General features: G+C 48.1%; 55 protein-coding genes across 55 annotated transcripts; 27 read left to right on the top strand and 28 right to left on the bottom strand.

Moving 5' to 3' along the window:
- Positions 1 to 713, top strand: LACBIDRAFT_295257 (uncharacterized protein; the record flags this gene model as incomplete). Its single annotated transcript, XM_001885948.1, has 5 exons — positions 1 to 143; positions 192 to 357; positions 407 to 490; positions 543 to 670; positions 699 to 713. The coding sequence occupies exons 2-5, from the start codon at positions 258 to 260 to the stop codon at positions 711 to 713; spliced, it is 327 nt and encodes a 108-aa protein (XP_001885983.1). The 5' UTR covers positions 1 to 143; positions 192 to 257.
- Positions 714 to 807: 94 nt separating this feature from the next.
- On the bottom strand, positions 808 to 1,462 carry LACBIDRAFT_331582 (uncharacterized protein; the record flags this gene model as incomplete). The annotated part of the gene is made up of 4 exons (XM_001886044.1): positions 808 to 885; positions 1,023 to 1,110; positions 1,175 to 1,356; positions 1,385 to 1,462. 4 exons carry the CDS (start codon positions 1,460 to 1,462, stop codon positions 808 to 810), a joined length of 426 nt encoding a protein of 141 aa, XP_001886079.1.
- A 580-nt stretch (positions 1,463 to 2,042) lies between these two features.
- On the bottom strand, positions 2,043 to 3,128 carry LACBIDRAFT_238678 (uncharacterized protein; the record flags this gene model as incomplete). Its single annotated transcript, XM_001886045.1, has 2 exons — positions 2,043 to 2,436; positions 2,569 to 3,128. Coding segments are annotated over 2 exons (954 nt in total), but the record flags the coding sequence as incomplete, so codon positions are not given.
- Positions 3,129 to 4,007: 879 nt separating this feature from the next.
- On the top strand, positions 4,008 to 5,319 carry LACBIDRAFT_145392 (uncharacterized protein; the record flags this gene model as incomplete). Its single annotated transcript, XM_001885949.1, has 6 exons — positions 4,008 to 4,214; positions 4,267 to 4,409; positions 4,461 to 4,605; positions 4,657 to 5,108; positions 5,205 to 5,241; positions 5,293 to 5,319. Coding segments are annotated over 6 exons (1,011 nt in total), but the record flags the coding sequence as incomplete, so codon positions are not given.
- Positions 5,320 to 6,695: 1,376 nt separating this feature from the next.
- LACBIDRAFT_307346 (uncharacterized protein) lies at positions 6,696 to 7,041 on the top strand (the record flags this gene model as incomplete). The annotated part of the gene is made up of 1 exon (XM_001885950.1): positions 6,696 to 7,041. Exon 1 carries the CDS (start codon positions 6,763 to 6,765, stop codon positions 7,039 to 7,041), a length of 279 nt encoding a protein of 92 aa, XP_001885985.1. The 5' UTR covers positions 6,696 to 6,762.
- Positions 7,042 to 7,109: 68 nt separating this feature from the next.
- Positions 7,110 to 7,579, bottom strand: LACBIDRAFT_331585 (uncharacterized protein; the record flags this gene model as incomplete). The annotated part of the gene is made up of 1 exon (XM_001886046.1): positions 7,110 to 7,579. A coding segment is annotated over one exon (468 nt), but the record flags the coding sequence as incomplete, so codon positions are not given.
- Positions 7,580 to 7,649: 70 nt separating this feature from the next.
- Positions 7,650 to 9,546, bottom strand: LACBIDRAFT_185911 (uncharacterized protein). Its single transcript, XM_001886047.1, has 6 exons — positions 9,210 to 9,546; positions 9,121 to 9,149; positions 8,934 to 9,060; positions 8,790 to 8,885; positions 8,238 to 8,741; positions 7,650 to 8,187 (listed from the first exon to the last, which is right to left on the bottom strand). The coding sequence occupies exons 1-6, from the start codon at positions 9,450 to 9,452 to the stop codon at positions 7,720 to 7,722; spliced, it is 1,467 nt and encodes a 488-aa protein (XP_001886082.1). The 5' UTR covers positions 9,453 to 9,546; the 3' UTR covers positions 7,650 to 7,719.
- A 4,220-nt stretch (positions 9,547 to 13,766) lies between these two features.
- On the top strand, positions 13,767 to 14,829 carry LACBIDRAFT_307350 (uncharacterized protein; the record flags this gene model as incomplete). Its single annotated transcript, XM_001885951.1, has 2 exons — positions 13,767 to 14,082; positions 14,144 to 14,829. The coding sequence occupies exon 2, from the start codon at positions 14,587 to 14,589 to the stop codon at positions 14,827 to 14,829; it is 243 nt and encodes an 80-aa protein (XP_001885986.1). The 5' UTR covers positions 13,767 to 14,082; positions 14,144 to 14,586.
- Positions 14,830 to 17,607: 2,778 nt separating this feature from the next.
- LACBIDRAFT_192726 (uncharacterized protein) lies at positions 17,608 to 18,592 on the bottom strand. The gene is made up of 6 exons (XM_001886048.1): positions 18,459 to 18,592; positions 18,334 to 18,393; positions 18,076 to 18,265; positions 17,914 to 18,016; positions 17,836 to 17,856; positions 17,608 to 17,780 (listed from the first exon to the last, which is right to left on the bottom strand). Exons 1-6 carry the CDS (start codon positions 18,547 to 18,549, stop codon positions 17,760 to 17,762), a joined length of 486 nt encoding a protein of 161 aa, XP_001886083.1. The 5' UTR covers positions 18,550 to 18,592; the 3' UTR covers positions 17,608 to 17,759.
- A 248-nt stretch (positions 18,593 to 18,840) lies between these two features.
- On the top strand, positions 18,841 to 19,328 carry LACBIDRAFT_238794 (mitochondrial 54S ribosomal protein YmL2; the record flags this gene model as incomplete). The annotated part of the gene is made up of 3 exons (XM_001885952.1): positions 18,841 to 18,928; positions 18,984 to 19,051; positions 19,107 to 19,328. Coding segments are annotated over 3 exons (378 nt in total), but the record flags the coding sequence as incomplete, so codon positions are not given.
- A 166-nt stretch (positions 19,329 to 19,494) lies between these two features.
- Positions 19,495 to 20,336, top strand: LACBIDRAFT_307354 (uncharacterized protein; the record flags this gene model as incomplete). The annotated part of the gene is made up of 4 exons (XM_001885953.1): positions 19,495 to 19,543; positions 19,600 to 19,831; positions 19,893 to 20,048; positions 20,111 to 20,336. 4 exons carry the CDS (start codon positions 19,495 to 19,497, stop codon positions 20,334 to 20,336), a joined length of 663 nt encoding a protein of 220 aa, XP_001885988.1.
- Positions 20,337 to 20,470: 134 nt separating this feature from the next.
- LACBIDRAFT_191578 (uncharacterized protein) lies at positions 20,471 to 22,770 on the bottom strand (the record flags this gene model as incomplete). The annotated part of the gene is made up of 15 exons (XM_001886049.1): positions 20,471 to 20,610; positions 20,662 to 20,827; positions 20,877 to 21,170; positions 21,224 to 21,234; positions 21,301 to 21,464; positions 21,512 to 21,528; positions 21,577 to 21,731; positions 21,792 to 21,890; positions 21,945 to 22,004; positions 22,057 to 22,072; positions 22,125 to 22,389; positions 22,439 to 22,500; positions 22,553 to 22,581; positions 22,632 to 22,640; positions 22,692 to 22,770. 15 exons carry the CDS (start codon positions 22,768 to 22,770, stop codon positions 20,585 to 20,587), a joined length of 1,452 nt encoding a protein of 483 aa, XP_001886084.1. The 3' UTR covers positions 20,471 to 20,584.
- A 2,156-nt stretch (positions 22,771 to 24,926) lies between these two features.
- Positions 24,927 to 25,708, bottom strand: LACBIDRAFT_399462 (uncharacterized protein; the record flags this gene model as incomplete). Its single annotated transcript, XM_001886050.1, has 5 exons — positions 24,927 to 25,216; positions 25,283 to 25,335; positions 25,395 to 25,494; positions 25,563 to 25,642; positions 25,698 to 25,708. 5 exons carry the CDS (start codon positions 25,706 to 25,708, stop codon positions 24,927 to 24,929), a joined length of 534 nt encoding a protein of 177 aa, XP_001886085.1.
- A 1,592-nt stretch (positions 25,709 to 27,300) lies between these two features.
- LACBIDRAFT_295264 (uncharacterized protein) lies at positions 27,301 to 28,229 on the top strand. The gene is made up of 4 exons (XM_001885954.1): positions 27,301 to 27,347; positions 27,415 to 27,531; positions 27,587 to 27,781; positions 27,830 to 28,229. Exons 2-4 carry the CDS (start codon positions 27,477 to 27,479, stop codon positions 28,165 to 28,167), a joined length of 588 nt encoding a protein of 195 aa, XP_001885989.1. The 5' UTR covers positions 27,301 to 27,347; positions 27,415 to 27,476; the 3' UTR covers positions 28,168 to 28,229.
- Positions 28,230 to 28,249: 20 nt separating this feature from the next.
- On the bottom strand, positions 28,250 to 29,390 carry LACBIDRAFT_331595 (uncharacterized protein; the record flags this gene model as incomplete). The annotated part of the gene is made up of 5 exons (XM_001886051.1): positions 28,250 to 28,344; positions 28,390 to 28,400; positions 28,429 to 28,696; positions 28,718 to 28,979; positions 29,103 to 29,390. 5 exons carry the CDS (start codon positions 29,388 to 29,390, stop codon positions 28,250 to 28,252), a joined length of 924 nt encoding a protein of 307 aa, XP_001886086.1.
- Positions 29,391 to 30,498: 1,108 nt separating this feature from the next.
- LACBIDRAFT_238685 (ubiquitin) lies at positions 30,499 to 30,782 on the bottom strand (the record flags this gene model as incomplete). Its single annotated transcript, XM_001886052.1, has 2 exons — positions 30,499 to 30,557; positions 30,611 to 30,782. Coding segments are annotated over 2 exons (231 nt in total), but the record flags the coding sequence as incomplete, so codon positions are not given.
- A 4,118-nt stretch (positions 30,783 to 34,900) lies between these two features.
- LACBIDRAFT_307359 (uncharacterized protein) lies at positions 34,901 to 36,489 on the bottom strand (the record flags this gene model as incomplete). The annotated part of the gene is made up of 7 exons (XM_001886053.1): positions 34,901 to 35,192; positions 35,241 to 35,475; positions 35,526 to 35,646; positions 35,708 to 35,800; positions 35,874 to 35,987; positions 36,041 to 36,186; positions 36,243 to 36,489. 7 exons carry the CDS (start codon positions 36,487 to 36,489, stop codon positions 34,901 to 34,903), a joined length of 1,248 nt encoding a protein of 415 aa, XP_001886088.1.
- A 2,749-nt stretch (positions 36,490 to 39,238) lies between these two features.
- Positions 39,239 to 40,544, bottom strand: LACBIDRAFT_307360 (uncharacterized protein; the record flags this gene model as incomplete). Its single annotated transcript, XM_001886054.1, has 8 exons — positions 39,239 to 39,365; positions 39,430 to 39,596; positions 39,647 to 39,715; positions 39,767 to 39,861; positions 39,913 to 40,101; positions 40,145 to 40,241; positions 40,298 to 40,402; positions 40,455 to 40,544. 8 exons carry the CDS (start codon positions 40,542 to 40,544, stop codon positions 39,239 to 39,241), a joined length of 939 nt encoding a protein of 312 aa, XP_001886089.1.
- An 846-nt stretch (positions 40,545 to 41,390) lies between these two features.
- LACBIDRAFT_307361 (uncharacterized protein) lies at positions 41,391 to 45,014 on the bottom strand (the record flags this gene model as incomplete). The annotated part of the gene is made up of 15 exons (XM_001886055.1): positions 41,391 to 41,710; positions 41,765 to 41,972; positions 42,028 to 42,173; positions 42,232 to 42,335; positions 42,393 to 42,580; positions 42,631 to 42,822; positions 42,877 to 43,113; positions 43,172 to 43,425; positions 43,477 to 43,663; positions 43,715 to 43,893; positions 43,942 to 44,171; positions 44,224 to 44,353; positions 44,404 to 44,524; positions 44,573 to 44,673; positions 44,738 to 45,014. 15 exons carry the CDS (start codon positions 45,012 to 45,014, stop codon positions 41,391 to 41,393), a joined length of 2,874 nt encoding a protein of 957 aa, XP_001886090.1.
- Positions 45,015 to 45,148: 134 nt separating this feature from the next.
- LACBIDRAFT_295266 (uncharacterized protein) lies at positions 45,149 to 46,223 on the top strand (the record flags this gene model as incomplete). Its single annotated transcript, XM_001885955.1, has 4 exons — positions 45,149 to 45,260; positions 45,311 to 45,408; positions 45,458 to 45,669; positions 45,718 to 46,223. The coding sequence occupies 4 exons, from the start codon at positions 45,149 to 45,151 to the stop codon at positions 46,151 to 46,153; spliced, it is 858 nt and encodes a 285-aa protein (XP_001885990.1). The 3' UTR covers positions 46,154 to 46,223.
- Positions 46,224 to 46,591: 368 nt separating this feature from the next.
- Positions 46,592 to 47,183, top strand: LACBIDRAFT_307363 (uncharacterized protein; the record flags this gene model as incomplete). Its single annotated transcript, XM_001885956.1, has 4 exons — positions 46,592 to 46,736; positions 46,791 to 46,893; positions 46,942 to 47,085; positions 47,147 to 47,183. 4 exons carry the CDS (start codon positions 46,592 to 46,594, stop codon positions 47,181 to 47,183), a joined length of 429 nt encoding a protein of 142 aa, XP_001885991.1.
- A 1,004-nt stretch (positions 47,184 to 48,187) lies between these two features.
- On the top strand, positions 48,188 to 49,092 carry LACBIDRAFT_307364 (uncharacterized protein; the record flags this gene model as incomplete). The annotated part of the gene is made up of 2 exons (XM_001885957.1): positions 48,188 to 48,380; positions 48,431 to 49,092. 2 exons carry the CDS (start codon positions 48,188 to 48,190, stop codon positions 49,090 to 49,092), a joined length of 855 nt encoding a protein of 284 aa, XP_001885992.1.
- A 441-nt stretch (positions 49,093 to 49,533) lies between these two features.
- LACBIDRAFT_307365 (uncharacterized protein) lies at positions 49,534 to 50,713 on the top strand (the record flags this gene model as incomplete). The annotated part of the gene is made up of 8 exons (XM_001885958.1): positions 49,534 to 49,547; positions 49,635 to 49,757; positions 49,807 to 49,823; positions 49,879 to 50,039; positions 50,089 to 50,252; positions 50,304 to 50,310; positions 50,362 to 50,395; positions 50,451 to 50,713. 8 exons carry the CDS (start codon positions 49,534 to 49,536, stop codon positions 50,711 to 50,713), a joined length of 783 nt encoding a protein of 260 aa, XP_001885993.1.
- A 183-nt stretch (positions 50,714 to 50,896) lies between these two features.
- LACBIDRAFT_238699 (uncharacterized protein) lies at positions 50,897 to 51,176 on the top strand (the record flags this gene model as incomplete). Its single annotated transcript, XM_001885959.1, has 2 exons — positions 50,897 to 51,068; positions 51,121 to 51,176. Coding segments are annotated over 2 exons (228 nt in total), but the record flags the coding sequence as incomplete, so codon positions are not given.
- Positions 51,177 to 53,887: 2,711 nt separating this feature from the next.
- On the top strand, positions 53,888 to 54,255 carry LACBIDRAFT_253518 (ubiquitin; the record flags this gene model as incomplete). Its single annotated transcript, XM_001885960.1, has 2 exons — positions 53,888 to 54,059; positions 54,113 to 54,255. Coding segments are annotated over 2 exons (315 nt in total), but the record flags the coding sequence as incomplete, so codon positions are not given.
- Positions 54,256 to 55,071: 816 nt separating this feature from the next.
- LACBIDRAFT_307368 (uncharacterized protein) lies at positions 55,072 to 56,716 on the bottom strand (the record flags this gene model as incomplete). The annotated part of the gene is made up of 2 exons (XM_001886056.1): positions 55,072 to 55,329; positions 55,382 to 56,716. 2 exons carry the CDS (start codon positions 56,714 to 56,716, stop codon positions 55,072 to 55,074), a joined length of 1,593 nt encoding a protein of 530 aa, XP_001886091.1.
- On the top strand, positions 56,690 to 58,101 carry LACBIDRAFT_392946 (GTP-binding protein sar1). Its single transcript, XM_001885961.1, has 9 exons — positions 56,690 to 56,868; positions 56,922 to 56,980; positions 57,030 to 57,090; positions 57,143 to 57,208; positions 57,265 to 57,497; positions 57,556 to 57,634; positions 57,690 to 57,712; positions 57,763 to 57,861; positions 57,917 to 58,101. The coding sequence occupies exons 1-8, from the start codon at positions 56,826 to 56,828 to the stop codon at positions 57,766 to 57,768; spliced, it is 570 nt and encodes a 189-aa protein (XP_001885996.1). The 5' UTR covers positions 56,690 to 56,825; the 3' UTR covers positions 57,769 to 57,861; positions 57,917 to 58,101.
- Positions 58,102 to 58,344: 243 nt separating this feature from the next.
- Positions 58,345 to 58,626, top strand: LACBIDRAFT_307370 (uncharacterized protein; the record flags this gene model as incomplete). The annotated part of the gene is made up of 1 exon (XM_001885962.1): positions 58,345 to 58,626. The coding sequence occupies one exon, from the start codon at positions 58,345 to 58,347 to the stop codon at positions 58,624 to 58,626; it is 282 nt and encodes a 93-aa protein (XP_001885997.1).
- Positions 58,627 to 58,655: 29 nt separating this feature from the next.
- On the bottom strand, positions 58,656 to 59,155 carry LACBIDRAFT_331602 (uncharacterized protein; the record flags this gene model as incomplete). Its single annotated transcript, XM_001886057.1, has 2 exons — positions 58,656 to 58,861; positions 59,038 to 59,155. 2 exons carry the CDS (start codon positions 59,153 to 59,155, stop codon positions 58,656 to 58,658), a joined length of 324 nt encoding a protein of 107 aa, XP_001886092.1.
- A 120-nt stretch (positions 59,156 to 59,275) lies between these two features.
- On the top strand, positions 59,276 to 60,597 carry LACBIDRAFT_331603 (uncharacterized protein; the record flags this gene model as incomplete). The annotated part of the gene is made up of 5 exons (XM_001885963.1): positions 59,276 to 59,693; positions 59,748 to 59,802; positions 60,089 to 60,250; positions 60,414 to 60,461; positions 60,582 to 60,597. 5 exons carry the CDS (start codon positions 59,276 to 59,278, stop codon positions 60,595 to 60,597), a joined length of 699 nt encoding a protein of 232 aa, XP_001885998.1.
- A 290-nt stretch (positions 60,598 to 60,887) lies between these two features.
- Positions 60,888 to 64,265, bottom strand: LACBIDRAFT_331604 (uncharacterized protein; the record flags this gene model as incomplete). Its single annotated transcript, XM_001886058.1, has 6 exons — positions 60,888 to 61,988; positions 62,046 to 62,491; positions 62,548 to 62,908; positions 63,172 to 63,364; positions 63,425 to 64,071; positions 64,149 to 64,265. 6 exons carry the CDS (start codon positions 64,263 to 64,265, stop codon positions 60,888 to 60,890), a joined length of 2,865 nt encoding a protein of 954 aa, XP_001886093.1.
- Positions 64,266 to 65,157: 892 nt separating this feature from the next.
- LACBIDRAFT_392948 (GTP-binding protein sar1) lies at positions 65,158 to 66,160 on the top strand (the record flags this gene model as incomplete). The annotated part of the gene is made up of 8 exons (XM_001885964.1): positions 65,158 to 65,233; positions 65,289 to 65,347; positions 65,403 to 65,463; positions 65,513 to 65,578; positions 65,629 to 65,864; positions 65,922 to 66,003; positions 66,057 to 66,079; positions 66,131 to 66,160. 8 exons carry the CDS (start codon positions 65,158 to 65,160, stop codon positions 66,158 to 66,160), a joined length of 633 nt encoding a protein of 210 aa, XP_001885999.1.
- Positions 66,161 to 66,319: 159 nt separating this feature from the next.
- On the bottom strand, positions 66,320 to 68,126 carry LACBIDRAFT_331606 (uncharacterized protein; the record flags this gene model as incomplete). Its single annotated transcript, XM_001886059.1, has 3 exons — positions 66,320 to 66,330; positions 66,356 to 67,392; positions 67,441 to 68,126. 3 exons carry the CDS (start codon positions 68,124 to 68,126, stop codon positions 66,320 to 66,322), a joined length of 1,734 nt encoding a protein of 577 aa, XP_001886094.1.
- A 545-nt stretch (positions 68,127 to 68,671) lies between these two features.
- On the top strand, positions 68,672 to 70,169 carry LACBIDRAFT_253515 (glycosyltransferase family 50 protein; the record flags this gene model as incomplete). Its single annotated transcript, XM_001885965.1, has 6 exons — positions 68,672 to 68,852; positions 68,892 to 68,895; positions 68,950 to 69,093; positions 69,184 to 69,525; positions 69,577 to 69,880; positions 69,930 to 70,169. 6 exons carry the CDS (start codon positions 68,672 to 68,674, stop codon positions 70,167 to 70,169), a joined length of 1,215 nt encoding a protein of 404 aa, XP_001886000.1.
- Positions 70,137 to 71,008, bottom strand: LACBIDRAFT_295269 (uncharacterized protein). The gene is made up of 2 exons (XM_001886060.1): positions 70,554 to 71,008; positions 70,137 to 70,505 (listed from the first exon to the last, which is right to left on the bottom strand). Exons 1-2 carry the CDS (start codon positions 70,715 to 70,717, stop codon positions 70,289 to 70,291), a joined length of 381 nt encoding a protein of 126 aa, XP_001886095.1. The 5' UTR covers positions 70,718 to 71,008; the 3' UTR covers positions 70,137 to 70,288.
- Positions 71,009 to 72,343: 1,335 nt separating this feature from the next.
- On the bottom strand, positions 72,344 to 73,885 carry LACBIDRAFT_307377 (glycoside hydrolase family 5 protein; the record flags this gene model as incomplete). Its single annotated transcript, XM_001886061.1, has 2 exons — positions 72,344 to 73,761; positions 73,816 to 73,885. The coding sequence occupies 2 exons, from the start codon at positions 73,883 to 73,885 to the stop codon at positions 72,344 to 72,346; spliced, it is 1,488 nt and encodes a 495-aa protein (XP_001886096.1).
- A 63-nt stretch (positions 73,886 to 73,948) lies between these two features.
- On the bottom strand, positions 73,949 to 74,696 carry LACBIDRAFT_295270 (uncharacterized protein). Its single transcript, XM_001886062.1, has 4 exons — positions 74,678 to 74,696; positions 74,453 to 74,621; positions 74,234 to 74,397; positions 73,949 to 74,182 (listed from the first exon to the last, which is right to left on the bottom strand). The coding sequence occupies exons 1-4, from the start codon at positions 74,678 to 74,680 to the stop codon at positions 74,099 to 74,101; spliced, it is 420 nt and encodes a 139-aa protein (XP_001886097.1). The 5' UTR covers positions 74,681 to 74,696; the 3' UTR covers positions 73,949 to 74,098.
- Positions 74,687 to 74,998, top strand: LACBIDRAFT_307379 (uncharacterized protein; the record flags this gene model as incomplete). The annotated part of the gene is made up of 1 exon (XM_001885966.1): positions 74,687 to 74,998. Exon 1 carries the CDS (start codon positions 74,831 to 74,833, stop codon positions 74,996 to 74,998), a length of 168 nt encoding a protein of 55 aa, XP_001886001.1. The 5' UTR covers positions 74,687 to 74,830.
- A 754-nt stretch (positions 74,999 to 75,752) lies between these two features.
- Positions 75,753 to 78,333, top strand: LACBIDRAFT_307380 (uncharacterized protein; the record flags this gene model as incomplete). Its single annotated transcript, XM_001885967.1, has 10 exons — positions 75,753 to 76,012; positions 76,076 to 76,462; positions 76,515 to 76,581; positions 76,633 to 76,792; positions 76,843 to 76,906; positions 76,950 to 77,373; positions 77,424 to 77,483; positions 77,537 to 77,600; positions 77,653 to 78,040; positions 78,099 to 78,333. The coding sequence occupies 10 exons, from the start codon at positions 75,753 to 75,755 to the stop codon at positions 78,331 to 78,333; spliced, it is 2,109 nt and encodes a 702-aa protein (XP_001886002.1).
- Positions 78,334 to 79,791: 1,458 nt separating this feature from the next.
- LACBIDRAFT_307381 (uncharacterized protein) lies at positions 79,792 to 82,316 on the top strand (the record flags this gene model as incomplete). The annotated part of the gene is made up of 10 exons (XM_001885968.1): positions 79,792 to 80,024; positions 80,083 to 80,414; positions 80,558 to 80,613; positions 80,666 to 80,825; positions 80,878 to 80,941; positions 80,985 to 81,399; positions 81,450 to 81,509; positions 81,563 to 81,626; positions 81,680 to 82,049; positions 82,109 to 82,316. 10 exons carry the CDS (start codon positions 79,792 to 79,794, stop codon positions 82,314 to 82,316), a joined length of 1,962 nt encoding a protein of 653 aa, XP_001886003.1.
- Positions 82,317 to 84,998: 2,682 nt separating this feature from the next.
- LACBIDRAFT_152799 (uncharacterized protein) lies at positions 84,999 to 86,095 on the top strand (the record flags this gene model as incomplete). Its single annotated transcript, XM_001885969.1, has 4 exons — positions 84,999 to 85,036; positions 85,090 to 85,269; positions 85,300 to 85,318; positions 85,346 to 86,095. Coding segments are annotated over 4 exons (987 nt in total), but the record flags the coding sequence as incomplete, so codon positions are not given.
- Positions 86,096 to 86,725: 630 nt separating this feature from the next.
- On the top strand, positions 86,726 to 87,266 carry LACBIDRAFT_307383 (uncharacterized protein; the record flags this gene model as incomplete). The annotated part of the gene is made up of 1 exon (XM_001885970.1): positions 86,726 to 87,266. Exon 1 carries the CDS (start codon positions 86,766 to 86,768, stop codon positions 87,264 to 87,266), a length of 501 nt encoding a protein of 166 aa, XP_001886005.1. The 5' UTR covers positions 86,726 to 86,765.
- Positions 87,267 to 87,897: 631 nt separating this feature from the next.
- On the bottom strand, positions 87,898 to 90,555 carry LACBIDRAFT_307384 (uncharacterized protein; the record flags this gene model as incomplete). The annotated part of the gene is made up of 9 exons (XM_001886063.1): positions 87,898 to 88,132; positions 88,190 to 88,322; positions 88,374 to 88,477; positions 88,536 to 88,584; positions 88,636 to 88,738; positions 88,797 to 88,913; positions 88,976 to 89,339; positions 89,430 to 89,571; positions 89,625 to 90,555. 9 exons carry the CDS (start codon positions 90,553 to 90,555, stop codon positions 87,898 to 87,900), a joined length of 2,178 nt encoding a protein of 725 aa, XP_001886098.1.
- Positions 90,556 to 90,649: 94 nt separating this feature from the next.
- On the top strand, positions 90,650 to 92,884 carry HAG16202 (histone acetyltransferase, GCN5 superfamily; the record flags this gene model as incomplete). The annotated part of the gene is made up of 11 exons (XM_001885971.1): positions 90,650 to 90,674; positions 90,725 to 90,960; positions 91,014 to 91,084; positions 91,139 to 91,301; positions 91,351 to 91,475; positions 91,524 to 91,604; positions 91,657 to 92,058; positions 92,113 to 92,236; positions 92,331 to 92,615; positions 92,672 to 92,753; positions 92,808 to 92,884. The coding sequence occupies 11 exons, from the start codon at positions 90,650 to 90,652 to the stop codon at positions 92,882 to 92,884; spliced, it is 1,671 nt and encodes a 556-aa protein (XP_001886006.1).
- A 122-nt stretch (positions 92,885 to 93,006) lies between these two features.
- Positions 93,007 to 94,194, bottom strand: LACBIDRAFT_238729 (uncharacterized protein; the record flags this gene model as incomplete). The annotated part of the gene is made up of 3 exons (XM_001886064.1): positions 93,007 to 93,179; positions 93,279 to 93,637; positions 93,920 to 94,194. The coding sequence occupies 3 exons, from the start codon at positions 94,192 to 94,194 to the stop codon at positions 93,007 to 93,009; spliced, it is 807 nt and encodes a 268-aa protein (XP_001886099.1).
- On the top strand, positions 94,185 to 94,413 carry LACBIDRAFT_307387 (uncharacterized protein; the record flags this gene model as incomplete). Its single annotated transcript, XM_001885972.1, has 1 exon — positions 94,185 to 94,413. Exon 1 carries the CDS (start codon positions 94,219 to 94,221, stop codon positions 94,411 to 94,413), a length of 195 nt encoding a protein of 64 aa, XP_001886007.1. The 5' UTR covers positions 94,185 to 94,218.
- Positions 94,414 to 95,191: 778 nt separating this feature from the next.
- On the bottom strand, positions 95,192 to 96,773 carry LACBIDRAFT_238748 (uncharacterized protein; the record flags this gene model as incomplete). The annotated part of the gene is made up of 3 exons (XM_001886065.1): positions 95,192 to 95,464; positions 95,531 to 96,504; positions 96,560 to 96,773. Coding segments are annotated over 3 exons (1,461 nt in total), but the record flags the coding sequence as incomplete, so codon positions are not given.
- A 579-nt stretch (positions 96,774 to 97,352) lies between these two features.
- Positions 97,353 to 100,053, bottom strand: LACBIDRAFT_307389 (uncharacterized protein; the record flags this gene model as incomplete). The annotated part of the gene is made up of 8 exons (XM_001886066.1): positions 97,353 to 97,652; positions 97,708 to 97,824; positions 97,873 to 97,929; positions 97,977 to 98,012; positions 98,072 to 98,629; positions 98,690 to 99,370; positions 99,430 to 99,746; positions 99,804 to 100,053. 8 exons carry the CDS (start codon positions 100,051 to 100,053, stop codon positions 97,353 to 97,355), a joined length of 2,316 nt encoding a protein of 771 aa, XP_001886101.1.
- A 950-nt stretch (positions 100,054 to 101,003) lies between these two features.
- Positions 101,004 to 102,366, bottom strand: LACBIDRAFT_307390 (uncharacterized protein; the record flags this gene model as incomplete). Its single annotated transcript, XM_001886067.1, has 2 exons — positions 101,004 to 101,222; positions 101,281 to 102,366. The coding sequence occupies 2 exons, from the start codon at positions 102,364 to 102,366 to the stop codon at positions 101,004 to 101,006; spliced, it is 1,305 nt and encodes a 434-aa protein (XP_001886102.1).
- A 1,992-nt stretch (positions 102,367 to 104,358) lies between these two features.
- Positions 104,359 to 107,758, bottom strand: LACBIDRAFT_307391 (uncharacterized protein; the record flags this gene model as incomplete). The annotated part of the gene is made up of 12 exons (XM_001886068.1): positions 104,359 to 104,561; positions 104,620 to 105,088; positions 105,141 to 105,409; positions 105,464 to 105,626; positions 105,679 to 105,757; positions 105,806 to 105,979; positions 106,049 to 106,262; positions 106,315 to 106,393; positions 106,443 to 106,461; positions 106,520 to 107,014; positions 107,064 to 107,195; positions 107,250 to 107,758. The coding sequence occupies 12 exons, from the start codon at positions 107,756 to 107,758 to the stop codon at positions 104,359 to 104,361; spliced, it is 2,805 nt and encodes a 934-aa protein (XP_001886103.1).
- An 8,128-nt stretch (positions 107,759 to 115,886) lies between these two features.
- On the bottom strand, positions 115,887 to 116,812 carry LACBIDRAFT_191564 (uncharacterized protein). The gene is made up of 6 exons (XM_001886069.1): positions 116,705 to 116,812; positions 116,574 to 116,645; positions 116,451 to 116,521; positions 116,317 to 116,396; positions 116,116 to 116,245; positions 115,887 to 116,056 (listed from the first exon to the last, which is right to left on the bottom strand). The coding sequence occupies exons 1-6, from the start codon at positions 116,774 to 116,776 to the stop codon at positions 116,014 to 116,016; spliced, it is 468 nt and encodes a 155-aa protein (XP_001886104.1). The 5' UTR covers positions 116,777 to 116,812; the 3' UTR covers positions 115,887 to 116,013.
- Positions 116,813 to 117,076: 264 nt separating this feature from the next.
- Positions 117,077 to 117,996, top strand: LACBIDRAFT_331620 (uncharacterized protein; the record flags this gene model as incomplete). Its single annotated transcript, XM_001885973.1, has 6 exons — positions 117,077 to 117,150; positions 117,264 to 117,342; positions 117,405 to 117,459; positions 117,673 to 117,754; positions 117,810 to 117,881; positions 117,990 to 117,996. Coding segments are annotated over 6 exons (369 nt in total), but the record flags the coding sequence as incomplete, so codon positions are not given.
- A 2,856-nt stretch (positions 117,997 to 120,852) lies between these two features.
- Positions 120,853 to 121,675, top strand: LACBIDRAFT_307395 (uncharacterized protein; the record flags this gene model as incomplete). Its single annotated transcript, XM_001885974.1, has 4 exons — positions 120,853 to 121,335; positions 121,392 to 121,448; positions 121,505 to 121,564; positions 121,628 to 121,675. The coding sequence occupies 4 exons, from the start codon at positions 120,853 to 120,855 to the stop codon at positions 121,673 to 121,675; spliced, it is 648 nt and encodes a 215-aa protein (XP_001886009.1).
- A 1,619-nt stretch (positions 121,676 to 123,294) lies between these two features.
- LACBIDRAFT_331622 (uncharacterized protein) lies at positions 123,295 to 125,351 on the bottom strand (the record flags this gene model as incomplete). Its single annotated transcript, XM_001886070.1, has 8 exons — positions 123,295 to 123,631; positions 123,739 to 123,766; positions 123,821 to 124,124; positions 124,178 to 124,342; positions 124,568 to 124,710; positions 124,763 to 124,894; positions 124,951 to 125,255; positions 125,311 to 125,351. 8 exons carry the CDS (start codon positions 125,349 to 125,351, stop codon positions 123,295 to 123,297), a joined length of 1,455 nt encoding a protein of 484 aa, XP_001886105.1.
- Positions 125,352 to 125,735: 384 nt separating this feature from the next.
- On the bottom strand, positions 125,736 to 127,153 carry LACBIDRAFT_185929 (uncharacterized protein). Its single transcript, XM_001886071.1, has 4 exons — positions 126,996 to 127,153; positions 126,847 to 126,935; positions 126,695 to 126,791; positions 125,736 to 126,635 (listed from the first exon to the last, which is right to left on the bottom strand). Exons 1-4 carry the CDS (start codon positions 127,148 to 127,150, stop codon positions 126,026 to 126,028), a joined length of 951 nt encoding a protein of 316 aa, XP_001886106.1. The 5' UTR covers positions 127,151 to 127,153; the 3' UTR covers positions 125,736 to 126,025.
- Between the last annotated feature and the right edge of the window lie 136 nt (positions 127,154 to 127,289).

Raw genomic sequence — 127,289 nt, forward strand, 5'->3', positions numbered from 1 at the left:
TGTGTTCTTGACACTGTTAATGTTTCGACGAAGCCGACCGGACCCTGTTGGCCCTCAGCACATCTGGCGAGATCGACGAATATCGTGTTGTGTCTGTAGACGAAAACGGTGTACAGTTCGAACATAAACTCCCCTACGTAGATGTATGTCAGCCTCATCATCCTTGCAATGTTATCTAATACAGTTCACAGAGGAATGAGAAACTCAAAGCCGATAATAAGTCGCTGATTACAACAAATGACTCTCTTAAGTGTGAGATGTACGATGTTAAGGAGAGGCTGCGGCAGATCGAGGAGAGGCAGCGGGAGACGGACGACGCCGTCCTTCGATGGGAAATAGCTACAAAAGTGGCGGAAGGTCTCTTTTTCTCTTATGCCCTCGATGGTCTGCTGACTCGCCCCCATAGCTTTTGGTTACCTGCTTTTAGATGAAGGCAGTGCCGTCTCCAAAACCTCAAAAGCAGAAATGGCTAGGTACAACATTGATAATAGTATGTTTGTATGCTCTCTCCTTTCACTCCCTTGCTTACCCTTATATTACAGTGACAGAGCTTCGCTCCCTGAGCCAACAACATCGCATACGCCCCAATACGCGCACTCCTCAAACTACTGCTGCTTCAAAAATATACAATTCTATCCCGCTTTGCTACCGCCAAATCCTTGATTACATTGTGCGCGAAAAGGCTCCCGTGTACTCAGTTAGGGCGGCTATAAGTCACCCACAGGTGAAAAAGTCAGACATCTCGGTCTTTCTAGCTCCCTGTTTCCAGCAACAAATGAATCCTGCCACGGAGTTATTGCAATCAGTTCAAGACATGGAGGTCGTAGATTCGGTGTCTGGGGAGTTGGTTCCTATGTTTGTGGAGGGCTGAATACAAAGTTGCCCCTGTATACATGGTGACTATCCAGTTGACTTTTTGTAATCCTTAGTTCTCTCCTACCTACATTGTATACCAACATAATACTAGACGACAGCTACCATACCTTCTACCAATCAAATCAAAGCGGTGAGATTTCACTCACCTTTGCACTGCTTTGACGCAACGATGAGAACACTAAGTTTACGTCGTTTTCGACAAGGGGCCGATGTTTGCCAATAGATCGTAGCGCACTATGGAGAGTCAAGAATCCGATATCAGACTGAATGCAGAGCAAGGAAGAATAGAGTCACTTACAATTGCCCACCCACAGAGTCTGAGAAGTTGAAAAGCATCAAGTATACATTGAATCCATCGGGTGACCAGAGCTCCGAAAAGATGCGGTCATAAAGAGGGCGAGAAATGCGCCGCGTAACTGGGGTGGTTGACTTCAGCGCGGCGGCTGTGTTTAGCGTGCGACAGAGAAGACCCTTCAATTTCTACCAAATGTTGTCCATAAAGCTGTACCTTGATCTTGACACATCTAACTGGATTTCCGGAGGAATGAGATGTGTAGGGAGGGGCGTAGAAGGAGGGCACGAACATGGTCGTTCAGCTGTAGAAGCGGATAGTGGATGAATGACTCACAGGTGCAGCAGGTACAAAGTCCGTGAAACTGGCATGAGTGGACGGAGCAGCTGTGAGTGCCAGTTCGAATCAGGGAGGATCGAGGACATAGTTAGACCACAGGTATGCACCAAGGGGCTGCCACCAGAAGATTCCGTAAACTCGACACCCCCTCGCTGGGTACCACTTTGAAATTACGCGCTTGACCATCCAAACATTGATGTGACTCTCTCGATCCTTCTACGAACTACGCTAGGTCAAGAATGGTCTTCTTAACGATAAATTGTCGTCGGGGTCGAGTGTTGTTTGGGTCACTACGGCTATCCCGAACAATATCACGCATTGATTTTCCCGTCTTCAATTGCAGGTAGGAGGACGTCAAGAAGGATCCCTTCTTATTGTGGGGTGTCTGTCGACGGCATCCGATCCTTATCTTCGGTTTGGGACCCGAGCTGTACGACGTTCGTTTGCGAGAATCTGTGTCATGACCACGTAATCCGTGCGAGGAAGTCTCTTTAACCGCTTGGAAGAAGCCTCTCGAGAGGACAAGTTTCTGCGACTAAAAGATATGGGGAATGAACAATGTCCACTGGACGGTCTCGTACGCGAGAGGTGTAAGCGCTCGCAGCGAAGTGAACGCCTGGACGAGCAGCACCATCCGAGCCAGCCCATAGAGAACGAATCCAGCAGCGATCGAGTACTCAACCCCCAACTGCCAGAGGCTTTCGAACAATGAGGAATATAGAATGCACAATATGGCATTTAGCAACGGCACACAAGTGACGATCAAGGATGCTGTTCGCCACAACATACGTTCGACGTGCGAAGGGAAAGTGAATGCCCAGGCAATACAATGGATACTTCCAAAGACCACACCAAAGAAGGTACACAAGAATAGGATCCTCAATTCCCATTCGCGGTCAAACTTGTACGCGTAGTAAGTGGGAACGCGGCTGTTATCTTTGATGTCGTCAACTTCGTTTGCGTTTGCCATGTCGCGGATAGGTTCAACAACTGCGCGAATAGGGCGAAGAATCAAGGGAAAAAGGACCCTGTGCCAAAATCCTTGGTTTTCGCTGTCCGACTTCCAACTATACTGCGAAGCAGATTCTGCCGGACCAGAAAACGAGGGTAGGGGTGTCTTCGTGGCTTTCTTGTCGACCACCTCTTCTGGTACGCAGCCGTCCAGATCACTGTCAGGGGATCTCAAGTTCTCCTGCTGCACAGGAAGGTGACCTATGACCAGCTTTGATTCCGTAGCCTCCTTCAAATGTATGGTCACAGGACTCCGTACGTCGAGAGGCTTGTGCCACCAGAAGAAATACATCACTCCGTTCAAAGCCGCAAAAGCCAACGTTACGAGCTCAAGTTCTGTTATGACGAGCCCTTGCACTCCACGCGCGATGCATTGAACGATAAACCAAAACGTTTGGAATACCACCAAACTTTTAGCAAGCATGTCGCTCTTGCTCCTGTCCGCTATCTCTTCTTCTGTGATTGAGGGGAAATCAATTTCCCCAGTCTCGAGCAAAACCTCGAATTCTTCTGGAGAGAGGACGCGAGGAGTAACGTCCGTGCTGAGAAGCCTGAACCCTCCCATTTGGATAAAGAAACCGTGTGTTTTTGTCCATCCTAACCAGCCTTTGTAATTGAGAACCAATTGAAGATTAGAGATGCCATACCCCTATCTTGGTACTTGTCCTTCAATTGCCTGGCACCAACCCATTGCCTCATCGCCCACAAGATTGTCATCTCAGGCGCAAGAATGGCATACGCCATCACCTGCAGCCGTCGTCGTGCAACAATCCAAAAGCTATCCCCATCGGCGGGAATGTTAAGGTGCACAGCGAGCCAGGTGCAGGCGAATATGGTGAGAAGGCAGCTCCAGACGATGTCCCAGATAGAGCGAGAAGAACCACCAGTGTTGAAGATGATGGGACAATCACAACTGGTGGAATCAATGGCGCGTGAGTTTACTGTGGCTAATGGCACTGCGTTGACGTCTGACGACTGCCTAAGAACAGAGAGTGAAAGGATGAGGACGATGGTTAACATGAGCAAGCTTCATCCGACCCTGATTGACCGGATCTTCGGAGGCGCTGCCGGACTTATGTAGGCTTAACGGTGAATGATTGGCAAGGCATGGACTTTGGGAACTAGGAAAGTCGTGAGAGGTCGTTATGTAGAATATACTGAGGTGCTGAAATTACCACAGTCGTTGGTGGCAACGACGAGGTCGATGTTGAGATGCGGTGGGAAGACGTGCCTGATGTAGCCGCGTCCAGGACCAAAATGAGACTTGAATATCATGCTCCCACTGCAAATCCTATTCTTCATCTTCCTCCCAGCAGCAGCAGCGCGTCGACATCCATTCAATGATCTCTCATTCCCTAACCACCACCTGCTTCAATCAGACGCATTTCCTGTTGTAGACACTACCTCTTTCACCCCGACTGCACCGTCATCCGTTTCCCCAACCATTCCCCAGCTCAAGTCACGTCCGACGACGGTGTACCGGCCTGACTCTCTCGACGCCCTCCACCAATATCGGCTTCGATCTTTACACCACTCTCAGAGCCTGGTGGATCAATTACAATGGAATCCTACAGAAGTGCAAGGTCCCGATATAGAGGAGCGACACACTCTTGCCCAGCTAGCACGCATGGCTGGCAACGCGTATGCCCTTCCAGGTCAAAAGAATTGGTACGAGATTGACGAAGCATGGAATATGGTGAGTTAAACTTGAGTTCAGCAGCAGTTTTTTTGTGACGAATCTATGCTAGAGCTTCCCCTTTGGCTGGGAAGAGTCAGAGGGATTCAGAGGTCACGTCTTCCTCTCTTCCGACAACTCGACCATCGTTCTTTCTATAAAGGGAACCACCCTTCAAGGCCCAACGTCCAAGCTTGACAAATATAATGACAATCTGTACGTCCCATCCCACATATGTCCAATACGCATCTAAGCGGTCATTACTAGGCTCTTCTCATGCTGCTGCGCCCGAGTCGACCTTTCATGGATATTTCGCACCGTGTGCGATTGCTACGCTAAGAACTGGCGCTGCGACAGCAGATGCCTCACCGATGCGCTCATCCAAGACAGTCTTTTCTATTCTATTGGAGTCGTGCGTGACCTTCCCTCTGCTAAAATCTGTTTCACCATAAATCCCAAATAGAAACTGGTAGACGACCTTCTTCGCATCTACCCGGGCTCCAACGTGTGGCTAGTCGGACATTCCTTGGGAGGCGCCCTTGCCAGTCTGCTCGGCGCAACTTACGGCCTCCCAGCGGTCGCATTCGAATCTCCCGGCGAGCATCTTGCTGCGAGCCGTCTCCACCTCCCGTTGCCCCCGCCTCCCCACAACGAATCTAACCCAGCCTATTCGGCCCTCGATCATCGGCCAATCGCCACCACTCATGTATACCACACCGCCGATCCCATACCACAAGGTTCATGTACAGGCTTCAATTCACCCTGTGCCCAAGCGGGCTATGCATTGGAGACGCACTGTCATCTCGGAAAGACTATTGTATTTGACACGGTTGGCAAGTTGGGGTGGGCAGTGGACGTCAGGAAGCATGTCATCCGTAATGTAGTTCTGGAGGTGTTGGAAAGAGATGAGGTCGAGTGGGGCGAGGATGAAGACGAAGACAGTTATTGGTGGCCTGGGAAACGGAAAGACAAGGATACAAAAACGAAAAAGCCTGGACCAAGAAGAGGAAGAGACGTCCCCCGGGCAAAGGTAGAGGAGAATTGTGTGGTCAGTGTCTATCTGGGTGATTCATGACACCATTTTTGACTTGACTGATAGGACTGTTACAAATGGAAATTTGGAGATTTCAAGGACAAACCTGAGGACTTGTAATTCAAGCTTTGAAGACGGAATTTGTTGTAAGATAGATTCATATAGAAGGCGCCACGCGTGGAGGCCCCATATAACTTTGATACCTGAGCCGATGATTACTTTCCCATTCACTCGGCTGCGTGACGTTCCTTCCTTCTTCTCATAGGTGACTACAGCGATGAGGTTAAAACTTCGACATACTGGACGTTGAATCATTGATTCAAATTTCCGGCGATTTAGGTATGCTATTTCTAATGTATGGTTGATGAAGCTCAGTTTCTGATTCTATCTCAGCCCAGGTCATTAAAGTGCTCCTCGTTGCCTCCAACGCTCTCGGCGTTCAACACATAAACCTCCAACTGACGACTCAGACCAACTGGCATTAGCCTGAAGACCCAACATATGTTTTCTAGTGTCACTCTCCACACCTGCTTTGCAACCCAACAGTCAAGAATGTGACACACCAAAATTCATTTCGCTTTCCCTGGATCGGATAAATGACCGCTATAACTCTTACTGGGGCATGATCTCAACAGGGAGAGCTGTCCTGATGTCCAGACGGCTGGAAGTCTTGTTTGCATCTTTGAGGAGGTGCCCGAGGTATACAGATTACTCTCGCACTTTTAAGGTCTCATCGTTACGTACAGGCTTGGATTTCGTAGTGGCTGTCACTACTCTGAAGAAGCTTATGAATACACCATCAAAATAGCCGTTGACCCATTGATCAGACAAGAACGGCGCACCTTCCACGAATCGTCAGGGTACTTTAGAAGACCTCTCCTTTGAGCGTGGACGCGTCTCCGCCATGCGGTGGCTCGTGAATATCATTCTAGGAGCGGGGACCCGACATGGGAAGTGTGAAAAGGAATTTTGTTCGTCAAAGTTTCCTTAATCGGTGCTACCTTGACTAAAGCCTTTTATAAAATTATCAGTCCTCGGCAAATGCTCATCATTCTTGGCTTCACTCTAGTCACAGAGTTGGAAGACATCAAGTTTGACGATCTACCTGACCATCAAAGAGGACCTGAGGTCCAGATTTGCTGTTTGACAGTGGGAGTCCGGTGGTCGACCACTCATCCTGGGCTTGTCATGGACCCTGGGTTGGGGAACCATATAGCAATTAGGAGCGTGGAGTCTGGAGACCCTGACGTTCATGTCGTAGTCAGGGACTTTGTGAGTTCGTTATGTTTTCTGCATAGCTCTAAAACTTGATATAAGTATGACAAGATCAGTACTACGTGGCTAGTTATAATTGACGTTTTGCAATGGAAGCTCGAGACACCACGGACAGACACTTCAATGGGTTTTTAGACTGGTTATTAGTTTGAGTAGGTCCCGAGGTCAACTTATTGGGCACAACACAGAATAAAAGCTAGATACAAGTACACGAATTTACAAAGGTCCACTCAAGTTCACGTCGACGTTGATTTTGGCCAAATGATGTTGGCGACTTCGATACTCGTCATGTCAGGTGCGTCTGCCTTCAAATGCTCCAGAGTCTTGTGCAAAATCGCTGCTGCTTTTTCTCCAGCGTGCTGCTGCTGGTCTTCCAACGCCTTCAACACCTTTTGCCAAAACTCTTCCCCCTCTTTCTTTTCCTGCTCTGTCTGGCGCCACCGGCCTGCCAAGTATCTCCCTCCCAAATGTGGCCCCGCAAACCAGTCTCCCCCACCGTGGATGTGCAACTTCAACCTTTGCCCACCTCCAAGCAGCTAAGCACAGGTTCCAATACGCATGCTGTCAGAAATCACGCATCCCGGCTCCAAATCGAGCCCGTCAAGGAATCAGTTCCACGCCCAAGGAGAGTAGCCATATCCAAGCGCGTAGAGGCGTGCAGCCCCAAGAGCCGATGCGATCCAAACTTTATCATACCCATCTACTAAACCGTAATCGTCGTCGCCGTCTTCTTCTGGTATCGCATCGATTGCCGCTTCTGCCAGGTAATCCTCCGTCCACCAATAAGTTGCATCTGTTATGTCAGATGTACACCAAAGCTTATTTGCCATGCTGAACACGGCATGCCAGACAGCATCAATTGCTTCAGGCTTCAATGACAAGTCAAGCTGACGGACAAAGTTGTAGAGTGCGATTTTCCGACTGTCGCCTTTGGGTAGTCCGCTGGGTACACCGCCTACTTCTTTCCCGTCGAGCAAATCCTTTAGACGCGATGTAACAGTTTCTGGTGGATAGGGATCTGCGACCAAGGGTACGATCCAAGGATGAGGAAGTACCTCCATTCTGCAAGAAGCTAGGTCTAAGACCTGTATTGCATAGTATTTATTAGTAAGAGGTAGTGGTTGCTTTCCCCCACAGAACGCACAACTGAACTTGAACTCGGACCTAAAATTATTATCTACTGCTAATTGAATGTTACAAGGGAAATATGAAAAGCGACTAGTTTGCGACCACCGCAGGAAGATTCAGAGGTTTGGCGGGGGTGAATGTGCGTCCACCAACCAGTCTTCCCTGAACATATACTCTCTCGATGTTCCGGTCATCGCCGCAGAACAAGAACCGTTCGAGCCACTCATCCAACTTTTTCTCTTTATGTTCCTCGTCCAGGTGCACAGACGCAGCCCCAGTCCCGCTCCTCACTGTGACGAGAAGCGCATCAAATGCCTTTCCCGGTGCAAATGATCCGATATGAGCATCGAGCCCGCAGACCGAAGCTCCCCCCATCGTGGCAAGGTAGAAGAGGGTGGCGATTGGAAGGTGTCGGTTCGCGAACGAGGTTGGTGATGATGAGACCACGGTGGGAGACGACGGGTGGAAGGAGAGGACTTTGGAAGCCATGCTAGCGTGTTGTATCGCCGTGAGCATCGAGTGTGAAAAGCCGCCTGACACATCTGTTCCCAATCCGACCTGAGTCGAAATGTTAAGATAGTTTTTCTGTCAGTTAAGAAAAAAGCTACCTTGATGCCTTTGTCTAAGAACACACCCACTGGAGCAACACCGCTTCGCAAATTGAAGTTGCTTGTTGGGCAATGGCTGATCCCTGCTCCTCGCTTTCTGATTAATTCGACTTCTTCAACCTCAAGGTGAACAGCATGGGCCAAGATCGTGTGTTTGTTGAGCAGACCGTGCTTGTCATACACATCGGCGTAGCTGTTTGCATCTGGGAAGAGTTGCTTTGTGTACTTGACCTCTTGTGGATTCTCAGAGATGTGCGTTTGGATGCGCAACGTTGGATCCGAGGATGCGATTTCACCAAGGGATGCGAGGAGGTCCGAGGTACAAGAAATGGCGAAGCGCGGAGTAAGGATAGGTTGGACGAGAGGTTCATTGGACGCTGCTTGTGGACTTGGTCCCGAAGGTAGAGATCGTATATACGTGATGAGTGCACGGGTGTCGGCCAATGATGATGAGGTGGACGATTCGACATAGTAATGCGGGGACTCGCGGTTCATGTTGCATTTCTGTGAATCATGAAAATTTGACGCAAATGGGAGTCGTGAACCACTTACGCCGACGAATGCTCGTTGACCATAACTGTGCACGATATCTGCTAAAATCTTGGTTGACTCAAGATGCAATGTACCGTAGTAACAACAAGTCGTTGTCTACCACAGATGTAAGAAGGGAAGAGCCTATGCAGAAAACTGACATACCCCCGCGCCAATAAACTGCCTGACTACCTTCTGGTATGTCCGCTGCGCGAATTCAAGATCGGAGAATTTGGCTTCCGTAGGGAATGTAACTTTTTCCAACCAGTCCAAAAGTTCATATTGTTGGCCGCTGTCGGCCGAAACGTCAACCCCATATGCCCCAAGCTGGAAGGTCACGAAGGAGACTTACACCCCCATATTCGGAACTTGAGGTGCGTGCTACAATGATAAGAAATGTTGAACAACCATCAAATACAAGGCTTGAATATGAGGAAGAACCGTGTGGGTATCAACGAATCCTGGAATAAGGAACTCGCCGTCCTTCAGCTCGACGAGATCTTCGCTCAAGCATCCACGCTGCGCCAACTCATCTTGTAGTTGATGCGGCAGAACCTCTTCTGTGATCCACTCGATATTTCCAGTAGGTCCAACAGCGATAAGAGATCGAGGGAAGGCGCTGTACGCCGTCAGACTGGTTGGGTTGATGACCGCTCCATAGAATATGGTTATGCTTCCCGACATTCGAGGGTATTCTCCTAGGGTATGAGTTGGTTATGTAGAAAGATAAGCTGGGCGGTTCAGCGTCAACCCGAACGGATCGACCAGTTGACGGATGTCCGACCGAAAAGATATTTATAAGATGTCGCTCAACATCACCTGTGTTCACTGTAGGCTTCACAGGGTGCTTAACGGCGGTTAACGCTGCATCCCGAGGAGCTGGAAACTTTGAATCGTCGTATCGTTCTCTGCGAGTTATCCTTTCTGTTTGTCGTTGTTGTCAATGAGTTCCTTTCAACTTCACTACAGGCGCGCACTACGACTTACTTCCAACATCCGGTTTTGCATTCGGTATCTCGGTTCTTTGCTGCTCGGACTACCTGGCTGATCTGAATAAAATCTATATCTTGCGTGCAACGAGTACTCTGCAGGAAACTATTCCCTAAATCTCAATTTCACATGGACTGGGGCCGCAACAAGCTTCCACCTCCAACTTGGATCGAATACTTGCCAGTCAAGGTGCCCAATACCTCTTCAGGCTACCTGAGAAGCGAAAGAGTCATAAATCAGCCATGGGATCTTTTGATTTTTCTGCTCACTTGATATGCGGTTAGAGACGTGGATCGAAACAACGCTCTACCCGCCACACAAGTGACATGAGGTTGGGCCTTGCACAGCAAAACTCGGGAAGCTTTGATATTTCCTACTCGCTCAGGCACTTAACCCTGTCTTGACTATGAAGCTGACGCTGGTCACTTTTTGATGCGGTCGCCCCGGATATTCTCGCACTAGCCCAACACATCAAGGACGGCAGCTCGTGACGTTTTAAACGAGGAGGGATGTACGATATCAACATAAAAGCCATCCCAACTCCCTCACTGTGAAATTGCAACCAAACATTGCTTCCAGATGGGTGTCTTCGTGATCAGTGGGAGAAATCTGATGCCTTGAAGTACTTATTCTCTTTGGCGGTCACAAGTTCATGCTCTTTTCCTTGTTCTGTAGCACGGACACGTTCGGAGAGGTCTGGCTTCTTCGGATTTTATTGATCGCACCGATCTTGCAAGGATGCCACTTGCTATTTATACCCTTCTCGGAAACCCGACGGCCCTGCCCAGCTATCCCCGCCAACCTCCTGCCATTCCTGCTGTCTCAATACCAGCTGTTCGAGGTTTCCGGAGTAATTGGAAGACATATCTGTCATCAACCTCACTTATAGTATGCATGCCTGAGTTTTGGCAGAGGCTACTAATTTCATTTTCGTTGTTTTTAGGAAAAAGGCAATCATCTATACCTCTGCTGCTGGGGGTGCTCAGTCCGCTCTTTTCTGATTTATTGCGAATCTGATCCACCTTCCAATGGGGATAATTCATTCACGTCTATTGCATCGCTTGTTCCATCCGACGAAATGATGTATCACTTTCTGAGTGTCTTGGGCACGGATTCGCAGGACGAGTATTCATCGGCACTACGGATTACAAAAAATTTGCCCTCCAAGTCGCGCCTTGGAAGATCGGGAGACAGATGTTGCAGCGAGAAGCAATATTCTGCTAGACCTGCAAGGACGATGCATATGAATTCTTTTGCTTCCAGCATCTCAAAGGATCGATCATTGGTCCCACTATAATAGACGTCTCAGACTTCGCATGGATAAATGGTGCGGTGTTTCTTTCTCGTGACACACTCTTTGATGATTACATGATGATAGCCAACCAAGAACTTTGTCTCATTCATAAACGGGGAGTCATGCATGGCGAACTTCGAAAGGAACGCGTTGTCTTGCGGAATGGAATTATCTTATCGATTCTTCGCACAGAAGAGTCGAACATCAATGGACGGGTCGCAGGCGATGCTTCGAACCAATGGAGTCTTGTCGCTGAATCTCGAGCACCCGGTGCCAGGCGCGGACGTCGAGAGAGTCAGAAAGGCCCAAGGCGAAGACAGGAACCGCCATGGCGTTGACTAAACGAATGCTCATGCGATTGTTAACTGTATAAGGTTCGGGACAGAGATAGAGGTATATTCCAGACGGTTTCACTGGGGATTCCTCAGCAGCGGCGACCTAGCTACTGACAGTCTGAACCTTCACCATTACCACTTCCGCCTCGGCCTGAACCTTTTATCCCTCTTCACCACACTGGCACACCCAATCCCTTTGCCCTCTTCGTTTCACGCGCTCAAGTTGCACCATGTTCTTCCGGTGCCTCGATCTCGTTGACTGAGCTCCCACTCTCCCATTGCTTCACCTTTCTACTCCCTTTCTTCTACGGATTCTCACAAAGATAATGGTATCGCGTGAATGCTTTTCGGCTGCGTTGTGATTAATCCGAGCCAGTGGGCCCTGGCCCAGGCAAGGCCTAGGAATCAGGGGTGCCTCCAAGGGCTTCGCTGCAACTTCGCTGCGCGTCCTTTCCACAAGGCTTGACTACGATTTTTAAATAATTCGTATCAGCGAACTTTATGTAGCTGGACACGAAGAATCCGATTTCGTAAATCATTGACCCTTCCATGACGCATTTCTCAATGATGGTCGGGGGGCATGTGTGCGCCGGTGTCTCTTGAGGTGACAGCGGTGCAATTTGCGGTTGCTGTGAAGATGGGCGTTCGGGTCGGAAGGATCCTATCTTTGTTCAAGCTAGTTTTAGTTTTGGCTGTTGTGGGCAAGACAAATGTCAGAGCGCTCAGAGTGGAGCCGAATGTTTTACGCTCGATCTAGGATAGTCAGCAACTTGTTCCTTGTCATACTTCAAACTTCAGAGTACCCTGATAGTAGTGACTACGTGCCAATTCTTATCCGTAATGACATCAATCTTATGACCTTCCTGATAACTTCGCTCGCCGCATCATTGTGATTGATTACTACGCGCTGCATTCTTATTCACTTGGCCTTTGGGAAGCTTCTTCCAGTTAAGACATGATGATAGCTTGGACGCCAATAGTGAAGCTTGAAGCTTGAAGCGCACACCAGATGAACTTCTGAATGACTACAACAGCCCAATTACATCATATCGCGATTTATACTACTGTATGATACTCATGGCCGTGGCACATTGCATGTTCCTGCATGACCTTCGAGCGGTAGATTTCTCCAGTGTGGAAACGATTATGACGAAAGAGGTGAAATTTGGAGAGATCGTAGATGATGATGATCAGCCTGAGCGGCGTGCGTGGGCAGGTACAAGCGTATCGGGACAACCGGCCCTCTAGTGACGCCGGTTACAAAGACGCGTCGAATACACCCACTTTGACGCGTCTTTACGCGTTTTTACGTTGCGCGACAACGGATAAGGTGCAAATGATGGTGAAAACGCGCTTTTTGAAGCGCAAATTCGAACGGGTAAGACGTAAAGTGCAAGTAAAGTGGTCTTCTTGTATCTCGGCCGTATCCGTGTGTAGGTGAACCTCTGATCCGTAGATTCGCCATGAGGCGTATGAGTTCGAAATGCAACAGACCCTGCGAGATTGTTGCGCAATAGCTAGACCCGTGAAAGGCTCGCAATTGGTCCCACTGGGCCAGATAACCTCATTGAGATCATTGCGGAAAGTATATGGCACGCTTGTAGTGGAGGATCAGATGATGGAGAAGTAGACGAAATTGCACTTGGATGTGTTTGAAAATTGAAGGGAACAAGAGATACTTCATATATAACGCTAATTCAAGGGGTTAGCCGATTGCACCGCCAACAGTCAGGGGAACAGGGGAATAGGGAGCGCAGATTGTAGCCTGTAGGTGCTGGTGGATGCCTGTGAGATATCAAGGTGATCAAGACAGCTAGCTGATCTGCCCTGGGTGCTAACTCAAAAAGTGTAGTCTCAAAGTACAAGACGCTCAACTTGAATGTATGAGGCGTCAACGTTGGCGGGGACCTGTGAATTATTCAGGTGTTTGCGATGATCGCGTGAGAGATGCGCCAGCATTATGCATTGGGTTGATGCTTGATAGAGATGAAGGTTGTCATCGACGTGGTGGATTTTTCTTCTGTAGCCGAGGGCGACGCCGCGAGGCTGACCCTGCAATCGTGCCGAGGATTTGTAGATCGGTGGGATAATCTACTAGAAATTAAGTAGATTATTATAGAGAATGCAAAGCAATGAGGACGATGAAGAGTGTAGCAATTTCAGGTAGTAGTAAGTAATGAGTAAGTAGTAGTTGTGGGTAAAGATATAATCGGTGATTAGAACGATGATTGAATAAATAACAAGCGCTTGAAATGTCACATCGCTCTGAAAATTATATAAACGAAAAATGGCTTTTCTCGTCCCTTGTGTCCTTCCCTCCACTCATTGGCACTGCGTTAGGCGGCGACCTCTTCTACCTTGAATCCATCCTTCTGTCATGCCTTCTCTTCGTCGCACCGCTTCGTCTCCTTCAGTTCGCCTTGCCCCGTATTCCTACTTGAGTCCACAGGTAGCTCGCGGTCACGGACACAGACGTTCGTCCGGTTCAGAGACCAGCAACAGGCGGGTCCTTGCCGACATTGAGTGGTGGAAAGTTACAGATGGTCAGTGCGACACCAACGTTGACCAGGAGTCGGAGGACTCTACCCGCGACGACGAAGACAACGTCGCAGGCACAATCGCTGTCAGCACTGAGCTAGGTGTTGAGCACCATTCTACTCAAATCCTTTTATCCATTTCAATGAGCTCGCCAGAGGTGTGTGATCATCGCCCCACCTGTCCTCTTGCGAGCGCTGACAGCACTTTTTTCTCGTTAGGACATACCAACCGACGAGTTCGCAGCACTTTCAATTACCCCACACACGCCTACACGCCGGCAATTTACGGCTGAATCGTCTTCCTCTTCGCTGGAGTCGAGCCCTGTGTCGACGGTGATTGCCCTCGACGCTCCCCGCATCACACTGTCAGACATGGACTTTGGTCTCTTCGATGGTTCACTCCTTCCACCCACCGTCCAGCGGTCCCACCGTTATAGTGCTCCAGGTCTCACGCGTTCTTATACGTTTGCGAACTGTCTCTCCCTTCAAGAGGAACACGCCAGTTACTACGCTGACTTTAACGTCTCTCCTCTCTCCTCTTCGCCAGCCTTTCTCAATTGAAGGCTATTTAATAGGGGAAGAGCTTAAGCATCCTTCTAAAATACCAGAGGAAGCGACTTCTGGTTTAGCTTCTCAACTTCTTCATGCATCACATCTGTTCTATGCAACCCATCTACTGCAACGCCATTTCATCAGCATCATACACATTCACACAACGTCCACACACAGCATTCTACTACATTCAGGCCTTGTCCGTCGCCATCCCTCATCATTTGAACATTCAATTCCAAAACCTCTGCATTTTCTTCTTTTTATTCATCATTGCTTCCAATTTCTTGATTTATATCTCACTTCATTGCATTGTCGCACGACAACTTATGACCTTTCCGTTCACAAAAGTTTGATGACGTTATTTCAGTTAATTCAACACAGGCAGCCCCAATGAGCCCATTCTCGCCTACACAGCGGGCTTGGTGCTCCATTTCACTTAACCCTCGTTCACCCCCATCACATTCCCTGGACAGCTGATGCCTTTTTACGACCAACTTTCTGCGCCCATGATAACTTTACCGTTTATCTATCTTTACATATTTTCAGCATTCCCTCATCTTTTACCTTGGTTTTTTTTTTGAGTACCTCGGCATTTAAGTAGCCAACCCACCCCATCCCACTCGCCCTCACTCCATTTGTAACGACTAGACATGCACACCCGTTCTCATCGTTTTGTCCTCGTGTCTCTCCTCCTATGTTGCCCGCTTGTTATCAGTTTGCAATTTGCTCTCGTTACTCACGACCACCGTCACGAATTCCCCTCCCTGATTTGTCACCCCCTCCCTCCATTTCGATATCACCGGGTGTTTGTTTCATTCATTGAAAAATACATCCAATGGTAAACCTACCTAGACCTATCTACAACCCCGAATACCAGTATACCCCTACCAAAACATAGCTACCGACCCGTGTTTCCGCAATACATTCTTCTGTGCCCTGTTTGAAATTGAATAGATCAAATACAATTTGTCTGCTTCCTAAATTCTCCTGAAATGTGGCGACGAGCGCAGCCCCGGAGACACCGAGAGCGCCCTGAAGGTATCAAAAGGACGCCGGAGGAATCGAGGGTGGGGATCGAGGTGATGTGCAGATGCATACTCGCCAACGTGTGGGGCAATTTGAGTTGATGGTATATGTGCCCGTTAAGGATGAGGATGACGCGCTGACGTAGGGAGCTGGCAAGCGCAGCGTGCATCATATGTACCGAAAGAAGAGATGCGCGGGGTTTCCATTATCGTTTCATTCCCGAGACGACCAAGGGCCCACCGACTTTACTCCATGGCGATGGGGCGAACGGGCCATAACGGAATTCCGCATGAGGTATGGAGCGAACCTTGTTCGTGTTTATCGGAGGCAGAGGAAGGGGTCGCATTCCCTGAAAATGAGGCGTCTGTGGATGGGCCTGCACCGGGGGCGGCTGGGGTTGCCCAAGGCGGGCTTTCCAAGCCGTTCGTATTGCATTAGACCGCGCTAGAAGCTGAAGAATTCCACGATAAGCGACAGAAACACGACATGGTAAATAAAGAACTCACTGCTTCTTTCTCCACACCATCAGCGATGCTATTAATTATGTTTTCGACGACGCTTCGGTGGTTACCCTGCGGTTTATCATCGCGGAACCGCATCATCCGCCAGCTTGAGAGCGCAGGGTCCCAATGAACCTCCACGATGCGATCATCGTATTGCTCAGATGACCGTTTCATGCTGCGATTCAAAAGGAAAGAATCAGCTCCGTGTAAACATAAAACGGAACGCATTCGTCGGCAAGATCAAAACTCACTCTTCCCATTCATCCTCAGCGACGTGCATTTCGTCGTATTGTTCGTATTTGGGTACACCGCGCTCATCGCCACACCAAACGTGTAGGAGGAACAGAGGTTTCGCGCAAAAGTCAGGTTTATCAGGGTTAGACGGTAGTGGGGGGAATCGCAGGACTAGCTTAAAGTCTATCGAGTTCTCTGAGGGAGGTTTCCATTTCAGGCTTCACAAGGAAGCAAGGGAGAGTGCGCCAATTAGTATTAATGGAGGAGGTGATTGATGGCGATGAACATACATGTTAGGGTCTGTTCCAGGGCTATAAGGCGAATTGACGCAGGTGTAGATGAGTCCATCATTTTCATGTTGTAATTTAGGTATGTCGACATTGAAGACCTTTTCGACGTGATATGAAAAGCTGATTTCTTTGACGCAGATACTGTGGATAGGGTATCAGAAAGGGCCATGCCAAGACTAGCAAGTAGTGACATACGCAAATGGCTGTGATTCCGTCATGTGTGGGTGATCGCGTATCATCTTTGCATAGGGCTTGTAGAACCACTCCGTCAATCTCTATAAAGGTCTCATCAAGGGCTGCCGGTCCCCAAACGAAATGAACAAACACCGTATCGTTTGTCAAGAGTTCTGGACATGACATTCTGGTCGTCAATAACCAGGCAATCGAAAGCGAGGAAGCGCATGGTTTCCTGAGAGATGTCCATTTACGGTAAGACGTGAGCAAACGCAGAACATACCCGCTTCGTATTTGGATCAACGTCGATAACGAGCTCGCCGTCAACGAGCGTATTCTTCAGAGGCATCATAGGATTCTCATGGTGGGGAAAGAAAAGGCCAACGAGTTGCCGATAGGTGTTATGTCGATCAATCTGAAATGCTCTTTGTCAAATCACATTCCGAGCGTGAACTAAGAAAGAACGCACGACATATATCGACTGATCCTTCGTAGCATAGTCTGTGACAACCAGAAACAAGACACGCACGCCATCCGACTTTTCGCAGACCCAAAAGCTGATGATCAACACGAGATTAGTCGCGTGCCACCCGCGCGAGTTTCTTCACAACGTACTCTTGATTTTCTAATTTTCCCAAATCCCGTGCACTAAAGCTGACAGGTTGGCTTCCGGGAAACCTAGCACGGAGTCCGAGTTAACGCCGCACCTTGCACTGGCGAAAGGTGCCACTGAAAAAAAGAGACGCTTGCTTACCTTTCATGATCCATTTGGCACATCCTCGCGACGTGTCCCTTCAACCAATGCTCGTGTTCCGACGAACGTGGAATTAGTTCTCCAGGTAAATCAGGTATGGGCATTTTGGGCAGCGGGCGAAGTGAGGTCTTTGTTTCTCGAAAGGAAAGCTTTTATGGTACTTGATAGTCCGGTGTATATTCTGTAGCTCCTTTTGCGACGCTTACGTAAAGATAACCGAGAAGGTCGCAAGCGGCAAGATACTTGTACATGGATAGAGAAACAGAACGACAACAACTAGTAGCAATACGAGGGTATTATACTCATCGATCCTCTGCCCACTCCTGCGTGAATCATAGCATTAGAAATATGGAACATGTACGAGACGAAAGGACTCACGTTCTCCTTCTTGATCTGCGCCTGATAACAGAATGTTCGTTAAAAGGAGATCAAAAGGTTCATGAGACTTTTACGAACCTCCTCCTCTGGCGTAAAGTCATTGACAATGTTGAAGAGTTTTCGGATCTCTTCAGGAGTCTTTCCTTTAATCATGTTCGCGACGGTTTTGCAGCCGACATCACTATGTGGCGCAGCTGATCAGTATCGAGTGCCTACATACAAGCAGAGCTAAACACGCACAGTAGTGATTTGATATCAAGGTAATTCGCAGCCAAGATGATTTCGAAAAGCATCTCCTGGTCGACTGTGATGAATTTCTGGTCCCACTCGCTGATATCGGTCGTCCGTTTGCGTGTCTCATCTTGGCTTTGTTCGGTATCCGCTGAAGGGAGTGGTTCGCCCCGGTGATGTTCGCAGTACTCGAGTACCTAGAATGATTCAAAAAAAAAAAGGTGTCAATGTCTCTTAAGTTATCGATGACGCGCCAATAACGTACCTTCTTCAAAACGCTGGAGGAGACGTTAGGCAGAGGGATAGGTTGATCTGATTCGCCAACATCTAAGTGAAAAAGGGCGTGAATACGTATACTGCGGTATTGATGTTGCAGAACAAGTGAGACTTACCCTCGAGCATGTTCTTGATGAGAACGGAGCGTTCTACGACGTCCTTGTCCGCGTTGAACTGTTCATTATCGGAAGTAACGAGAAGGACCATTTTGGAAGTGGATAGAAATGGGAATTGAAAGGCAGTGGCTGTTGAGACGTGGAGTGGAGGAACGAGTATAAATTGGGCGCAACACGGCCCTCGGGGATGGCCGAGCCGCGTGCGGTGACCTTCCGTGACTCAAGCCTTGTCTTGGCTCAATGTCACGCTCTGTTGTTTTTCTGCAAGTATGTCCTTTCTGGCTCGGTGTTGTAACGCAGCACGAAGTCCATTCTCTCTCCTAGGTAACTCGACTCAAACACTTGTTCTCCTTTTTGTGTTGAACCCGCGACAGGAGGTGCGATTCGTACGGCAACAAAAAGGGCAGGCGGTACAGTCCACAACCATGGCGGCTCTCCTGGTAAACGCCTCGGTGTCAAAAAGTTCTCAGGTACGTCTGGCATTGTTCTTCACAAAAAACTCGCTAATAATATGTGCGCCTACAGATCAATATGTAATCCCTGGCAACATAATTGTTCGACAACGGGGAACCTTGTTCCATCCTGCTCAACATGTACGTCTAGCTTTGTCCTCCGTGTACCTTATTGCACGCTAATTTGAGGGGCCAGGTTAAAATGGGACGCGACCACACAATATACGCGACCGCGCCAGGCGTCGTGCGATTTTACAAAGAAAAGTGGATGCGAGGTGAACGAAGATTTGTCGGAGTTGTCCTCGAACGCGGTGAAGTCCTTCCCCGTGACCTGGACTCTAGGGGGCGCAGTCGATATTGTGGTCTTGTACAGCTCAATAGCGTTACTCCCAGTACCCATTCAATATCCACAAATTGACGCACCATATCTCGACTTGTTATATTGATGGATTTTAAGTATCATGCCACTCAAGCCGGCGCAGCTGGATCTAATAGTGTGTGAGTGCGGCATCTAAAAATATCATCATCGTTCACAGGACGACGATGTATAACTACCCCTGCTGTCAGCCCTATACCTCACACACATGGCAATCGATACCCCTCTGTTAACCATAACGCCTCTAACGCCCTCTGGTGAGCCCCTGGTGCTCAATTACATCAAACCCGACAACTAACATTGTAACCCTCAGAAATCCCATCTGAAGAAACAATCATAACAGAAGGCATCACCCTAATCGAATCAACGTCCTCGTGGCCGGAAGGCAAAACCTTCTTCAACAACATCAAAACCCTCTATCACGCAAAGCGGTTGGGGGACGGCGCCCCATGGCACGTTCGCCTCAGTGAACACGCCCCCGAAGAACTGACCTTTGACCAACTCTGGGAGAACCTGGCAATTGACAAGCCTGTGAAGGAAAAAGAGTATGCACGTTTAACTCGGGCTTCATCGAATCCTGCAGCGTAATGACTGACTGAACCTCAGATTCATCCACGAAATCCAAAAGGTCACCAAAGTAAAGGAGCTTTCCCCAACAGCGAGCATCTGGACGCTGTATTACACTTTCACGCCCCCCGTGTCACCTCGTGTCTTTACAGTGGTTCAGGTGGTGCGCCTGCAAGAAACGAAGCCACGTACTGGGTACGTCTACGGCGCATTTTTACACACCCATGCAAACGATCTTGACAAAGTTGAATTTTAAGGATAATCGTTTCGCTGTCAATCGATCTTTCGTCGAAAGGGGACGAGGAGCTCGCCAAACTAGAGGAGAAGGGCGTCAAAGGCCGCTACGTCAGCGTAGAGCGAATCAAGGAGCTTGATAATGGGAATACAGAGTGGCGCATGGCCACCTCGAGCACTCCTGGGGGGAGCATACCCAGTTTCATTGTTGAAAGCACGATGGCAAAGAAGATCGCTTCGGTAAGATGATTGTTCTTCCAAACTTGTTCTTTGGTCTTTTTGACAGAGAAGGTTTCTGTTAGGACGTCCCACAGTTTATAAAATGGGTCAAAAGCTTAGACGAATAGGCCTGAAGTTTGAGATGGCATTGTTCTTGGGTTCTATAATGGTTTGATTGTTGTATTGTTACAAGGCCGCACCTATAACTGGCCCTGGGGGGATAAACTTTCTTTGTATACATGTTGCATGAATTCCGAATCTCTTTCTGTCTTTCCCTTTCATGCGAGCTCCAGATATCGCTCGACTAAAAAAGCGAGATTAAGTAACAGAACGCAGCAAGCTTTTTACCACTCACCTTCCCAGCTAGTCACAGCTTCATTCCACAACTTGACTTCATGCTCCCTCGTGCCTCCATAATGCTCGACAAAAACGTCCCCAAACATCCCTGGCTCCCGCGCGATACTTTCAGATCTCATCATCCTGATCGTCGCCGATTCCAACGACGTAGGCAGCATCTTGACCTATAACACCGTCAGCATTCTCCCCCCAATAGTGTCACAACCAGATTACCTTTCCAGTCTTCCTATCCTCCGGTGTAAAATGGCTAATCGGCGGGCCAGGTAACGACAATTTTTGATTGATCCCTCTCAAGCCCAGTAGGAAAATAGCACTGATCGCAAAGTACGGATTCATGTCAGCTCCGGGTATCCGCACTTCCAACCTGGTGGCTGCAGGAGGAACGGAGGGAGGGGAGATTATCCGGATGGATGCAGCCCGTGAGTCGTACCCGTATGTCACGGCGTTTGGTGCCCAGAATGCTTCTCCGCCGACGAGTCGCTTGTAGCCGTTTATCGTCGGTACAACCTATTTTGTGCCTGTCAAGTGAAGGAAAAGAATGAATGTATTTAGATAAATACCATGGGCATGACTGTGGTTCAAATTTAAAAAATCAGCAATGAGATATCAGGGGGGGTTCACGACATGGAAGACGCACCGTCGGCAATCCCGTCAAGGATGCCAGCGAGAAACCACTCCGCTTCTTGGCTGATGAATTTCGTGTCGTCGTAAGAGGCCCCAATTCTCCCGCCAACAAGCTCAGAATCGGAGACGGCGAAGATATTCCTGCCGTTCTTGTCACGCAAGGATACATGAACATGTCTAGCGCAAGTTCAAAAGGATCCTTGAGATACCTTGATCCGACTTACCCGCTGCAGCCCGGAAGCTACCCGTGCATCAATACGAATCTGTGGAAGAAGGGGGTAGGACATACATTTCCCCATGGCTTGGCCATAAAACTTGGAATGATTCCGTGTGTCATGCCAACACTTTTCGCCGTATATTTGAACAAGATTGCATTGTCCGCCATCCTAAGAGCCGAGGTATACGCCAGTGCTGTCTCCAGAACACCTGGGCCTGTCTCCGTGTCTGTTACGTGGGATGTTCCCTTAGCCTTTTTATCTGTGATAATAAGAGAAAGAGACTCACGATGGCCTTCTATTGGGATTTGGAATTGCAAGCTCTTGTCGAAGAGATCATGAAAGTATTGGTTGTTAAGTTGCGTTCGAAGCAGAGAATATCCATGCACTGAAAGGATGGAGATAAGCGTTGTGGAAGGTTTATTCCTTATAACTTACTCACTTCCGGGCGTTAAGGGCTGTAGGTCTGTAAAGTTCTTCTTTGACACAGATTCAGCGGTCTCTGTAAGACGGTTAGCACTCGTTGATAGATAATTGGACCCATATTACAATACCTTTGAAGTTGAAGTACTGGAAACACGGTGAATCAGTCTAACATCGACCAAAATGCGTAAGTCCATACCTCATACTCAACCCCAGCAAAGCATTCGTATCCTATATCAGCAGCCCTCTCCGTCGTTATCTTTAAAATTCCACGAGGATCAACGACAATTGGCTGCTTGCTATCTGGATCAAGAAACGAGACCAAGAAGAACGGAACGTCATTTTCCCAAGGTATTCTGCGATAGCTCGACAAGTCGATGGACGCGAGGATGTCCCTATAGCCATTCGCCTTGTTCGAAATCAAAAGTTCCCGTGAGTATACTGTGTCGTGGATGTCCCAGCCGCTGCTGCGGATGAGATTTTGAGACGAGCGGTATTCTGACGAGAACTGACAAGATAACGCTGCAGAATCCAAATCCGTCTGAGGAAGCGGCACTTAGAAACTTCTCCTTGGACTAATGTTCTCGTGAGCAAGTGAGCAACGGAATTAAAATTATAGTTGGGTACCATGAACTTTCCACGAAGGACACCGTCGACTACCGCAAGAAACTTAGCGATAGCGAGATGATAAGCGTATGACACTAACCATCGATGCCTAGACACTATCCATGAGAGACACAGACGAAGATGGCCCTTAACAACGCACCGGCAACCTTTACTTTGGTGTCACTCGTGAGGAGATTCTTCAGATCCTGGAAAGACTTGGGGGAACCGTCTGTGGCCATCTTGGCAATGAGCTGCAGGTGTGACGTGGTACTCAGGTTGTATGATCGCGTACACCCCGTGACGTAATTGCTCTCTCTCATGCCCGTACAGTCGTGGACAAGCAAAGCCCACTAATTTGGTATCTTGGTAAATAATGTATCTAGAGCTGAGATTTTTCCAGATTCTGGCTCAGATTTGCGAAATGCGTCGAAAAACGCACCTCCGAAGTTTTTCCCACGAGGAATTGGCGTGGCCAAAATTTTGGACCAAAAAACTGCAACATTTGGGGAGAAAAACAGGTCGAAACCGGCCAGAAATTATCGAAAGTTGGTACCTGTGCTGGGCTTCGGCTGGAAGCTACTCAGAAAGGGCAAAGAATCTATCAGAAAGGGATTTCCCTGCATTTCGAAAGCCTAGTGTGATGGAATTTCTTAGTCCCGTGATAGATGTCACATCAAAAAGTGACTAAGTGCCCAATTTGGGTCAATGTTTGGCAATTTTTTCCAGAAGAACCGCTCGATAAATTGTTTCGAAACTTGATGGGCAGATTGTTCTCCGTGAAAGGAAGCGATTCCGCTATTTTTCATATTTTTCTTGGCACTTTTTGGTGTCCGGCCAAAAATTTAGGGTCTATTTTTGTATATGGCCATTTTCTCCAAAACGGCTCGTGAGACTTGGCTGAAATTTGGCCAGAAGCTTCCCTCAACGTATCTGCACGTTTTCCGGGCACTTTGGTAGCCATCAATAATTTCCATTTTTATTAGTGGGCTTTGCTTGTCCACGACTGTACTACCACCAGAAATATGGCTCTATGTATTCGCATTGGCCTCATACATCCCAGGCGCATTCGATACTCGCTGCCCAAATGCAATCACAGCGTTCACCCGCGACCCATACGGTATATGTGTCCACAACCGCTTCCGCTGTGTAATGAACACAAAACTCGCTTTGAGCTGCGTCTGTCGCTGCTGGAACGTCCTGGCGCGTCAAGTACTGTTTCAGTACATCATTATCAGGAGCGGGAAACACGCTTTGGCGATAGCAGACGCGTTGAAGGACTGTGCAGGTTCTAGTAAACTCGGACTGTTGACGATTCGACTGGAAATCGCCTTGGAAGGCGTGCACATATGGACAGAGGAACACACCTGCGCTGTCCTACGGATCTTTGAAGCTTGTCCAAACCTCGTCTGCTTCTCCACCGCGTTCTCGACTGCCGATCCATCCGTTTTTCAAAGCACTAGGTTGATAAATGCGCTTCGCTTCCATCAAGTACTGAAAAGAGTCGAACTGAAGACGGACGCCGAGATCATGGAGGCTCTAGCCGTTTCGTTGCCCTCGATACAAGTACTATGGCTTTGGCCTTGCAGGAGGCAGGATACCGCCGTCGTTCAACGTACCCTAACGTTTCCAAATTTGCACACATTGATCAGCGAGTACGAAGGTGGGACATATATGCGCGGACTCACTCTCCCAGCTCTTCGGGCTATCAGGATTCCGCATGAACTACACGTGCCTTCGCTTCACGTTGAAGACGTAGCATTTCTAGATGTGCGCAACTTGAGCAGGATTCTCCCCACTATCCATCGCTGGGCAAACCTGAAAACGATGACTATCCGTTACTTTGAACTCCTCAATGACGTCTATCCTTGGTCGGAATGCATCCCAAACACATCTGTTGAATGCATCATAATTGAATGGCTACAAAGTGATAAAAGCATCTCACGAATGATGCACTGGACGATTGGCGATCCCAACCCATCAGAGGGAATGCTCGAGGTCCTCCCCACCAACTTGTCCCAATTAATCTCGACATTCCTCGGCTTGCGGTCTCTTCGTTTTTCAATCCCATGTCAAATCGCGGACTCTATTTTTCAGGGTGAAGACTTCGATCGAATCTGGGAGAAATGGCTGGAAAAATGTGATGCGCTGATGATCGTTCTAGAGGTGTCACAAGGATCGGAAGAAATTTCGGCGGACGAGTACCGGGTTGTTGACCCTCGTTCTCTGCACAGAAAACTAGTCTGCGATTAGACGCATATCCCGCATGGCTGAACATATCGTAGATTCCTTTACTCTCGATTTGCCGCAAGAAAGTTGGTGTTAGGATACAATCATGAATCCCTAGAACATCGTTGTTCCCTAGAAACCCTCAATAACTGGAAATAGCATACACACATTACGTCCCTTCTCCCCGTCTTAGCCGATTAAACTTTGGTAGCATCTCCTTCAGATACTCTGCATGTTTTCGTCTCAGATCCGCCTCCTGCACTTTCCCTCTCCCACTCCAGACCCTTTTCTCCGCGGCAGGTCCGTAGATGACTGTATAATCTTCGAGCACTTCGTCTTCTGTAGGCACAAGCAGGCATCCTGCACCGATGACACAGAACGAGGAGATGCGGACGGTGTGGTGGACTCGGGCGCGTGTCGATATTGTGTTGAAGTTGCCTACGGAGGGGCATTCGACGCCTAAGTACATAAACAATAAGTGAGCATGCTAATGTTCAGTGGCCTTGAAATTGAAAGAAAACGCACGACAGCCAATTTCGAAGAGATTATCATCCCCTATTCGCATGACTTCTTTCCTTCTACGTTTTCACATGAACAAAAGCTGCCTTTATTCAAAAATTGAGGTGAACGGTCCAACCTGTTCACGATAATAGCGCCCTCTTCGATGATGCAACCCATCCCAATCACAATTGGACCTGCAATGGCGAATATAGTTGCTTTGGGGTGTACGATTGTGCCTATACGCAAACATTTGACACGTGTAAGTATGAGAGGTGGAGTGCAAGTCGAGTGGGAGAGGTGTTACCAGAGCCTATGGTGATGTCACCCTTGAGCTCGACATCCTGGCAAACGACGGCTTTGGAGTGAATGGTGAACTTGTCGCGTCTAAATGAGAGAAGTTAGCACCGTGAAGAGGAGTGGAAGGGTGGAATTGCAACACATTGGTGGCATAGCTTTACTTTGATGGAGGAGGAGGAGGGAAAGAAAGGTGCACGTGCGGGACGTCGTCGCGTTCCAAGTTCGACCCGCTACATCCTACTTTATGGAAAAGAATTTTGTGCCTCGCGCCTAAATTTCCTCAGGACCCACAAAAATATCAAATCTATGCTTTTACGAGAAAATGTTTAAGTAGTAAGGACGATGATCGCGCTCGAGTGCCAATCAATGAATCATTCCTAGACTGTCCCCCATGTAATGCGAAACACCTCTTTTCGTGACATGCACGATCCCCTAGAAAAAACAACGCCAGTGCGGTAGTTATCCCATTGTTCGTCCATGTGTCTCTTGATTCGATTGTAACCGCCTACTTCACGGAACGTTTCTTGAACTCATCACTTCAGCTCAAATTTCCAACTCATGAGTTGCGCACCCAGATCGTATTGGCAGTGGTGTCAGACGGGTAAATGTGACCTCAGGCCCTCTTTGACTATCAGGCAGATCGTGAAACTTGATGGATTCCAGACTGGTTGACTGGAGTGAAGCCAAGAAGGATGAGCATACGTCGGTCGCTGAGGAATTTGTAACAGGTTAATAAAAATGGTAGCGTTTTGGGCAACCCTTACGCACAGAGCTCCTTTTGATAGTCCTCGCGTGGAAGCCCCAGTCCCTTCTTTTGCTGGAGTGCTACTCCAAGAATGTTGTTCATTGTTCCAACGTTTTCCTTCAGCCACATGACAGAGACATGTCCATGGTCAAAAACAAGATCTTCCCAGGTGCGTCCTGACCATTCATGGAGGGTTCGCCCATATGGTTGGATCCTCGGAATCAGGCCAACAATTATTTTGACGGTGTATTGACAAAGCTCCGTAAGAATAGTGACAGCCACGATGAAAGCCAAAATTGTGAACAGCGGTGAGTCCTGACAAATGTGAGCCTGGTTAGGTGTCAAATAACTTGTATACCTCGGCCACCTCCTCCAAGGCGCGGATAAGATTGCCATTAATCTGGATATCAGGAGCCACTCTCCCAGCCGTTGAAACCATTCCCCAGTAAGTGCTATAGCGGTCATTTGTCTTATCCATGGGAAGCGGATTGAACTTTGGTGCATTGACTAGGATGTCTCGAATGCGGGGGATGGAAGCGTCATAGTTATTATCCCAGGGCATTCGATATTCACGAAACTTTTCAAAAACTGACTGATACAGCGAGACGGTGGAGTCCGATGAAGCAAGGTAGTCCAAAACTTGTTTGAGAAGGCCTTGGAATCGAGGACACTTGTCCAAATCAGGAGGATTGAAAGGGCGGCATCGCCCACAGAGCGTCTTGTACTTGCAACCACAAAATTTATAAGGGCGCAAGGAGATGAAGTACAAGGGAGAGAGAAGCATGAAAATGATCGTGTCAGGCCAAGTCATTGTTGAATGTTGCGGTGCAAAGTAGAGAGCAAGTACGGGAAGGTTTCATGTCTGATCACTGCGGCTGTCGTCGAGACTCGAAGTTGAACTGAATTGCTCGTTTGTTTGGCAAAGTGTCAGCATAGTTGGCGAAAGCTTCTGAATGCCACACTTGAAAGTTTACACCTCTCTCAGCTGCTGCAGGTGAATGGAGAAGTCAGCGCCGTGGACAGTCGCTCTTGGGACAGTCATACCATGCAAGTCCGTCTTTGTGTGCCCTGATTCAGTTGAGCGTGGCTGATCACTCCCCTTACTCATAATTAGCTGCGACGAGCGCGCTAGGCTTCTATAGCCATGCCGTGCTTACCAGAAAACCACTCCCCGGAATGGTCGCAGCGTACGCGGCGGTGAATACGGGTATCACAGCTGCTACATTCTTTGGTGCGTTTTTTTTTGTGTTGACCAAGTTCACATTTGTGCTGATCATTACTTTTAGCTCTGCGTGAATACGCTGTGGGTCCGGTGCTCGTGCACACTGCACCATGGACGCAATACGAAAGACGGAGACGGCAGTTGGGTCTAAGCTCTTCGAATGACTCGGAACTCACATGGTCTGAAATCCGCACAAATAAATTACTCGACACGGCAGTAAGCGGTGCAGCGGCTGGAGGTTTGCTTCGAGTCTGGAGATGTACGTTGTCTGCTCCCCTTCTTTTCAATGTTACTAATTGGATTAAAGCCGGTCTGCGAAGTATCCTGCCCGGTGCCATATCTGCCGCAGCCCTGTGTACGATTTTACAGCTTGCCTACAACGAAGCAGCCGTCGCGAGGCTTAGATACGTTTCCAAACTGAAGGAAACGGGTCAAATGCCAGTGGCTCCTACCCCACCACCACCGGAACCGTCTGAACGCGTCCCCGTCGCCCAGCGTATCTTGACAGCTCTGGGCTTGATACACGTATCAGACGAGGAGTACTTGCTCAAGCTCAAGAGGACTAGAGCAGTTTACCAGAAGCGGATTATAGAGCTCGAACAACAATCAGAGGCAGAGCGGGAGCTCAAAGATGTTCAGCATTAGTCTGGATTATATATGGCATTATCATTGATTACCCCTACTAATTATCAACCACCTCTTTTGAATTACTTTCGAAGTGTCTTCCTCAGGTTGATGCGGCGGCACTTTTCTCCGGACCTCGGCCTGAGGGTGTTAACTTTTTTAGTGCTTCACTCTCCTCTGCCACATTTGGAGAAAGCCCTGCGAAAAGAATAAGCAAAAGTATAGCCGTCTCTGGAGACCTACTACCTTCCAACCTACATCATAAACAGCAGCCAGGCCTACCTTCTGGAGTCGCGAGTGGCCTGCTCTGCTTCGATGGCTTCCAGAAAGGCGTTCGCAATCTCAATCGCCTCCTCTGGGTATACAGCCAAATATCCCAGACGAAAGTGGTTATAGAGATGTTCATCGGGGCGCGCACGCGGATAATAAGGATCATTGGTGTAGAACGCATCAACAAGTTTTTGAATATCCGCCGTCACTTTCGACCATTGTCGCATCTTGACACGAATCAGAATAAAAATCGTCCATGTTAGGAGCAGCAGCAACACACCTGATTGAAATCAGGAGACACCGCCCATCACGAATTCGATATCCCGACCATCGTATCCACCAAACCAATGCACGCGGCCCAGCATTTCTCCCATTCCATAGGCTATCTCCTCTATTTTGTGATAATCTTCGGCATTACCAGTTTCAACCAGACGAAGGTATCTCGCAACATCTAACGGAAAGTTTGAGGAATTGAAAAAGCGAGTTGGCCTTCCATCCGTGATAGGCACGTCAAGAACTCTCCCAAAGTAGAGTCGGCAGAGACTGGGTAAGGGTGCTTCCTTCTGGCTGGGGGGGTAGAACAAGGTGCGTACTCAGTGTGCGGTAGACAAGGGAAGGGGAAGGACCTGGGTCATGGCATATGCAGCGTTGGGCAGCCCGAGCGCTTTGAAATCGCCATGGCTGACGAAGGGGCGAGCTCGCACTTGCTGCAAAGGAGACACAGTAGCAGAGATGTAGCTGTTGGGCAACAGGGGGTCGAGAAAGGCAAGAGGACGAGGAATGGCGAAAAACGAGTCAGTGTCGCAGAGGTCGTACAATTTGCAGATGGTCTCGAATTCGGCTTTGAGTTCCAGCGCTTGTTCAGGAAACAGGACTTGCTTGAAAGCGACCGGGCGTCCTGTCAAGACACAGACGCTGGCGAAGCTGCCCCTTCCAATGGTAACGACATTCCACGACGGGTTTACGGCGTCCATTGTGAGATTAGAAAAGGTTTGGCGTATTATCTTTCCCAGATCGACTCTTATTCCTCTCATTTTTCAGAAAAAGGACAAAAGCTGGTGTCATGATTATGGCGGAGCTCTTTTCTGTATGCTATCTTGCCTGATTGTGGCAAGGAAGGCCCAAAAACATTGCTAGACCAAGAAAAGTATACTGGGAGGTGCAGATGCATCGTTGCGCGAAGCCGCCCTCATTCAACCCTCATTCATTCACAAAAAAAAACGATTTGTATATAGGCTGACTCGGCTACGGTCGTCGACGATGCAACGTAAGTAAGGATTTCGTTTTGATGGTGTAGATGCTTAAATTTACAATTGGCCATGGGTAGGATACAAAAACTACGAAGCCGTTTCGAACACTTCACATAGAACTGAGGATGACATAGCTAACCCAGGCCGCAGGGGTCCGTCCTATCCATTGTTGATTTTCCATTCAATCTTCCTTGGCATTGCCCGTCAGAGGCGCAACAGTGTCAGACCTCAATTTAAAAGAGGTCACCATGCCCTGACTTGCACCGTACTTGAGCTTTACAATTCTATCATCCAGAGATCCTGCTTCGACTCCATCATCGTCTTCACGTCCTGCTGCTGGCATAGATGCAGCAAATCTGTGGCGTACAGAGATAGATTGTTGACACGAGGGGCACCTTGTCACCGATGCAGAACAGTCCTCGCAGAGTTCATGACCGCAAGGTCCTAGGCTGATGGTTGCCATCTCGTAAACACAGTAAACACACTCTCTGTCAAGGCTTGACCTCCCCTTCGTTGATTTTTCTTGTTGGGCCAGCTGAGATACTGACAGAATGTTCGACAGAGGGGTCGGAGTTGTGGCATTGTTAGCAACTGGAATGTGCTCATCATACAACTCAAACCAGGGGTAGCCGTTCTCCAGATACGTCTTTGCACTGACTGGGGACGGCGGAATTGGGAGACCAGTCACAGATGTAAAATGAGTGGCGTTGATGACCGTCACATATAGACGACAACCACGTTGAAAGTTGTAGGCAAGTGAAGGAAGCGGATCTTTGTTAATCTTCTGGGATATGCGACCTCCCACGGAGAAGCCACCAAGCATATCGATATCTCCTCCGCCACGCAGACGCAAAACGAGATGAAGGATGGATTCATTTTGAATGTTGTAATCTTGGAAAGAAATAAGCAAGATACCACTTTCAAAATAGGAAAGCAGCCCCCACCCTTAAGAGTTCTGTCATCATTAAGTTCTGCTCCAGCAAATATCAGTCGCTGCTGGTCAGGAGGAATGCCTTCGCGATCCTGAATGGTCGCCTTGAGTTGGACAACTACATCACTTGATTGGACATCGAGGCGTATAGTCATTCCAGTGAGGGTCTTCACGGATAGTGTCATTCTCCCTCTGTTTCCTTGACTTCCGCTATGCAACCTAGTAATAAAGCATCCGTCAAGGTGAATAGCCGGCTTCTGCGTGCTCGTTGTATCTGAGATTCTAGGCCCTAGCTTGCAAAAATTCGCCGGGCTGTGGAGAAGGGAATTCATCAAGTGAATCGTTGCCTAGATGAGAAGTTGCTGACCTCTTGTCCAGAATTTGAATAGAGTCTCCTTCAGCAAGACCAAGCTCCCGGGGGGTGCGGTAAAGATTTAAATTTTTGGAAGCCTTTGTAAACAATACCGAGGTAAGATATCTTGGGAATACGTCAATCTGGATCCCTCCTTCGGACTGAAGTCTGCTATCAGCGGGGTCGTAATTCAAGGCTCAACTTAGACTTACTTCTTGTCCAGTCAATTGCCCTTCAACAGTATGGTTATGACCCAGAGGCACTGCTACAAATTCTGTTGCGAGACAGTGTGTAGTTTGCGAATAGATGTTGAGGAGACTCACGCCTAACAACGCCTGGAGCTGTTGAAATTCCATCCTCAAAAAAGCAAATTGAAAATTGACAGATGTCACTGAACAACTAAACACGTACGAGCCAACTGTGAAGGGGGGGGGAGGGGATCCAGTCTTCAAACTTTGATCTGGCTATGATTTACCTAGAAAACTCACAGTTGTCCATAAGAATTCTCCAATGGTAAATAATCTTGTTTCCCCTTCACCGAAACACCTTGAGGTGTACCCGTGAGCGCGTTAATGCCTCCAACTGAGACCTTCAGGGCGCATGGCTGGAGTGGACGAAAGGACATCCACATGGCTTCTTTCTGATACATGCTCTTTGGAATAGAAAAAAAATGGTCATCTCCTTATCACAGCATACGAGGAACTTACGAGGAATATGCCTCCCTTGGACACCACCGACTTTGGGAGACGGTTGGTGAAATTTCCGACGTTACTTGAATGTATTAGGCAAGTTTCTTAGCAGACGACGCGAACTTACAATAGTTCAAAAGGTCCCAGGCCAGGAGGAAGGGCATGAACTTTGTTGTTATCTGTGGAACAGTGAGTTCATTCGCCACTGTGACTCCGACCAGTAATTTACCCGGAACACGGATTGTCCTGTCCAGAATAATAATTAATTGCCCAGACATGCTAAAAGCAACTTGACGAACCTCTCAAACCCAATGCTAGCAAGGCCACCAACTTTGACCTTGTTGTGGTTGCCAATTGTTGCAGACGTTGCGGTAGAGTCAAAGGTTCGAGGATCCGTGCTGTGGGGATAGACATTGTTATAGAAATGGAGCAAAGGCTGGTCACTTTTCGGAATTAAGATTTGAAGGGCAAAAATGTCATTCGAGCGACCAGCGTCATTGTTAAGTCATTCGACCCACAGATTGATTTGACCACTATGGCCGTTGAAATTCGACGGTGCGGAGGTGATTTTGAGATCGTACGGTGTAGGACGACCGACCAGAACGGAAGGGTTGGGGAAACCTATGTAATTGGTCAAATGGGTGTCGGATGTTACGTAGATGCTTTCAGGACGGCACTTGCCCCGTTTATCCAATCTCTGCTGCAAGTCGCCCAATACAAGGGGCTGAGGAATCGTTCCCAGATCGACACTCTGCTCTATACCCTGTTCGTCCTTGAGAAAAACAACGACTTGCACATTTTCCGGATAGTTGTTGGCACTGAGCATCTTTATGTGGTAAGTTGGGACAACCTATGATTAAGCTTGGATGAACTCGTAGACGCCGAAGGCTATGCATAATGCATGGAGGTCGTCGTTTCGGGAAAGTCCGAATGCAAGCTCTTCAATCTGTGTAAACATTCAGCAAGATGAAATGATATACTTCGCTAGTAAGCATATGTATGAATAGTTTCAGAGGTCCTTTCCCTTCCTCGCATTGAATGAAAAATCGCGACATACGCCGACACTCCCAAATAACACGCCATCTTCCTGATGTATTCATTTCCTTTGGTCTCTGCATTCTTTTCCAGAGCTTTCCAATCTCCAGTGGTCAACGGCGAAATACCGTGACAACTCTGCTTGGAAGAGATGACCCGTCCTTGGCTAGCACCGTACTTGAGTTTCAGGATTCTGTCATTCGAGGTACCACCTTCGACACCATCGTCCTGGTCCACGAACGGCGTGGAAGCATTCAATGTATGACGTGCAGAGATAGCTTGTCGGCAAGAGGGGCACTGCGTTATTGATGCAGAGCATTTGTCGCAGGCTTCACGTTCGCAACAGTACGAGGGTGATTGTCGACTTCTCTGAGACACGGCAGACACACTTTCTTTGTGGACTCGACTTCACCTGTGCCACTTTTCCTCGTTTGGCTACCGACAGAACATTTGAGAGAGGATCGGAGTTTTGGTATTGTTGGCGGCTGGGATGTATTCATCGGAAGTTCGTGCTCCCAGTACGTTTTGGCACGAACTTGAGATGTCAGACTCGGAAGGCCAGTCACCAAAGTAAAATAAGCCGACCGTGACATACACCCGGCAACTTCGCTCAAAATGGTAGGCGAGTGGAGGGGATATACGGCCTCCCACAGAGAAATCGCTAAGCACGTCGGTAATCCCCCCACCGAGTAAACGCAAACAGAGATGAACAGCAGAACAGTCAGAAAGTCCATAGTCTTCGGGATAATAAGCAAGAGGGGATGGTCAAATTATGAAAGCAACACGTACGCTCAACTTCAAAGTTATCCTCAAGCTGACGTATGTCATATGAAAGTTGCTGTTGGTCCAGAGATATGCCCTTACGTTCCTGAATCAGGATTACGAGCAGAGAATCGTTTACGACAAATGGTGGTGACCCAGGACGCCCATCTGGATATGGTAAGTGCCCTTGCTTCGGAGAAAGCCCCACGGAAAGAATAAGCAAAAGTATAGCCGTCTCTGAAGACACACTTACATTCCAAGCCAACTCCATCATAAGCAACAGCCAGGTCTAGTACTTTCTGGAGTCGCGAATGGCTGGTTCTGCTTCGACGGCCAGAAAGGCATTCCCAGTCTCAATCGCCTCCTCTAGGTATACAGCCGGATATCTCAGACGGAAGTGGCTATAGAGACGTTCATCGGGGCGCGCACGCGGATAATAAGGATCATTGGTGTATAACGCGTCAACGAGTTCTTGAATAACCGCCCCCGCTTTCAACCATCATCGCATCTTGACACGGATCATTAAAAACATCCCCGTTGGGAGCAGCAGCAACACACCTGAAATCGATCAGATTCATGGGGGCACCACTGCAGGAGACCGCGAATTCTATATCCCGACCATCGTATCCACCAAACCAATGCAAGCGACCCAGCATATCTTCCATTCCACACGTTCATTTTGCCATATCTTCGGCATTGCCAGTTGCAACCAAACAAAGGTATCTTGTTGCATCTAAAGGAAAGTTTGCAGAGTTGAAAAACGAGTTGACCTTCCACTCGTGGGAAGCACGTCCCAAAGTAGAGTCGACAGAGAGTGTAAGATTGCTTCCTTCTGGCTAGGGGGGTAGAAGAACGTGCGGACTAACTGTTCGATGGACAAGGGAAGGGAAGGACTTGGGTCATGGCATATGCGGCGTTGGACAGCCCGAGCGCTTTGATATCGCCATGGCTGACAGAGGGGCGAGTGGCACTGCGTCGTCCTTGCTGCGAAGGAGACACAATAGGGGAGATCAGGGGAGATGTAGCTGTTGGGCAACAGGGGGTCTATGTAAAAAGGCAAGAGGACGAGGAATGGCAAAAAAAAAGAGGCATAGTCGCAGAGTTCGTACAATTTGGAGATTGTCTCGAATTCGGCTTTGAGTTCCAGCACTCCTTCAGGAAAAAGGACTTGCTTGAAAGCGACTGGGTGTCCCAGGGGTGTCCTGTCCATGTCAAGCTTGACAGGACACCCAGTTCAAGATAGAGACGCTGGCGAAGCTGCCCCTTCCAATGGTGACGACATTCTACGATGAATTTACGGCGCCCGTTGTGTCCATTCAGCGATTGGAAAAGGGGTTTGGTAGGTTGAAAATGGCATGTACATAAGATGATGTGCCATTTATAGAGCTCGAACGGCAATCAGTAGGGCAGAGCGGGAGCGAGCATGGCGTAGCCTGGATTATATAGCAATCATCATCTGAAGCTACTAATTCTCAACCACCTCTTTTGAAACTACTTTCGAAGTGCCTTCCTCAAGTTGAGGCGGCGACAATTTTCTCCAGACTTCAATAATACCTTGGCCTTTCTTCGTGAATCCTCCAACGATGAACCTCTTCTCATCGGCGATGAGGGTATTAACTTTTTGAATTCCTTCGCTCTCCTTCTGCCACAATTGCTTGAGTACAACTTGACCCACTGTCGGGTCATACTCCAAATAGTAGTGAGTCAGGACGCCCATCAAGGTAGATATAGTAAGCGCTCTGCCTTCAGAGAAAGCCCTGTGGAAAGTATGAACAGAAGTATAGCCGTCCTTGGAACCCACTTACATTGCGACAATGGGACCCTCTGCAATTTTGATGAGGAGAGTCTCGTCCTCGTCGAGACCTCTCCATTTTTTCCCTTTCTTCCTCTTTGCACCAGTGACCTTCTTTTCTCCGCCGAAACCTAACCATAAGCGGCCGTCTGCTGTACCGGCGGCTAGAACCCCTGAGAGCGACACGGCTAGTGACATGACGAACGGTGGGGCCAGTGCTGCGCTCCCGGCATTCTGAGCGTATGATTCTAGTGGATCATAATCAAATGAGGCCGTCAAAAGAATGGAGTCGACGAACCCATGAGGCAGGAGGACAAAACGTCTCCTTGCGTGTAATCATAGTGTTGCAACTTTCTGTCGTACCCGCCACTAACAAGCTCCTGTGGTCGACCTGGTACACACTTGACAGAACCACACACCTGATCGTTTCCGTCCGGTCAGCGCTTGCACTTTTGGTCTTTCCAAAAAAAAAAAACGCACACTCTCATGACCCGTTTTCATCTTTACAACCTCCTCTGTCGCCAAATTCACGACTCCCACAGCTCCAGAGTCCATGCTGAAGGCTAGATGACTCTTATTGCTACTCAACGAAAGCTTACTAAACGCATTCAGCGCACAAAACGCGTACAGCTGAAGCTTCACGAACCTCATTCAGCGTATCAATCTCTGACGCGGCCTCTGGGTTTCCAATGTTGATGGTGCTCAATGCATCTTCGGGGGATTGTATCAGTTTGGGAGAGTCCAGCCGAAACAAGGAAATCTATCAGAGCACATAAACTTGAGTAGACCAGAAGTTGAGAAGGCAAGACAAACTCGTTTCCCATGTGCTACCCAGGCATCGCGGAGCTCCGAGCCTGGTCTTTTGATGCAAATTATAGAGGACACTTCGTTTCCAAGTCCCCTGACGGCCTTCAGGACTTTGAAAGTCGAGAGGTCGTAAACACGCAGAGAACCGTCATCTATAGAAGGTAATTCATCAGACAACACCCTGTTGTATGGATACTCCTATACATGCCTGATCCTGCGTAAAGCTGCCCAGGATGGCCAAAAGCAAGTGAAGAGATGTGTGCTGGAGTGGTGAATGTTTTCTCAAGAGAGAAGACGTCTGCGGGTTCAGTACCCTCAATATCTTTGGTTGACATTCTTGCGGCTTGGGACTTTGCCACAAGTCTGCCACGACGTGAGTGCAAGTCAGGGTATAGTTCATCACCAAATACTAAATAGGGGCTGGTAAAATTCTTGGTCACGAGGTCACCGGTCATCTCGTGCTTTCTTCACACCATCATCATGGTCTTGAAGAGTTGACGAGCTCATACTATGTTTGTCCCGATATTGAAACTCGTCGGGATATTGAAAATGCGGATTATCTTTGCTTCCACTTACTCTGAGGTTCTCAAATTCCGGAGACCAGTGTATTTGTGTATTTTCTCTGTACTTCCAAATTTTTAGAGATGTATTCAAAGAATTGCATTCTTAAGACATCAATTTGTGGTTTTCATTACACCAGCCAAACAAAAGTATTGGAATGTTCTCTCAGATCCCTCCAGATCGGCTCAATTGTTTATTCTGAAACTTTCCAATTACATTAAAATAGTATGTGAGAGTCCAAATACAAATTTCCAGAGAGAGAGATGAAGTGCTGTTGGCTGGGAGTGCAAAATACAAAATTTTGCTCACAAACGGCTTTAAAGCGTGACATTTACAGTCATCCACCAGCTAGTGTTACATCAAAAATTGAAAGTTCACTTAAAACATGACAGGGATACATTTTCACTTAAAAATTGTACATTCAATCTTGGTGATCTACATTCTTTGCATCCTCCAAATTTTGGAGCTCTCAGGTTTGTTTCTGTTGAGTAATTCTCAAAATACAGGTGTAACATTCAGTGGTGGGAGGTTTTCTGCTAAGTACCTCATTTTGAACAAATCACTGCATATTTGATACTCATCCTGTGCACACAAAACTTGATGTGAGGAGAGACCATATATAGGAGCTCCAGATAAAATTTGTTTCAAGAGAGTATGTTGAATATTGCAAAAGTTATTTGAGGAACAAAAGTGTAACATTCAGTGATGGTGTAACACAGGCTGGTGGATGACTGTACATGACATACACCTGCCAAACTGTCATCATCTTCCAGTAAAAGCCATTGTGACCTGGCATGACAACAGTTTCAATATCCTGATATTTTTGAACCCTGAGGACCGGATTGCCTCCAATAGTGAACATAATACATTTAAATAGAAAAAAGTTGATATTCATATAGAAGACAAAAATGTACATCGAATGGTCAAAAAATTGAAAGGATGGGACAAAGTGGTGAGCCAACAATCGTGCAACACTGAAAAAGTTTCAATATCATGAACAAACATAGTAATGGCACAGCTGGTCTACATATATGACAGAGGTACAGTACATAAATCATTTACAAGGGAGCACTGGGAATTGAAGCCATGACCTGAGGTAAAGGGGAGGTCAGAGTGCCGAAAAAAAATTAGTAGTGATTCTCCCAAAAAAATTTATTGACCAACACAACATATTCACAAGCCTTAGACATTTGAAGCACTTTTTAGCAGTGGTGTCAATAACCTGGGTCATGACTGGTCAGGCCAGGGTAAGTCAAAAATGGTCAAAATGGCCAAAAATCAGACTGACCAGTCAGAAATTGGTCGTGAGAATCAGCTGGCCAGAACGAAAATGAGTAAAGAAACTCACCAAACCTTTGTTTTTCAGAAAATAAAAAGACCTGAAGCCATTTCAATGACATTCATGAGCTTTGGATGCAATACTCCCTAACATTTACAATATCTTCACCCTGTACTCAAGATCCTATGCTGGGGACGAAGTTGGGTGAGTGGTGCAGAAGGCATTTCCTGTGACCTGTCAAATCCAGATCTGGAAGCTCTTTGGCAGCTCTGCTGCTTCTCAAGTTCTATTCCTGTGACTGTTGACCTCCTTGACCATCAGCCTGACCCAGTCAATTTGGCCATGACCCGGTTTTCGGCCTGACCTTTTGGCCAAGGTCAAAAAGGTCATGACACCACTGCTTTTGAGGTGAAGGACAGATTGTTGGTGGTTTTTGGTTCATCTAAGGCAGGCAGATTCACATGCCAAATTGCTCAAGGTTGTTATCACCATCTGCAAGGAGGAGGAAGCAATCATTGGTCCACCTCTATTCTGTGTTGTATGATGGTGAAAGTTGTCAGGGCTCTGTCCTGGTGATACTCATAAACAACCATTGCTTCCATCTGTTCACTTCTATCAAATTTGATGAATCTCTTCTTTGCAGATTTTGATATCATGGCCAACAAGGATGACAAGCATGCATTAAAATTACAAAACCTCCTTGTTATACAAAATGAGGACTTTGGTTGACAGCATGCATGGTGCACACATCAGCAACTTGACAATTTATGCTTTTTTCTCTTTTTTGGACTTGTTGCAAGCCAAGAAATAAGTGGAAAAAATCAGTAGAATCTTCTTGAAATTACATACAAATCACTGATGGCTTGTTATTTGCCTAGAGTTGCTTTTATAGAAAAGGGATGCAGATAATAACTAGTTTCATGTTTTTTTCCCCCTCCTCTCACTTTTTTTTTCTCACTTGGACAAGCCCAAAAAAGTAAATTGACAAACTTCTGATGAATCACATCTTGTTTCTACCTCAAATAAAATAATGTACTAATTGCAAACTTATCAACACACCAATTAAACTGTATATTTAAATGTTAGATTTGTTTTTAAGTTCATTGCCCACCAGCCATAAGTTTCTCCAAAAGAAGGGTGGAAAAATCCTTTTTTGAATGGAAACATACCTTGGAATATCAAGAGCCTTAGGTAGTTTTTAAATTCTTAAAGTCCCCTTGATTGTATGCTAATCATGTGTGGTACAAAAAGGATTCTTGTCCAACTTGATTGAATGACCATGGAGTGCATGATTTCCAATAGGGGCAAGTACAAGACATGAGTTGCAGATGTTTCATGGTCCATTGTACCAAGGCAACAGGCTACTAAGAGTCATTGATCATATTGAGGTATTTTGTGTGAACCATATGATGAGCCAGATCTTTGATTTCTTCAGTAGAAGAAGGGCCAGCTGCTCCTGTGAGACTTGAAGCACGAGGGATTGACCAGACACTGGTATCAGCACAACATGGTCAGTGTTCAGGGTGTAAGGGGAGCAGTAATATTCAGAACTTACCTCTTGGCCAACAATTCCAATGCTGCAGTTGAATTCTTTTGAATACCATCAACTGTTTTGACTGGCTCCTTGAACTTATCACAGCACTGCTGTGCAAGCTGTAGTGCAACCTCCCAGCAGCAGTTGGTTGATGCCCACCACCTACCATGAGTATGTGGCTGCAGAGGCTGCATTGAGAATTAGTACCAACTGTGATGACATCTCACTATAGGCATACCACTGGCTTGGATGGTGCCTTCTGTGCCCATGTCTGTTGAATAGATGCAGAGCCTGGAGAGGAGGAAACCTACAGATATGATCAACATGTCTATGACACAAGAGAGAGCTGGTTACTAACATCCCCTTTCTCTTTCATTTCTATGCTCTTCAATGTCATTGCTTCCAGACCTTCAATATATGCAGTCAAGATCACACTGAATATCTTGTTACCAACTAGATGTGTCTGGTCAATTGTGAGCTATGTATGTAGAAGAAGGCACATACCTGGGATCATGTCAGTGTATGCAACATCTCTTGTAATGCCCACAACTAGGGTCTCATCAAATGCAAATTCTTTGGCAAGAGGATCATAACAGTAGAAATGGAAGTCAATGAGGTCAGTAAGAAGGCCATATATGTGTTGATCCTCAAGATCCACTGTCTTGTTCACTTTGGCTGCAGCTGGGTACCAACCTGTTGAATACTGGCTAGGATCAGAAGAAGAAAAAAAATGCACCCAGAATTTCAACAAAAAGTTGTGCCACATTGTCCTCCAGACTTATCTCAAGATTGAATTTGGTGATGACAAGAAGGATTCCACCAATCATGAAGATCTGGGTAGGACAATGATGAGCCTGATAAACAAAACTTGATACAGACTGATATGAACCTTGTTCTCAACTTTTCCTCCACTAGTGTACTCAGTCTCTAATATATCTTGCTCTGGTTTGTCTATTACTTGACCTTGAAATAGCCCTATGATTTGAACAAGGTACTAAGCACATCTTAAGATCAGAAAAGCTTGACAAATGGCTTTGCAGACATACTGGATCCATAATTCTGGCCCTTGCTGCTTCCTTCCTCTGCACCTGCCACTCTTGATAGACATCTTCTGTTTGCCATGCCTCCTCAAACATGATCTCATGAATGGATGGTGGCAGGTGATATATAGGGGTAGTAACTTTCTTGAATTGGTTATTTTCCAGCCTATCACAGAGGCCAAGTCTTTCAGCAAAATCAATCCATTTTACACCAGAGAATGATAGGAGGCTGGTTCTGGCCTTCTTGAAGGCAGCAGTTTTGACTTTGCCAATGTTGGCAATGTCAGCAATGAGCTTAGCAAGTTCATCTGTTGGCAATTCTAGGAACTTGTCGAGCCATCCTTCTTCCAGGTCAACTGAGACTGGCAGCTCTTCAGGTGTGTCGTTGGCTCTTCATTTCACCATGTCGAGGTTGGGAAGTAAGGCTGTGGCTTCCAGTCCAAACTAGACCAAACTGCACAATTGTGATGTATGACATCATTCCTTCTTACAAGGTTGAGTACTGTATTTTGCAGAGGTTTGAAGACTGTATATAAGGATAACTTTTCCCTTTTTAAAAAAAGGTGTGTTGAGTCCAGTAGATGGCGTGATCTTGGGATCAAACACCTGCTTTGTCCGTACTCTGCCACTTCACTTCTGAATTGATTCTTCTTCAACTATTCTCAGTGAGTCCGAAAAATTCAAAATTGTTCATTTGTCAAACAAAGATCAACCACCAATCTTACACTCATGAAGTGCAAGACCCCTATGCAGAGTTGGAAGTGAGAGTTTACAAAAGTTGCACTCCCCTTCTTGCCTTTCTTATCGGTACCCCTTCTTGCCTTCCTTATCGGTACCCTGAGCCTGAAAAAGGATCTCGCCAACACAAGGATTCAAAGTATCACTCTTCAACGTCTTGATCAATTTCATATTCCAAAACGCCGTCGACGGGAATGTTCCCCACTACAAAGTGTCCCTCACAAAACCTAACGTCCCGATCGACGACGCAATCAATTCCAACACCCGCTCTGTCTCTTTTTTCTGCACCTGCAACATCCTCTCCAAACTCGGTCGCAGCTCCGGATTTTCGGTCATAACATCCGCATGCATCTTCAAAAATACATTTTGGAACGTTTCCACCGCTTCGAAATCTCGATGCGAGAGAAGACGTTGTGTGAGGGCGTTGAGGAACAGTTTGAGATTGTCCACGGATACGAGAGATCTCAGCTCTAAGTCGATCGCGGCTGGTGATAGAGTTTTGGCGTAGTTGAAAAATGTTTCGTCTGAGGAAGCAGCATGCGTAAGTGAGATGAGGGAAGGCTCTTATTTTGACGTACAGTCTCCTTGTGCGTCGTCCGCCTCCAGTTTTTGGTAAAATATACTCTCCGTCTCCGCAAACGTCTTGTCTAATCGTCGCGTGCTCTTCTTCTCCTTTTCGCTTTCCTTCGGTGGAGGCGCAAAGCGTGTCTCGACACCGGGTAGAGTAGGCAAAAAGAATGGAGCTTTCTCAGGAGCTTTGGGTGGCTCTTTGGGTTTGTTGCGTTGCTGTCAAATTTTGCATGTTGAACTTAGACGAGTGCGAGTAGTTGGAGAAAAGTACCTGTATGACTTCTATATTCAGGAGCGTTTGCCAGCGCGAACGAGGGAGCAGCGTGAGCGTGATCAACTCTCCGTCAAGTTGAGGAGGAGTGGAGAACACATCGACAGGGGCGTCTTCCACAGTCAAATCAGAGAGAGCCTGGAGAGCTGCAACACGGGTGGGAAATCAACCAATGAACACCAAACATAAGGGAACATCACCTACCCTCCTCTTCTGCCGTGCCTTGCATTGAAGGGAGTGCCACTTCAGCGATTTCGTCATCCCCAACACTGTGGAACGAGACCTCGGCGTATTGAGCACGATTTGCCCTATATTGCCAATAATTCATAAGATAAGATACAACCATTGAATGGGAACGGACTGACCAAAGATACACGCCAACGCTGTCAACGTGAGCTGTCGCCAAAAAGTCGTTAGCAGGCGAGAAAGCCATGCTTGTAGCAAGAGTCGCCGTTTTGAAGGCGTCGATCAAGCGTCCGGTAGGCACATCGAAAGTCCGAATGATGGAATCCAACGATGTCGTAATTATCCACCGTGAATCGGGCGAGAATGTCTAATGGAGTAGTTAAAAATAAGATCTGCAAGTCCATGAGAGACGCATACGATGTCGAGGACACGACCACGGAAGCCGCCCAACTCTCTGACCACCTTTCTTGTCTCAATATCAACCACCCGAACGACCATGTCGTCGCATACGACAGCCAGTAAACCACTGTCACGATGTAGTAATATTGACACAGCCGTCGAAGGAAGAATCAGAGTATGTTCGAGTTTTGTTGTCTGGAAATCAAAGAACTGCAAAACAAGGTCAGTAAGGCAGATACGACATCGATCTTAGAGTAAACGAACGTTGATCGTTCCATCCATAGTGCTCGCAATAACGGTGGAGTTCAAAGAATCCGTGGCCAGCCCCGTCACAGAACGCCGCTTGGTTTTTGTCGAATGTAACCTGCCAGCAACTTCGGGAGGACATGATCCCAACTTGTAGGTCTTACGTCGGATGCCGGACTGCATATTCCACATGTGTATCTCGCCAGTCGAGGAGCTGGCTATGCCAAAGTTCCCACAAGCTGTTACACACACTGCCTGGGAGAGAAAAGAAATCAGATGTGCCACAACGGATATGAGGAGTCATCCCACTGACTTTGACGGAACCTAACGGAGCTCGTTCTTTACCCTTTCCCTTCACGGTCGCAGCTTCTGCGAACCCAAAACTATACTTGCCAAGTTTTTTGTTTTGCATCGTCCAGGTGCGAGCGAAGGTCTCGTCCGTGTGGGCAGTCACGATATCGTCCCAGTCTTTCGCCCTCGCTGATGAGTATGAAAGCGACGTTATCGGAGGAAACTTGAGCGAAGCCAGGGGAATGGACAGATTTGTCGCCTTTTTAGCAAGGGATCCTGAAAAACCGGATCAGTCGCCTCAGCTGCGGTGAGGATTTGTTTAGCTACCTTGCGACAACTCGAACGACCGTGAATCCCTGACGACGGAGGTGCAACGAAGGCTGCGATCCCTTGAAGCCGTCAGGAGTTGTTTGCCATCGTCACCATAATATCGGATAAGGTGGGGAGGAGCGTGGTGGCCTGACCGGAACTTGAGCAATCTTGGCGGGGAAGTGGGGGACTCAACAAGCCATTGCTAGATACAGGACGTTACAGTTAAGTTAGAAAGACGACGTGCAAGACCTGCCTTTACGCTGTTATCTTCGCCGGAGGTGATCAAGACAGGTTGTCCCGGCACCCATTCGACAGATGTGATAGCTCCATCATGGGCACCTCTAATCATGTGAAGTAGTCGCCCTCCAGCATTCAGATCCCAGAGGGCAATATGCCCAGCAGAAGAGGCAGACGCGAGGATATGGTTACCATCTTGAAACCCAATTAATATGGAAGTAAAGGAGCAAGAATGCAGCGTACCACTTCGGAAACCTAACGACCTGATGCCGCCTTCCATGAACATGCGCATGAGGCGCTCATCGGCACGAATATCGTAAACCGAAATTTCACCAGAGGTAAAACCAATACCAACGACGTCAATGGCTGGCGATTGGGTTAGAGCTGTTATGGCGCAACCAAGTTCGGCGCCAGGAACAGGTACGTTTGGAGACGATAGTAATTTGGCGGAGGTGAACTTGTAAATACAAGTCCTGGAAGAAAATGGTCAATAAAACATTGCAATAAGTCGAGAAGCCACTAAACTGAGAGAGGGTATTCCAAAGTTGCATGGTCCCTTGGCTGCTTGCCACCAACACTTTGTTCAGGTAAGTGGCAGGATGGAGAATTGAGGTTGCGGCGAAATCTTGATCGAATTGAATGGTGGAACGCATCTCTGCACAGAAGTTCAACAAAGCTCCAGAAACAGTGGCATCCAAGTCGTACCTCCTTCCGTAGTATCCCACACCATCATTCGATCTCCCGCTTCGGTCAAGGCTAAGATGTGGGGTCCGAAGATTGTTATAAAGACCAGCGATGTATCCAATGGATTTGTAGCACGTAAAACCTGGTTTCATTAAACATCCTGCCTGCTGCAATGATCCTCGAACCTCACCTCTTTCCCGCGTATGTATTTTATGACATGGGGGCCTGAAGCAACCCATACCCCGTCTCCATCCATAGCCATACTAGATATATGTTCCGATGCATCCGGTCCTATTTGTTCGTCGGTCGTTAGCCTAGAGCAAGAATGATGAAGTTGAGAGGAACACGTACTTACCGACGAATAGAAGTGTCATTTTTCCTCCTTCCCACAAAGCCCATGATCTCCCTAGGCAGGTCAGAAGGTGTATTCGAGGACCATCGGTCGCACCCTTGTGTGATCGGGTTTGCAATACGAATGGTACATGGTTCGTGATTAGACCAAGGGCTCGAAATGGAAAAAATAGTCGGGGTTCTTTAGGAGTTTTTCTTGACGCGACTGGATCTTGACGAATCCTTTTTCGTGGGGGTGGACTTGCGCTATCAGAATCCACGATCATTGGTGTTGCAGCCATCTCGATTTAGAGAATTGAACGCGCGAAGAGGACCTCAAAATTTGCTAAAGTTCTCGCCAAGATCATTGTAATGAAACAGACGCAAACAAGCTCTTCCTGTTCATCGACGTCACTCTCGTCTGTTCAGCAGAGCAATGGATCAGAATCGGCCTTTTGAAACACCAGAGGTTCTGCCTCTGGCTGCCACTTTTACGCCTAGCACGTATTTGATTGCGTCGCTGTCGGTAGCGGTCCTTTTCTTGGCCCGTGAGTAGTGTCCACATCTGACATTCACACTGCTGATACACACCACATAGTTCTCTTCTTTTTCAACAAGACAAAATCAGGTTCAAGGAAAAACGCGTTACTTCTCGTGGGACCTCCAGATGCTGGTAAAACCGCGATATTTTCCAAGGTTTGTACTAGCTTAATGCATCGTATGACCGTCTCTTATAATGGAATAGTTGGTCTACTCTCAATATCTGCCAACGCATACATCTCTTCAAACCAATCAATCTGTCTTCTCCCTTTCTAACAAGAAGCAGACAATGATCATTGATGTACCTGGCCATCCTCGCCTCAGGGATCAATTCCAAGAGCATTTAGTAGACTCAAAAGCGATCGCGTTTGTTGTGGACTCTAGCACCGTGTCTCGAAACGCCCCTGTCGTCGCTGAGTGAGTGGCTTTTAAATTCGTTTCAATTTTACTCAATCCACATTCCAGGCACCTTCACTCCATACTACACGCGTTAACGTCACTCCCGCCCTCTCAAAAGCTACCATCACTACTCATCCTCGCTCACAAGGCTGATCTGCTGAAGACATCATCCTCAGCATCAGCCGCACCCTCGACGACTCTCGCGATAAATCGCGTCAAGACCATCTTGGAACGAGAACTCGAGAAGCGTCGTGCATCTCAAGTGGGAGGTGTTGGGGTTGAGGGATTGGGCGCAGAGGGCGAGCGATCAGATATGGGAGGCCTAGAATGTGGGGAAGGTGGCACATTTAAGTTTGAGGAATGGGAAGGTGGAGAGGTTATCTTTTTGGGAACATCAGTCCGCCCTCGAAATTCGTCGCAGGACAAGGGGGTGATTAATGAGAAGTCTGCGTCTGAAGACGGGCTTGAAGCACTGGAGGTTTGGTTGGAGGAGAACATTTAAATAATTGTATGGCCAAATACTACCAAATACAACAGGTATATAAAGGGCAACGCGAAAAAGTTTTCTCTTCACCGCAACCTTTTAGACAGTGCCCGCCCAACCCTACTCTTCATGTCGGGCGAGGCGATTCAGGTCAAGCGTAGAGGGATGCTTGGCCGGGTATAAGAACTCGCCCACCCACCTTTTGGTGCTGTGAGTGTCAGACCTTTCCTACATAACACAAATATATCTCTTGTTGCATTTGAACGTTGCGGTCCAATCTTTCAAGACGACGATCACATTCCTTGGTTCGATTTTCTTGCATCTTGCCTTTCGGTCGCCTTTCGATTTTCCATGACTTTCGAAGACCACGGTGGCTTTATGCCCCGCAGTTGACTCTTTTAGAAAAACGCACCTCAGACTCTCCATCTCCAGCCCAAACTACGGTCATCGGAAAAAATGAAAGGACTCGCTGGCTATCCCGAGGTTGCAGAGGTCGTCGTGTTTGTCAAGGATCATCAGGATGCTGATCAAAGAGTCAATCTTGGAGGGTTACAGCAACCAGTCAGGTTTGACGATATTTCGCAACGCCTGGTTGATTTAGGTGAGGAACTTGTTGCTTCTATGTACCGCTCGTCCTTACGACGTGATATCAAAGGGTTCCCGAAGTTCTCATCTTTCGTCTCACGACGGGTAGAGCACGATATCACAGTTTCGACTGGATCTTCAACTTGCGATGGTGTCCGAGGCGAAATCAACATGTTCGTCATGTCTATATCTTTGGTGCCCTCTGCTGAACAATTACACAGTGATCAACCTCTATTGCACTTCTACCATGATGTTTTCTTGGAGACCACGAATCCTCAGCCTTTTGATTTCACTGAAAGTATCGCCAAGGTTGGAGAAGACAACAATATTGATGTTGGTGGTCTAGTCAGGATAGCGTTTCGAAAGTGCGCAGCTTAGTCTTCCCTTCAGTGCCATTCCAAACTGATGGTGGCTTTTTCTCTTCAGGACATCCCGCGTCCCAAGTAAATCGTCTGCCGTATGAAAGAAATCTGTATCTTATTGAACGCGTAGATGCCGAGGCTCGTGACACACTCCCCGACATGGGTGCCTTCAACGTTCAGTAAGTCATTGCACGCTTGTAGGACTCATCGCTGAGCGTCGCGACCCCAGCAATGTCGGAGACGCCATCAACAATTTGCCCCAGTCAGTCACGTCGAAAGGAGGCATATTCATCGTAAGGTGTCAGTTGAATTGCCTTGACAGCCAGCTCATAGGGTTTAAAAGGATATGGATGAAAAGGAAGCCATGTGCCTGTCTTTATTTGCTCTCTTCACTTGCGCAGTCAAGATCTCCGTAAGAGGAATAAATGCGCTTACCGGTCTCCCACAAGATGCTTCCTCCAATGGAAATCAAGATTATGTCGTCCTACCCGTGGGCAAGCGGCAAATGTAAGTTTCCCGTCGAGAACTGCATTCCGGAAGTTCATGTGCAAAACCTCCCTAGCTGTCTTGTAAGTCCGTCTGGATGTCACACGGCGGTGGTCAATAGTTAATTACCCTCACAAGGATACCGTTTTGGCAGCTCCTGGAGTCATCAGTCGTAAGTGGATACTAAGCGTGCGATCATTGCCTCAATAAACAAAACTGGTAGAAATTGCTTTGCATTCTGATCCTGGTTCTGCCTCCCTTGAACCCTTGAGCGAACTCGGGGTGAGGTTGCTCAAAAGTGGAGAGGCATGACGTCTAACAAAAAGATCAGACCAACAACAGCATACAAGTCGACGTCCACCCCAAATACCTTGCTTCCGTATCATTCAACGTTGGCGACAAAAGTGTGGATATCTACAAGACCCCTCGTGAACTTGGACTTGGGGAGAAAGATGTCCTTCGTATGACGGAGAAGACGTATGTCAGTGTCAATGCTAAGAGAGGTCCGGCTGATAGTCCCAACAGTTTGTATCGTCGCTTCAAGGTTCAGGACCCGTCGAAGGGCCCGGATTCAACTACCGTTGAAGGGCGTGTTGCTCACTTCGACGCGTACCTTGATATGCCGGACAGTCAGATAATCAAATTATATGTTAAAACCCTGACTGGTAGGAGAATAAACGTTGAGTGCAGACGCGATGACAGTGTTGATACGGTGAAGGGCATTATCGAAGCAAAGGACGGCATTCCTCCTCCATCACAGAGACTCATCATCGCGCCAGGAGAGGAGCTCAAAGATGGTTGGAGTTTACGACGTGAGTGTGTGATTGACCCTTTCTATGAAATGTTCTCAATAATCTTCCAGATTACAAGTTGGACAATGAATCTATTGTCCATTTGGTGTTGTCGTTGAGAAACCGCGCTGATACGTCGCCGCTGGGCCAATGTTCTGTTGAGGACCGTTTTTCTCGGACCGCGAACGAAGATCCCTTGCTGCCCATCGCATACGACTTTCGAAGAGGACGTCGATTAAACGTCACGATTATTGATGCATCTCGCCTCACTCCGGGGGTTGGGCCTCCTGTCGAGATATCGAAGGACGCTCGGGTAGAGAATGAAAGCCCCTTCACCCAGTCAATTGGCCTTCCTAACCCCGACATTCTTCAAACCGCAGGCGATACATCTGTGCTCGACGTATACTGTGCTTCATGCAGTTACGAGCTACCCACTACACGTTTGGAACCTTGCAATCACAACATCTGCAAAAGGTGTTTTTTGACACGGGCTTGCCATCCGCATGGCAGATGCCCGTCATGTCAATACCCTATTCACGGTCACGAAAGACTTGCTCGCCTAAATTCCCTTGGACGGGAAGGCGAATGCAAACTGGAGGCTGGTTCGTTGGATGATAGGCTCGCCAAACTCAGGTATAATGCCAGCCGAGGGACAGTCATTTCATTCATACTTGAGTCTCATGCTGTTTCTCCTTTGCATGGAACTCAAAAGGAAGGCTCAGGCAGTACGTAGAGCGATACTACTGTGCGTAGCACGGAATATCGACTCAGTTTGTTTCGGTTCGTGGCAAGAAGGTTTCAGAAACCGATATGATTGCACAATCTTACCTTTCACCCTTCCGACCTGCTCTGCCGTCCAAGTCTAACCAACCTCACTACTTCGAAGCGCATACAGATGTCTAAACACCCGCCAAGCGTTCGAGTGCATGTTTTTTTCGAGGGTGTAAAACAAGAAATTGATCTGGGAACCATCTCCCAGCCCGTCAGATTTGACGACCTTGAGGAGAGGCTAGTGAACCGGGGTAAATTGCTCTCGTCCAGAGTGCGATGTTCTCTCTGACGGCACGAGTTTCAAGGCTTCCCAAAACCTTTCGTTCTGTTCATTCGTCCCGTCCCACCACACAATGTCAAGGTTACCTCCGCGCCGTCGAGTTTCAATGATGTCACGGGGGAGATGTTGATCAACCTGTGGGTTATTTGTTGTGATTCCGTTGATCGAGCGTCTTTCTGATTCTCAACTTCTGGAAGCGACCAACCTTTGATTCACTTCTACAGTCACATCTATCTCGAAGCGGTCGCAGATGTCCAGGAAGTTGACTCCGATGCAACATCTAGTACAATTCACAAAGATAACAACTCGGTGAACGTCGGTGGGCTTGTGAGCATTGGGTTCCAGAGGTTTGTTGCTCTTATTCCACCTTTATAATTGATTGACTACTCTGTATAGGACAATCCGCGTTCCAGGCAAATTATTTGTTGTGATCCAAACTGTAGCAGGGGAGAGCTCACTTCTGACTAGATAACGATAAAGTCCAGGCTCTTCCCCTAGCCTGGGATCTTTCCGACTATTGTGCGTTAATCTCCAAGCAAGAGATTACTACTCATTCAATTCACAGCAATGTCGGAAAATGCGCCGACCGTCTTCCAAAGTCTGTCATCTCCAAGGGAGGTGTGTTCTTGGTAAGTGACTTGCCGGTGTTCTGACACGAAGATGACTTTGCCTCGGAAGAGTATGTATCAAAAGGAAGCTATGTGGATGTCCTTTCTTTCCGCAGACCCATGCGCGCTGAAGGTTTCTGTTGGAGGAATTAATGCGCTGACGGGTACGCCGCAAGGCGTTTCGGCGATAGGAAAGCAAGATTATCTGCCATTGGGCAATGCTCATGGGCAACTGTGAGTTTTTGTGTCTACGTTGACAGGCAAACGTTTATAATTTTCCCCCAGTTGGCTGGTATGCATCGCTTTCCCGCTGTCCGGGCTGGACTCTGATTTTCTGTTTTAGGATGGCATTTCAACCACTCCAGGCATCGTTAGGCGTGAGTACCCAACCTTTATCAACCCAGTCAAACTAAGCTTTCTGCCCTCAAACAGAATTTGTGGCGGTCCCTCTTGGTCATAACCACACCGTAGAAGGCCAATTGACTGGACGTGAGGTCAGATTTGGTGTTGAGATGGCTTGTTCCAATCGTGCTGATGGCTGCCTAACGCAGACTGAGGGAGGGATTCAGATCGATGTTTTTCCAAAATACCCAACCTCGGTGTCATTCATCAAAACGGGCGAAGCCTTGTGTCTTTACAATACACCCCGTGAGCTGGGTCTTGTTGAAAATGATTTCTTGAAGATGTTGGACTAGAGGTTGGTGGTCCCTTTACTACAGCAAGCAATTTCAAACACATTTTATTGCGCCAGGTCATCCCGTGGCCTGAGACTCGGGAACTCACCCGTAGGCTCAGAGACAATGACTACAAAACAGCCTGTCGTTCACTTTGATGGATTCAGAACACATACACTGGACACAAAATTGGCTTTGAAAGGCATGCAAGTATTCATAAAGAATATCAGCGGCAAATCCATATGTTTTGATGTCCGACCTCAAAATACAGTTGGTCAGCTCAAAATTATGATTCAGGAACGTGAGGGCATATCTCCGGACCAACAACGACTTTTATTTAGTGGGCAACAACTTGAAGACGACTTCGAAGTTGAGCGTGCGTGTTGCTTCCATATTTCGACCATCCATTCTTGCTTATTATCCCGAAGATTATAAACTTTCCGACGGTTCTCTTGTTCACCTTGTTTTGCGTTTACTGGGTGGAGCGAATGCCGACGTGCTAAGTGGTTTCTCTGTGGGAGGCCGTATATCCCAGAAGATCAACAAGGACCCACTCCCTCCACTCGCCTACAATTTTGAGCGAGGTTGCCGGTTGTATGTCACGGTCATAAACGCGACTTATTTTACTTCGGTAACTGGCCTTCCGAGTCCGCCATCTCCAGTCAGTGCCAAAACGTATCTGGAGCATGGACTTCCTTGGTTCAAATTGTATGATGAATACATCCCAGTCGCCAACAATACCAAAACTCCGACCCCTCTTTCAAATATTTTGTCGATATCCAAGCTAGCCAAACGAGAAAAGATGGCACAGGGGAAGTCAAGTCTGGAGAGAAAGTGTGTTTACTGTGTCTCAGAGATGTCGACCACCACCCTTCTACCTTGCGGACATGAAACCTGCGACGAATGCTCTGCATCGATTACGCAGTGCCCCTCTTGCCGACAAGCTATCTCTGGACGTCATACATTCGCTGCTTCCATGCCCTTCGTGGACCAGGATAATGGCGTGGAAGCAGGTAACTCGAATGGTAGCCTAGTCCTGGAACTTGAGTACGGTGCTAGCCAAGGACGGGTCATCTCTTGCAAGCAGAGTTGTCACGCCATTTCGCCGTTGACTGGCACCGGAGATGGGAAAGCTGTGGAAAAGAATGCAGAGACCAAAGGAAATCAATACATCAGGAAGATAGCGCGTTATTTGGGAGTGTCCGCTCTATTTGGCCGACGTCCCTGAATTCCATTCAATGCGAAGAAAGGAAAAGGACGTCTCAAAATATTCATACGTATACTTACTAGCGAAGTATATCGTTGAATCTTTACAGAGATTGCATTCGGACTTTCCCGAAACGGTGAACTGTGACCGTTTCAATGCATCATGCATAGCCTTCGGCTCTGCGAGTTCATCTAAGTTAACCCAAAGTTAACCACAGATTGTTCATTTTGACAAGTGAACGCCTCAAGATGCTCAGTTCCAACAACTATCCGGAAAACGTACAAGTCGTTGTTTCTCTCAAGGATAAACAGCAGAGTGTGGATCTGGGAACGATACCTCAGCCCCTCACATTTGGCGACTTGCAGGAGAGATTGAGTAAACAGGGCAAGTGTCGTCCTCTTCAATGCATCTACGTGACATCCGACATTCATCTGACCAGTTACAAAGGTTTTCCCGAACTTTTTGTTCTGGTCAGTCGTCCTACACCGTGCGATCTCAAAATTACCTCCGCACCGTCCAATTTCAACGGCGTCAGTGGTCAAATCAATCTGTGGGTCAACAATGACGCTGGTCGCTCGAATGACATTTTGCCCTCTGAATCTTTATTTTGAAAAGTGACCAGCCTTTGCTCCATTTCTATAGCAATGTCTACCTCCAAAGCACGGATTCTCAAAATTTTGACTCTACCGCAACGTCTGCAGTAATTGGCAACTACAACAAGGTCAAAGTTGGTGACCTTGCTAGCATAGGGTTTGAGAGGTTCGTGAAGTTGCTTTTAGCACGTCTGGGCGATTAATCGTCGTTTATCATTCTGGACAGGACAATCCGTGTCCCAGGTAAAGCACTTGTCGTAGTCATAGTGGCGAATGAGCTTACTATTCAACAGATAATGATAAAGTTCATGCTCTTCCTCCTGGCCTGGGACCTTTTGAGCTATTGTAAGTTTATGTAGTCTGCTGAGAATCTCGCCTAATCCCTTTAAAGTAACGTCGGAGATTTCACCGACCGTCTTCCAAAATCGGTGGTGTCCAAGGGAGGCATATTCGTCGTAAGTTCCTCGTATGCTGTGGTAAGGAGATGACCAAATCATTTCCAAAAGGGCATGTATCAGAAAGAAGCAATGTGGATGTCCTTTCGGCCACTCAAGCCATGCGCCCTGAAGGTCTCAGTTGGAGGTATTAACGCACTCACAGGTACCCCTCAAGGTCTTTCGGTGAAGGGGAAACAAGATTATTTACCATTGGAGGATGTCTATGGACAACTGTGAGTTTTCTAGGTAAATCATAGCCAGATCAAAGTTTTCAATACTGGACTTCCTCTTCCCCTCACAGTTGGCTTGTACGTGCTTGATTGTTGTTTGGCGACATCTGTTAATTCATTCAATTTGCGTTCTCAAGGATGGCATGTCAACAGCCCCAGGCGTGGTTAGGCGTGAGTGTCCTCAACATCTAATCGTTCACCAAACTATACACTAGTATATCGCAACAGAGTTTGTGGCAGTGCCTCTGGGTCATAACCATACTGTTGAAGGCCAATTGACTGGACGAGAGGTAAGCCTCGAAATTGAGCTTTCAGTTATGAACCCGCTGATAGCAGAATTCAGTCTGAAGGAGGGATCCAAATTGATGTATTTCCAAGATATCTTACCTCGGTATCGTTTACAAAGGCTTCCAACATTTTAGACCTTTACCGTACGCCACGAGAGCTTGGTCTTGCTGAAGGAGAATCCATCGAGATTCTGGACAATAAGTTAGCAAATTGTCATCTGAGCGGCGATTAGCCTGACCTACTCCCTTCCTCGCAGTCCGGCAAATAATTGCAGGCTAGGGCCTAAAATTTCAGATACAAAGAGCACACAGAAGCCTGTTATTCACCTTACGGGATACCCCACTTATAAGCCTCATAGCCAAAGTCAGGGAAACAGGGAGAGCCTCATAGCCGAAGCCAAGGGAACAGGGACGATAGCCGAAGTCAAGGGAACAGGGACAATGCAAATATTCATTGAGACCCTCACTGGAAAGACTATAGACCTCCTTGTCCGGTCAAGCGATACTATTGAAAAACTCAAAATGCTTGTCCAGGACTGCGAAGGCATCCCTCCTGACCAGCAGCGAATGATCTTTGCCGGAAGGCAGCTTGATGATGCCAGAACGCTTTCAGGTAGGTGCTGCTTTCCTATGTTGAAAGGGGTATTTTGCTTATTTTTTTCCAAGATTACAACATTCAAAAAGAATCCACCATTTATCTCGTTTTACGTCTGCGTGGTGGAGGAGATATGGATATGCTTGGTGGCTTCTCCGTGGGAGGTCGCATATCTCAGAAGATAAACAAAGATTCGCTTCCTCCGCTTGCCTATAACTTTCAACGAGGTTGCCGTCTATATGTGACAGTCATCAACGCCACTCATTTTACATCTGTGACTGGTCTCCCAATTCCGCCGTCCCCAGTCAGTACAAAAACGTACTTGGAGAATGGCTTCCCCTGGTTTGAGTTGTATGATGAGCATATTCCGGTTGCTAACAATGCCACAACTCCAACCCCTCTGTCAAATGTTCTGTCAGTATCCCAACTGGCACAACAAGAAAAATTGACGAAGGGGAGGTCAAGCCTCGACAGAAAGTGTGGTCAATGTGTTTCTGAGATGGCAACCATCAGCCTAGGACCTTGCGGTCATGAACTCTGCGAGGACTGTTCTGCGTCGATGACGAGGTGCCCCTCGTGTCAGCAATCTATCTCTGTACGCCAAAGATTTGCTGCTCCTATGCCAGCGGCAGGACGCGAAGACGATGATGGAGTTGAAGCAGGATCTCTGAATGATAGAATGGTAAAGCTCAAGTACGGGGCAAGCCAGGCCATGGTGACCTCTTTCAAATTGAGGTCTGACACTGTTGCGCCTCTGATGGGTGATGGCAAGGACATTTGAATGGACAATCGACGATAGATAGGACAGACCCTTGAATTAGCTATGTATCATTCTCAGCTCTGAAGTGTTCGAAACGGCTTTGTAGTGTTTGTATCATACCCATTGCTTGTAAATTTAGGCTACGGCATTGTCATTGAGCAACGAAGCGAACCTCATCGTCAACTAGGTCTCTCGTAAAATCACTCCAAGTCGTAGTGAGCAAAACGATAAACACTCTAATCACTAAGCAAATAGCCAATCTAAAGCACGCTAAGACGTGGCTTTTCTAGCAACATTGACAATTACATCTGAATCGTCAAATTGGAACGCTCCCAACCCAGGTCGACCAAGAGCTCTCGAAGGCGCAATTCCCGTTTTGGAGGCGCCCTTGATGTCGATTTTGGTTGCCTCAGCAGTCAGAGGAGGGCCCCTGCCTTGTGTGGGGAAGAGTGGCGTAATGTCAAAGTTCGAGAGCATCAGCGCGAGCAGGCACTTGAGTTCTGCCGACGCAAGATGACGTCCTTCGCACTGTGGATTCATCATTAGACATATGAGCTTGGAAGCAGGGGAAAACACTTGCGATTGAAACTCCTCCTCCAAAGCCTCTCACTTCTCTAGAGAGTTTGTTTCCGCCAGTCTCTGCGTCGGACTTACTGTCAAGGAATCGTTCTCCGTCCCATGCCGCTGGTTCAGGACCCCAGATAGGGTCTGTGAGGTGCGCGGCGCGAGTTGCACATATGATGCGTGACCCACCCGGGATGAGATATCCCTGGGGATATTGATCGTGTGAGGAGGGGGTGGAGAGCATAAATGACTCTTCCACGATGCGGATGCTGAAACTCGATGTACACAAGCGGAGTGTCTCATGCATGCACGATGTGACCAGCGGCATTGATGCTAGTGTCTTCATGGTTATCAAGGGGTTTTCGGAAACCCCATCACGAGGCAAGCTGTCAATTTCTTTTTGGATGGCGGGGAGTAAAGGAGATTGTAGGATGTAAAGGAGAAACGAGGCGGCTGCGTAAGGCGCGTTTGCTTGGAGAGCCCAGAGATCGCTGTTCAGGAGAGTACCTATTTCCGTGAATGAAAAACCCGCGGAAAGCCCGATGTCAGCCGTATCTTTTATGACGCCTTCTTCGAGGCCAGGCATGCCGTCTGCCACCCAGTCTGCGAGTAGTTTCGCGGTAGCGTCGCGGCCACGGATACCACTGCGAAGTGGGGGTACGAAAGGGAAAAGGAAGTCCGGTATGAGCTCGGAGACAAGGAGGGGGAAGCAATTGTCGAATGCGTTGAAGTGGTCTCGAGACCCTGTTGCTACCATGCGGGCGTTGAATTCCTCGCCGAAGAGAGCTATGGTGGCTGCTTCGAACATGGTTTGAGTGACCCAACTCACTAAGGGCATCTGGAAGGAACCGTCGCAGTGGTCGATTCTATGGCCAAGATCAGAGATTCTTTGCTGGACGACTTGGACGAAGCGCTCGATGGGAGCGTCCAGGCGAACATTGGTCAAACCGCGTGCGTGGACTGGGAATATGCGGTCTTTCAGAGCTGAATGATGTATTACATTTGTTGGGCTTCCGAAGACAGCTCCCTGCATTGAGATGCGGATAGGGACAAAAGATAGAGTAGAAGCCGGTGAATTGTAGACGTTTTGAATGGCCTGTCCTTCCAGAACAAAAATCTGATCAAGAGGCCAAGGTAGATAGACTACGGGGCCGTAAACTCTGCGAGCCGAGAGTAGGAATCCATCCTCGTCTTGGCCAAGACGAATCATGGCGATGACGCCACGAATAAAGTTGGGTAGGTACCATGGTCCATAGACTCTCACGGAGGATTTTTTGAGAGTAGAGCGGTAGGAGTACCAAAGAAAAGCGGGCGCGCCCAGATAAAGCAAGTTGGCGAAGCTAAAGAGCATTGGCCAACTTAGAAAATGGTTCGCGGGCGCTTGTGCATCTCGGCTTCATTCTAGCACTACGTGTCACACGCGTCACAATTCACACTACACTCGTCTCCTCCTACCCACCATGTTCATTCTTCAATGGTTCTGGGATGTTTTGGCTCAACTGGGTTCGCTTTCTCCACAAAATGTCGTCCGGAACGCCTCGCTTAACATTATTCAGGTCTAACCCACAAGAACGCCAAGATTCTCTTCCTTGGCCTCGATAATGCAGGAAAGACAGTAAGCACTTGGCTTTACCTATCGACAAGCCCTAACCATTTCGTTTAAGACCTTGTTGCACATGCTCAAAAACGACAGGCTGGCCACCCTGCAGCCCACACTCCATCCCAGTATGTCTTTTACCACCGTCGTTCGCCTTGCCACGTAAGTAAACACCAACAGCATCGGAGGAGCTGGCCATTGGCAACGTCAAATTCACAACTTATGATTTGGGTGGACATTCGCAAGGTATACGGCGTTCGTACAAGCTCGTCACTCCAATTTAACTCCCACCGGCATCTCAGCTCGTCGCCTGTGGCGTGACTACTTCCCCGAAGTAGACGGCATCATCTTCCTTGTCGACAGTGCCGACTTCGAACGTTTCTCAGAGGCGAAAGCAGAGCTTGATGCTCTTCTGTCTATTGAGGATCTTTCAAAAGTTCCTTTCCTTGTTCTTGGAAACAAGATCGACGCTCCTGGCGCTGTGAGTGAGGAGGAATTGAGGCATCACCTTGGTCTTTACCAGACCACTGGCAAGGTTCGTGTCGTGTAGCTTGTTTGGCGGACTTCGTAACTGATATTCGTTGTGCTTAAAGGGCAAGGTTCCCCTAAGCGACATCAGGCCGATTGAAATCTTCATGTGCTCAGTGGTCCAGAGGCAGGGCTATGGAGAGGGTGAGCTCTGTTTATTCCTAAAACTTGACGCAATCTTATCATCTTTGTCCTTGAGGTTTCCGGTGGATTTCTCAATACGTATGTCCCTTCCTTCCACTTTATCACCAGCTTCATTGACCCTTCTCCAGATTTAATTTCTACCATCGTAGTATGACCTTTCATAGACTTTATAGCTACTTATGCATTCATTTCGTTTTGACCACCCCTTCCCCCCCTCTTTGGCACAGGTTTGTCTTTCATAGTTAACATTGGCGATTTTGTGCTTGACCAAGAAGACACCAGCGAAAGACGAACAAGCGGAATGGGGTACCGCTAGAACTTCTTCCCTATTTTCCATCTGAAAAGCCATCTACTGACCTTGCCTTCATAGCCTTTAGAAATGCTATCTCGTGTAGCAGACTACTTCAGCCCTTTGAGCCTCATATGTTTGTAAAGCGTCGTGAAATTGGACTTTTTTTTATCTCCAATGCGTGACAGAAACCTCAGGTTTCATTTTAGCACTCCAATGGCAGTTCAAACTCAAGCAGAGGTTATTCCAGGTCATCTCCAGATCCATCATTATACCATCGTCGTCATGTTGAGATAGTCCTTTTCAGGGCCTCAGTACTAATCCTGGCCTGATAATTGGGGCCAACTCTATTCCACTGCGCCGTTGCATAAATTTCAACTTAACGGCGTCACCTCAATTCGAGTCATCTACATTTCCAGTTATGTTCTGCTATGCCCATGCAAACCATGCATACCAAAACATACAAGCAGTAAGGCAATGTTATTATCATACAAACGAGTGTAAGGATGTTAATCCTAGCCCACCGACAGGAATCTTATGGAGGTTACTACCAATTGTCTTCTTCATCTTCGCCCGGACGCATCAGGAACGGATTGTCGTCCAGGTCGAGTGCTGGATCTCCTTCAACTGTTTCGTCGTTACTATTGTCGCCGGCAGTTTACTCCGGGGTCGAAGTGGGGTTCCTGCTCGCCGTTGTCTCTAGGAGATGCCTCAAAACCAGCAACACGTTCTTCAGTTGACCGCACATAATGTCATACCTTGGCTGCGCTTCACAGTTCCATCGTGTGAGATCTTGACAAAGCCGAAGGTAAATCCATCGGATGCGACGCCGTAGACAGTTGCATCCTTCCATTTTCGTTCCAATGGGGACTGACGGAGAGATGCCAGGTAAACAATGAGCTGGGCCATAGAGTCCTTAACACAGGCATAATTCTTAGCTTCAACAACGAGTAAAAGCGAATGAAAGGGACGTTTACGCTGCTCAGCAGCATTGTCAGCAGGGTTGACTCGGAGGACACGTCCAATGGCGTAATCGACACGATCATTGATGATGACAAACTTGCGAGCGCCGAGGAGGTCAGTTTTTGGAATGATGAGAACACTTAGTACTTACAGATTGCGAGGCACAAAGGCATTGTCAGTGGTAGGCACCGTAAATGAACTAGCATAGGGTACTCCTGTTGTGGAGGTTCTGGATAATCCACATCCATCCAAGGGGTGGCGTTGTCCATGCTGTGGTACTTGAAAGTCAGAGAGACGTTCAGTTGACGCCGAAGCAACACGTGCATAAGTAACTTCTGTAATTCCGCGTATCCAGTGTCAGTATCCCTCACAGCCACGAGATACCAACGATGGACAATTCAGATGATGCAGTCATGGACGATGTCAGGCACCCAGACCCTCTCGTGAATGCGCGACTTCAGAGTTTCCCTGTAGGCGGAGACCAACGCCACTTGTTGGGAACCTGGTTGAACGGCCAAAGCGAAGCGGCCCGCTTTTGGTCGGTAGTTGTTCGACATGCGCAGCTCATCCTCAAGTCAGTGGACAGAAAGACGGCATCTGAAGAGGATCTGAAAAAGGCCTTGCACCCCTTGAACGACTCGAATGTTCGAACAACTTTCTCTTCTTTCAGCATGGAGCCCACAATGTTGACGACACTCTTCGGCAACCCGAAAGACTATCATGTGAAGTTGTGTTCAGACCGTTCGCTGGCTCATCTTCTTCGTCATCATGATCCGGTCGATATATTGATTGGAACCTTTATTTTGTGTAGGTGTTGGACTTTGCTTAACTTTTTGACCAGATCTGACAATACTGCTGCAGGGAAGATTACTGATCATGACGATGTTTCCATATCTCAACTCCAATGCCAATTAATGTGAGATCTGTGCATCATTTTAACTGTGTAAATCAACCCAACATCTGTTTGTTGGCAGGGAAGAGGCTGCTCAACGCCTAAATCATCAGCCTTCTACCCAGCCGTCGTTCGGGGGTTTACGACAAAAACGAGCTACTTCAGAAAAGGTTTAAATTACAAATACAATCATTCACATGTGTCATGAGACACTATGAGATTCAGTAGCGGCGCAAGCGCCAGTCCCCGACTCTGCCTGAAAACAACAACATGGAAGATAACCGACCGCCGATAACGTAAAATTATTCAGCCCATCTGTATTAGTCGCCTGCTCGTCGCGGTTCGCTCCTCACAGCCCGAAATTCGTGGGAACGCCATCAAATGACCGTTGGCAGGGAACACAAGTTATCGTCCTGACAGAAGCCTCCTCTGGAGTCTGTTCCATCAGAGGGGACAGCAACAAACATTTGAGGTAATGTGTGATCTAGGCAAAGGTACCTCCATAATTGTTGGAGCGCCATGAATTCTTTAAAAAGCAACTTTCTGAAGCTTGAAATCATACCCTGCCCAGTGTTGCGTTGCCCATCCTGTCAAATCTGCATGAAATCCACCTTGACCTAGATTATTGCCTTTAGGTGCCCGAAGAACAGCGGTGGGCTGCTCATTCTTAGGCTCCCAAAGTCGTAGGTTAACATGAGCCAGGCCTTTCTCACGTGGTGTAGCATCAGCACCTATTTTGTATCGCTTGGCTAGACTCAAGTCTCGTAAGATAATGTGATTGACAAATTATGGCACACTAATAGCCGTTATTGGGCGTAGACGGCAACTCGTAAAATTATATGAGGAAAGCGTCGAAAATAAATATACGGTGCAGCTTTCTATGTCCCTCAATCATCATCGAAGATTTCACCTTGTAGCTGCAGTTGATATTTCTTTTCCATTTCTGTAGCGGTCAATGTCAGCGCGCCTTTCGTGGCCCTCAGAGTAGATGCCAAGCCCCTGTTCAAAACTGAGAAATCGGTCAACCCCATGCCCAACTTCTGGAGGTTTAGTATCGCTGGTGCCCACTCTGCGAGAGAGCGATAGGGTTCTAATCCACGAATGTTGATTCAAACTGCTTTATAATCATTCGCCTCCTCGAAAGCAGCCCACGTCTTGCCCTTTTGTGCTTGACTTTTCGCAACGCGAACCTTTTGACTTTTCGAACCTCCTTGGAAAGCAGTTGAAGTGCGTAGATCCATTAGGATCACCATATATTGTGGCTTCCAGCGTTGGGACCCGAACTTTATGAATGGGCAGGTTATAGCCTTGATCAAGTTCGTACCCGCGGGGTCGGCCCGGTTCTTGACCTGCAACGCAACCAAGACAAACATCCTGGGGTTGAAAGGCTTGGACAAATCACCTCGGTAACCAATGAGGAGTATGTCAATGACAGGTTGATTATGAACACACTGCAGGGCGAAACCTCTGTGCCAGCACATGATGAGAAACTCAGCCGAAAGATCTGCGTCCACGAAGTCGTCCAGTTGTATGAAATGGGTAAAGTTTAAGTAGACTTTTTCTCCCCATTTCAAGCCAGAATCAAAGGCGGGACTCTCCGGGCCAATATGCCCCTGCTTCAGCAGATTTTTAAGATATGCCTCCAAAGTGAAGGGCCGCACAGCAGAACAGCGACTGTACCCCAAGCTCCTTGCATCAGAGGTTTGTTCAGCAATCTTCTGTAAATGATGGGAGATTTCAACAACACACTGGATTTGGCCCCCTGCTTCATGGACAGTAGCATCGCGGTTTACAATGATGATAATGCGAGCCAAAGTCTCCCCCTTTTCTCCCAAAGAGATCACATCGTCGGATAGCAGGAGTTCATCGACGAGAGTGCGCATGGCATCTATGTATAAGCGTTTATTTTTGAGAAGGAGGTTGCCAGCACCTATGGCCAAGATAGGCTCGGATGGTACCTCTGATTTCAGCATACGTGTCACCGCATCATACTCAGTCAGAACACGCAAATGGCTCCTGACGGAGGCGACAGCCAAAACGTTTGCAGCACCCTCGGCACAGAGGTTGAGAATAAATCGCGTCGAGTGCAAAGCTAAAATCTGCAGTTTGCGTGTTTCGGAATTTGGGCTGGGAAAATTCTCCGGTCTGTCGCAGAGGATTTTTTCACCGACGATATCCATAAGCTCATCGTCATGATACATCGACCAGAGCTGAAGGTTTGAAGATCAGCACAAACACTTCTCATCCGATGACTGAGGTTGACGTACCGGTCGACCATAGAGTTTGAGGTTACACAATAATAGGGAATCTAGAGGGGTCTTGGGTAGTCGACTTGGAGGAGGCACCATCATGTCGAATGGTAAGTACGGCCAGGCTGGAAGTGGCTTCAGGTCACCTCGAAGGCGCTTGGACAACGCTGTGGACTTGGTTGCGTCCGGGTAGACGTCGTGCAGTCCCCTCGTCGTGTCAAGGAGAAAATACCAGAAACCGTGAGCCTCGCAGGCCTTGATTATTCTTTGCATCGCAAGAAGTGTGATACGACCGACGGCACTGATCGGAACCTCGCCCGGTTGGAAATGGAAATTCAGAAAGCTGCATTCATCGAATGCGAAGGTAAAACAGGACAGTCCTAACTCAACCCGATCCTGGTCCAAGGCTGCCGCAGATGGTTTGATGAGGATAGCATACAGCTCTTCCGCCCATTGGGCATGGTCTTGACTTTGTATGAAACACACCAGCACATAAATAATTACTTGAATATTCACTCACCACTGGGTTTTTCTTTGAGAGCTGAAGGGCTCGAGCCTCCCGCATGTTTTATAGATCCTGGATCGTCCACCTCCATTTGATCAGGGTTGACCGGTGTTGAGACCATTTTTGCATGAGTTGTGGGGAGACGAGCATGTAATATCTTATCTGCGTGTGTTTCCAGTAAGGAAATAGCGGTGTCAGCCACTTTTGTGAAGTTTTTGCTGCGTGGCGACCCCCTGATATCCGAAAGTTCCCAACTCTTATCGAAAAATTTCTTGGCTTCTTCAACAGAGCGCCCACGGTGACGCGCATCCACAATTGTGTCATGTAGGACAGAAAAAAGCGCGCCCATGAAGGCAGCCGCAATCTCCTCGCCCTGCTGAATGTCAACACCCTCAACCAATCAACAAAGAATTGCACGTTGATACCTTCAGAGACCCAAGCTCCCACTTCGAATCTCCTAGCTCTACTTGCCGGACATCTAGGCAGGGGAAAACTGATATGTCCCCGAAAGGGTACCCATCCCGAGCATCTGGCCCTGCCTTTGATCCCAAGTTACGGAAACAGACACTGATACCCCAATGGTCTGTAGGATTCTGGGACAGATCAGTTACCAAAACTTTGAAAAGAAACAATGCCTACCGAGTTTGTCATTTCGGCCACTACTCGAGATTTTCCGGTCCCACTACTCTGAAGAATAACAATCGATTTCCCATAGTGGACTTCCGGTTTGTACATTTTCATGTACTGATGCAATCCCTTTTCGAGACACAGTGCGCCTGGTCCGCAATATGTCTCCATGAAATGCTTATTCAGGCGTAGAGCAGCCTCTTCACTACAAATGAACAGATACTAGGTTGATTTTTGTGTAGATGAAAAAATGCACAGATCTCACATTTGTTGGTCTTCGGGGGTTTGAGACATGAAGACATCATCATGATCAGTAATCTTCCCTGCAGCATTATTGTCAGATCTGGTCAAAAATTTAAGCAAAGTCCAACACCAACGCAAAATAAACATTCCAATCAGTATATCGACCGGATCGTGATGACGGAGAAGATAAGCCAGCGACCAGTTTGAGCACAATGTCACCTTATAGTCTTTCGGGTTGCCGAAGAGTGTCGTCAACATTGTGGGCTCCATGTTGAAAGACAAGAAAGTTGTCCGAACATTCGAGTCGTTCAAGGGGTGCAAGGCCATTTTCAGATCCTCTTCAAATGCCGTCTTTCTGTCCACTGACTTGAGGATGACCTGCGCATGTAGAACAGTTACCGACCAAAATTCGGCTGCTTCGCTTCGGCCGTTCAACCAGGTTTCCAGTAAGTGGCGTTGATCTCCGCCTACAGGGAAACTCTGAAGTCGCGCATTCACGAGAGGGTCTGGGTGCCTGATTGCGTCGTCTGAACTGCTCATTTGTCGGATATCTGCCCAGAAACCGTCGGCGTCGAACAGGCGCGTTATCGATACTTGCGATGAAGTTGAGATGAACTTGTAAGTTTGAACGATAAGGGGAGCCAGTGAGCGGTTCAGCCAGCAAACGGTCTACTCAGTCGTGGGAACTTGCTGATTCGAAGCTGCAGGCCCTTTGCTGAAATTTCCTGCTTCACTAATTGCATAACCTCCGTCTCTGTCTCTGGTCTCTGGCGCTCGTCCCAAGCCGGTACGTCTCTTGAACCAAGCTTCCACCCAGCAGGGGAAATAGTCCAAGGCTGGATCATCTTGCCTAAATCGACCATCGCAGGAGAAATATGGTCATCAATCTCCCCTTAAATACTACCCGCTTTAGTGTTCGGTCCCTCTCGAGCTGTCGGTGCCCACGCATTCTAGGGCTCGAGTGCTGTACTTCCAGTCCGGAGTGGTTCTGAGAGGGGCTTGATCGGCCATATCCCCATGTCTACGTCCCCGAGTCGATGTCAATCCCCTGGGAGAATCTGCTGTAGGTTCCCTTCTCCGTTCAATGGGATTCATCCGTAGCTTACTGACCTGATAATTTAGGAGCATTATCTATGAGCCCTTCAAAATGGCATTGAACGTGCAGAGTAACCTGGACACGTTCTCGGACAATAGATGGTGGAGGATTCCAATTCTTGTGTCAAATACTTGCTTTCATCAGGTGTCTATAATGAGCGGTGTGGTGTCCAGGTAAAACTCTAGCGGCATACAGGTGTTATCAAGCGAGAAATTCCAAGAATGCGTGTTGAAAAGTGGCTTATGTGACACGCGGAGAAGGAGACAGTAAAATGAGTGGATTACTATATGTGGTCAGAGTCAGTGGTCCCGAACCGGGCCGATCGTCTCTTCCCAGACTCCCGTCACCGGTCACAACTGGACATTCCCCGCAGCGGCGCGCTTCACGTCTTAAGAGGATGGAAGTAAACAACTGGGGTTTGCGCTTCGGACGCCCTGCTTGACCCTGTTTCTGGAGAGGTTCTGCAAGGTCACATTTATCTGGCCCACTGCCAATGCAGGGCGCCGCCTGGGTCTCGTTCGATGCTGGATTGAGGCGATGCCAACACAAACCTGACTCGGAACTACCCTAATGGGCCCCATCAGGTTTTCATGCGTGCCACTGTCGTGGAAGGATCCCATTCCACGACATCTCTTCAAATTACTTATCTACGCCGTCAAATGATACATATATTCCCAGACAACCTCACTATGTCGGCGATCTTACAATGGCTTCGCGACTCCGCCATCCAATTTGGTAAGTATAGCTTTGCAATCTCCATATACTACCAACCCCACTGACGGATGTCAAGGTTTCATGAAAAGGACTGCTAAAATCATTGTACTCGGTTTGGATAACTCCGGAAAGAGTGTATGCACTTCCTCCACCTTGACCTACACGCTATGCTCAGCCATGCCTGCTGTAGACCTTGCTCTATATGTTAAAGTATCATCGCATTGCTCCACTGCAGCCGACGTTGTTCCCTTGTAAGTGGTGATGATTAGCACGAAGCGCTAATGAAATTAAACATCGCAGGCACGTCCGAATTCACGTTTTCCAACATCAACTACTACTCATACGATATAAGTGGACTTGGGCAACGTATACTCAATGCATTTTCCAGTGGAACCTTATACTGACTTCGTCTCCAGCACGCCGTCTTTGGCGAGACTATTACCAAGCAGCGCGTGACGGGGTCATATTCCTCGTCGATAGCACAGGTATCGATCGTTTCGCGGAGGCCAGGGAAGAGCTCCGTGTCCTGCTTTCTGCTCAAGCGCTGTCGAACGTGCCTTTTCTTGTGCTTGGCACCAAGATTGATGCTCCTGGTGCGGTAAGCGAGTATGAGCTGAGGCAACAGCTTAGATTGGTTGAGACTACAGGCAAGGTTAGTTTGAAATGTTTCGCCGAGTGGTACATGGAATCTAATGTGTAATCAATCAAGGGGGTTGGATTTCCCCCTGATGGTACGAGACCAGTTGAGCTCTTCATGTGTTCAACGGTGCAGAGGCGAGGGTATGAAGAAGGTCCGTCACCTACTGCCTTGTGAAATTTGCTTGTCCTAATTTTCCATGTTTAGCATTGCAGTGGTTCTCTCAACACGTTCGTGCCTATTGAGTTTTCGTTACATCCCCCTCTGAAGTATGTTTATAGGTACCGTATTCATATCGTGCGGATACATAACCACCAAACCGCATACTACGAATTTGAATTCAGTTTGAATTACTTCTACAAGGAAGGTATCAATAGGGTCGCGCTCGTTAGGCCCTTTTGCGGATATACTTTATAGTACATATGGTACAATTATCGCACTTTGTGGTTGGATTATGATGGTGGTTACTCTTATTCTTGCCCTGGATTACGCTCGTCCACGCTTACTAGCCATTTCTGCCAGCCGTTGCGCCGCCCTTGACCCAGCGGGTGGTTTATACGGCGTAGTCTTCTCCTGCTGTTCAAGCTTCTTCTTGACTGCGCTGGCTCTCGTCCCCGCGACGGGGAAGGAATCAACACTTGAAGTAGACTCTTTCCTTTTCCTTGAGGCAACATTAGGAACTGGTGTGCTTGGCACAGGAGTCATAGATCGCAGATGACGTGGAAAGGGTTCACTTTGTCGAGGGTGTGAATGGGAGGCTTGAACTCCGGGTGGGTGGGGGTTTAGTAGGGGTAGAGAGACTCTGGTGGTTGCACGTTCGAATTGCATGAGCATATGTGCTGGGTCGATCTCGAAAGCTGAAGATGCCCGTGAGCTTGGGACTGCGGGAAGTGGACGGGCACGCAGTGCAATGTGGGTTTGAGCGTCATCAGTGGCCATAGAGATTGTTCGATGGCGGGTAACCCGTGCTTGTGAAATGGTATCGCGGTTTGTGAGAGCGCTGAGAACGCTGTTGTCTGCAAGAAGCTGGTCCTCAACATACATTTCTTCCATCAAAGTTTCGGGGACTGGAACGTCCGCGTTGTCAGGGGCATTACCAGGGTCAGGTAAACTGAACTCCACATCGTCAGGTGTAGCTGGAATGACTTCCACATTATCAGGCTCGACTGGATTGACTTTATCATCATTAAACGCCTCGTTGACGGGCTCTAGTGGTGGCTTGTCCCCCGCATCATCAGTTTTTCGTTTCGTCCCCCGCCTCTTGGGAGGGGCTGGCCTAACGGGAGGCTGGACAGACCGGGATCTTGAGCGAGTATTGCGATATGGGGCCTCTGGTTCCGCCGGATATGAGCGGGCCTCTGTCGTCCGGCGTCTCTTGCTAGGTTGGGTTGGAGCAATGGGGGAGGTACCGACTAAAGTTGTTTGTGTGGGGAGGAGTGCGGAATTGGTAGGGGGTGTGCTATTTGAGGATGCGGCCGCGTGTTCTTGTGGTTCAGGAGAGCTAGGCTCGTTGAACGTATAATCAACTGCGCTGAATAAGGAGCTGCAATGCGCTGAGAACATGAGGAACGTGTATAGAAATCATACTTACTTGTGCAAGGAGGGTTCTCCGTCCTCCGCCTCTTGTACAAAGTCTTGTGAGCCTTCCGTTCTTTGTCCTTCGTCCCCATTCGATGGTCCTTTGCTTCTTGAACTGACAATGTCTTGTTGATCAACTCTCTTCCTCTTCAAACTCGCCTTAGAGACCGGCTCGTTCCCTGATTTTCGCTTGCGACGCGACGTTTCCGTTACACCCCCCTCAATAGGTTCTTCTGGCCTCCCCGTCTCCCGTTCTTCTCCCTCTCCCCCTAGCTCCTCCTGCTCTGGCCCGCCCGTCTCTGGTTCTTCTTCCCCCAGCTCGTCCATTTCTGGTCCGTCTTCCTCTTCTTCCTCCTCCTCCTCCTCTTCCTCCAGTTCAATATGAGCCGAACGTCTTCTGGCTGCGCCCTTGTTAAGCCGTCGATCTTGAGGCCAAAGTTGACGTGGGTTTGGTTTTTCGAGAGCAACAATTTCAGAGATGCGTGCATCGAGAGCGGCAGCGTTTTTCTTATACCGTTCTTGCCATGAATCTTTGGTGTGGCGTTTCGCCCACGCATAACGGATGGGGTCATGGAAAGCCTCATTATGAAATGTAAGACGCGTGAAGGTAGAGAACGCGAACAACTTTACCGCTCTCATAAGGGAAACAAATATATTTCGCCCTTTGCGACCGCCAGCATCTTTGTCTGGAATGAACATTGCGAGCCAGTGGCATAAATTCTCATCGTCCTCTCCGGTAAAGTTCACGCGACTAAGGCAGTAAGAATCAGACGCGAAAAATATATAGAAGAGAAATAATACACACGAACGACCATCCGACCGCCCACCCATACCTTTTCTAATTTTATCTCGGTGTCCGAAATATCCCTGCTCGATGCAATGCTGAACAAAACTTAGATACTCGACGTAGACTTCTCGTTTTTGTCGGTTCCTGTCCCCGTGGTAGGTCATTTGAAGGCCATCGCGGTCAAAAACAGCATGGACGAGAACTGTAACGTCTCCGATATCCTCATGAACCAGCGTCCCACCATTTTCCTTGTTGTTCATTGAGACGCGTTAATTAGCTGGGAATGAAGGAACAGTGCACCTCGATAGCTGTTTTCAAATTTGATCTCTGGAAGAGGTTCTTGATGCTCTTGTGTAGAATAAACTTTCTGGGCTCGCCATGGTCGTCGACGAAGACTCCTTGGTCGTCCCCAGAATCTGAGGACATGGGTTGAAGAAGTCTAAATTATGTAATCGTCATGCCCCTGTTCCGCAATATCGTGCTTTCTTCCGTTCTCCTCAGAGTCGCGTTGATTCTTTACAGTGAGTGGCATGACGCCCGCTCTCTTGTCAAATACACAGACGTGGATTATCGCGTCTTCAGCGATGCAGCCGCTTTTCTCCTTCGCTCAGGACCTGGGGCCACCAATCAGGCGCGAGGTCCATTCAACCAACTCCTCAGTGGCTTCTTGAAGTTAGGAGAGTGAGTATTAACACGTTTGCCACGTTCTTTTACTGACTTTACGTCTCTGGACAGCCCGTATACTAGGGAGACATTTCGATACACTCCTCTCTTGGCTCTCCTCCTCACCCCAAATGTATGGCTGCACCCATCTTTTGGGAAATATCTCTTTGCCGCGTGCGATATAATCAATGGCCTTTTGATTTACCAACTTCTGGTGTCAAAAATCTTGCCAAGTATCCCTACACCATCAACCTCGACGAAGGCTATGTCTCCCGACGCGTCGGTGCAACTAGAAGACAATGCCAGGAAGGAAAAACTCGCCGCTATATATGCGGCATCTTATCTCCTCAATCCCCTCGTTTTCTCAATCTCGACGCGCGGTTCTTCCGAGTCCATTTTGTCGCTCTTCATCCTCCTCACGTTGTACGCCGCGCTGAACAGTCGTTGGGATGTGGCTGCTATCATGCTTGGTATAAGCACCCATTGGAAGATATATCCCATCATCTATGGAATCGGGAATCTGGGTGTCATCGGTGCAGCGGAGAGAGATAAAGGGTACTTCAGGACCATAGTCAACTGGCGGACGACTAGATTCACCTTGATCAGCGCTGGGACATTCCTCATTCTTGGGGCAGGATGCTATGCAATGTAGGCTTTCTGGTTCTTATTTCATGACGCCTACTCATCATCTAAATGCAGCTGGGGTTATCCGTTCCTCCATGAATCGTACCTCTATCACGTCCACAGGCTAGACCATCGCCACAACTTCTCCCCTTACTTCTACCTCACATATCTGACATACCCTTCACACGGCGCCTCCAATGCGAGGGCTCCCGAGCTTTGGAGCAGGATTCTCCGCTCACCTCTAACCAGCTTCGTACCACAGATGATCCTGACCCTGGGGTCAGGTCTTCTTTTCGGGCGTTCCGAGAAAGATCTAGTATTTACTTGGTTCGTGCAAACAACCGCGTTTGTCATCTTCAATAAAGTCTGCACATCTCAGGTACTTCTCTATTCAGTCGAAACCTCTGCATGACCTCATATCTTCCCAGTACTTCCTGTGGTATCTCTTGCTGGTACCACTTCTTGCTCCACAGCTGTTGCTATCTCGTTGGAAGGTCGTCGCTTGTGTGGGTGTGTGGGTCGGAACACAGGCACTGTGGCTCGCCGAGGCGTACAAATTGGAAATGTTGGGTGACAATGTATTCTTTACTTTGTGGGTGAGGGGATTGTTCTACGTCGTTGGGAATTGCTGGGTGTTGATACAGGTCATAAATGGGTACGATAGATGAAGGCCTGGTGAATATGATTGCCCTTCTCATTTGCTACATAAGCTCAGAACTATCACTACATTTGCCATGCGCCTTTCCGAAACTGTCAACTCCACACCTTTCCACTACTGAGGGCCGATCTACGATGGATTCTCGAGCTCGGCATTCAACGAAAAGAATTGACATGCCATGATAAGCTCAGAGCATTTCGTGAATCCAGTGCACTGGTGTTCATGCGCATGCGAGAAATCGATAAAATGAGGAGATCCATTTTTCAAGACGATGTTTGCGGCTCGAAGGTCTCCAAGCACAATTCCACGTGCATGAATCAAACAAAGTTCCTCCAGTAGCTGGTGACTATCATGGAATTGGTAAAGAGAGAACGGTGAGCAAAATCCAGCATACCGTTGATCTAAACTGAGGTCCAAGACGTTCTCGACAGTGGGACCCAGGTACTCCATAATCAATGCTTTGAGATGTTCAGAGCCGAAAAATCCAAAAATTCTAGGAATGCATCGTCCTTGCAGGTCCAATAGAGTCTTGTAAATATCAGCTTCCATTTGCAACATCCGTCTTTCGGTCTTCCAAGGCGCGACCTTGACGGCATACTTTTCGTTTTCCGTGGTGCCGATGAATACTTGTCCCGCGGCTCCATGTCCGATACACTCAGAGAGTGATATTTCAATTTCGTCGGATGGAACAAACGTGAAGAGATCTCTAAATTTCTGTATCACTAGCCAATTGGAAGGCGTAGCAGGTTCTTGGCGGAGCACAAATGTCCTGGGGATAGCACCACCGGTGGCAGAGGTATGGATGATGACTTTTTTCTTGGAAACAAAAATGAGCTTAGTAGCCCTTTGCTGAAATTGAGCCACACACAGGTAAAATTGATGATATGAACTTCCCACAGCTACTCTTTGTTACCGGTTCATGACCTTGAACAGCTGGTATGGGAACGGGAGGAGCAGCAAAGGTCGGCAAGCAGAGTGGAGCAGGGCCATCGGCGCTGCCCAGAAGAGTTGATATGACCAATGGTATAAGCGGTGTTGCGTTATCGGTGCAATCGATTATATCCGAACACGCCAAACCATAGCGAACCTCTCCGAGTGCATTCGCATTAGAGAACAACGAGAAGAGCATAAACCTGTGGCCGCCAAAAAGAATACCGTAAGGTATCATATTTTCTTCGCCAATCATGGAAACACCCATCTAGAAGCATTGATGACTTGGAGGCAATGTAGAGATGAAATAGGTTCGGCTGACTTTCATGATAACGGATCGTGCATCCTCCTCATTGACTCTCAACTCCAAAGATGTCCCAAGCTGCCCGTCCTCGACGTGTTGTGCTAGCGAGAGAATATCGAGGGCGAATGCATCAAAGACCGACCAACTTTTAATGACATAGTAAAGGCGGGGTGAAGTCTCTGGGGTAGAAGATATCACAAAGTCCCGAGTTTCGCTGTACAATGTCGGCGTTGTTAACGGTTTAGCAGGTAGAGTGGGATTTTGATCAATGTCTCTAACCGCATATCGAATGGCTTCCAAAATATACATATTCCATAACTCAGATGTGGTTTCTTCACTGCTCAACTTGACGGAGGGAATATTGAGCAGATCGTCAGGTAAGTTGTCGAGGCAGTGTTGGAGTCGAGGACTTGGGGGAAAGTCGCCACCAGGCGCCGTTTCTAGGTAGGTCCGAAGTCTTTCCATCATGGAGTTTGCAAGGCTTGGATCGTGGAGGATCCAATACGGGACATGGTGTCGAGCTGGAGCAGTAAACGGAGCGTAGCGAGCCGCGGACGGCGGCGTGAAGGGGAGGGGCCTGAGATCTGGAACATGAGGAATCGACACTTGAGGGATAATTTCCTGCCGGTAGTCATTGCACGCAAGATATAAATCAATTCAGCTAATCCAAGCTGGCAGATGGAAGTGGTGTCTCAGTGACTGTCGCGAGTCACTCATGAGGCGAAATTGAGCAACTTAAGCTTGGAACTCTTAGAGAGACGTGTTTCATAAATTCGGAGTAAATGTCTGGGATGCTGTTTTTGCAAGAACCTCAATGCAACTTCAAAATTGGACTTTACTAACCTTGAAAATGAATGGTATTTCTGCCAAATATTATCTTTACATGTCGCCCGAGAAATTAGAATAAACACTCCTTGATAAGGTCATCGCTATAACTGACTTTCGTCCACTTAATCGTCTGAACGGCGCTGAGTAGGGCCACCGACGGTAGTGAACTGCACGGAAAAGATACTCTGCCCAGGAAGGGTGAGTTGGACAGAGCCGAAGACAACAGGGGGTATAGTAACTGCAGCCCAATCGTCTTGGGCTGTGGTCTGGGTGATGCCAGTCACCGCCGCACTGGTTCCTGGCAGCTTCAGGGTGAAAGGAATAGACTTCGTATTTTGGTTGATGAAAAGAACGTTCCAAGTGCCCGCGTTTAAGGTGGAGATAGCTACAACACCGGAAGGCGTGTTGTTAATGTTGAAACGCGTCGAGCCTGGACGGATGAAGTAGCTGAAATGGCGAAGTGCCCAATAACGTTTGGTGAGGTAGAGCTGGGTGTTGCCATTCTTTGCATGGTCGGGATCGAAGTAGATGAGGCCATCGTTCCAGCCATTGGAATTAATCTTGGTAGCGCAAGTAGCGTCTGCGGTTGGGCTACATCCCATCTCCCCGGAAAGCGCTGTCCACCAGTCGAAGGACTCCGCGTTGGCAAGCGTGAGGAACTGCCAAACATATCGTGAGGTGATCAGAGCGCCCACGATGGTTGGGTCGTATTGCGCCCCGAACAACCATGGGCCAGCACCACCCGACGTGGAGCAACAGGTCTCAGTAAAACGAATGGGGAGCCCCGAGGCTGTACGTGCAACCCAAGCGTAGGAAGAGACGAGGCCGTCGGTCGGGAAATCGTAATTATGGATAGCTAGGGCTGTGAGGGAGTCCTTGGCCCTCGACAGCCACAAAGGGTATTCGGCATCCGCTTCTATTCCCCAAGATGTCTCGTCGCCGATGATTCCGACATCGCTTGCCGATGCGTTTCGCAGTGCAGCCTTTACTGCCGCAAAAACCGATCCACGCAGGAAAACGGAGACACCCATGCCTTCTTGGCCGCAACTTTTCCTGTTGTTGATTGGCTCGTTCATTGGGGAAATGTATGTGACGTTGATACCCTCATTCTTCCAGTGCGATACGACCGTAGCAAGGTAGTTGGCGAAAGGCTGCACTTGGCCTGAGGTCATATCCCAACCACAGGAAGCTTTGTTCAGAGAAATCGGGGGTGGAGCTGAGTTGACAAAGAAGGTAATGTAGGGAACGTTGTAATCTTGTGCCATCTTGAGGAATGTGACGCCCGCTTTGTCACTTGACCAGTCGTACGTACCGTCCGGTCGAAGGAAAGACTGAGCTACGGCTTTCGGAGCAGTGACACCTACTCCACCGCCACCAACGTTGTAACGGTAATTTGAGAGCCAGAGACCAGACTTGGAGAAAAGCATCTCGCCGACGCGTTTCTGCACGTCGGTGGGGAAGTCAATGAGGTCATTTGGCCACCATGCTCCTGACGCGCCAAATGAGATGATCGTCTGCTGTGGCTTAGAGTCGATGGAAGCTTCAATCAAAAAAAGCTCAGTGTAAATTTGGGATATAGATAATCTATACTCACTTTCAGCAACAGCCAACAGAGCGCTGGAGACAAGCAGAGCGCATCGCAGGAAGTTGAGTCCCATGATCATCAAGGTGGACTAAAAAAACCGAAGCCATACTTATGGACTATATCCGCACACAAGTTCAATTTTCACATGAATTCCTCGCTGCCACCCACATGGAAGCAAGCCTTAGCTAGGAAATGTTATGCACATGTGTCGCCAGGTCAGGCTTCATATGTGGCTGTGTCCTAAGAATACAAAAGTCAGCACCACAGGGCGCGTCAATCCAAAAGTCAATAATCAGGCAAGTAATTTCGCGTCAATCACTTCTTTCGTAAGACCTTCTGGCCCATCCCGTACCTCGACCACCTTGCTCACGTCCGCCTGACATGAAACTCAGCCACCAGCAGTGCAGTTGCTTGGCTAAGGGCTCACCGTGGATTGGAAGTTGAGAAAGGCGCTTGCATGCAAGGTCAGCATTCCGATTTCACTCGACGACGGTGCCCAGTTTAGGAGCACGAGAGGGAAAGATTTCCGCCCATCTTTATGTTCCAGTTCATATGACAGGATCACATAGCGAGGAGAGTTCTCAGGCAATTCTATCCAATCGCCGTGTGAGAGGACATTCACTTGGCACGAAATCGGTGCGCTCACCCTCTGCAAGTTCCTCTATGGTGATATTGTCAAACTGCTCCACCTCCTCCATAATCAGTTTTGCCTTGTTGATCTTGATGACGATGGCTGCACTCCCAGCATTTCGTCGCGCAAACCGAAATTTGCGAAGGGAATCCTTGACGGTTTGAGGGATATCAACTGTAGCGGACTGTGTAGGATGAGTCTACCCTGAAATGAACAACCGAGAGTAGACAAATGCCTGACCATTGCGACGATGAGAGAGATGAGATAAGATTGATTTGTGAACACCAAACGAGATATGATCGTTCCTGCCTTCCCCACAACCACAAGTCCACAACCATCATCATCCGCCTTCCAACCTCTTTCAACCGCGTCCACCCCAGCCGTGCAACGAATATGTACCCTGCCCACGGCCTGCCTTCTGTTACTACAGAAGCCCCCCATGCCCCATCATTCGGTGGTTCGCGTAAAGTGAACGTCGGCACATCAATCCTGTTCCTCTATATGGTTCGCAATCGACTTTTGTTGAAGGGACTACATCCAGGGCCTCCCGTCAAGTCTTGAAGGAAGGGAGGAGTGGGAAGGAAACGTTCTGGGATTCAGCTGTTTTCCTCAACATTCGATCGACTTGATCAAAATTTGGCGTCCTCAAAAGTGTGAATACTATCGACTGACTGGACTTGTGCATGTCTTTAAATTGTCCAGATGAAAGGCGCAGTCTTTTCGGCATTGATCATGACCTGCCAGATAATTTTACAGTAAGTTAAGTCCTCTATACTTACAGCATAGAGCATTCTTGGAGCATTCACCATCGAACCGACTTAGTTGTCATGGTGTCCTCCTCAATGGATGGTACGGAAACGAAGGAACTTGAAGCATATTGCGCAACACCAGGCAACACCTGACCGTATTCGCATCGCGATCGCTTGCAAGCAATGCAGACATGCGGCGGCACCATCAATATCATTATCATTCGCTTGGTGTGTGTGCTAGTTACCTTCCACGGAGAGCCTGCTGTAAAACACACTACTGTACTAGACTGTACTACTTGTAAAGATCATCTGAAAGCATCTGATTTTTTCCTGTTGGCGTGCAGACTTTCAAGCATCTGCTGCTGGGTACATCCTTTATCTGATAAGCCGAATTTTGTCATATCTTATCTGCTGACGCATGGAATCACAGTGGCATTTCCGCCACATGAGTAATTACGTTCTCCCTCGGCAAGCCATGAGTCTCATCTCCTCTTTTAACCCCAACTGTCAGCGTTGCCTACCACTTGGTTTCCCTTCAAATTGCGGGGGACGTGCGTGGTCTCACAATGCACACATCACACTCGCGTTCCAGACACATTGCATCCTCTTCGGTCCCCTATGTTCCTCAGGCGGAAAGCTTAATTCTCCCAGATGGGGCTGTTGGCGAAGAGGCGGCAGAGTTGTTGAATGAATTCGTCCACCCGAATCACCATCACGATGAAGGTACCATTATTGGGCTGGAGGACGACGACGGAAACTCGGATGACAATTTGACTGACAAGAAGGCAGGGAAACTTCCCTGGTGGAAGAAGCCTTCTCCGTGGTGGTGAGTTTCGTGTTTGGCTTGGGGTTAGCGTGTATGCACTGATATTTTGCGTATGGGGCTTAGGCTTCTAGCCATTATGCCATTTACATCCATAGCCATGTCTGCGACGATGGCCCCAAGGATTGAAATTTACACGATCCTCGCATGTAGTGTTCACAAGCCCGATATTTTCAAACAGAGCTTTCCCGGGTTGGAGCTTGGTTTGGTGGAAGAGCGAAGGCAACTCCCCACTGACCCCTCTACACAGTTAATTGATCGAATCTATCTCCCCTATTTGACCAACAAATTGGGGCAAGCGACCAACACAAGTGTGCCCACGAAACCTAATTTATGTGCCTCAGATCCAGTGGTTCAGGCTGCAGTCGCCAAGCTCACAGCTGGTGCGTTCTCCGACCTCGATTGCACACCCACATCCGCGTATCTTGTGTTGTTTCCAGACGGGCCTTCCAGGCTAGAGTCTGTTCTTTACGCTGTCTGGAGTATCAAAGTTATTAGTTAACAGCTTCCTTTCAGTAATTGCAACATGTACGGGGATACTGGCCTGTATAACCACCGGATGGTGGGGTTCCGTCAGTCTTCCTTTGCATTTTTGCACACCTCAAGATTGATCGTGGACTCAGTTCTCCGACCGATATGGTCGATTGCGCGTCATGGGAATATCTGTCTTTGGGCTTCTACTCACCGATTTTAACTTCATCATGGTTGCGTTGTTCTCGAAACGCATTCCTGGGGGATACTGGTTTCTTACTGTAGGACCCGCAGTCGAGGGATTACTTGGAGGTCAGTTTGGGAATAATTTTGATACTTAGTCTTGAACGACCCCTCTGCAGGTATGACGAGCGCCAGTGCGGCGATGCACGCGTATATGGCGGATACTACTCACGAAGGTTCGAGGTAGGATCGTGACTACTTTATGGAACATCTCTGACGTCTTTAGGTCGAGAATCTTATCTCTTAGCCTCGGGCTTCTTTTTAGCGGCATGGCCGTGGGGCCTTTGCTAGGTGGACTTTTAACCCGTTTCACTGGAAATGTCCTTTCTGTGTTCTACGTGGCGACGGCAGTGCACGCCGTTTACGCTCTCCTTGTCTGGGTCGCCATTCCGGAATCTCTAACGAAAAAAGATATGGCAGAGGCGAAAGCAAAGTACAACGAGGAGATGCACGATTTGGCACGTGAACGTGACTTGAATCCAACCGTCGGTTTCCTTGTCAAGCTGAAGCGGATCTTTTCTTTCCTGAGCCCCTTGACAATCTTCACACCTGGAATTGAGAGGGCTGAAGAAAATCCTCTGAAAAAACCCAGAAGAAATTGGAATTTGACCCTGATGGCACTTGGATATGGAAGCACAGTTTCCGTTATGGTATGTTGCACAGTATTATGAGTAGCATATATCTAACGTCCTGTGTGTAGGGATCGTATTCATACAAATTCCAATATGCAGCATCAACGTTTGGGTGGAGTTCAGAGACGGTAGGCAGTTGCAGCGACATTTTCATCTGTGTCTCTGATTTTCTATCCTTCAGCTTGGTTATTGGCTCAGCCTTGTTGGCGCCGCTCGAGCTGTCTTTTTGACCCTAGTTTTACCAGGTTTGTTCCAAAGTATTCCTGCTCCAAATCTTTCCATATAGTCTTTCATCAGTCATTATCAAGCTTTTCAAACCGAAGCCACTCATCGTTGAGTTTCCCCCCGAGCCCGTTGAAGCTCAGCCACTGCTGTCTTTCAACTCAGGTGGTAGCGAGGCTTCAAGTTCCCGCAGCAGAACGGCTTCACCTATGAAGAAGGAGATCCACTCGCCAGCATTCGACCTTGGGCTCGCGCGGGCGTCCCTTGTCGTTGAAATCATTTCATACACGTTTATGGCCCTTGCCCCTACACCATTTACTTTCACTGTATTCGGGATGTTGAGTGCAATGGGCGCTGGGTTCTCTCCAGCCGTACAGAGCGTTACTTTGGCTATGTATTCTAGAAAAGGTGGCACTGAGGTGGGGAGGTTGTTTGGAGCTCTCAGTGTCGTACAAGCGTTATGGTAAGCGGCTCCTTCCTCCGGTTGTTGTATGCTATATTAATTCACTTCCACTCTGCAGCTCTCAGATTTTAGGACCTTCCCTATACGGACTTGTGTACATGAAGACGGTGGCCACATTCCCTCGTGCCATATTTGCGATGACTGTTGCAAGCGTCGTCCTTTCATTCACTCTTTTCAGTCTTGTGAGACTGCCGAAGGATAGGCCATCCTCCCGCGTTACCAATACCGATGTCGACGCCGAGGAGACGAGCGCAGCCCATTTTCAAGAGCAAACTCTTGTCGAGGGCCAATGAGGGATAATATGGCAGGCGTACTTATACCCCCCGTGGTACAGACTATGAATTTCTTAATTGCGGATTTGACTGTCGTTTTGTCTGCTCTTACTCTTCATGTGAATGAAATGTATGTATATTTTCTTAAGCTGTTGGTGACTTGAATCCGGGGCAGGCGAACGAGCGGGATCGGTGCAGACATCCAGCACAGTGAGATAAACTACGATTTCGTATATTTGAACCTTGGTCTGAACAGAGTCCGTGTCTGTGGTTGAGCTAGCTAGCCTTTGAAATGGGTCTGCACTCAAAAGTCACCGGAGGCTTTTACCCGGTCCGAGCTCCACCTTGCGAACAACTTAGCGCTCAAACTTGGCTCAAACGTATCAAAATTTTAAGCTTGCCATCGCAGAACGGAAATGTCTCGGAGCAATGGACGACCAGAACCTGAGGTCATCGTGAACGTAAGTCTGTTGCTAAACTAACCTATGGCACTAGACTGACTCTAACGGTCAATGATAAGTAGTATGCAGATGGCTTTTCGTATTCCAAAGGCAAAATGGAAGAGGCTTTGCGTGCTTGTAACATTCTCGACAAAGCACCCACGAAAGCTGTCAAGGATCCCGCTGCTGCCGCCTTGAAGAGGGACGACATCGACCTCATCGTGCGTGCAATGCTTCTGTTTCTACGGTGATGATGATAGGCGTTTTGGCTAGGTCCACGAATTTGAGATCACCCGAGCTCAGGCGGAAAGAGTTTTAACAGAAAACGGAGGGGATGTGAGCAAGGCGCTTTCGTCCCTTGTTTCTCCTTCGCCGTTGTGACACTCCAAAATGCGTCCGTAAAAGTAGACTGGTCAGGAATTTAGGTGAATATTTAGCCCGTTGATCTTATGTTTTTATCGTTGATGATTGATTTGTGTATGTAGCCTCTGGCATAACAACGACCCTCCATTTACACCCAAGTTTTAGCATTGCCTTCAAGCTTCGGGATCTACTACTTCCTTCCTATTGCTCGATCCTATGCTCGATCCCTTTGCTATGTTTCTTAGCCTAGAATGACCAGCCGATTTTGCCAGCTCTAACCGATTGTGCTCTTGGTTGTATACGTAAAGCTCAATAACTTTGCGGTGAGATCGTCTTCTGGGGTGTAGGGCGAAAAATGAACGGACGGTTCACAGTTTTGTTGACGCTCCTATAGCTTACTTTTTATTCATTTTCTCTCGCAAGTTAGCGAAGCCTATGAGTAAAGTAGATTGCTTTTTCCTATAGCTATCTTCCGCCGACGGTAGGACACTTCCAAGTTGACTGTCACCAACGTAGGAGATAAGTAGGATATCCGCATCCGAATTTGATCAATATTCTTCTCAGCCCTAACCGCCATGACGTTTCAACCTTATCTTCTTTTCGATCCAGACTTCCCCTCTTCTCTACCCTCAATCCAGCCCCTCTGTAAATTGCGAGGAACGGCCGTGGTTGCACAATGTCCGCATTGTACTCGCGTTCTAAACACACCAAGTCTTCTTCCAATCCCTACGCTCCGACGGCAGGAAGTTTGACTCTCGCACATGGGGCTGTTGACGAAGAGGCAACAGAGTTCTTTGTCCACCCATTTCACAATCAATACGAAGGTGGCGATGTCGGAAACTCGGACGACGCATTAACGGAAAATAAGGCAAGGAAACTTCCCTGGTGGAAAACGCCTTCTCCGTGGTGGTGAGTCTCGTATTGTCATGAGGGAACGGCGTACATCCACTAAATTTTGGCTGTGAAGGCTTTTGACCATTCTCCCATTTACGTCGATAGCTATGTCTGCGATGATGGCCCCAAGAATCGAAATTTACACGACACTCGCGTGCAGGGTGCACAAGCCTGATATCTTCGAGCAGAGCTTTCCCGGGCTAGAACTTGGTTTGGTAGACGCATTTGAGGTTTTTGGCCAACTTCCTCACCGTAACGGTTCGGCTGGACTGTTCATTGATCAAATCTATCGCCCACGTTTGACTGACAACTCGGTTCGGACAACTCGCGAAAGTCCCACCACGAAACCTAACCGATGCGCGTCGGATCCCGTTGTTCAGGCTGCAGTAGCCAAACTCACAGCCGGTGTGTTTCTGATCTTTATTCCGAACGCGTGTTGTCCTTTCTGCTGGTTTTCATGTTTTAACACAACCAGTATTGTTGGTTAATGCTATTTATCAGTGCCAGCCATTTCTCTTCGGATGAGGCCTCATACATTCTTCTTTTAGTTATTGAAGCCTTTACCGGGATTCTGTCTTGTATAACGGCAGGATGGTGGGGTGCTGTGAGTGTCCCTTCACGGAAATTGTCGAAAGCTCAAACTGACTAGCGTATAGTTTTCTGACCGACATGGTCGATTGACCATAATGGGAATAACCGTCTTCGGGCTTTTACTCACGGATTTCAACTTTATCATGGTTGCGTTGTTCCCGAACCGCATTCCAGGTGGATATTGGTTCCTTACTGTGGGACCTGCCGTCGAAGGGTCACTCGGAGGTCAGTCGTTTGTGACCTAGTTCGGAAGTTCGTATTGAACAATCCTCCGCAGGTGTAACTAGCGCCATTGCGGCCATGCACGCGTATTTGGCAGACACTACTGACGAGGGCTCCAGGTAGGAGCTTGACTGCTTCATAAGACATATCTGACATTTATAGGTCGAGGATTCTATCTCTGAACCTCGGGCTTGTTTTCACTGGCATGGCTGTTGGACCAATGGCGGGTGGACTGCTGATCCGCTTCACTGGATATACCCTCTCTGTCTTCTACGTGGCATTCGCAATACACATCATTTATGCTTTCCTCATCTGGGTCGTCGTTCCAGAATCGGTTTCGATGAAAGACATGGACGCGGCGAAAGTCAAGTACAACGAGGAAATGGGGAATTCGGCTCGGGAACGGGAATCGGAAACGAGTGTCGGGTTTTTTGTCAGGCTAAAGCGGATCTTTTCTTTCCTCAGCCCCTTGACGATTTTCATGCCCGAAATTGAAAAGTCCGAAGGGAGGAAACCCAGGCGAAATTGGAATTTGGCACTGATGGCGATTGGATACGGAAGCACCATATCTGTTATGGTATGTTGCGTCAGGTGAAAGACAACTGTCTGTCTAATAACGTTGTATAGGGATCATACTCGTTCAAATTCCAATATGCTGCTTCAGCGTTTGGGTGGAGTTCGGAGACGGTAGGGAGTCGCAGCAACATCTTTCCCTGCCTGTCTTATCTCCCTACCTCCAGATCGGTTATTGGCTCAGTCTTGTTGGCGCTGCTCGGGCTGTCTTTTTGACCTTCCTACTGCCGGGTATGTTTCAAAGCCTCTTTCTTTTCCAATCATTGAATATGTTCCTCTATCAGTCATCATCAAAGTGTTCAAACCCAAACCGCTCATTGTGGAGTTCCCCTCCAGTCCTGCTGAGGCTCAGCCACTGCTGTCTTCCGAATCAAGTACTAGCGGAGTGTCAAGTCCCCCCATCAGGAAGGAGATCCACTCGCCAGCATTTGACCTTGGCCTCGCTCAAGCGTCCCTGCTCATTGAAATAATCTCATACTTGTTTATGGGCCTCGCACCCACACCAGTTTCTTTCACCGTGTTTGGGATGCTCAGCGCCATAGGCAGCGGATTCTCCCCAGCTGTTCAGAGTGTCACCTTGGCTATGTACTCTAGAAAAGGTGGCGTTGAGGTGGGGAGGTTGTTTGGCGCTCTCAGCGTCGTACAAGCATTATGGTAAGTTGTTTCCTCTTGCGTCTGATTGCTGGATCATCTTTGACCTACTCTCGCTGCAGCTCGCAAATTATAGGGCCTTCGCTATATGGATATGTGTACATGAGGACTGTGGCGACCTTCCCTCGTGCCATCTTCTTCATGACCGTTGCGAGCGTCGTGTTTTCGTTCTTCCTTTTTAGTCTTGTGAGGTTGCCGCGGGATACACCACCACCTCCAGTTATTACCTATACCGACGTCGACGCCGAAGAGCCGGAGACGCCTCATTGAAGGCGTCAAAACACACGGTGCAGTGCAGAAAACCCATGCGGAAACTACATAGCAAGGGGTGAAGACGATCATTTATGGGCCATCTCTGGCGTGAAGAAGATATTATACCTAACACTACCCTTAGACTTTGTGCCGCTTTACACATGTTCAAGCATTCGCGACCTGCGTCTTATTGCTCCCTTCGTCTTGAACCAAAATGAACCGCCTATTTCCCCTGCTACATTTTAGAGGTTCAACATACGACTTGGCATACCCGAAAACAGCAATACCGGGCGCCGGAAGCTGGTGCGCAGTATGAACGATAAGATAGCATCAATGTCGGGCTCAATTCTTTTCGCATTTTTTCGGAATTCTTTGTGTTTCAAGGACTGCTTCCCCGAACGACTTATCCTCGATTTCGGCTTACTTCGACCATGCACTATATATGCTCCGGTAAATGAAAAAAAAAAAAGAGGAAGAACTAGCTTTTGTGCAAATTAATATGGAAAGTAAATGCTTTCGTGAACAGAGAAGAGTGGGAATTGTCGGATATTGAATTGGCAACCCCGAACGGCATTATCCGGGAGTACATAAACCGCACGTCTATTTTTTTTTCAACTTCAACGGCGTCCAAATTACTATCCTGTCCTCCGCCTCACTCGTGTGCACAAGGATGGATGGTCCAGACAAACGTCGAAGAGGGACTCGCTTATACGAGGGAATTCTCAAAAACAATCTTTGCTGATTGCTCTTCCCTCTGGTTGAGGGGCTAGGACGCAGGATCACCTGGAGCTTTTCTACATCCCTCTATTTGTTCTACGAGTGTGCAATACTATTGTTTTTTGATGCATCAAGGCTTGTCATATCGTCGAATCTGTGAGTTTTATTTCCTTCGTTTTTGGTTTTTGTGAAGAGTGGGCCAACGACGAAAAACCTGGTAAAGGAACGCACCCCGTTCTTCTACGGAGGGATCCTGCTTTTGGATGGGCATCTTGCTCTCCCCGCGGGTCATCATGGCAAGCGGTGGAAAACGGGCTTGATGGGTTGGGTGCGGATGGAGAATTGAAGGCGAGGCTGAGGCTCACTCTAATTCCAATTCTTCTTGTTGAAGTTTGGACACGCGCTCATTGTTCTCTTCTTAGGATCGACGGTGCTGCGTTGGTAGTAGACACATGTTGGTACATAGAAGAAATTGTGAGCCTTGAGGTAAAAGGTACTTGTGATATCGAACGAGTTATTTTAGGCTCTTCAATACAAGTTAGCTTCTGTTAGATTGTGTGGCGCCCTGACCTTTTTTCAGGGCAATCGCGTGCTTTGACCGCATGAGAGAGAAAAGCGCACAGAATCGTCTTATCGCGGGCGGTCTGCTGCTGTTACTTTTACCTCGGTCACAGCGCTGTGGCTACTCTCTGACTCACTCGCGTTCGAGGCATAAAATATATAAATCACAGTTCTCCTCTCTCTTCACATTATCTTTCTTGCGAACGTTCTTGCCAAGGCTACAGTTGCGGACAAACAAAGTCATCAAATTTGATAACTTGAGAACCAGAATTTTTATCAAAATTCTGACTTCAGATTCAGATTCAGAGACCTCGAAACTGTTCAAAAAAGGTGTTCCCTTAATTTTCCCACGCGTTTTTGGTTTGGCCAAATTTTTGGGTGTTTTCAACGCACCCAAAAGTCTTCAGAGTCGGCCATCTTTGGATCAATTCTGTGCAATTTATAACCCTGGTGCAGTAGATACGTGAAAAAATGAACCAGGGTCCATTTATATCTTTTTCCGGGGCACATTGACCGGAAAGGGTATGCCCACGTGACAGTTTTAGCAAAATTCCCACCATCGAAGACATCGATATTTCAGGGAGACTTTGATGAAATCAAAGAGAGGAAACAAAAAGGAGTCGATTGGCATATTTTTCGTATTTTTAGCTATTTTTTCAGGCACTGGCCAAATTTTTGGGGTATAAAACCCTTATATCGTCATTTCTGGGAATTCTGCTCGTTGGAATTGATCAAGGAGATCAATAGGAACCCATTTATACCATTATCTACCAATTCCGATGTTTTTCGGAGTCCCAAAAAATAGGTCAATAAATTTGTTGACTTTGTTTGTCCGCAACTGTACGATCAAAGTCAGGGCTGAGCAAATTCCGATCACACAGTGTGGGAATGCGCTAACGAATTTCCGGTCGAATTCTGGTGGGATTTGTTGTCGAAAAATGTGACTAAACGTTGGATTGATTCTTCGACCACTGGCCACAATTGGACCACAACGTCGAGTTCCTCCTCGACATTTCTTCGAAACGACGACCACCCACTTTAACTTCGTTCTCGCCCCTTATAATACTTTACACCTGCCCATTAGTATATTTTCTGTACGTCCTTCTTCTAGCTTGATTTCCTCTCTCACCTTCTCTTACTTCTTCAGTTTTCACCCCTATGGCTCAACCCAGAACACACCCAAGAGTTTCTTCGGTCAATATCTCCGCCGCCTCTTCGTCGTCTCCTTCTCCGGAGATGTACCACAGACCCCTGCCCACCGTTCGCTCTTCATCATCCCTATCGGCCAGCGTCGTCTCAAGTAAAACTTCAAGTCCACGCTTGTCGCCTCTACTTCCTTCCGCAACCGTTAGCTATGCAGAGAAATATCCCGTCAATGGTTCCGCAGTCAATGGGGCACTGCAACAACTAGATAACCAGGCTCAACCAACCATATGTGGCATGCCGCTAAAATATGTATCGTATGTCCTTCTTTGATTTTTCATTTCTCCTCGAGGGCTCAATAGCGCTGTAGACTCGTGACTCTGGCAGTCCAAAACGCTGCCCTATCAATCGTGATGCATTACTCTCGCGTATCAACGACGCCAGCCCTCGCTTACTCGCCAGCATCAGCCGTGCTCCTGAACGAACTGCTCAAGGGTTCAATATCCTTCATTATTGCGCTTACGCGGGCTCCTATCTTCAGCGACCACCAGTCAACGCGCCATCGGAAGTCCATTTGGAGCATCATTTATCTTTGGACGGTAGCTTTTGGGGAAGTGTGTTCAGAGGTGTTCAGCCCGGACTGTTGGAAGTTGTCAATCCCTGCCATTCTCTATGTGGTTCAAAACTCGCTCCAATTCGTTGCCATCAGCAATCTCCCCGTCGCTTCCTTCCAGGTGACATACCAAATGAAGATTCTCACCACGGCGGCCTTCTCCGTGGCACTCTTGCGGAGAAAATTGAGCACCACAAAATGGCTGTCCTTGTTCTTTTTGGCGATCGGTGTCGGCATTGTGCAAATCCAGACGTCCTCCAGTCATGTCCCAAAGCCCACAGCCGTTGGTAGCGCACATGAGTACCATGTTCATGTTATGAGTCCTCTCAAAGGTTTTGGTGCGGTCACTGCTGCATGTTTCACCTCGGGGTTGGCTGGCGTGTACTTTGAGATGGTGTTGAAGGGTTCCAAGGCTGACTTGTGGGTTCGGAACGTCCAACTATCACTCTTTTCCCTCCTTCCCGCCTTCCTACCCATCCTGTACACACCTGTACCCCCGAACTCTCGCGGATTTTTTATGGACCTGTTCCGGAACTTTGGTGGATGGGCATGGGCTACGGTCGCCGTTCAAGTCTTTGGCGGGCTTGTCACAGCTGTGGTCATCAAGTACTCCGATAACATTTTGAAAGGGTTCGCAACGAGTCTATCGATCGTGCTATCATTCCTCGCGTCAGTGGCCTTGTTCGACTTCCACATCACGCCTTCTTTCATCATCGGAGCGTCTACTGTGCTCGGGTCAACTTGGATGTACAATCAACCTGCGGGGAAGGAGCCAGTTTCCATCTTGTTAACTGGAACAGGGTCAGGCAAGTCAACGCCATTCCCTGGCGCCCCTGTTTCCCCAGACGCGCCCATTCTAGGCCAGTTCACGCGTAAACAGCCTTCGCCATTGGGAAGCCCTCGGGCGTTGATGAATTCACTTAGTATGGGGCAAGACAAAACAGAGTCAGAGCATGGGTACTTTTCAGAAACGCTTGACACGCCAAAGTACCATGAAGCACCCTATGGATCGCCGTACCCGTCGAGACCACCGTCCAGGATCCCTTCGCGCGTGCCTAGTCCGCGGATCCCGACTAGCCCACTGTACTCGGAGAGAAGCAATCCGCTATAGTGCAAGTTCCCCCCCCCCTTCCTTTTGGGCTCCTCGTGAAACTTTTTGCTTCGCTAGACTTGCGTGGGGCTGACGACGATATGATTATTATGTTTCAAAGGTGCTATGTCCGCAAGCCACTCTTTTTGGCTTGTCGCTTTCGCCGGCAAAAAACGGCTCCTTGACGATATTTTTTTTCGACACCCCCGGCGACCCAAACGCGGGGATTTGGATTATCTTTCTTCTTTTTTTTATTTTTGCTTTCATTATTACTACCTCATACAACTAGTAACACGAATGATACTTTCAACTTTTTTTCCTCCTGAACCCTCGTCACAGAACCATGAACCACCCCATCCTCTCATCTCCTACTTTCCTTTTTTTTCCCCGCCCCATCCCCGTCTTTTATTTGTCTGGCCCTCTCCTCCTCCTCCTCCTCCTTCATTTGCATCTCCCCTGCCTGATTCACCTCAATTCATCTCTTGATACCCACAGGTTTGATTTGGTTACCCCTCTTCCCTCTAATCTCATTACCTTCCGTAGACAATGGCCAACGCACAAGAACTCGCTTTTACACCAATGCGTTAGGCCAACGACACTTGAGACGAGTTATATCCTGACGTTTTGTTTATTTTGCGGTCTCTCTCTTTTTCATTGCATGTCTGGACGCGTCTCCACTGCCACCTTCATACCGATCCCACTCTCCTCCATCACCCTTCCATCACCCTCCTCCCATGCAGCAGACCAGATTTCTCAATTTTTTTTATCTACCCTACTTAGAGTAAAGTCTGTCAGCGACACTTTTGTAATTAGCTTGTTATTGGGTTCAATGTTGGAATTTTAAAGTCAATCATCTCTCTGGATGGCATTTATAACATCGCTTGATTGTCTTTTTGGAGCTCAGAAGATTCAAAATTGCGCGCAAGGTAGTAGTACAGGGTCCAAAACCAAAGGTCTCCGTGATCAGGTAGGAGAGACTGAAGAGTCACGGTGTTTTTTCCAGTAATTTTCTCCATAGTTCAAAAACAGTTCCTCTGCGATTGCTACACTTTTTACTGCACAAGAAATAATAAGTGCCATCAAGTGGACACTCTGTTAGCACTCACTTGTTACAAGGACGATTCGATGAACCCCATTCACGTTGATGACTAGGTATGTCAACCCCCAAAGTTAGTGCAGAATAGAAAAAGGAACAAAAGTGTTATCAATTACCTGTCGCATCACAATTCGGGTCCTTGTCAACATGGTTCAAGTATCGCGTCTCGTTCCCGAAATTTGCAGAATCAAGAGCATATGTTGTGTCCAGGTCAAATATGTAGTTTAGGTCCAAATGATTGCACAATCTGTCAATTGGGAGGTCAAGGTTCTAGGAATAACACTGCATTTGAATGCCACCTACACGTCTATTGTCGTCAAGGCGGTGCCCTCTTTGGAGATTAACTCGCCGACATATTCTAATAAAAGTCATCCCACTGCTAAGAAGTCTGGATAACAAATGCACAGAATAATTTCATACCTCCAATAAATACTCCCTTGGGTAGTGCACATTGGGCGTATGCTCCACTTCCATATAAACCCTTCGCGATTTTAATGGGCTGTAGTTTGTGAAATAAAAACCTCATATAGCTTCGGATTTGATCAAGCAACAGTACCTGGAATCTCCCCTTTTGAATGTCATTATTCAAACACTTTTTCTTCTTATGCCGTCCTCTGAAAACGATCATCATGGAGCAGTGCGCGTTGTTCGAAAAAAAAAAAAAAACGGACCGAGCATCGCACTTGACACAAAGTTCTGGATCACACTCACGCGCCGCTGCCCAGCATGGGCATTTTTCAGTCCCACAATGCCCAGATGATTTCTTGCGGGTACCACATTTACAGCCCTTCCAACGGATAGGACCTAGAGTGCTTCATTTGGGATGATGAGTAAAAGAAAAATGAGAAAGCCTACAGTCCAAGCTGCACCGACAATTGCGACTGCAATGATGGGCCTCTTTGTAACAGTGACAATCAGAGGCTTCGTGACATGGACCTTTGTGCTGGCATGGTGAAAGACTTTGGTAAATTTAGAAATTAGTGTGGATACAGCGGTGACCCGGCTGAGTCCACTGACAGAGAAATTTTTAGTTTGGACTCTGACTCGTCAGGTACCGACATGTTCACTGCATGATAGAAATAAGAAGTTGAAGATTCAATGAATTTCGGTGCCTTACCGAATTCTGGGAGGATGATTTCGCTTGGACTGGGAGAAAAGTTGTAACTTATGGTTTCTAGAATTTTTTCATCCGGTAATAATCTTGAACGGTATATGAAAACCTATCAGAAGGCACACTCCAAATCAGAGTTGTCATGATGGATTGTAGTTTATATGTACCTCAAAGCAAGGTTTCCTGCAAATAATAGCAAGATCACATGGGATGGTATTAGGAGTGAGCTTGAGAATCCCCTCAAGCATTGTTATATCATCAGGATTGCTCCAAGGTGAAGATTCCTAAGGAGAAGAATTAGAAAACTTGAACATGTTAGAAGATATATAATGGAAGTGTGGCATACCAAAAGATAATTTTCCTCTGAGTCGAAATCTTGTAATTTAAAACAGAGTGCACCACACGGTTCAACTTCTGACAATTTCAGGCTCTCATTTGTTTCTGCCGCTTTGGCAGGTTCAATCGTGGCAAGCTGATAAGCCCCCGAAGCCTCATCACATATCACGTATGGAACATCCGCCTTGCCCGCTAAAAATAAAATATAAATGAAAAAAATCAGCTGTTTATATCTTGGGTAGGCGAATTTACTCCACCATGCACAGAACAGAATGTGTGCAAGCAGTTGAGATTGGGACAAAAAGTATTTATGTCTTTTGAAATAACTGAGAATATATCTGGGGTATCGATGATCCATGTTGTTGGGAGACGGTCTAAATTAGAGAATTGAGCTCCAGGCCAGATTAATGAGTCTCTAAGAAGATATGTGACTACAATGAATAATCCTCTGGGAATATACCGACCTTTGTGTGGTGTCCCATAGCAAGCCAAAGGAGTTTGTGACACGGGTCAGGCTGAAAAATCCGAGGTCGTCGACGTCTTGGAGTGTGAACTTGTGAGGCCCAAAGATCAACCTCCGTACAGCTTCACTTTGGATCTCTTCCACTTTTCATCATTTAAAGGTCAATAAAACCAGTTGAAATAAAGCATCTGCTTACTGTCTGGATCTTTGAATTCCTCCTGCCAAGCAAACTCACTAAAGTTCTCGAGGTAATCAAAAACAGGGAAATTGGGATCATCTGCATAAGGCACGAATGGTAATGTGCAGTCCTGGACCGTGTCTCGCTGAGTATTCTGTGATATTGGGGTGCAGCTGAAGTATCTTGGACATGGGCTCCATTTAGCAGCTTTAATGGTAAGGCAAGATGCCTGGAATGAGTTGCTGTCGTCGACAAGATCGTCGAAGTAGAACTTCTCGGAGCCCTCTACAATGGTGACCTGGGATGGGTGGTAAGACGTAGAGACTCTAGGTAATCGCAAGATTTTTGGAGTCGTTGTTCGAAGACTAATGAGTGTTCGACGGCACTCTTCTTGCTCCCAGGCGAAAAACTCTGTATAGACTCCCCGATAGACCTCCTCAGCGTAGCTTCTTTTTTGAGCGAAATCCAGCTCTTCTTGGTGTTCGTCGGTCTGATCAGATAGAAATTCGTCTACGTCCATAGCTGAGAAAAGAAATGGGTATGAGGTGTGCTGGGTTGGGTAACAGCTGCGACAGGGAATGTTGTTGTGAAAGCAAGGATGCCAAAGATTTGTTGTGAAAGCAAGGATGCCAGAGATTTGTTGCGAAAGCAAAGATGCCAGAGATTTGTTGTGAAAGCAATTGGAAAGCAAGAGTGAAAGCAAGGATGCCAGAGATTGTCGGGCTCGGGTCTGGTGTGGGAGGTTTGCCTGAGATGCAAGAGTTGGTATATTGGTATCGGTAGGTATCACAGATGATTCTCCCGAAGACGCTATGGGTATGGAATTGAGCTCGAGAGTGGGCCGTTGAGGAGAAAGATAAGATACTGTGATCGGTGATCGGGTGATGGTATTTGACTCTTTCTCCTTCCCATCTTGCACATAGACGCCATCCACAAAAGGGTGGAACATTCCGTTCTCGATAAACAGCGTCAGTAGGACCGACCGAAATCTCTCAATAAACGAGTCTGGCACTCAACACGTCTGATCAAAAGCAGCACGAACAATGGTGCAGGGAACAAAAATTGACGGTCACTTTCGTCATTCTCACTCATTTATCCGTCTCCAACAACAAACGCAGGTCCATCCCAGGCGGAACAACTCCTCCGCGTAACATCAGGAATTGCGTCAGAACTGATTAAAGCGCACGACGCCAACGAGTCGGTCTCACTTAACGAGATCCGCTCACGAATCAGCAAAAAATATGTGTTTGGGGGTGTACCCAGGCTTGTGGATATTATCAGTGCCATTCCTGATGAGTATAAGAAGGCATTGTTGCCCAAGTTGAAGGCGAGGCCTATCAGGACCGCTAGTGGGGTGAGTGAGGTCATTTTAACTTCAGAGGGTTTGAAGCTGACTCGATGAGATAGATAGCTGTGGTGGCCGTGATGTGCAAACCACATCGGTGTCCGCATATTGCGATGACGGGGAATATATGCGTGTAATTTTTTTGTTCTGGGATGATATCGACGAGTTTGGCTGATTTATCGGCTAGGTACTGTCCTGGAGGACCTGACTCTGATTTTGACTACAGCACGCAGAGCTATACTGGATACGAACCGACGAGTATGCGTGCCATTCGGGCGCGGTACGACCCCTACGAACAAACGCGAGGGAGGGTTGAGCAGTTGAAAAGTCTGGGGCATAACGTTGACAAGGTATATGCTAGTCCACTCCATACCATTCACCTCACTGATTTGCCACAAGGTTGAGTTCATCGTCATGGGAGGGACATTCATGAGCATGCCAGAGGACTATCGTGGAAAGTTTATTGCGCAACTGCATAATGCACTTTCTGGTTTCACAGGCACGGATGTAGATGAGGCTGTTAGGTACGTTGAACCATCGCAGCCCGTATGTTCTCAGTTGACCCACTACAGGTATTCCGAACAGAGCAAATCGAAAGCTATTGGAATTACCATCGAGACACGACCGGACTACTGTTTACGACCACATCTTAGGTACGATTTTAAACTGCTTTTCCAAGCGAATCCTCGTTCATCTGTATCCTAGTCAAATGCTCCGATACGGCTGCACTCGTCTCGAAATTGGGGTGCAGTCGGTTTACGAAGACGTGGCCCGCGATACGAACCGCGGCCACACAGTACGCGCAGTTTCCGAATCCTTCCACCTCGCCAAAGATGCTGGCTTCAAAGTCGTCGCGCATATGATGCCTGACCTTCCGAACGTCGGCGTTGAGCGTGACTTGGAGCAATTCAAGGAATACTTTGAGAACCCTGCCTTTAGAAGTGACGGATTGAAGATATATCCAACACTCGTTATCCGAGGTACGGGGCTTTATGAGCTCTGGCGGACCGGGAGGTATAAGAATTATACTCCGAACGTTTTGGTGGATGTAGTTGCGCGTATACTGGCGCTTGTTCCGCCATGGACGAGGGTTTATCGAGTTCAGCGGTCAGTGCGGTGCTGCTGCCGTCTTTATTTTTGACAATGCTGATGAGATTTCAGTGATATTCCTTTGCCTTTGGTGACAAGCGGCTGTGAAAACTCTGGGAATCTGCGAGAATTGGCTTTGAATCGAATGAAGGACTTTGGTGCCGTGTGTCGAGATGTTCGCTTCCGTGAAGTTGGCGTACGTGGCAACTTTTTTACCCTTCCCTCACGCTGCTTTTGCTTCATCCTGCTCATCTGTCTGCCTGTCGGCGCTGAACTCACTTTCTTCATAGATCCACGAGATACATCACAAGGTCCGTCCAGAAGCAGTTGAACTTCTCCGGCGAGACTACACCGCGAACGGAGGATGGGAAACGTTCCTTTCGTATGAAGATCCAGAGAAGGACATCCTTGTTGGGCTTTTGCGACTGAGAAAGTGCTCGGATGAAGGTACCTTCCGTCCGGAGCTGGTGAAGAAGGACGGTGACGCAGGTGGGTGTAGCATTGTGCGGGAACTTCATGTCTACGGGACCGCTGTGCCTGTGCATGGTCGAGACCCCACCAAATTCCAACATCAGGTCGGTTACGGTCCCTTCTGCTGTCCATTTACCATTAACGCAAATTGACTTGATAGGGTTTCGGCACATTGTTAATGGAAGAAGCTGAACGAATAGCGAGAGAGGAGCATGGGAGTATCAAGTTGGCTGTGATCTCAGGTAAGCGACAGCTGTCCTTTCCCCGTACGCGATTGCTAACGTTGTTGCGAATAGGTGTTGGGACACGCGATTACTACAGAAAGCTAGGATATGAGTTAGATGGGCCGTACATGAGCAAGTCTTTGTTATGAAGTTCTACATGATAGATAGATTATAGTGCAATGTATGTAAGTTTTATATCTTAATTGGATCTGGAGGGTTGTACATTCACCGAGTGGAGGCTCACACGACTGGTTTTGCATGAGGAAGGGTGTTATGAATCAGCCATGACGATCGTATGAAAGTTGGGAAAGACCAGTTCCTCTTCGACAGTCTTGCGAATGACATCCTGGATGAATCGTTCCACGCGTGTAACGTTTTTCAGCACATGCTTGTCCGCTTGACCTATCTCGCTTTCGATATAAATAGACGGCAATAGTCGCTGTCCTACCGGTAACGGTTTAGGGGGGCGCGTAGGGATGTCTGATGGCGGGGATTCGTCGTCCGGTTCTGGGGGAGTGTTGCTTGCAGAATCACGTTTTGCACGGTCACCAGCTGGGCCATACGGGTCCAGATCATCAAGAATGCAAAGGTGAACGCGTCGACGTTCGCCCTCATAAGCAACCGCTAATTCGCCGATGAAAATGAGTCCAGTTACGGATAGTTTTATCGGCAAAGACATGAACATCGGGGAGGGGTAGTTGATGAGAAGCGAGGTAGTCAACGTAATCCGAAGATTTGAATGCCAATTGACGTGCAAGTGAAGCTGGAGGTTAGGATGCGGGTTTTCCGCAGGGGGTGGTGGCAGGAGGGGGGCTTTCTGATCGTCGGGCTGGTCAGATCGGGTATCGAGGGAGGATGTAACGTTCGTAGCTGGAATAGACGCACCCCGATCGTATTCGCCGCTGCTGCTGCTGCTGCGGTGAACCGGGCCCGCAGTAAACGGCGTAGACGGTGTAGGACTCCGGAACATTGGGGTGGGGACATTGGGCCGTAATGGTGGCCTGAAATCAGCGAAATTGGGCATACTCGCACCGGGGTTCCATGCGTCTGAGAATGCGGGCGCAGGTGAATGTATTGACGGCATGGATGCAAACATATCTGTGGGCCCGCCTCGGCCGTAGCGTACGTGCGGTGGAAGGTGCTGGTATGCGAGGGCTTCCTCCCTGCCCACCGCTCTTCTTGACACCCATTCAAATCCTTCCTCGTCCTCTGCGCCCTCAGTTACTTTAACAGGGCCCCTGTCGGAGCCCTCTTCATCGTCTTCGAGAAAGTCGCGATAAATATCGCGCAGATCGACGAGCTCAACGTCTGGAGATGCAGAGCCAAAGTCTAGCGAAGTGACTTCGACTGGTCCTATGAACGACGGTCTTTCGGCGTTTCCAAGCTGCCTGTTTAGAACTTCAACGAGGTACGTCGCCAGCGATGAGTCGAGCTTGCACCATTCTAAGTCAATCGACATGAGAGATCAATACCTTGGAATCACATGATCGGTATCGGTAAATGTCCATGTTTCTACATCTACTACTGGAAGAGAGGCAGTGGTGATCTACTTAGCCTATCCTCAACAACATGCCCCTCCAAACCACGACCTATCCCTCCAATTCAACGGCGTGTCCTTGTATCACCAATTGGTGGTGCCCAGTGTCTGGGGTTCAACGAAACATTGAACGGTAAGTAATGTGAAGATGGGGGCAGGGCGACAGCAAGGTCTAATGACATGCCGCAGCAGGTTACTGAAGCTGACCTTTCCCAGATAATGATCGTGATATGACGTTTTGGCGAGAAGCGAGGCTTGCAAGACTCATTTGAGATGCGTTTCTTGATCGTGAAGACATGATTGACGACTGGCTACTCGCAATAGTATCGTCTGCAAAACCAGGAACAGGGGAAGGGGAACGTGAACCATGTAAATACTGAGTCGAGCTCGCCGTGGATAAGAAGTCGTTAGGCATTGAATATGACCTTGTCGGAGAGGCACGGGCATGTCCATTCGTCATATGTCGCAGGGCAGTATTATTTGACGTAGAGACCGATAGACCGGAATGTTGCTTTGACTGGGAAAAGAAGAAGATGCGACGAAGAGGATGGATCCATTTTTGGCTGGACAAAGATGGAGACCCAGGAGTAGAACCGTTCGCTTTGCCTTCTTCCAGTGCATCGCTCAAGTTGTACGTATCGCGTTTTACAGCGGAACGCACCGAGCGGAGGCAGAACAAACGCCTGCGTCGCCGGATTGGGCAAAGAAGTATCAATAGGCATATGATGGCGACGTAGAGCAAGAATAGCACGGGAGAGAACCCAAGAGATGACCTAGAAAGCGAGGAAGGTAGGTGTGGAGTAATCTTATCTTCAAGTGCGTCCAAAGAGAAGAAAGGTCGGATGGGTTGTATCGGAGAGTCTTCGATGTCCTCAATATCGTCAATGGGATCCACGATTGGCTTTGCTGTTTTCACGAGAGGACGAACCTCTTTACTCGCCTCGAGTACCATTTTCCCAAGGGTCCAGCTGATAGCGATATCACCAACAGTATCGAGTGACTGAAAGGTTGGCCTGGGTCTGCCCAGACCCTTCTTTTCCGCCTCCTCCACCACTTTATCCGCGTCAGTCGTCGAGTTCCCTCCTGGATCCACGATTCGCGGCATTCCAATGCCCTCATGAAGAACATTGGCGATCCAAGCTGCCTTGAAACATTGCATCTGTAGACGAGGTAATTCCACGTTTGGTCCCCACTGGCCGGCTACAACAATCTTCCCGTCCACCTCCACCTCGCCATCACCGCCCAGACGATGGCGCACGCGAGACTCCTCGTGCTCCTTCAAAATTCCCGGCCAGTCTCTTGAGCAAAACTTAGAGGCGGCGCGCTCGTACTGAACAAAGTCGTATGCACCTCCCAGACCAAAGATATGTTCCGAAGAGTACCAGTATTCTGAAACCCCAATGAAGTGGGACACGGAAAAGTCAATTGGGGGGACATGTACGCCGTTCATGAGGCATGGTGAATCCGGACATGGGGCGTTTTTGTTGAGCAATGACGAAGCGTTTTGAACACACTGCTCAAAAGAACCTGTCCCTCGTAATCGATGTGTCGCACTTAAATGCGATGACGCAGGTCTTGACGCGTGAACTGGAGATTCTGTCAATTCAAGACCTCTTGGAAGACAAGGGTCAGGTACGACATCGTTATCGTTTTCTTCGCCGCGACTTGCTTCGAACTCCGTCACCACCTTCCCGACATATCGTTCCCTGGCTTGGTTGGTGCCATATCCCAACCAGGTCGTCACGTAAACTTTATGACGGATTTCATCTCCACCAAGAAGGCGAAGCCGCACGTCGATAAGGTTCTTAGTGTTTCCTTGATGAGCTAGACTGGGTTCAAATGCAATTTGAGTTGAAGCCCCTCCCATATCCAAGAACCCATATGTCGTCCGCTCCTTGCTTGACCCCGTGAACCCGTCCATCAAGTAATTGACAGCTATCCAACCGAAAAGACCCTCCTCTTCTCCAGTAATTATCCGGACACTGGAACCACAGGGCCCAACTGCAGACGGGCCATCGATTTTGAAGTTCGAATGCGTGATAAGGAAACGACACGTCTCTTTCAAAATCTCAGCCTGTTTAGTTGGGGACAATAGACGCATGCCAGCGGTTGCGAGCAGGAAGAGCGGCGTCTCTTTTTGAAGAGATGGGGGGATGTGGTCTCGCGCATGGCTTAGCAGAGGGCGCAAGTACGCGCCCGCACTTTCAGGGTTATCTGCGAGCGATGAAAGACCTGTAGAGATTATTTCGTATCGAACACGTTGACAGTTGAGTAGATAGGGACGTACCAGGCTCTACCTTGCTCACCCACTGGTCCTCGTCCTGAGTACCCTTCTCCACCTTTGGCAGGGTGTACGCAAGAGGGTCCCCCTTCTCCAAAGTGATAGTCCGAGGGTCCTTCCAGCTGTAAATCTGCAACCTCGAACCTGACGAGCCGGCGTCAATAACGATACCAAAGTGGCGACCTGCTAGCCATGAGTGGGCCGCGTTTGGTGGGGGCATTATGCTCGCCAAGAACTCGAGCTGGCCGTGAACAACAGGGACAAGAATGAACACAGACGGCTCCTGAGTTTCAGTCCAATCTTGTTGCAGGGAGTACTTAGTACTAGGCTAAAGCTGGCCTACCACGTGGATCAAAACATACCCTCCTAGGAAATCCCTGGCGCTCAGAACAAGCTCAAAATCCAGATGGCTGAAGAAATCAATTTTTTTTTCGATGTACTCAATTGTCAGGTGTACTTTCCACTGCCGCAACAACTGATGCTGAACTCCGGCCAAAACTTTCAAGGCGAAGTAATCATGACGAGCGGCTTCACGTTAAATTCAGAACCGTCTTGGAACCATCCTAGTACTGGCCGCCGGCAGTGGAAGACCCATCTGAATTCCTGTGCTTCTGCGATGCTCGGGCTTGGCCTTCAATGTCGTGTATTAAATCCAAAGATTTAATACCACTGGACTGCTCAAATCGCGAATCTCAAACTTTCAAAACAAACGGGCAGATAGTGTGTGTGTATCAGCGTAGAATACATTGCTGAGTAGTCTGTAGTCCTGGCCTGTTCCGTGCGTGGCCATAGATATTTTTCAGTCGGCGTAGGAAGGTCTGCCCACTCTTCTTTTAGGCCTCACCACCTTCCCATTCGCCTCTGCTCTAGCCATTTCCTTAGTCCTTTCCCTCTCCTCCTCTTTCTCATTCTGCTCCTTCCTCTTTTTTCGAAGTATCAATACATCCGTCACCCAATCTCTCTCCTCCAACAGATTTTCACCTTTCTCATACAACTCCATTTCTTCGTCTTCCGATAAGAGAGCTATGGATTTGCGATCTCCAGAGCGCCAAAGGAGAATTTGACGAATAGCTTCGGGAAGAAGAACATCGACACAATACTATGAAATGTAGATGTAAACCAAGGATGAAGCAGGTGGGCAATTGAATCCTCACCTGGACTCTGTCTTTCTCGTCGAGTGCCTCATATCTCTCGCAACCTCGCTGACGCTCATTAGTAAGGTCATCTACGTCAGCCATTGAATGATCCACAGTATCGCAATTAGTTTCGGGCTAGGGAGCGATAAGATTCACAAAGGAACAAGATTAGCTTTGAAATACCTCGGTGGCCGACACAGAAGGTGCTGAACTGGCCCCCGACAGAGAGGTTCCTAAGGCCTGTAGAGTAATCGTGAGATTTGCCACGAAACAACTTTGTAACCCACAAGTGACGGCTCTGAAAGTAGTGGAGAAGAATCTCGCTAAAAGAAAGCTGCTATTAGTCCTTGCCGAGTACCTTAAGAAAGTGCGAAGTACGCACGTCGGGAACTTCAGAAGGACTGAATGAAGAATCTCGAGGAGGGGGAAACATGTGCGATTCTTTTGACGTCGGTGAGTCGAAACCACTGTGCATATCGTCATCCAACGCAACTAGAAGTTGCCCATTGACCTCTTGGCTCGCCGTTGTTCGTTCTGTGACAACGTCAGCCTCAGGAAAAATGTCCAAGGCGCCGTCATCTGGCTTGGCCGCCCGTCCTTCATCTCTCAGACACCATCTGCTAAGATACCTTTGAAGGAGGTTCACACTACGACCATCTAACATCCCCCTTCTGGATGCCGAATCCTGCAACCTTCTTCTGGCTTTCGGGTCCTTCAGGAGAAATAAGTCATGTTTCTCCCTCGCAGGAGGGTAATTCTCGTTCAAGATCGCGATAAGGACGTTCTTGGTGCAAGCGAACTGTTGTCGAATGGACATGCCACTTGGGCCAAAGTCGAGTGGAGGTGTGTCGGATGGAATGGGACTTGACGACCGCGAGAGAGGCTCCTCCGCAGCCTCGTCATTGACTTGGTCTGGGTAAAGATGTTCTAAAGCCCCGAGCTATTAATAAAAAAGAAGATAAGTTCTACGGGGGAAACCGACCCGAGACTAAAAACATACTTTACAATCACCGAATTGGTTCTCTTCAAAGCAGTAGAACCATCGTCGTGGAATTTCGCCCTGAGTTCCGTCAACCCATTCAACCTTGTATAGCCCCTCTTTTCGTTTCCTCTTGATGGGAGGGAGATAACCCAATATCTTCGCTGGCCAGTAGTCAGATAGCTCTTTCTCTCTCCCCAAAACAAGCTCCCCTGGTATGTTCATGTTCCCGTCCCATGGAGGAGGATCACCCTCCTCCTCCGACCCCAATGTCGCTTGTGGTTCCGATTCAGAACCTGACTGACGTCTCCTCTTCCCTTTCCTACTTTTCTCAGGTGGATTCTTGCTGCCAACGTCTGCCAACGTGGAGAAGGGGGTAAAGACGAACGCTTCAGCAACGTCCGGTAAATGGTCGCTCCCAGCATCTTCCTCTGCGTGCTGCCTCATTTCATGCGCTGCGCATTCCCATAAATCCCTGATCTTCTCGTGTTTTCCCAACTTCGGTTTTTTCCTGGGAGATGCCAGGAGGCTTTCCAAAGCTGTCGATGACCGGGAGGATTCATAGCTTGTGAAGCGGTGAATGCCCTGAGAGTCAAGTCTTGATAGTATATTTGTTGCATGCGGCTTCTTGACCTTGACTTGCTTAGAGGAGTTGCCAAAGAGTTTGACTTTGAGTGCTTTTGCCCTGGTCGGTTTTTCGAGCTTAAAACAGGAAGAGGGCGATGTCAGACAAGTGCAAGTTGAAACCAAGCACTACACACCAGTCCTGGCCACCAGATCGTCTCGTCGACAGTATCTTGGTCCTCGACAACTTTCCAGGACTTCGTCTCAAGTAAGACCCATACATAAACTCCTAGCCCATCGACACTCCATTCTCTTCTGCTGCCACTCCCAACCTGCAACTCGAGTTTCTCCGCCAACTTAGCGGGTTCCTGGAAGCTTAACGACTCCCGTTTCAAAATTGGAGAGGGTGTGTGGGTGCTCTTGTTTTCTGTGGGCGACGACGACGACGACGACAATGACGACAAGTCAGAACCACTCCAAGGCTGGACATTGTAAGTCTGTTTTTCTTTGCCTTCTGTAATAAATATCACGGTGAGAGTGGGGGAGGAGATGGGAAAAAATGTAGACGAACTGTCGAGGGTTGGGAATGCTGTCTCCAACAATTGAAGCACGGGTTTTGACGAAGAAGCTACTTGATTCCCGAAGGAACTCGTCTTCGCAGGTAGCATTGCAGTCGTGCTCGCTCTCTGTCTTCCTCGAGGTTCGGAGATCAACTCTCCCGCTTCGGAAGGGCCAACCGATTTGACTAGCTGCTGCGAGATGTCAGCGACTCGTTGGTCAATGGCACCTAATGATAGTGTCTTTGTTCGAGGTGAAATCATGCCGGTGAATGTGGGTGGCGATGATGGTGAGGTTGAAGGCCAAATACAAGGCATACTACTAGCTGTCAGGGAAGCGCGTCTGGGCGCGTCATCACGCGACTCGGACGCGTCCAATTCATACGAAAAAGCTGCAATAATATAGCCAAAATATACCGTATTAGCGTTCGACTTCAAGCATACATAATGCCTTTTATCTCAATTGCTTCCTTTTTTCTTTCACCTCGCGCACTCCTCGGAGTCGGAGTGTCCGCGTAACTGAAAGTTGTGATTTTACAAGGCAAGAATAATAGGTTGGCCAGCCTTGTAAAAATAGGGAAGGTAACTTCTGCAACTTTAAGTAGGTAATATTTAAGTAATACCATGTTCAAGTCGAGATGCGGTATTTCTAGAGGCAGTGGCGAAGGAAATTATCATCGTCCTGTCGAATCTTTGGTTGGGATTCCTGTCACCTCGAAAAAGTTCCGCTGCTCACGAGTTACAACCAGAGTCACCGGTCGTACTTTTGTTCTGTTCGTTAGGCTGGGTCAAGCCTGGCCAAATTGTGGCGGAGGTCGATTCCACGATAAGAAATTATCACAATCATCCCATGATCTCGAGGTTCGATATCGCCACGTTGCGACGGTTTATATCTTGTTTACGGGGACCTTCTTCCAAATTGGGCCAGACAGAGAGATCGGGTAAACGTCTTCAGTGCAGGCAGAAACGGATTCTATAATTGGCCTACGGTCAGCAACCCAAGAGGATAAGGACACAGATACCATGAGTTAAAAAAACTGGCAGAGAGGGGGACAGAGGAAGCTATAGCGGTGATGCGGTTCGAATCGATAACCATCGATGAAGTGAAATTAAGCAGGGATATGTGTACAGAGAGATAAGTAGGTTGAGGACGTAGTCCAACCCTTTTGTCTTTACGCTCGTGTCTTCTTGTCCATGTCCGAACTTTTCCAGCCCTACGCAACTACCCTGGGGCGAGCAGAAGGGCCAGTAGAATGTCGGCGATGAAGTTTCCTGCCACCAGTGGGAGCGGCTTTCGAAGAGCCCCCGGATGAGAACTTTCCGCCAAAACTGAACAGTCGCTGGAAAAATGGTTTTTTTCCGAAGCTCTGTGCATACGGTGATGTAGCCGTTGTCGATGTTGCTGTGTCAACAGATTGCTCACGGCTGGGTGCCTATCAAGGATGTACTGTTAGGATGAACGGTTAGATGTTAGTGCCGTGAACGACTTACAATAACGTGTACTTTTTGGCCATGATGGGCTGGAAGAACGTAGTAGGTGCTTCCAGAATGATGAGTATCCGCTAGAGATGTGGATGACGCTGAAGGACTAATAATCCTAGTTGCAGTTCCTTGAAAAGCAGCACGACCCCGTTCGCGATAGAACTCCCGCCCGCGGCGTACGTCGTGCAACGAAGAGGAGTGGTGATGCGCTGATCCACCAGCCGACGGATAAGGTGTCGCGACAGCAGGCGGATATTGCGCGGATCCCACGGGTGCTGAATGGCTGTAAATCATGCCGTTCGGACCCATTTGAGGCGGGTGGTGAAGAATGGCTGGAGGAGCATAATGGGATCGATTTGCGTGATGCGAAGGTGCGTAAATAATAGCAGGTGGTTGCCTCGAATTGCTGTGCCTCCCTGGCTGTTGATGCCTCAGGGGAGGTTGTGCAAAGCTAATCTGCTGTCCGGGTACGGCGCCGGCTGAATGTGGTGGAGTTTGGTAGGGAGTTGGGGAACGGTGAGATGGCGGAGGGAAGAAAGGTACCTGAGGGACGTCTAGAGCATACGCTGAGGGGCGGAGCTCAGCTGTAGTTCGTGGAAGAGATTTTGACCGAGTATGGCGCGAGGAAGAAGTTGGGGAAGTAAAAACTTCACCCTGAGACGGTAAAATGCGGATCTCTTCCGGTTTCAATGGTGGAGGGCGCGGACGGTCGTCGGGACGGTGGGGATGGGATCGACCAAGTGGAGAGGTTCCCTGAGAACCCGACCTCGTCCGTTGTGAGTGAGGAGGCTGCGATATTTGACGTCCTGATCCATTGGAACTGGTCATGCCACCAGGTGTCTTACTGGAGTAAGGAATCGGTTGGTCTGGTCGGCCGTCGTTATACCGGAGAAACATTTTCGGGGGAACGGATCGAACGCTTCCCACTTCTGAAGGTGGTGAGGAGGGAGGTAGATAGTCATCTATGACTGTAGGAGGAGCCGACGGCGAATAGAACGCATTCTCTGGCTCATGAGATTTGACCCAATAAGCAGTCCTCTCGCGGGAGGTCATATACTGGCGAAGAGCTTGCGACGATGCAGTATACTCGGTCATCACAAAGACTTAACGTCTAACTCAGACAGTTCGTACTGTGTGCGATCAAGAGAGCGGAGTGGAAGCGGCAAAGGTTGGAAAGTGCGAGATCCTGGGACCCAGCTTTATAGTGGTGAAGAAAGAAGCGCCTGGAATCAACAGCCGGAGGACTTTGCGGGGTTGGTCGTTCGCCTCTTGCAACAGCTTGCAACCTTAAAATTAGCAGGATGCCGAATCACCAGGGGTACGCCAGATAATCGTTCAAGAGTATACTTGGATAAGATCAGAACGTGTTGACCTCAAGGCAGGCAACCTTGGGCCGAAGGAAGCCAGCCGTGGGATCCCGCAGCCCTCTACCCAGTCATAGCCCAGATAGATTCTGCCTTCCGCCTTCATTGCGAGAGCTGTAGATGTGCCTGGTCAATATACGAGTCATTGCCAACGGAATTGCGAAGAATAAACTATTTAAAATTGTTGGAAACGCTCACAAACACTTCAACATAACACAACAAAATGTAGGGTCGGATTTCATATACAACTTGTTCCTCCCAAGCAGTCAGCACAAAAAAGGGGGTTGACGTACTTCAGTGCAACAAGGACGGGTGACAAGGTTTGAACAATGGGGAAGCTGGTTCTTACGCGTGGTGGGCGCTCTTCCTGATCACGAGTTCGCGTCAGCTGAATGCAGGTTGAACTGTTATCCTTAAAATGAATACACGACGGCAATACACGACGGGAAGCTCTGTAAGACCTTGAGAAGTGTACCAGCCTGGCGACTCAAAGAGGTGGAGCAACCATAAGCGTCGAAAGGACTCGTGGCTTTAGTGTATCAGGGGAGCACTACGCCGAGAACCATTTTTGTAACCAGGGTAAATTGTCACTGGCGAAGATGAAGGAAATGAAGCAGGTAGTGTATCCTGTCATAATCTGGAGTTTTGAAATGAACATTATGACGACGACTCCGTGATCCCAGCGAAACAATGTCAGATAAACTCAAAAGCATTGAAATAGGTTGTTTGAGCCCAAGCTATTGGTGACGACGACGTTTGCAAGTGACGCAAAGTGGCAACGTAGATTTTCGTTATGTATTTGGGGATCCGGACTATAGGGTCTTGGGTATTGGAGTTATGACAAGAAATGACGTTTCCCCGAGGGCCAGAATTAAAACCATACGAGTCCGATCAAGCCTAATCAAACGCATACGATTCTAGGAGCAATAGTACTTGATAAGATGTGCTGCCAGTGGTGAAGAACAGGTGAAAGGTGTGAGTTACAAGCTGTGCAAGACATTGACCGGCATTTGGCTGTGTTTGTTTACGTCGGACTTCAACAGTCGGCCACTGTGGCTTGAGGGGCGGAGAATACATGTTTCAACTCCCTACCACCGCAGTCCTCTACTGTTCAACCCGCAATATCTGCTTAATTCTGCTCCAAATAGCACATCGGATAGTATTATTGCGAAGCCACCCACTCACCGTTGCGGACTCAAAGGAAATCCATCGATCTCGGATCGCAACTCCGTTTTCCATCCCCCTGGAAAGCCCCTGCTTGATATCGAGGAGCAGCGGACCCTGAGCCGGAGTAGCTATGAAGTAGTCATCTACGTAAGTAAGTAATCTACGTGTCCATCCCAGGTCTAAGGGCGCACTGGTCAGTGTAATGAATCATTGAATGCCACTCGAAATGTCCAAAAGTGAATGGCGCCAATGTGATGATGATTTTCGAGCAAGGTCTTGTGAAACCCCTAAACTCCGTTCGGACATGAACGTGTCCAAGATACTGAGGCTGATCGTGGCCTCAGTTGAATCATAGAGAATCAGATTTCCGTATATGCGCAGCCCATAAATTATAGTAGATCCGAAGTGATTGTCGCCAAGACGAATTTTGGGGTTCCAATACAGCAGAGATAACCTATACGCAATAAGTAGGATACATCACAACTAATATAGGGAAAAAAGGGCGAGCCAATGGCATGGATATACAACTACAGTGGGGGAGAACTTCTAATTGCAATTATGTATCTATTTTGACGTTATTCTGCATGCTATTGAATGCAGCATTGATGATATTTTGTGTCAGCGCACCCGCCCCGCCTCCTCTGGCAGGAGTGTTCGTGCCTGACTGCGCAGGGGATGCCCCGAAGCGTGGGGTAATCAAACCACTGCCACCGGCGCCAAATACGAAGCCCCCACTGAGGCCGTCCATGCTATTATACCCTAAATCAAAGTAGAATGAAAATCGAAAGTAGTGCAATGAAGAGGAATCATGGCTTACCTGGAACGAGCATGCTGTCCCAGAAGCCGCTACTCAGAATATTTTCCATGGTAAGACCGTTCATCATATCTTCCGAAGGATTGGGAGCCATTGTTGGCGGGAATGTGGATATGTCCGCAACAGGACCCATTTCGCTGTCGAACTGGAACTCGTTCAGGAGAAGTGAAGCATCCTGCCCGTAGCTCGACGAATAAGCAGGAAGGTCACCACGAATCGGGTTCCCCCGATCGTGATCCAACTGTTGGAACTGCGGCTGTACTTGAGAAGATTGTTTTTCGTCGCTGTTGGTGGACGCAGAAGCAGAGTTGTCCAGCTTGGCAGAAATGAGAGCGCGAAGGAAGCCACTGTAAAGGGCGGGTGTGTGGAGAGGGTTGGCCGCGATGTTGTCAAGTACATCGGCGACTTCGTTGACCAGTGTCAAGGTGTTCCTCTCGTTATCAAGGAAAGCTTGAAATTCGGGTCTTACCAACTTATTTTGTCAATGAGCAATAACCCATATCAAGGATCAACGGGGAATATACCTTCAACAAACTCAAGACAGCATAAGACGTCTGAACAAAATGCGAATCTGGCGAGAACTTCATGAAGCCACTAGGCCCAAGCTCATCGCGGACGATGGTGGCGCACGCCATTGCAGACGAGTGGACACGAGCGAAGAAATGTCCAATATTCAAGGGCGAGCGGTCTAGTGCGTCTTGCAAGCCAAAAGAATTCAGAACAAGCATCGCATAGTTGAAGTAGAATTGAGAAATCTTCTTTTTGTACTCCGTTGCTCTGCTTCCGTCTCCTCCTGTAGTGCAGATTGCGTGAGAGTAGGGCGTGAGATGAAGGCAGGCATACGAACCGTTGGCGAACCGCTCCGTAACCCATTGCTGTCTCCAAGCCAAAACTTGGGTCTCGAAGGTCTTGATAATGAGCAAGTAATCACAATTAATTTGCAGGCCAGAGGGGGAATCTGTGCCGCTGTACAAGAAATCGAGGCTTCTCGAAAGGATCCGCTGCAATTCCTAAAAGAAGCCCTTAAGTATTTGCGACGATCGACCAGAGCAGACAACATACCAGATATCCTACAAGAGAGACATCTGACGGAATTGCGACTGGAGAGCGACACGATTTGGTTGCATTGCGAATAATGCAACTAAGGCAAGGTTAAAATGGTGGTACTGATCAGCACTCGTCGACTCACTCTTCCTTGATCGAATTTGGCTTTCCCATCTGGGCGCTAAAGCTTCGATCGAGACAAAAGCACAGAATCCAAGTCCGTTCCCGGTTATGCACCTCGACGTCACGAGCTTTGCCTTCTGGTGTATCTTGACTGATCACAGCCGTCTTTCGGTGTAAGTTGAGATCGGTCCCCATCCTGATGAAAAAATGATAGGTGTCGGTGGGAGTTGACTTTTACCAGACCAGGAGTCCAGAAAATCCCCACCTTATGGCCATTCCCAAAAGAAGCCACGTCTTGTCCTGTTCGTACCGTTCAACAGCACCGCAACCCCATAAGGAAAGAAGCAGGTATGCTTGCACGATTTCAAGCGACTTGTAGCCTCTCGCGGGAACGCTGAATGCGAGCTTTTTGGCCAGCTCAGTGAGTCGAGGATGTAAATCCGGTTTTTCAGTGTAGAATTTGCTCGCAATGGAACAAACTGCACCTAGGTCAGGAGATACTAAGGATGAAGAAAAGGAGAAACTGCTTACTGGTCGTTAGGAGGAAAGGTGAGCGAGAGCAAACCAGTGCTGGAGTGTGGAAGTTTCGATCAAGAAGGCTACAATGCATCTGCGCAGACGAAATGAGGGGAGTTTCGTCGCAAAACAGCTACACTTACGTTGATGTGATCAAAGTAACTGAGGCAAGACGAAGAAAATTGAGCAAGGTCAACTGCGATGAAGATACGATACTCACATGTCGAATAATGCAACTACTTCGGCAGTTGTTACGAAACTAAGCATTTCGGGTTGTACTTGACGCTCAATATACAGTCGTCGAAGCGGCAAGATCGTCATCGGGCCAGGTTTGAAGTAATTGTCGCTTGCAACGCCCATCTTTGGGTTTTCACCGGGATCTGATCCCCTCGCAACCATGCCGCTCGGATACGCCTGTGCTCTGCGGTTGGCAAGACTAGCTTCGGCGAGCAATCCTAAGGGATTCAATGAATTATCGGGAAGGGAATGCAGTTTGGGCGAGCCTGAAGGTTGCTGATGCTGAGGTGGGAAAGAGGTCTGAGGAGGCGGCGACGGCGAGGCAGCCATCAACGCTTGGGTGTTTGTCGTCTGTGCCGAGGGTGAAGGGGACCTTGAAACCATGCCAGATTCAATACTGGGGTTACCAATCGAGCGCAAAACAGTCTCCAGGGTTCGCTCAACCCTACGGATCGACCTTGTCAACAGTTCATGTTTCCTGGAGAGCAAATAAGTAGTGATCAGGTAAAGAGGGCGATCAAAATCACTTCGAAGAACGCTTCCCGCGATTGGATTCTTCAAATATACACTCATGGTTTCCGGACAAGCAGCGCTTGCACGGAGGACCCTGCTCGGCGCCAACGCACTTCATCTTCAAGCGCCTGCAAACAGTACATGCACTGATGGAAACGTGTGAGATAAGGTTGTCAAAAATAGATAAGAGCAGCATTGACCGTGACCCCCTAGTAGGCTTGGCCTTGGTTTCCTCTTTCTCAGCTGATGGGCTGTGACCCTGATCTGATTCGTCGTCCTTCCGCGCTTTCTTTCTGCTGGCACTCATAGTATGGTTTGATAGCGACGAGGAGGGCCTTTTACTGTTTGATGACGAAGGATAGACATGCTCCGTTGGTGGAGTTCCAATAGTATCCGAGCCTTGAGATGATGGAGAGGAATAGTTGGGAAGCAAAGATAGATGGTGCGGGAGATGGTGCGGAGGTTGTTGGTAGTTGGAGTAATATGGCGGATAGAGACCAAGTGATGGATCGATTGGAATTGAAGACGACGTCGGTGGGTGCATTGAGTGAGAAGTAGACTGATCCTGGTGCGGCATTGTATAATCTGAGTAGTCCTGGTCGGGGGGAAGATGAATGAGTTCAGGATAGGTCAAGGCTGAGAAATGTTGTGGATCAGGAGAGTAATATGAGGAATAAGCAAAGTGAGATGGGGACATTTCAATATGCATGAGGATAGAATGAAAGCGAGCCTCGCTTCCCAACTGTGAGGAGAATGACCCTCGGCAGCGGGGTGAGGGCAACTATTCTGAAGATCCTTTAAAGCAAGAGCATCGTGAGACTCACGCGTGGAAGAGATGAGACCTTTTTTGGAGTTATACGGGGCAGAATGAGCTTTGAGATCTGACAACCAAAGTAAGGAAACAGCTGTGAGCATGGAAAAGACTTACGATATATGTCGGAGCGAAAAACACGGTCGAAAGGAGAAGTTCGGGCCTGAGAAAACACTAACCAAGAATCCGTAGAACGCCCACGCAGTCTAAAAATCCGCCACCGGAGAGAAAAGATGTGGGCAAGCCGCAACACAGTGATTTGAATGAAATTTAAGTGCAATACCACGGTCGAGGGAAAGAGACGTTGAGGTCACATGCCTCTCCCGTCCAGTCACGAAAGTTACGGTCACGTTCATCCCTCTTTTCTATCTCTACTGAACCGCCTTTTTTCTCCAGAGAGTCTGCGTCTACTGAAATTTTTCGCAAAATGATAGAGGCTTTCGTACGATATTTTTTTAGATTGATACCACGCTTCAGATCGAAAGGGTTAGTAGGCACGGAACTGCGGGCGGTTTACTACTTATCTTGCAACCAACGTTGCCGTGGATTGGTGCTGAAACTGCTTCGCCTTCGCACGACTTTTTTGTCCAGTCAATCCCTAATTGACCAGTGATTCAGCGGCTTTTTGGTAAATCTCTCGACATTCGACCAATGACGGCTGTCATACTACTTAGCCCCGAGCCTTGTTTTGCATTGGTTTTTTTTTCAGATACAGAAGCTCGGTAAGTCAATGGTTTTGCCCCCGATCAAATGCCATCACAAATAACCTGCTGGTCGAAGCCTGCAGATGTCCCTCACTGGGCTTCTTCCCAACACCGACAAGAATGAAGCCGCTCACAGATGTGACTTTCGCCTATTCTACCGCCTTGCATCCTAATTGGCCAATTGACTTTTTGACGAAAGGTGAAATCGACGTCAGAAGACTATACACATTCTCTTTCTCCTCCACTATACAACGGTGACAGTGAGATGTCAAGTACTTCCACTATATCAAGATCTAGAGCAAGGCACCACTTCTCACTGCATTTGCCAGGTCGTAATCGAATTATGATACGATTCCGTTCCCCTGCCAGAGGGAAATGCAGCTCGGCGGCCTGCTTACTTCCCAATTTTATCTTTAATTGCTTTCCCTGGTCGTGTGACTTATCAACCAGCATTTTACAGTCATTTTAACGCATCGCCACTATGTGTTTCAACTTTACACAGTGCTCACCCAGGTCACATGAGTTTTATCAAGATAAGGACAACGAGGTAAGCATTGAATCCTTGATCTCTCGAAATACTACTGAGTTGGGATAAGTCTTGCGCTGCCGTAACTTGACGACCCTGAAGATCCCACCACAGTCAAAATAGACACCAACTGTTGCGTAAAAACTGGTGAAGAACTTGTCCTCCTTTGGGAACCAACGCTGACTGTTTGCCTGTACTCCACCGAATAATGTGTTAGGCCGCTGTCAAATTTTCCGCAGCCTCTCTCCGCCCAATCCTTGTGTGGTGCCTTGATGTCAGTGACCTCTTGCCATGCATAAAATGGCGATGGATCCTCGTTTTCTTTAGAAATTATGATGGCTCCGTAGGCTGCGGGGACTCCACCAGATTTATGGATCGATGCGATTTGGAAGGAAAGCAGTCGTTTTACTTCGACAAAAGACAGACTTCCCACAGCAATTGTTCTCCATATCTGACCAAGTACGATCATCTCTTCCGATGCGCACGCGGCTGCGACTGGATTACCGCAAGAGTCGCCTTTCACGACCGTTTGGAATGCTTAAGGCTTTTTTTCTTACACGTTTTCATCGCAGCTGCTAAAAATTGTTTTTTCCCCTATACAAACATATATCCTGTTCTTTAATCAAGGCGAGTGTCGGACTCCATAGCTGTTATCTACACGCGTTCCTGATGGTTAATGATATCGATCTTTGTGGCAGAACGAAACTATTCTCACCTCCCATTTTCACCGCCTACAATTTCCTGGGGTTATTAGATCTCGTGGCCTAAATTCTCGTGACCACTCGCACTCGTGCACGCAAGTCGAAGCCGCTGCGGGCTACGACGCACGTTGTGCCTCAAGCCAAGCTAGACAGGGTTATCTAACCCCCACGGCAAGAAACTACCTTTCTATAATAAACTCAGCAGTCTCATCCTTTCGTTCCTTACTGGCGTTCCTTAGAGGTGCTCCAAGCGTCGATTCACCTTTCTCATCCATCGGCTCTGCAAGAACGTTGCGACTGATTACTTTCCTTAAATTCTCGCAAACAGATCCAAAATGCTGCCTTCCCCTCGAGTAACTTTTATCGTTTACGGCATCGACCTAGCAACGCGGGGACGGGGGTATTTATAGCACTTTACGACACCCACGATCGATCATGTCGAGCGGGGTAAGCATTGTAAAATCTAACATAGCCGACTCGAGAGACTTGTGGTCGAGCCGAGGCCGAGAATTAACCTCACGGTGCGCGATGGGATCGCATCGCTCGTTATTCTCGCTCTCGCTCTTGTCTCTCATCTGTGAGTTACGTGAACGAATCGAGATCTCCCTCTTGGAGATCTTGTTAATGAAGATGTTTAAACGCTAATAGTATTTTTCTACATTCTCCTCTCTTTCGATTATATTCGAATACTTACTTCACTGGCCTATCGGGGCCGATTCATTCACTTGATTCTCGAGCGGACTTTTTTACAGGCGACGATGATGCTTGGGCTGTGGATAAAGATATCAGAGTTGCGAATGGCGGAATGCACGATCGTCGATAAGGATGAGTGCATCGAGTGGGAGACCCTGCGCTATACTCAGGTGATGCATATGTTTGCTGACAGAAGGACCAAGGCACGCTTCGACGTCAACGCATGTTGACACCCAGCGGCGTTTCCGTCGAGTGGTCATATTTTGACATCAATTGAAACTACCGTTAGCCCAAGAAGGGAGCCAGAGACATTTTTGACAAAAAAACCTCAATCAGGACATTCACTGCCTCGTTCCCTTGTTAAACACTGTTGTTTGAAGGGGTGGAAAATAAGGCTCTTGATCATGACGGTTTTCTAATTTAGTACTATCACCTCACACGACATGAGGATTGCGCTTGGATCACTATACATGTTCGATTGTATCTGAAAGAGATAAGCCCGCGATGTCGTCTAGAGCCCAAGGCAGCAAAGGTTACAGATTTTAGAGTGTCAGTTGGAAATAGTCATTGTTTGTCAAAAAAAGGTACATCGTTTTCACAGGAAACGTCTTGTGGAAAGATATAATCGCACACTGGCATTACTATTAGCAAGCAGCACAATCAGAATCCGAAGACAACGGGGAGATTGTAGATGTAGACACTCGACTGAAACTGTGGTTTATCGTGCGCATCAGCTGAAACGTTATCGCAGGACATCCCAGAGTGCGCTGTCTCATGACATGCGGACCGAGGTTTCTCGACATTTCGATGGTATCGAGGAATGTTATCCTACAGAATATTAGTTGGAACCAATCATCACCACTGAAGCATGTGGGACGCGCTTCTTTCCCAAAAGACCGATCAGCGCTCTCACTGAGGGTGCGAGTGAAGATGCGCTACGAGAGTCACGGAGACTCCTTGGGAATCGCGCATCTAGTCAATGCGATATGGGCAGGAGAACTTTTCACGCTTGAATCGGCGGTCACCAAAAACCACATCGATGATAACGTCAAAGGTTGAGTGGGAGGATCGACCTTGGATCGACAGACCGGTATAGGCGCATTGGTGAATGAGATCAGCCATGACGCGTCAAGAATTGTGAAACAATGAGCATCCACAAAGACGCTCCGACATTTGACAAGCATGACGGCCGCCAACGGGTGATGAGAGTTTGAAGACGATTGTGATGTAGCAGTAGCTGCGGACTAATGCCAAGCCATTCACACAAGGCGGCCTCTGTCGACTGCAGTGTACGGGTGCAAATTCGTTTTGTCATTCAGGGAGTTGTTGAAGTTTTCTGTAAAATTGATGGCAGGTGCATGGGCGCTGGCCGCCTTCAAGTTCTCCGATAGTGAACAAAGACATATTTGTAGCATTGGAACACACGATAACTCTACACGTTGAAGAACAGACCAATGAACGAAGTAAAAGGTCCATCGGAACTTGGTCGGCCGCGAAAATAGAGTGAAGTCCGAAAGGCGGACATAATATCGCCATCTGAATGCGAGACTACACGGTGAAGAGTGGCACAGACATGTGGACGCCAGAGACAGCAGGTGGAACGTGGTTAGAAGCCTTCCAGATGTACGTCAAGAGGAAGGAGCAGAGGCAATTTCTGAGCCAGCAGTGAATTAAACTGGCTGAACGGCGGTCTCGTCAGTCCGCTTGCAGAACAGCAGTACGTACTCCTGCTTCTCTCCAGCAGCTTCGTGGCTTTTATGGCGCAAGTACGTTTCTAGTAAATGTGACGTTGGGGTAGAATGGGACCCGTCCTTTGCATATTCTTGTTTCAGCATCCACCTTAGCATCTTGGACGACGCCGCAAATCCCTTCAGAGCCAGAGCAATTAGCAAGTATGAAAGCCATATGCGCATCTATTTTCGTGGCCTCTCGCTTGCCGACCGAGGTGCTCCCCGGGAGTCCTTGCCGACGAAAGGCCGAACAGAATTACAAGAACATCAGAGAAGGATACTTCATCAGAGCAATGTATCCGGCTGGTTAGAGAACAAGGAGGCAAGCTTGAAGCAAGCAAGAACAAGGGGCCAGGCCATGATGCAAGGGCACAAGGAAGGGACAGTGGCCGCGATGTTGATAGTTGTTGACTGTTGTCAACTCCGACGCCGAGGTTGCTGTTCCCTCTTGAACTCTCCTGTCTTTCTTCCACATCTCTAACACAATGAGCGCCAGCAGGCCTTTCCTCGTTCTCCAGCCTTCAGTGAGCACAACAAAGTTAGTATCTTTCATTTTTGTCCTCGCGAAGGCCACTCACCAACCCACTGTGCAGAGTAATAACGACAACGACCACAACGACAACATACGCGCCAATTCAACTACCATCTCTGCCACCACCATCTTCACCAAAAGACCCCAAGAACTACCCACTGCTCCATGCAAATTTGCCCAAATCTTTGAGGCACTTTCCACTCGTGTTTCCGAACGGTGCACGCGCCACATTTCGTGCTGATGGTGAGGGTGGTGATGATGAAATGCAAGAAGAGCAGGAGGCCGTGGGGGGTGTTGGCTGGCGTATGTTGAAGCGAGATGAAGAGGTTGAAGACTCGAACGTTGTGGGCCTGACGGAAGCTGTTGAGCGTTATGGGAAGAAGAGGGCACATAACGCGGACAACATGATGGAGGGCGTTGAAATAACCAATACAACGATTCCCCCACGAAAGAAAGCAAGGGCTACTCCCCTTCCACAGATATCCACCGTCAATGCAGCTGCCCCCCCTTCACCCTTGCCGTCACCACATGGCTCGCCGCCACCAGAGACGATCTGGCCATCTGCGCCGCCAAGTGGGGCGTCCTCGCCTCTACCGCAAGCCCCCTTACAGCCGGACTTGTCTTTGACGACGCTGCTGGCTTTGCCATCATTGCTAGCTCACTTCACAAGCCTTCCACCTCCATTGCAATCGCATTTCCTATTGACGCTCTTACGCCACTCCCCGCTTCCTGTTCTCCGTACCCTCCATTCCGTCCTAACGCCAACTCTGGCACGCGATTTTCTAACGTTATTACCACCCGAGTTGGTATCACACATCCTGAGCTACCTCCCATATCCCACACTAGCACGCGCTTCGCGTGTTTCAAAGTCATGGCGGGCAATCATCGATTCTGATCCCGTTCTATGGCGTGACTTGCTCAAAAGCACAAAGATTTGGTTTGGGGGGGAGTCTGAGAACGCATTTGCCACTTCGATCTATGCACGCCGACGACACGCACAACGATCCCAAACTTCTATTCCCGACCATCTGCCGTTGCCGCATCCTTACAAGATTCTTTTTAAATCCAGACACTTAACACGGACACGTTGGGTTAACAACCCAGAACCCAAACACGTATCGTTCCCCGCACATGGCTCTGCGGTCGTCACATGTCTCATCTTCTCTCATGGCCGCATCATCTCCGCTTCAGATGACCATTCTATCCACGTCTATTCCCCGGATACTGGAGAGCTGCTTCGTTCACTTGAAGGTCATGAAGGTGGCGTCTGGGCTCTGGCAGCTAGCAAAGACACCTTGGTCAGCGGGTCCACGGACCGGACTGTGCGAATATGGGACCTTTCGACGGGCAAGTGCACGCATGTATTTGGTGGACACACAAGTACTGTCCGGTGTCTTGCCATCGTGAAACCTGAATTCGTCGATGTTGAACATGACAGCGGGATTGTCACACGAGAAAAGTGGCCCAAACGGCCTTTAATTGTGACAGGTAGTAGAGATCACTCCCTCAGGGTGTGGACTCTACCCAAACCAGGAGAAGCTGAGTATCGGTGCTTTGGTCCCGAGGAAACAGAGGTAGACCCCGCAGACGTTTGCGTATGTGCTTTTAGCCACTTTCTAAAGCCAGTTGCTAATCAGTGATCAACAGGACGCTGACGAAAACCCCTACCATAGACTGCATTTGGAAGGGCATGACCATGCCGTTAGAGCTTTGGCCGCTCGGGGTAGAACCCTCGTCTCGGGCAGCTACGATTGTACTGTACGCATCTGGGACATCATTACTGGCGCTTGTCGGTGGGTTTTGGTTGGCCATACTCAGAAAGGTAGCATACTTTTCACTTTTGTCTTGTTTGACGCTGACCCTCTTTCAGTGTACAGCGTTGTTCTGGACTTAGGACGCAATCAGGCTTGTTCTGGTTCCATGGATGGAACTGTCCGTGTCTGGAATCTTCAAACAGGTCAATGTCAACATACATTGACAGGCCATACGTCACTGGTCGGACTCCTTGGCTTGTCACCTTCGTATCTTGTGTCCGCAGCTGCTGATTCCACCCTTCGGATTTGGGATCCCGACACTGGTGACCTTCGACATACACTCGCGGCTCACACAGGAGCCATTACATGTTTCCAACATGACGAGTTCAAGGTTCTCAGTGGCTCGGACGGCAACCTCAAGATGTGGAACATTCGAGACGGCGCAGTCGTCAGAGACCTCCTGACTGGCATTACCGGAGTCTGGCAGGTCGTTTTTGAAGGACGCTGGTGTGTTGCGGCAAGTAACAGGAATGACGCAACTGTCCTTGATGTGTGGGACTTTGGTAATGAGGAGGACGAAGAGTGGCTTGGGGAGCCCCCTGGGGGGTTGTACGATGAAGACGGCTTCAGTGATGCGGAAGAAGACGAAGACGAATTCACAAAGAGGATTAAGCGGATGACTGAAATCGAGGAGGATAACGACGACCAGGAACAAGCCGATATCAATGCTATGGATCAAGATCTTATCCCTTCCGAATCTGAATCTGTCGAAATTAAAGTGGAGCTCCAGCCTCGTCACCACCCTCGTCGCGAAGATGACGATGTGGACATAGACATCCAGGGGGATTCTGATACCGAACCGATGGGTGTAGAAGCATCTCGATGGGCCCCTACAACTACGGTTACCACAACAAGGACCACGCATACCCATAACAGCCGGCCGAGAGGCCTCTCTCGACGACCACATCTCCATCCTTCCTCTGGTGGGCCATCAACAGCACTATTGATTGGTCAACTACCTGACAATAACGAAACACCAACACGACCTCGGCGACCTTTAACCCGCAGACTATGAGCAACTAATAGAATTGGCCTTTGACGGCCTGCATTGATGAACCATTATTCCTTTCTTTCTCTGTGTCTTTCATCTGCCTCACCTCATGACATATGATACTCCTCATACGTAGTATTGTAATCTCACTCTCGCTCTCGATCCGGTCACCTCAATTGTTACAATTATCTGCAAAAGCACAAATACATGGTACTATCAGTCATTTTGTGGGCGTGTGGGCGTCAGACCCAGTGAGAGAACGAGATGGAAGGAAATTGGAGAGCTTATAGTTGCAAGCGCCTCTTTAAAATTTGAAGTCTTACAGGCCACACGTTAACCACAACCAAGTTCATTATAAAGCTACAAGAGGTACAGAGATTGATGAGTGTGGTGGAGAACGCCGAGAATGTAGCTACATTGTGTCAAGTGGTGCTCCAAGAGGAGCTCTCTGAGTTTTCAGAGTCAAACCACACGACCTTTATAAATTTTGATATCTTCTTTAGGCCTGGAAAACGCCAGAGTCAGCGTCAATTTGGGATGAGATTGGGGATAAAGGGGACAGACCGATCTTGCGCATCAACTGCCACAGCGCCGAGTCGTTGTACGACACGCATTCCTGAGCTAACCCGCCCAAAGATAGTGTGCTTGTTGTCGAGATAAGGCGTAGGGCCAAGAGTTATGAAGAATTGCGATCCTTTGAAAGTGATACCACATGGGAAAGAATCAATGGTCGGTTCGAATTCAATGCTATTAAGCCACACTGACCGTTGGTATTCGGACCTGAATTGGCCATTGCGAGGATACCAGCACCCGTGAATCTCAGGTCTGGGTGAATTTCATCTTCACTGTCAGATAAGTCAACAAAATAACACGAAAATTGGGGGAGAACAAGAAAATACAATTTCTGCCCGTAGATGCTAGTTCCTCCTCTGCCTGTTCCCGTTGGATCACCGCCTTGAATCATGAAATCCTGTTCGTGCATGGTATTAGAATCGGTCTGGCGAATTAGAAATCAGACATACGGCAATAACGCGATGAAATACGACACCATTGTAATACCCTCGTTTCGCCAGTTCTGCAAAGTTCTTGCACGTCTGTTGTAAATGCGATGGATCAGAAATACATCGAACGGTAGTTGGGTGTGGTGACTGACTCGCGGTGCGTGATCCCAATAGAGCTCTAATTGAACATCTCCCAAGTTTGTTTCCAAAACCACTGAATCCATAGCGACTCCTAAGACCACAGTTGATGGAGAGGTGAAAGTTAAAAAAGTGTTGAACAACGTCAGTGCCGAGTCTACCAGCTCGCGACTGTCACGGCTATGTAAGCTGTCCCGTGCCGTTACAGATTGTAGTGGCGTGACGTCACTCCTCTAGATTTCCGAACTCTCGATTCCAATTGACCCAAATTCGTGTTCACCATCTGCTTCAAGTAGCACGGCCAATGAAGTTGGTTTCTTGATGATGATTGACATCACCACCAAGACGCCGTTTAGATGAAGTACAAAAGTTACCCATGAATGCAGTGCAATGAGGAGGAGTCGCCCTTAACAACACTCTTGCCCCCCCAGCCTGGTGCTGAAATCCCATCATCGAAGTGGTGAGCACGATTTCGGTCAGCTTGCTTTGGAACTCACCCAGCTTTTTTATCCGACATGTAAAGCTGGTCTTTAGTTCTTGATTAAATTCTACGTCGCCTATTGAACCTTCCAGCGATCAATTCCATCCCCCCAACTTCGCTGCAATTCTTCTGGTTTTGTCCCAAGTGTACCTCGGAACGGCACTCCCAACGGTAGGTACATCGCGTCCGTTATTTCCACCCCATCCCATGAAACTCAACGATTTTCATTTCAGCACAGACGCGGAGACTCTTTGACTGATCCCTCGAAAATCGCGCTTTTGCTCCAATGTTGATTTTCACCCTCGCAGTGGCGCCGAGGATCTGGAGACACGAGAGCTGGGGAAGTCCTGGCTCATCGCACGCGGGGTTATTTTTTTGCCCAATTATGATTCTAATTCCACCTTACTTGAAACATAAGATGAAAAGTACAGGAAATCTTCAACTTATTGAGCGATCGCTGACCTTGCAAATGACATACCTTAGCCTAAGACACGCGCATAGCCCCTCGTCAAAATTCAAATCCCCCTCCTCCTGCCCCTCGGCCCTTGCCCCCTATTCCAGTTCAGAATCCCGTCCAGGCGGTGTGTGTAAACGGTCTCTTACACTGACCTACGCACTTAATTTTGCGTGCCATTCAGCCTCACCCTCAACCAGAGCCTAAACCTGCATATGCAAGTCGCCCTTTTCCACTTGCAAAGAGCAAAACAAAGGTATGTGCTTTGATTTCTTCGGCGTCTGACTTCATGTTGACCATGATTCAGGAACGGTGAGAACCTTGATTTCATTTTTAAAACAGTTGATACTGACTATCACCTCAGGCATTAAATGAGACGGATACTAGATTGGTCTAACCTTGGAAAATGAACGAAGTCATGTTTCGGTAATAATAAAAATGAATAAAACAATTTACGCACAGAATTGTGGATACTGGGGCTAGACTGGTGTGAGGATGTTTGATTGACTTTGGACTGCACTCCGATAAGAGAGAAAAATCAGTCTCGGAGCAGCCCATTGTTCGCGGAGCTCAAGGGAAATTTGAGTCTTGAGAATCAGATCTATACTGGCATCGCGAAACGAACGAGGAATCAACAATTCACGCATACGTATTAGAGTTGTACGCCATTGTAGAGGAACTCTTGAACACAACAGTGTTTCTAACACTCACTTGAATTCAGCCTTGATACTATGACTAACTTAGGAGGAAAGGCAAAGCGAACATCCGCGGTGGGAGTGTCCAGAAAAAAATGCAGAAATCCACCTTCAAGATTTTTAGTTGGAGAGCCGAAGATACCAGGACAACCAATACGGGGTCTCTAACAGACTGTCATTTGGCTCCCAGCCAGAAGAAAACCTTGAATAAATGCCAACGGCCACAGTCCAGATAGGACCTGCACTTGTATGGTGGCCAAATAGACTCGGTCGATTTGTTCATATCCTTAAGGTCCTAGGCCCTCCTTGATATTTTCCAACGATATGGACCCAGAGTAGGGGACCACTGATGACTGTTGGGTGAGTGAGCGCGGTACCTAGATATACTTATGACCGCTTTTGAAAAAGCTTCCATTACTTCTAAAACATCTTGACAAAAGAGGTCGATGGGTCATTGCGAGTGTTCAATGTTGGGCCAGCTGAATAATAATTAGCAGACTGAAGGTGTGCATTCTGCAGACAGACCGTACTGTGTTTTTATATGATTCACGAATGCGAAGAAATGCGGCAAAAAGAAGGGCGCTGTTGGAATATTCCGAGGCACGAAGGTCGAAAAGGTTGTTGGCCTCTGCTTTACAGAGAGCAGTTGCAAAGCCACAACGCCAGGGAAAAAAGTCATAATCACTCCCGGCTGACCATAATATTGGACGACAAGTCCGGAAAGCAACCATGGTTATCAAGAAGGTGCTTGGGACTATAGGGCCGTGTTGAAGGGAGGTGCGAGCAGCCAAACAGTCACACAAATTCTGTTCACGCCCTTACCATGTGGCATACGCACGCAACACATAGCGTCAAACCCGGATTTCCAGTACCCAATTTGAATTTCCTCATATTCAAAAGTTGATAAACGTTAGCAAGAAAGGACTTTGAAAACCTGGGAGAGTCCGGGCTGCGTCGAAGAACTTAGAAGAGGGGTGGTATCGGGGAAGGGCCAAGGAAGGCCAAGGTTGATTGGTCTTCTCTCTCGTTTCAATGCCTTACATGTTTCTTAGCTTCATGAGACTCCAAAAAAGATTGTGGAACTTACAGAGGACCTAACGTATGAGGACGTCGTTGGCCACCTTAAATCGGAATGTTCGCCCCAGCCTTGAAGGTGGAAATTCATATACTTGCGCCCTCGGGCGGAAACTGCGTGTGTCGGAAATTATTCAGAGATCGAGGTTGCGGAATGTCACTTTTCAAGCTTCCATCTGCTCTCCACTTTGGTAGCCATTTTCACTCCGACCTCACCCTCGTCGTATCCACGTCCATTATTTGAAGGTCGTTTGACGCCGCCCACATGTCCATGGGAACCCAATGGATCAATACACAGGAGTCGCGATCCACAGCAGTCTTTGGCTCCCGATCCGATTCACCCGATGCGGCAGATCCAACATCTTGAGCTGCTTTCGACGGGGGCGGCTGCTATATCCCTTAACGAGGTCATTGATTGGAAGCCACATCTAGACCACGGTTAGCCTGAATTTTCAAGGAATAGAGCTGAAGGAGTGATGCATGCAGCTGTCTCACCCGATTTTCTTGTCAGACCCGGAATGGAGATTGTTTTTTTTGCTCTATGCTTGTTCAATGGCATGTGGGACGGCCTCTTGTGGTGATTCGCTTATCCAGGAATTGTGGTCCATTCTCAGCTTGACTTTGGGCGCCTTCCCTGGAAATATTGTCTACCAACCCACCCCGAGATCGGGAAAGCGATCTCAATCTCGCTCCCTCGAACAGATGCCTCTGAGCTATGTTTCATTGCTTGGTTCCCCGGGGGATATTTGAATTTGAAACCTTTTTATGGCTGCGATTTGCGAATTGCCAGCGTCGGCCAATTGTCCTCTCGTTTATGATCGACTTTCGCTGCCACCTTTCCTCAGAAAGTTCTGAGTAGCGGATGTATGGCTGAGGTTCCGAGCATGGCTATAATCAAGAGAGACCTGCAGCCGTGATTTGGTTGTAATCGTCGCCGGCCACGTCCAGAAAGGAGGTCCTCTATTCATGCAGACGTGTTGTGCTCGATCATCAGTTGACGCCAGACCGTTGTTTCCGCCTTGTCTTGAAACCCAACCGACGCACGGCTGTAGCATTGGTCAATGCATGGAAGCTTCCCTATCCAGTTTCGTTAACGGCAACTTCATGGCTAGTCGGTCAGGGAGAAAATAACCGGAATCGGCGGACAGTCCACCAGGTTGTTAAAGCATGCAGATTTGGGACGTTATCCTGGATCCCAGCTCGATCAGCTTCTTCAAAGATTCTAGGTCACTCACCCACCCTCTGAACCATGTCTAGAAGGCCTGAAATATTGGCGGTCATATGGACTACGGATGTTGGATCGTTCGCAGGTTAGTTGGTGTTGATCCCAACGAATGTTGATTTTCTCTCACACAATTTTGCCGTTCAGGTCTGCCTTTCTTAGCCAGCCTCGAGCTTGAAGACCAGCCTCCACCCACCTATATCTAAACTGCTTCCTTCCCCAGCTCGCCACCGCCCATGTATCCCAATTCAAATCTGGATGAAGTGAATTGCCAGGCGAAGGCAAATTTCCAAGCTAATGAGACAGGGCTCGCCAGGGACAGTTTTAAATGCCACAGCGCCCAATTAGTGCCTCGAATTTCTGAGTTGGCCGTCTACGTGATCGGTCGCCTCCGATCTGGGCCTCTGCACTCTAAAAAGAGGCGGTATAAAAAACCCTGTCATACCTTTTGTTGCTCTTCGGTTTCTTATCACAACCCCACCACTTCCTCTCTCCACTTCCTCCCACCCCGCTACCAGTTTTTTTTTTCGTACCTCTACCCTTTGCTATACAAACATCCTATATCTACAACAGAAATGGCTCTCTCACAGCTCCTTTTACCTTCCCTCACTGTCGTTCTGACTTCGAGTAGCGGCTCGACTGTTCTCAGAGATTACCAACAAGCACAGAGCCGCGAGATTCAAATCCCTCTTTTTAGCCCACGCGACGACGGTCTCATGGTAAGCTCCGACTTTTGAAGCTATATTGAACTTTGTGCTGAGCCTTTTACTTGCAGGACACCATTGACGTGCGAACACCGACGGGCTATATCGTCTACAAGTGCGAGTATTCAGTCAGTTTTTTCGTGATCTTGTCTACCTTCGAGTGCTTACTTCGCCGTTCATCCAGCACGAGCAAGACACTGCGACCCTTTTTGAAGAGAAGGCGGATACGAAGCGATCCTTTTGGGTACGTCTTGGTTATGTAGATCCGTTCAACGTCATGACAACATACTTATCATACCGTTTTCAGCGCCGGTTGATGATGTTCTGCAAAATCAAGGGCTTGGGACGCAAATAACTTCTTGCATAAGTCAAAGGTGGACTTGGGGCTTGGTCTTCGTGTTCGTTTAAACTTGAGCATGGGGGTGTGCCGACAGTGCCCCACATTTTGCTATCTTGTTCTTTTCGCTTGCTATCTCACCTCGTCATCGTTGTCATTGTTGTCCTCAGAAGATCTAGCCCTCACGTTCGTTTACTCACATCTTTACCATAATTTCGGACTACCCGCTTGCAATCAACTAGCAATTTGTCGCATTGAACATTCTTGAGGTGTCTTGAGCCGCGCTGGATGCCGCGTTATATCCTGCTTCTTGTTTGCTGAAAACTAAGACGTCGTTCGGTATCGTCGATTTGACGAAGGGGATATTGCAATCGGCGTGAATACTCACTCACTCACTCATCAATCAACTGACAGTCAGCTGGTTAGATCGAACGAAACGCCTTGCTACAACCAATTTGGTCGAGATCTTGAAGGTCTTCAGCGCGAGAATTGGATAGTTCACTCATTGCAGCATGAGGTTGAATTCGGACGATTATACAGATGAGCTTGCGGTCATTTTTGAGTGGTCATCGTTGCTGTATGCACAGTATGGTCTTCGAACAATGCTTGCAAATTCTTGTCCTTCACATCACGCTGCCTGTGCCCTTTTGCAATGGTTGAATGTCCCTGTTTCTTCAAGTTGGCGTTCTTCATCTCCTGCACTGTGTTGATTTGAGTCTGAACAATGATGATCATATTTTCGTTCCAAATTAAATTTAAAGGTCTGAGGCACTTTGTTTGTCGCTGAATTGAAAGGAAGAGGAGTGCAGAGGTTGGCCAACCAAGCCGAATGGCAAAGAGAGACCATCCCCTTCGCCCAGATCACACCCGACGGGGGACGTCGCCAAATCGCCGATGACCTTGAGCGCCCTGGGCGGTCTTGAAGAATTGACCAGTCTGGGCTTCCGGTAGGTATTGGGGATGGTATCAAGGTGAAGTAACGCAGCTTGTGCGATGAGACTGGTTGAAATCGAGTCATTAGTTACACGGATGACTCATAGTGAGAGTACGTAACCCTTAATTCCGGGAATATTCTACAGACGACGCTGAGATAGGTCCAGGGTTGGCCCGGCAACTAGGTTGGCGGAGAGGGCTCAGAGAGGCTGGGACAGGCCGTTGGGGGCTCGTTGGGGGCCCAATGCATTATGACTCCAATTCCGTGACGTGACCTTTTCTTAGTGGTGAGTGTTCAGTACTTCGCTGGCTGTAATGATTGAATGGTTATTGCTTCTGCCTCCACTGAACTACCGAATGGAACGGAACCGTCGCGAGTCTTGGTCGTTTGCCAGGCTTGGATAAAATACAAGTTTCTGAGAGATGAAGGCAGGAGGAAAGGGTGGAAAACATACACATACAAAGTGTCGTCTTGCGCCAACTTGCTTTCAACTTGAACATTGTCCAAAGTCGTTCCGGCATAAACGTATTCCCCTCATCCTCAATTTCCATTTAATTGGTGATCACAGCCCCAATGTCAACTGTCCGCTCAGACGACCTGTCCAGGGAAAGGAAACCTCGCGAGCTCGCAGAAAAAATAGAGAAACTTCAATTAGAGGGAAGAACTCCACAAAATTCCAAACTCAAGCCGAATATGAAGCGCTCTACAACAAGACAGCGCTCATCTTGAACCTTCCTATCGAAATAATGTGCCGCATGTTCGAGCTGGCCCATGAAGCGTCATTTATTGAGAGGATTCCAGAAAACCCTCTCATAGAAATCACCATCTCACATGTTTGTAGGCAATGGCGTGCCGTCGCCTTGTCCTTCCAATCCCTAAAGTCCAACTTTCGGTACAACGTTTCTGAACTGCCAAAACGGATTCTGATTGACCGACTTGTTGCGTACTTGGGGCGGTCGGGTTCTCGTCTTCTAGACCTCCACTTTGCTTTTTCCGAGTCCGTCTTAGGCGAGGGATCACAAGCATTGCTCCATTCCATGCTTGAGAATTGGATATCACATGTTGACCGTTGGTGTCCAATGCGGTAATAGGCCGTCATGTTGGCCACTTTGGTGCTCAGGAATACGGGAAGAGGTCAACGGCTTACTTTGTTCCAGGCATTGGCACGAAACGGTCTGTACTCAAGTATAACTATGGGCAAGCACAATGTCTAAATAACGATTACACACGAATACTCTGGAGGAGTAACTTTGCATCTAGAATTTCCAGAAAGTAGTCAGAGGCAACATATGCATGAGGGGTATCAGAATCATCAGAATCCTGCTTCAGCTGCATAACCGCCTCTGCAGCTCCGCTCATGTGCAAAACACGAGCCACAGCAAGTTGAACATTGCAGAGTAGGGGAATTGGTCCTTTTCCAAGCCTCACCCCCTTGGTACCACCCCCGAAGCGGATTTCGTCACCGTCTCGCAAACTGATCCCTGCTGGGCCAGTGTCGGAAGAGTAAGGAACCCTCCTGTAGATGTACTTCACCTGAACTAAGGAGTTAAAAGTCCATCATGTTGCAGAGAGCTTCAGGCACGTACATTTCCTCCTTCTTCTCGAGCTTCAATTCCCCATCGCAACTTATTACGCCACGAGTGTGCGTCGGTTTGAAAATTTGCAACATTTCCAATACCAGTCATATATCTCAAGACAAGATCCCTAGCCAGTTCACCGGCAAACTTGGCAAGACATTCTAGGGTATCCGGCTGGAGAGCATGTCAATAAATGGGTGCCATTATAATAATAGCAGAGACTTTGCCATGGATCGAGTTTGGGATTATATGGTCCAGAATAGGTGTGAAGTTAGTGTCAGTGGGGAGCTCACTGAACTTCACCCCGGTCATCACACATCGTGTACCATCACGCTCGAAAGCCTGTACCGCAATACTGTCTGTCAGAGCTGTGGGAGATGATACCACGTTAAAGCGTACCAAACGTTTGAGGGCTTCTTGCTTTCGCGTTCTTAACCCCCCATGTATAGCCAAAGCGAGCAGTTGGTTCGTCTCCATCGATATAATGTCATTGACTGAGTCTGGCGTGCTGGGCCCTGCTTGAGGTCCTCCTGGGTTCAAAACTATGACGAAATCAGTTATGAGGTGCCCATCAGAAAATCACCAAATGCGTACATACAACAGCGAGATGTGTAAAATACTCAGCTGCCATCTCAAATATTGGATTTAGGTTGATGTCTTCTCTGTTCACCCCCGCAAACAGCATTGCTGATGCCTGACCCGGCGGAACAGAGGTGACATTTTCAACTGTTCACAAAAGTCAGACCTTGACGTTCTTGTTGAAGCAGAAGAATGTGACGCACTATTATCCTTGAGCCTGTCATCGCATTTTCTAACCGATTCCCAGAACTGATCCAGCACCGTACCACCGAAGGCTTGAGACTCCTTGATCAAACACGATAGCAAATTTGGAAATAGAGCTTTTTGGATGCGCTTTACGATAGGCCAATTCCAGGACTTTGCATCTTCTAAGATTTCGAGAGCGAACGCATCCATAAGTTGGTACCGGCGGAAACAGAAGTGGGTCATAAACCCAACCAAGCAAAGTCCAGTGAGACACGACTTCCAAAGGCGTCGATCGTCGTCGTCTCCCTTGCTTCCAGATGAACTATTGAAGAGGAGAAACTCATCCATAGATTTGACGACTTCAAGTGTTCATTCACATTCCGGCAATATTTCGTCTGTGGCCAGCTGAATTGAGCATTTTGCAACCAGTGATTCCATAAAACAAAGCTTACATTCATTAGTGCTTTGGGAGTGAATGTTGCTTTTGCGCGTTTATGTGAGATCGGAGGCATTCTAGAAGCAAGACGAAGATACATCTTTGGCAAATGAGGAGGGGGAAAAGACGCTAGTAGAAGGTATCACTTGGGGTCCGGACTTGCTTGTTATTCAACGCGGGTGATGGTTTGGGCAGTGTCGCGTCAGAATGGCATGTCCAAGGCACCAGTTCCAATGAGAGCTTAGAGCCATCATTTTGGAGGACTGGATGAAAATGGAACGCAACAAAGTGGTGGCTCGGAAAGAACATGAATTTGCTGCTACTTGTCCACTGCTTCCTCGACCTTCCAAGCGCTTTGCGGAGATGTCTTTCAATCAATCCTTTTTCATCATATAGATACACTATGATACAAATAAAATATAAGAAAACCAGTGCTACAACTCGAAGAGCGTCGGGAGAGTCGACCATTAGGACGATATGTACAGTAAGAAGCGCATGTAAAAGCAAATGTAAATGGAGGGTCAGCCATCGTCGGCCAGCCTAAAGTTCGTTTTCATCTAGAGTCCAATAGGTGTTGTAAATGAGGAAGTCCAGTCCAGTTTTAAGTTTTGAGAGGTCTCGCTAAATCCATCCAAGGGGGCCTTCTTCATTCAGAATCACAAAGCAGTATTGCTCGACTTGAAAAACCGAACCGGCGTCCCCGACCTATATTCACCACCACTCACAGCCTCAGGCGTCTCTGGCGCCTCATACTCCTGGTCCTGGGTCTGCCTGCTCTCCCGATAAGGCGACGAAAAGCTCGAAGTTGACGAAACGCTCGTCGCCGACCTCGACAGGTTCGCCTGTTTCTGAGGGAGAGGCGTAGGCGTCATATACCTCGGCAAACTCTCTTCTGGCTTCTGCAGAATAAAGTCCCTCAATCCCGCAGCTTTCTCGCCCTGTCTACCAAACCCATACCCCTGCTTATGCGTGCTCCTCCAGGAAGTGCTGTAATCAAGTCCAGCGTCCTGAGGAGCCTTCTCGTTGTTGGAGAACATGCTCGAGATGGAGGAAGGTGTGGCGTTGACGAATACGGGCCGTTTGTCAGAGGCGGTGGGGAGGATGCCTTTGGCCTCTGCGCGCCAGCCTCTAATGGATCGTTTGTGTTTCGCGGATTCGCGGAAGATGAGCCCGAGAAGCATGTTCAGGCATCCGATGGCGAAAAGGAAGAAGGCAGAGACGAGGGTGAAGTCATCTACGTGGTGAGAGAGGATTTGGGTTGAGATTCTGGATTGGGCATATGTGAGTTGGCAGGCGAAACACTGAGAAGGGGGAAATGTTCTGACAGGCATTGGAAGATTCCCAAAGCGCCGAGACCAAACCCGGATCCCAGGACGGGGAAGAAGCGGTCAAAGAAAGACATGGGCCAGCTGACTTCGGAAACTGTATGTAAACGAGTTGTCAGTTTCTTTTCAAAAAATAAAATAAAATCACGCACGGAAAAGAATGATGGTCTGGAAGATGATTAGAAGACTAGCAACCACAGCCCAGAAGACGCCAGCGGGCTGGTTGGGCACCGTGCTTCCTCTTATTACAACGAGCAATCAGCACACGAACAAGAGAAAAAAAAAGACTGGCATGACTCACTCGATGTAATCGCAATCAACAAGGTCTGTAGCGTTGACCTTGTTGGCTTCAAAGTAGTTGACAGCCTTGACGTTGGTGACCATGACGTAGATCGTGCTCGAAAAGACGAGGATGAGGGAAACGAGACTGAGAACGCGTACGGCGTTCAAGCCCATAAAAGTAACTGCAAAAAAAAATGAATCAGCAACTACATTCGTCACCTGGAACGACGAAGACACTCACTGGCTCGTGGGGGAAGCATAGCTCGGATCGTTAAGAGGTCAAGTAGACAAAGATTAGTGAAGGAAGAAGGTC

This window comes from Laccaria bicolor, genomic scaffold (genome assembly GCF_000143565.1).
Source record: "Laccaria bicolor S238N-H82 LACBIscaffold_35 genomic scaffold, whole genome shotgun sequence".
Taxonomy (NCBI): domain Eukaryota; kingdom Fungi; phylum Basidiomycota; class Agaricomycetes; order Agaricales; family Hydnangiaceae; genus Laccaria; species Laccaria bicolor.

Bases quoted from the DNA above. Each gene is read 5' to 3' on its own strand.
- LACBIDRAFT_185929 (XM_001886071.1), bottom strand. From the start codon at position 127,150: ATGGGCTTGAACGCCGTACGCGTTCTCAGTCTCGTTTCCCTCATCCTC. The intron at 126,792-126,846 runs GTGCGTGATTTT...GTTTACATACAG, and splicing joins CCAGACCATCATTCTTTTCC to TTTCCGAAGTCAGCTGGCCC. The intron at 126,636-126,694 runs GTCAGAACATTT...TGCCCAATCCAG, and splicing joins TTGGGAATCTTCCAATGCCT to AATCTCAACCCAAATCCTCT.
- LACBIDRAFT_295270 (XM_001886062.1), bottom strand. The intron at 74,398-74,452 runs GTGAGCGCACCG...GCGATTGGATAG, and splicing joins CATAGAGGAACTTGCAGAGG to AATTGCCTGAGAACTCTCCT. The intron at 74,183-74,233 runs GTGAGCCCTTAG...GTTTCATGTCAG, and splicing joins TTCTCAACTTCCAATCCACG to GCGGACGTGAGCAAGGTGGT.
- LACBIDRAFT_295264 (XM_001885954.1), top strand. From the start codon at position 27,477: ATGGTCGCAGCGTACGCGGCGGTGAATACGGGTATCACAGCTGCTACA. The intron at 27,532-27,586 runs GTGCGTTTTTTT...CATTACTTTTAG, and splicing joins CACAGCTGCTACATTCTTTG to CTCTGCGTGAATACGCTGTG. The intron at 27,782-27,829 runs GTACGTTGTCTG...ATTGGATTAAAG, and splicing joins TTTGCTTCGAGTCTGGAGAT to CCGGTCTGCGAAGTATCCTG.
- LACBIDRAFT_295269 (XM_001886060.1), bottom strand. From the start codon at position 70,717: ATGTTGCAAATGGAAGCTGATATTTACAAGACTCTATTGGACCTGCAA. The intron at 70,506-70,553 runs GTATGCTGGATT...ATTCCATGATAG, and splicing joins GACCTCAGTTTAGATCAACG to TCACCAGCTACTGGAGGAAC.
- LACBIDRAFT_192726 (XM_001886048.1), bottom strand. From the start codon at position 18,549: ATGGTCCTTCTCGTTACTTCCGATAATGAACAGTTCAACGCGGACAAG. The intron at 17,857-17,913 runs GTTCGTAAAAGT...TTCTGTTATCAG, and splicing joins ACTTTACGCCAGAGGAGGAG to GCGCAGATCAAGAAGGAGAA. The intron at 17,781-17,835 runs GTGAGTCCTTTC...TGATTCACGCAG, and splicing joins CGCAGATCAAGAAGGAGAAC to GAGTGGGCAGAGGATCGATG.
- LACBIDRAFT_191564 (XM_001886069.1), bottom strand. From the start codon at position 116,776: ATGGATTCAGTGGTTTTGGAAACAAACTTGGGAGATGTTCAATTAGAG. The intron at 116,522-116,573 runs GTATGTCTGATT...ATGCACGAACAG, and splicing joins TATTTCATCGCGTTATTGCC to GATTTCATGATTCAAGGCGG. The intron at 116,057-116,115 runs GTCTGTCCCCTT...GGCGTTTTCCAG, and splicing joins GCAGTTGATGCGCAAGATCG to GCCTAAAGAAGATATCAAAA.
- LACBIDRAFT_185911 (XM_001886047.1), bottom strand. From the start codon at position 9,452: ATGTCGGGAAGCATAACCATATTCTATGGAGCGGTCATCAACCCAACC. The intron at 8,742-8,789 runs GTAAGTGGTTCA...CATGATTCACAG, and splicing joins GTCAACGAGCATTCGTCGGC to AAATGCAACATGAACCGCGA. The intron at 8,188-8,237 runs GTAGCTTTTTTC...ATTTCGACTCAG, and splicing joins TCTTAGACAAAGGCATCAAG to GTCGGATTGGGAACAGATGT.
- LACBIDRAFT_392946 (XM_001885961.1), top strand. From the start codon at position 56,826: ATGTTCATTCTTCAATGGTTCTGGGATGTTTTGGCTCAACTGG. The intron at 56,869-56,921 runs GTTCGCTTTCTC...AACATTATTCAG, and splicing joins GGATGTTTTGGCTCAACTGG to GTCTAACCCACAAGAACGCC. The intron at 56,981-57,029 runs GTAAGCACTTGG...ATTTCGTTTAAG, and splicing joins TCGATAATGCAGGAAAGACA to ACCTTGTTGCACATGCTCAA.